Source organism: Plasmodium brasilianum, chromosome 14 (genome assembly GCF_023973825.1).
Source record: "Plasmodium brasilianum strain Bolivian I chromosome 14, whole genome shotgun sequence".
NCBI classification, from domain to species: Eukaryota; Apicomplexa; class Aconoidasida; order Haemosporida; family Plasmodiidae; genus Plasmodium; species Plasmodium brasilianum.
The window spans coordinates 436,498-580,676 of NC_090127.1; the positions used below are offsets into that span (position 1 = coordinate 436,498).

The window sequence follows — 144,179 nt, forward strand, 5'->3', positions numbered from 1 at the left end:
GATAACAAAAAAAAAAAAAAATTTTAGGAAGCATGCTAGTATTGCTTTTTTCTTTTAAAATTTTTTTTTTTTTCGCATAAGGCTATATAAATAGATTCATATGTACGCATATAGGTTGCATACACATGCATATATGCATACATTTAGGCACCGTACATATATCGCAAATTTATGATTTTCTTGTGCATGTGCGAACATTCGTGCATAACAAAAAAAAAAAAAAAAAAAAAAAAAAAAAAAAGAAAAGAAATGCAAGAATGATTTTTTGCGTGAGTGATAATAGTATGTACAGAAAAACAAAACTGAATGAAATCTGAGTAGTGCATCTCAAGTGACGTTATTAAAAAATAAAATTGCATTATCGTTTAAGAAAAGAAATACTAACTTCTACATTATAATTAACTCATATTTATGTATATATATAAATATATAGAAATGAAGAAATACAAGAAATGCACAAAATTACGAAGCATACCATGACATTCCATAAAAATGCTACGCAAATTTGCATGCAACATACGTAATAAATAAGAGTAACAAAAAACAATATTAGTAGAATATTCACTCCCACAACATGCATGTATATATATATTTATATATTCATATATGTATGTATATTAATATATATGTTTCCTTATAAGTATGCACTCAAAAAAAAATCCTCTGTTTTTTAAAAAAAATGAAAAAAAAAATCACACACCGTCACTGTACGCATTTGTACAAAAGGAAAGTTACGACACAGATGATACCAAATTATTTGGCTTCAAAAAATTTTGCAAATACCTCAGATAACTAATTATTTGAGAGGAATACAAATTCATGTAAAAAATTTTACTCTCTCTGATTTTTGATAATTCTTCTATAGGTTTAAAATCATTATTTAGTAAAATAGTTTTATCTATAACATCTATATTTTCTCTATAAAATTTAATAATATCTATTGGATTATTTTGAAATTTGTTATCTCGAATTATATTTATTGTTCTCTCAATATCCTCATATTTGTAGTTTAAAAGTTGGATATACTCTAAATTTTCTTTCTTGAAATTATTCATATATAAATCAAATTGTTCAAAAATTTCTTTTTCTTTTTTACGTAAGTTATTATTTATATAACTAATTTTACTGTTTAAATCATAGTAACATTCGCTTAATATGGAAGACCAATCATTTTTTGTATCTTGTAAAGATTCGTAAAAATTTCTCTCCAAATCATTTATTAGGTCACTTATTATTTCATTCCATTGTATTAAGTAATTATTTAAAACTGTTATAAAAGCAGTATTTATATTTTCAATATTACAATCTGTAGTATGTATTCCATTAATTGCACATTCTGAGCAAAAACATTTGCTACAACAGGTGTGACAAAAATATTGTATGGGATAATTATAGTGTTGATTGCATCTTATGTTTTCAATTGTTGTAAAATTTTTATTATTTATACTGCTGTCAGTTATTATTTTATTTGCTCCATTATTTAGTGTATTTGCTTTTACATTTGTTATGCATATTTCCCTCTCCGAGCTATTATTTGAATAGAGACAACTATCATCACTTGAACTTATATCAACGCGACATACACTGCTGTTTGATAAAAGACATACGTTCCCATATTTTTCTGTCTCTTCCTGGATATCATATCTTTTTTCATTTTGTACTATACTGCTCCTTTTATCAAATAATTTTTCCGTTTTTTTTTTTTTTTTTTTTTTTTTTTTTCTTCTACCGCTACACCTATCGCTAAGTCGTTCTTTTCTTATTTTCTCCTTTTTTTTAGTTCCCTTCAGATATTCACCCATTCCAGTAGATGATCCTATTGTTCCCATAATAGAAGAATTTTCACTGTCATAACTACTTGCATTTTTTAGATCCTCTACTAGATTATTTAGTTTTTCCGAAATTCTAAGGTTGTTTTTCTTTTTTCCCTCCTTATCTATTAGCATTTTTTTTCTTTCATAAAAATGCTTTTCGTCATACTTGTCAAAATCAGAGTAATCATCATCGTCATAAACTTTGTACTTCTTTTTTGCGGAATTTTCATGAAAACTTTCTTCTTCCATATTGGTTAGAATTTCTATATCATCCCCTGTTACGTTTAAAAATTTCTTTGGACACTTTGCTATTTTTTTAAGATGTATACCCTTTTTGTCTATTTCATAGTAATTATGAATTTTCCTATTTTCACAATTTAATTTATTTAGAACATCGTTATCGTGTATACTACTACAACATTCTTCACATAAATATTCTACACAGTCTTTGCAGTATATTTTAGCTTCATTGAATGAACAAATATTACATATGTAGGAATATCTATTTAAATCGTCTGTATGTTCATCAAGGTATTTATATTTACTACTTGCTACTAACAATTTTTTTAAATTTTCATTTTTTAAAACATCAATATTTAACGTGTCATTAAAAGTTACACTTAACTTTTTAACATCTTCTTCATTAATAATTTTATTTTTTTGTTCTTCATTATTACTTAAGAAATTAAAGTAAAATGTATGAACATTTAAAACATCGGATGAAAATAGACCAACTTTTGTTAGTAATTCAACTGTATCTAAAGTAAGTTTGTTTTTAATATTACATAAAAAACATGTAATATAACCTAATTTTTCTTTTTTAAATATCATTTCTATTTCACTACTATTCATTCTTTCATTCTTTGCATTTTGGGGATTTACAAAGCATTCTTCTATCTTATAATTTTCTACCTTTTTTTTTACACTTTTTTCTTTGGAGCAAGTTTTCAAAAAGTTCTCGTATTTTTTCTGTAATTGTATACTTGCACAAATTAGACAAATCAAGTGTTTACATGATAAAATTAAAACATCCTCGACTTCCCTACTGCAGTTGGCGCATCGATAGGTTCTAACGCTACAAAGAAAAGGTACCAAAATTTTCAGTAGCGTTTGTTTTTTTTTTTAATGCGCATCAACAAGAACATATACATATATACGTATACATGTGCATATGTATAAAAACATAGAATACATATGTAAACATACGCATGTGTACCGTACGCCCAACAGTTATTAATTTCTTATTTTTTCCAATGAAGCAGAGTTAAATGTGTGCATATATGAAAGTGAATATGCAATTATAGAAAAACTTGCATAAATGCTGGCTTACTGCTCATTATCTACTTCACATAACTCCTTTTCTGAGCCTTCCTCTCCCTCTTCCTCGAATTCTTCGCTACACTTTTCTGAAATGTCAGAGGAATGTTCGCTTTTTAATTTTATAACTTCGTTCGATGAGGACATATTATTCATCCTGCATATTTTTTTTTTTCAGATTAGAACAAAAAGATGTTAAAAAATGCTCATGGATTGGAAAAAATGAGAGGAATAAAAAAAATCATTCTTCCAATTTTTCTAGCCAAAAAGGGGGGTAAAATTTACACATATATATATATATATATCAACTTTATGTTTATAAAAGTACTAAAATGCCACAAAGTAAAGGAAGAATATTTATCACAAAAATGTTCATTTATCTGCACACACAATCAAATGTCTAATTTTGTCCATTACCCATTAAAAGTAAAAAATAAATAAAGCAAGAACAATTACTATTGGAATATTATAACAATACCAAATCTCAATCGTAAAAAAAAATATACGATATAATTCATAGGTATTTTCTATTAAATAAATGTGTTTAACATTACAAAAGGTGAAAATTACTCCTGTTCCTATTTATTTTATTAATTTATTTTTATTTTTTTTCCAAAGCAAAATAGAAGATTTAACAAGCAAAGAGAAAAACTGGGCAAAAGAAAAAAAAAAAAATTGAGTTGACACATTTATCTGCTTGTTTGTTTTTTTTTTTATTGTTCAGAATAAACATATAACGAAATATTTAAAAAAAGTTGTAAATTTAAAGAAATACAGTTACAGGCACTTTTGGACATATATTTTGACGAAATTTTTACCAGTGTGATAAAAAAAAATATATCAATTTTAGTAATAGTTCCATGTATTTTATTTTTTTTTTTTGTTGCATTTTGTGCAAAATATATTTTTAAAAGAAAGCTTAACATATTTTCCTAGACATTTACAGGAAATAATTTGTTTTTTTTTCATGTAAATTAAAACAATTTTTATATTTGTATTTTCGCAGAACTGTATTCATATATACCACCGCGACTATATTACACCTTAACTTTTACATAACTATGCACCATTTTTTTTCCACATAAGGTTTTAACCTTTTTAAGTCGTTGTGCATTGAATTTAAATTAATGCATTCACATGTGCCTGTTTATATATTTAGCATAATAATAATAGTATTATAGTGATAATTTTGTGTTATTTCACATTATATTTTTATGTTATCTTTGTTTCCTTTTTTACTAAACGCTCCATTGTGCTCATATATATATGAAGTTTATATAATTTTTCACATCATATATTGCCGTAATATTTTTTTTTTTGTATTACTTTTTTTCTATATAACAACCTATTTTCACCTGGAGAACTGGAAAATAAGTAGTAACAATATATAAACATTACTTTAATAATTAGACATTATAAAATAACTTTATAAACCCAAGTATTCAATGTAGCTAAATTTTGTAGCGATTTTCTTTCAAAGAATAGATGTTCTCCTTCAAACATGCAACCATACATTTATACGAACATACATACAATAATAATAATACACATGCATAAATACAAGAACTTTCACACATTTACATATACATAGTTTTCTGTTCTTACATATAATACTTGAAGTATATTAGACTTCGAGGGATGTAAAATTTTTTTAGCTATTTAAAAAAAAAAAAATATATTCATGAGAAAATGTAGATATGAACGCACGAACAGAATAGTTATTTTTACATATAATAGCTTTTTATCACTTCTGCCAATCGTTTTTATCACTTTTGTCGCTCATTTTTATTACGACTTTTCCTCATGACGCTCTTCCGTAAAGAGTAAAACAAATTATATTTTTATTTTCTCGTTCTAAACATTTTATTACTTTTCCTTTAAACATTTTTCCATATATTATATAGTTTTCCAATGACCTTTTTTTTTACTTTATTTAAATTTTTTTATTATTTACCTATTTTCTTTTTTTAATTCCAATAATTTCATTTTTCTATATTCAATTTTTAAATTGTAATTGAATACATATAGAAGTACCCACCATTATTTACTAATTTTTATTTATTTCAAAATAACATAAAATTATAGGAAACATCTACATTTCTAATGTTAATTAATTTCTTAAGATTCATTAATTTTGAGGAAAATAAAAAAGGAAAAAAAATAAAAAAATGTAGGATTATAAAGTTATGAAATGCATATTTGTGCATTAATTTTTTTTTTTTTACAAATTTCGTATCACTCTTTTTTTTTTTTTTTTGTTTCTTTCCCCTTCTATTTTCCTCCTAATTTTTTTTTCTTTTTTAATTATCAAAAATTTTTAAGTAAAATAATTAGATTAAGACTAATATAATAAATAATAAAAATATAAAATTCTGTTATAGATAAAGAATTTCAGTAAAACTCTGTAAAGAGAGCTGTGCATGTAACGTATATGTATAACATTTATACAAAAATCTACACACCCTGTATACACTGTACACATTTGTATACACACACACACACACACAAACACAAATGCAATAAGTAAATTTACGGTTATCCAAATGCAGGGAAAGAAATGGATAATTTAAAAAGTTTACAAAGAAATGACACAATTAAGAGCAAAAAAAATGACACACAAAAAAATGGTGAAGTTAGCAAAAAAAATGACAGTAATTTATTAACAATTTATTCGTTTATAAGTAGCTATGTATTTAAAGAAGATATGAACTATGACGAAAATGATAGCAGATACGTATTATTGGAAAGTCAAGATTTAGAGAATGAAAATTGTGCCAAGAAGGTAAGTTTCAGCGAATACAATGAAAAAATATATGGATATTATGGGGGAAAAAGTGGTAGTAATGAAGGACACGAAGAAGATGAAGATGAGGATGAGGAAGAATATGAGGGGGAAGATTCAGAAGAAGATGAAATAGAAGATGAAGATGACGAACACGAAGACGATGAAGAAGCAGGTATAGGTCTAAAAGTAAATACAAATGAAGAAGATGTGGATGTTGAAGGAAATAATATACCCGGAATATGCAAAGCACATGAACATATAAATAAGGGAGCAACAAAAAAGAGAAATATGAAAAGTATGAAAGAAGAAAAATATATAAAAAAGTTATGGAAAAAAGGAAAAAAAAATAAATCCTTGCAAACGAATAAGAGTGATAAAGAGAATCATAATAACAATAATAATAAAATTAAAAAAAATATAAATAATTTTTCTAAATACTTTATGCTATCAATGGATAATACTAATGAACAGGAAAATATTTTTAAGGATGAAAAACAATTATCACGACAAATGTCTTACTATAATGATGCTTACTATTATACATCTGAAATGATATACAAAAATAATAGAAGACACAAAGAAAAATTTGCCTTATATTTAAGGTTAATCTCTTTATGTGTTAATATAGTCATAGGTATTTATTTAATTACACGTTTTCCACATACTTATAACGAATTTGATTTAAATTCTCAAAGCGGGCATTCAAAAGAACATGAAAACATAAAAAATATCGTTAGGAGTCATCTAGAGAAGAATAAATATTGTAAGGCTTATGAAAATAAGCCGGACACGCATGCAGATCTTCTAAATAGCGAGAGTAAAGTATTAAAAAAAATTGAAAATAAAATGAAATATTTTAACATCCTTTTTAGGAGCAGTAAAAGGGAAAGTCAAGCTGAAAATAATGGCAATTCTCAGCATAACAGTGGTAGCACTCACAGAGCAATTATCAATAGTAATATAGACAGTAATAACAGCAACAATACCAATGTGAGTAGTAATAATAAAAGTGATGACGCAATGGGAACGAACATAAATAAATATCATGATGTAGGAGAAAATGATTCAAGTACGCCAATAAAAGATATAGATATTATCCATTTAATCGATGAAGAGTATATTATGAATTACATTTATTTAGAAATGAACAAGATATATAAGTATGCTCTTTACTCCTTTTTCGGAGAATTATTAGTTATATCAATTATTGTCTTTTCTTTATTTATATTAAGAATATTCATAAAAGATAATAACAAATTTAGTGTTATCTTAACCATGTATGGTATTTTGTATAAAATATTTTGCTACATTTTTGCGCATTATGTTTTAGTTATGGGTTTATATATTGTATCTATTTATTACAGCATATATGTATATCGAGACATATATGAAAATAGTTTTAATTTTTTTTGTTATCATTATGTATATAATAATATACATATACATTTGCTTATGCTATTTTATGCTTTTCAAAATATTATCTTCACAATAAATGATACATTCAATTGTATCAGAATGATGTTTATAATATTGAAACATCTTATTATAATAATATATGAAAAAATTACTTGTAAAAATTTTATCACATTTTACGAATTGAAAGAGGATAAATCCCCTTTGTCTTTAAACTGCATGAATAAGTTCAAAAACAAATGTAACATGAATAACAAATGCTGTCGAGATAAAAATTGCGTAGAAATTGATATTGATGATACACACGAATCCGAATATGACAAAACAGAATTTCCTATTACAACTTTACACCAAAAACCTTATTGTAAGAATCTGGATATCAAAACATACGAACAGTCTCTACTTAACATGCGCAATCCCATATTTAAGTAGATCCTCCTTCGTGTCTCAGTGCGGAATAGGGGCTGTGAAATAAGAATGGTAATAGACACGATAAAGGAAATTGAAATAATCATAGAATCTACAGTAGAACGGAAAATGAAACCACAGTAGTAGCAATAAATAATTTTTTATTCTCATAAAGGAATTTGCATATTTTTACAATAAACACAAATTTTTTGATTTTTAAAGTATCATTCTTAAATTTTTATAAAACTTTTAAAATTTTTTAATTATTTTTATGCACTTGTATAAAATTTTTTTAGTTTTTTTTCTTTTTTTGGTCTACATCATATTTAATTATATTACTTTTATTTTGTAAGTTTCCATCATTTTACGCATACTTATTTTATTACCCTCATTTTGTTCAAATATTTACTTCATTTCAGTCTTTTTTTTTTTTTTTTTTTTTGTTATTTTTGGCCTATTAATTATGCTCTTATATTATACTGCACATTATTAGGCATGTACTTTTGTTTCATTTTTATTTCAATGCATTTTTCATCACACATAACACACAAGCATGGTATATATATATAATATACATACAGATATACATATTTGGATAGTACATGCTCTTTATTTTCTGTTTTTAAAACTTTTTCTTATCTAACAATGTATGGATGAAATTGGCGCGATATATTTGTATGTATATATATATACATATATATACACTACTGCAAATGTGTGTTCGTCCTACTTATTTTTAATAAATAAAGAGAAACAAAATTAAGTATATTTTCACGTTAGTGAAAGTAGTTTTATGAACATATTAAATTCCGAGGTAATTCCGAATAACAATAAATGAGGGCAAAAAATTAATCATTTTTTAAAGTATGGGGTTGAAAAATATAAAATAGAAGTTTTATATATCAGCAAAACAGGGCTTAAAAAACGTAAATGTGCAAATAAATAAATATTTATATATATATACATATACATGAATAGCTTGTTACATCATGGACTTTCTTCGAATAATGTAATATTTAATTTCCATAAAAAATATTATGTTTTATTACCACGAATATTATGACGTTCCTTTATTTTTGCATTCGTGGAATTATGAAAATATGAAGCACGAAAAAATACATTTTTTCCCAACCCTATTATTAATATAAAAAATGCGCAGATGCAAAACGAAAATATGAAAAAGAATGCTCGTTTTTCAGAAAATGTAAGAAGTGTGTTACAATTTTATTAGCTACATTTTTCATTTCCTTTCTTTTATTTTTATTTTTTTTGTCCTTAGGATTAGTGAATTGAAATAGTGTCATAAGCGATTATTCATTCCTTATTTTCCAGTATCTACGTTTTATTTTACGACATAGTGTATGTATGTATATATATATATATATGTATATATATTTATTTATTTATGTTAATATATACATTTGCACCCTTATTAATAATACAAATTTCACCATATTGTGAGGGGAAAATAACAACTTATAACTTTACATTTTGCATATTTCGTTTAATAAATTTCTTTTGTTCCCTTTCCAAATTTTATATAATTCAAATTCTTCACACAACGTACATCCCTGCGATTTACTCACCCCGACGTATTTATATTGAATATTCTTGGCAAAAACATGGATGAAAAAGACAATAAAGAAAATATAAATTTAATTAAAGAAACAATGTTTGGTTTGCCCCATGGCATTATTTCAAAAATAATACATAATAATGTAAATCTTAATAATTATAGAATCCGAAAAGAAGCAGTGAATACTTTAAGTAAGTGCTTGTCTATTTTTATTCTGTATATAACTGAAGGGGCAATAGAACATTGCGAAAATGAAAAAAGGTCTACTCTCTTTGTCCGAGATATTTTAAATTCCCTAGATGATTCCTTATTTTTAGATATATATGATGAATTAAAAAAACAGGTAGATATTCAAGAAGAAAATAATAAAAAGGAAACATCCAAAAATAATGAAAATGATGAAGAAAAGGATGTGACAAGTACTGAGGCAAATACAAAGAATAAAGAAGATGATTTTGACCTATTACTGCAAGCTTTAGAATGAAAAGGTAAAGCGCGAGAATATATTAAAAAGTCTGCAAATTTTTGTAGCACCTAGTGGAAAATATGAGTTCATAATTCGCTGTCCTTTTTTTGTTCTTACCTAAATGCTATTGACAGTTTTTAGCTTATTCGCATGCATGCATATACATATGTGTATGTCACGGATTAATGCAGCACGAAAATCTGTAATTTCATGATTGAACTATTTTGAAATTTCAGTTTTATATTTACGAATTAGGAAAAAAATTTTTTTTTTTTTTTTTTTTTTTTGTTTTGTTACTTATACGTGTTAATAATACGAGCATAAACAATGTAACCTGTTAATAAAAGAAAACGCAGAACATGCATTATGTATCTGTTGTTTAAATACTACATAAAGAAAATAGAATGGTAGTTCTGTGAGCATTTTAGCATATACACAATACACTTTTACGAAAACTCAAAAACGACATACAATCTTTAAAATGATTGGAAATTTGTTCGTGTATTTAAAGTAGAACAATGTCAAGTGTAAAAGAAAAGAAAAAATGAAAAAAAAATTCAATGTAACTGTAATAAAAATTGTAAAGGGGCAGATAAATTTCACAACCACGTAACTTTTACTCTTTGTATTCGTAAAAACGTTTCCTACATTTTTTTTTTTTTTTACTTTTTAAATTATTTAAGTGATATATACATACATATATGTACATAAAAAAAAAACTGCAATGTACTATTAATAAGACATATCTTAACCTAAGCAGCAAAAATCATAAAGAAAACAAAGCACATAATTCGAAACTGTAATAATTTGGCCTCCTTTCCACTTAAACCAAACTTATATATTCATCATAACTCTTAATTGTATAGAAAGATCTCTTTTCCTTTCTTCTTGAAAACTTTCTATACAATGAATCTATAAATAATGAGGACAGCTTTATGTTCGTTATTAGTGGCACCTGAAAATCTGAAGCAAGTCTCCTAATTTTATAACCGTTTGAACTAACTTTTGTTTTGAGAGTATCTGTTATATTAATAACCATTTCCACTTTATGATTCATAATCAAATCTGTTATGTTAGGAAGTAAAAATTCAGAACTTTTATTATGCACCCTTATAAGTCTTTGATGAAATTTTGAGTCTTTTGAGACATTAAATGATTCTAAGAACTTGGAATAAAAATCATACGTTCCCTCCGTTGCGTAAATTGTGAATCCCATTAAGAATAATAACTGAAAAGGTTCTTCAAATGCTAGTTTATTATTTAAATTTTTAATACTTATCAAAATAGATTTTTTAGGTAATTTCATACCTGTAGCTACCAAAGATTTTAGCAATGCTTCATATTTGTTTAAACCAAAACATGCTACTTCTCCTGTTGATTTCATTTCAACACCTAATATACAATCGGAACCATGTAATCTATTAAATGAAAAGATAGGAGATTTCACAGCAGTATATTCTAAATCTATTAATGATATATTAAATGGTTTTACATCATACCCCATTAATATTCTTGTAGCCAAATCGATAAAATTTAAATTTAATGCTTTAGATATAAATGGAAAAGTTCTTGATGCTCTTAAATTACATTCTATTATTTTTATCTCATTCTGATGGCATATAAATTGGATATTGAATGGTCCAGATATATTTAACGATTTAGATATTTTCTCTGAAATTTTTTTTATCTTTCTATGGGTTTCTACATAGATATTTTGTGCAGGAAGTATTAACGTAGCATCTCCAGAATGTACTCCTGCATTTTCTACATGTTCTGATATAGCGTAATTAATGATTTTCCCGTTTTTACTTACACAATCAATTTCTATTTCCTTAGCATTTTCAATAAACTTTGATATAACTACAGGATTATCCTTACTAACTATTGCTGCTTTCATTAAAAAGTTCTTTAATTCTTCAAAACAATTCACAACTCTCATAGCTGCACCTGACAATACATAGGATGGCCTTACCAACACTGGAAATTTTACCTCGTTTGCAAATTGAATTGCTTTCGACAATTTCGTAAACTTATTCCACTTTGGTTGGTCAATTTTTAACGAGTCACATAAATGCGAAAACTTATTTCTATTCTCACAGCAATCAACACTCTTAGCACTAGATCCTAATATATTTACATTATTTTTATACAAACTGAAAACTAAATTATTAGATGTTTGCCCACCAAACGCAATTATAACACCTTGACTTTTTTCAAAATTATATATAAATTTAATAACTTCTGTTGTTATTTCATCAAAATATAATCTATCACTCTCATCATAATCAGTACTAACCGTTTCAGGATTACAATTTATTAAAATTGCTTTATGATTTAATTTTCTAATAGTTTTAACACAATGTATAGCACTCCAATCAAATTCCACTGAGCTACCTATTCTGTAACAACCACAACCTAATACCATAAAACATTTTTTCTTTTCCTTTTCTTTCTCATTTCTATCATTAATTATCTTAAATTCAATTCCATTAAATTTTTCATTAAATATATTCTTATGTCCTGAATGCAAGGAAGACTTTTTTGAACCCTTAGATAATAATGAATCATATGCTTCGTCTTCATCTTCCTCTACTTCATAATCATCATAGCAACTACTATCCGATGTGTGCACATACTCATCCTCATCGTCCTCGTCCATATAATCACTTTCTCCCTCACTAAATTTGGAACAATTACGCATAAAGGATAATTCGGAGAAACAATCGCTACTCTTATCCTCATTATCAAAACAGATACTACTTTTTTTACTACTTCGTTTTCTCATAATGTTGTTGTTGCTACTACTTCTATATCTGCTTTTTTCATTTTTCTGTTTCGCATCTATACCCTTTTCTTTATTAAAATCGTCTATATTACTTGACAACGTATGCTTGTTTATCTCTCGATACTTGCCTGTTACAGAGTCAAGTTCATATTGTGCAGTTTCATAATTAGAATCTGCGTTTTCTTTATTAATTAATTCTTTCATTTTATTTAATTTATATTCATTATTATAAACAGAGTCCACTACATAATAAGAATTCCCAGGACTTTTATTGTCAGTTAAATTTTTTTTCTTTTTGGATAAATATATATCAATATTTTTATTTGCCATTTCTTCATCTGATGTATTAAAATTATCTAAATATAATTGGTCATTTGTTGAGTGGGAACTTTTGTTAGATATAGCTTCTTCAATATTAGTGTTCATACCAATGTCTTTGTTTTTGACTTTTCTATCATTTTTATTAGTACTTTTTATGTTCACATCTTTTCCGTAATTACATTTTCCTGAAATGTCATTTGATTTGTTATTTATACTAGCATTCGCTACTCTTAAATTGCATGCAGTGCCATTTAAATGATTATAATAATTATTATTATTTTCACCTAAACATTCTTTCATGCATTTGTCGGTCTTAATTTCATTTTTCTCGTTCCTACAACTACTACCACTATCGTACGTTTCTCTTTTATTTTCATTATTTACATTCTCTTGAGCCATATTATGCTCATTGTTAAATGATAAATTATTTGGTGAATTGTTCACACTAAACATATTTGTTTCATCAGACCCTATGCTCCTTTCTTCTTTTCCATGTTTGCTAAACATGTTGCTATTACTATTGCTATTATCAATATCAACACCATACTCATTTATATTTATACCATTTGATACTTTTGTTAGATTAATATAATTAGAACCATCATTGTTGAACATATTAGCAAGTTTTCTTTTATCCTCCTTATCCCCCTTCATATTGTATGCTCCTATTCCCCCTTCGCTTGCCACTGCTAAATTTTTATTATTATACACGTTTTTGCCACTTTCCTTTCTTTTTCCACTGCCTTCAACCATCACCTTCTTCTTCTTTTTCATATTTAAAGGCAAAACATCATGTTCTACTCCTTGATATGTTAAGTAGAGATAATTTGTTAAAGCAGGAAATTCTGCGGACAGGGTATCAATAACTTTTATATGAGGATGTAATCCTAAGCTTTCTCTATATTTCATAACAGTACTTTCTGTTACTTTTGTATTATTATATGATAAATAGTAAGCAATCTGCTTATCACTAAAACCATATTTCTTATAATATTTCAAATCAAAAAAAGATAACTGCTCCAATGTTAATGTTTTTAGTTTGTTTTGTAGGTTAAAAATATTATAAAATTTATATAAGAACCAATAATCAATATTAGTTAATTCTTGAATTTTTTCAAACGGTATATTTAAATGAAAAGCTTGATGAATTGCATCTATCCTCTTAGGAGATGGGTTTTTTAACTCATCTATAATTTTTGCTTCTTCCCAATCAATACAATACGTATTACTAAAACCTAAATAATTATCATCAATACATCTTAGAGACTTTTGTATAGATTCTTCAAATGTCCTACCTATAGACATTACCTCTCCTACACTTTTCATACTACTGTTCATTGTATTTGAAGCAAATTCAAATTTATTTAAATCCCATCTTGGAATTTTGGTAATTATATAATCTAGAGATGGTTCAAAACAAGCAGTAGTTTTTCTTGTTATACTATTTTTTAAACTAATTAAATCATAACCTAAAGCAATTTTTGCAGATATATATGCTAAAGGATAACCAGTAGCCTTAGATGCAAGAGCAGAACTTCTACTTAGTCTTGCATTAACTTCAATAATGCAATACTCTCCTGTTTTAGGATTTATGCCAAATTGAATATTGCATTCTCCAATAATATTTAAATGTGTAATAACCTTTAGAGCTATTTCCCTAAATTTATAATATTCATGATTACTTAATGTCTGCGAAGGTGCCACAACCACACTGTCCCCTGTGTGAATTCCTAATGGATCTATATTTTCCATATTACAAATAGCTATGCAATTGTTTTTGTTATCTCTTAACAATTCATACTCGATTTCCTTCCATCCCCTTAATGATTTATCAATAAATATTTCATTATCTGTTTGTAAAAATATCTCTTTACATTTGTGAACTAACTCCTCTTCATTATTTATAAAACTACTATTTAAACCACCTAAGGAAAAGGTGGTACGTACTAAAATGGGATAGCCAATTTTGTTAGCAACTTCAATAGCTTGTTCAACATTCTTTGCACTTCCATATGGAGCAATAACTTCATTTATTTCTCTTAATTTTTCAGCGAACATACTTCTATTTTCAGTTATTAAAATAGATTCTAGAGATGTACCCAAGGCTAGACAATTATTTTTTTTTAAAACTTTTTTTTGCTCTAACATAAGAGCACAGTTTAAAGCAGTTTGTCCACCGAATGTGCATAATATAAAATCAGGTTTTTCCTTTTTAATAATTTTTTCTACAAATTCGCAGTTTACGGGTAAAAAATATACCTTATCTGCTAATCCTTTTGATGTTTGAACAGTCGCAATATTTGGATTAACTAATATTACATAAATACCACATTCTTTTAAACTTTTAATTGCTTGAGTACCTGAATAATCAAATTCACCTGCCTGGCCAATGCATAAACCACCACTTCCTAAGAGCAGCACTTTTTTTTTAATACAAATAATATTATGTCCGATATGTTCTCTAAATTCTCTTTTTTTATTAAATACATCTAAAAAAAAATTTTTAAAAAGAAATGAAGTATCTTCCGGTCCATTATTCCCTTCTGGGTGAAACTGAACGCTATAAAATCTTCCATTTTTATGTGCAATACCTTCTACTGATTTATCATTTGCATTTATATAACTAATAGTTATGTCTTTTCTTCTTAATATATTTTTCTTTTTTAAACAATAACCATGATTCTGAGAAGTAATGTAACATTTGTTATCTACCAACTGAATAACTGGTTGATTTACACCTCTATTTCCATATTTCATTTTGTACGTTTCACATCCTAACGATAAACCTAATAGTTGATTACCTAAACATATACCAAAAACAATTTTATTTTTATGTAAGCTTTTTCTTAGCGTTTCAATCAAAAGTTCACATTTTTTTGGATCCCCTGGACCATTAGATAATAACACTGCATCATAATCTATGTAATTATAATCATAATAATACGGTACAATAATATATGTTAATGGAAGATCTTTACCATTTTTCATTAAATTTTTTATTATACTATTTTTAATTCCACAATCAACAATAATGATAATTCTTTCCTTGTCCGATTTCCTTTTATTTACTAATTTTAAAAACTCCTCGTTATTCATTTTTTTTTTTATATACGTAGAATAATCATTATTCAAATTGAACTTCTTGACCCCCTTTGAATTTTTATTAAAAGCGCTATCTAGGTAAGTACAATTATTAATTTGCATCCCCTCTTCTTCAATCTTTACACCTTTCTCATTCATTGCGCTAGAGTCGTAAAATACCTCCCCACAGTTATCATTATTACTATATGTATCATTTATCAAGTTTTTCTTCATACTTTTTTCCACATCGTAATATCCATATTCATCTACATTTTCATCATGGAATGGACTATTCTCCTCAACATCAATTAAATATTTATCGTATTCACACAACGCATATGAATTACAGAAAACATCATTTTCCTCACTATTCACGTTGTAATTGTAGTAAGTACTATAATCCTTTAAATTTTCATCTGAAGATGTTAAAATATTCATTTTATTTGTTAAAACGTAATGATTATTTAAATCTTTATTATAGTCCGTCTTTTTCATTGACGATACCCGTTGGTAGTTATACTGACTGCCATTTATATTGCTATCATTTTCCTGATCTGTAAACAAAGAATCATTCATATCATTAACCGCCTTTAGTTCCTCTTTGCTTTTACTATTATGCACATCAGAAACCTTGCTCAATTTAAATACTCGTATAAAATGATTACAAACATATTTCTGAGTATCAATTTGACCTGGATCAAATAAACTTACTTCTTTATACAGTTTATCTATATTCTTTCTATTTTTATATATTACAATTTTTCCTAACATACTACCCTTTTCTCTTAATATTTTTGTTAAAGCTCTGGTATCTATACCTCCTATGCAAGGTATTTTATAAATTTTCAACCATTCACTTAGCGTAATATAAGAGTTATAATGATAAGATTTTTTCGTATATTCACATATTACTAATCCTTGTATTTGAATTCTATTACTTTCAAAATTTTCAACTAAACCAAAATTATTATGTTTGACTTCCTCCACTCCATAATTACCTATAGAAGGAAATGTTAAAACCAAAATCTGACCAAAATAACTTGGATCTGTCAGGGCTTCCGGGTAACCAACCATGGCAGTGTTGAATATAACTTCTCCTGTCACAATATATTCTTCATTTTCAATTTTACTATTACTGAATAGCAAATCTTCCTTTACATAGTTTTTTTTTTTTATCACTTCATTGGAATTGTCACATTTTATAAATTCATTTTTTGATATAACCTTTTTCCCCTCTCCTCCTTCATAACCCACACTATAACCTACAAATTCTGTATTATCCTCAAGAATCAACTTCCCCACTGTTTTGTAATCTATATGTAAGACAAATAAGAAAAAATTAACCACATGTTTTCATATGTATATATAAATGTACAGGTGTACATGTAGGTATATCCACATGTACTGGTGCACGAGCAGTTATATCTATATGTACAGGGGTAAAAGTTCATATATGTATCTATATATGCACAGGATTACATACAGTTACATGCATAGTTATAAATATATAGATATATATATATATATGTATATATGTATACATAGAACTACTTAAAATAAAAATCTATTACGTATGTATTCTTAACATTTACGTGTATTCAATTTGTTTCATATATACACTGTAAATTTTTACTATATACCATAGTCCGGCCAGAACAACGATTTTATCATTTTCTTAAAAAGGATATTGAAAATTTAAATAAAAATATTGAGATTATGTTAAAACTTACAATAAAAGAAGGTTTATAAAATTAAATTACCGGAATATATTTGTGACGAATACATATTCTTCTTTTTAGTTAAAGCCTTTCAACATATTTTAATATAAATAAAAAGTAAATATATTTTTACATAGAAAAGCAGCATTATATTATATGCCTAAAATACTCTCTTGATATAAAAAAAAACTTTACGTTAAAATCTCCTCTGCTTTTCTCTTATTATATTTTTACTGTTAATTTTTTTTTCTTTTTTTTCATATTATTTATTTTTTCTTTTTTTTTCTCTTATTCCTCGTATTTCTTTTTTTTTTTTTTTTTTTTTTTTTTGTTATATAGTAAGTAATTTTGCGCTAAATTACGCTATATATAGACGATATCATGGTATACTGTAATGACTATGTTATACACATAAATATATTAAATATACATATATATATAATAAATAGATGCATTTATTCCCATGTTATTTCGTCTTCCATTTTTTAGTTTAATACATCTAAATATGTGACATTAAAAATTTTTCAATGTCCATTCATTTTCGCTTATTTTTCTTTTGCTGTTTTTTCAAGAATTTTTTTATTTATGCTTAAAAGGATATGCTTTTAAGGTATATATATAATATATGTACATGCATTTTATTCTCTTTAAAAGCTAAAAGAATTTAACGTTGAAAACTAGTACATGTATATTTTACTGCCTATATCATATGCCTGTGTTATAAAATTGATAGAATGTTAAATTAAGCCGATATATTATATTTACATTTTATTTTTTTCTTGATGTATCATAATAAATATAAAAGGGAAGAAGAGCCTGTTCATATCATGTGTACGTATTCTTATATATTTTTTTCCGTTAAGTAAATATAAACATTTTTTTTACTTAATATATTATGTTCTATTTTTTTCTGTGTTTTTGGATAAATAAGAAAAAAAAAAAAATAAAAGACAAAAAATAATTTGCGATAAGAAATGCTAGATAATGAGAAAACGTTTTTAATGTCTAATTATGAGAAAATGTGTTCCCCTTTTTTCAGCTCCATTGAAGTGAATTCAATATATTAAAAATTCGTCTATAATAAAATCTAATTTAGAATTATATTAAAAATACAACGGAATAAGAAAGGACATAAATTTTCATGTAAAAAGGATATATTATAGTACTTTATAAATGCTAAGCTAAATATATGAACCAGAAAATTTTAAATTTTAGTTAGCTACAAAAAAAAAAAAAATTAAAAAAAAAAAGTATTTTCTTTAATATTGATATTTAGAACTATATAAAAACATTATAAGAATATATGAATTAATTTTGATATTTATACACTAAAATAAGTAAATATATATTGCTTAAATCGAAAAATATTAAATTGAAGGATATAATTCGATTTTTCTTTTTGCTCTTTTGCTCATCAATATTAAATTTTCTCTGAAATTTATGAAAATGCGTTTTTTTTTCTCAAAAACAATAAAAGAGCAATAAAAAAGGAAAAAAAAATATTTGCACATAAAATATATAAATATGTATAAATATATATACATATATCAATGCACATAACATACTTTTTATTATAGATTTATAAAACATTTATTTTAAAAATATTTAAAAGAGGATATTTTTTAGTGTTATCCTTATTATTATATAACGAATAATTATTTACTTATCTTAAAAATTTAAATTATATTACATATTATTCATTATGCGTTTTCACACTTTTCACCCCTTTATATGCTAAAAATTTGTATTTTACATCTTCAGGTTAAAAAAAAAAAAAAGATAATACTTATTCTTATATAAACATTATTTTGACGTGTTTAGTCACAAAAGATATGCAAATTTATAGATTATGAAGTATATATAATTCATAAAAAATTTCCTTGTTGAAAGTGAGGTATTTACTTTTTCTATATATTTAGAAAAAGAGCTCAAAATGAGAAAATAATAAAAACAGCGAATAGAAAAAGAGAAATCCCATCATAATGCTTTTATTGTACGTATGTGTTTATATATAATTCATATTATATATGTATAAAAGTAACAGCAAGTGCATTTAGTAATGAAATTTTTTTTTTCTCTTTTATTTAAAATAAAATAATAAATTGCAAAATAAAGATTATAATATAATCACATTCTTTTGGGGGAGAAAACAATTTAAAAAAAAAAAAAAAATTGTATTTTATTAAAATTGTAATGCTATAATATTACAAAAGAAAAAAGAGTAGAATAATGAATCATACAAGAAACAAAAAAATCGAATTACTTTATAGAAAAAAAATTATATCTTTTACCATTTTACTGAATTAAAAGTATCACTAATTCAATAAAACATAATTTATCGATAAAATTAAGCTTTGTGGTGTTACTTACACAAAAAAAAATTATATATATATATATATATATTCACTGTATACGTCAAACCCCCTGTGTACGTAAACTTTCTGAAATAATTTTCAATTGTTTATTTTCTATATAATTCAAAATGAATGTCGATTTGCTAAATCGTGATCCAGCGGAAGAAGCCAAAAAACATAAATTAAAAAGATTAATACCCAGCCCAAATTCCTATTTTATGGATGTAAAATGCCCAGGATGTCTTCAAATTACTACTTTGTTTAGTCACGCGCAAAATGTAGTTTTATGCGGAAGGTAAAACAAAAAAAAAAAAAAAGTTATTTCACTTTCTGCACATTTACGCCATTCTGTATAAACATATACTGTACTTTTGCATAACATCTTTTATGCATAACAGGAGAAGCTATTTGCCTTTTTTTTGTATATATATAATATATATATTTATATTTCTTTATTTTCAATTTATCATTTGTTCTATAACATATGGCCACCTATTATTTTTGATATCATATATATATTACATATAAATACTTTTTTTTTTTTAATTTTGAAATTAAGTTGTAACATTATGTTATGCCAACCAACGGGTGGAAAATGTAAATTAACAGAAGGTTGCTCATTTAGAAAAAAAATAGAATAAATAAACAGAAAAAGAGATATGATAGGCTATATTAAGGGAAGTTTTTTTTTTTAGAGGATTATGAAGGAAAATTTTTACCAGTTTCAGGAAATATATTTGTTAGCATATGGGGAAATACACATATACTTTTATATATATTTATTGAAATATGAGATATACATATTAAAATTTTCTTTTCGTAAATATAAATTTTCATGTTTATATATGGATATAATACATATACATATTTACGAGCATTTATATTGTTTGCGAATTTTTAATTTCTAATATATATTTAACAACAAAAACTTATAAAAAGAGTAAAAAATTTTTTATTATTCACATATCCTTTAAGACACCAGTAAAATATTTACAGTTACTTAAATTTTAATGATTCTATGCCAATTATTATTATCGTTCCTTTTCTACTGATTGTGCACACATAACAAAACAGGAAAAATGTTTTTATAGTTTGATGATATATCCATATATATATATATGATTGAAAACGTGCACTTAATTAATAAGGCGTACATTTCTTATGTTTTTCAAAATTTAAAATCATTCGAATGAAATAAAAAAAAACACGAACAGGACCGCGTTCATAGTTCTAATGTACATGTGAACTAATGAAACAGATTCGTTATTATGAGAATAATGCAAAGAATCAAGAGGTCATGGTCTCCATTAAAGCATAAGTCATTGGAAATATATATATATATATATATATATATGTGGGTACATAAATTTGCATATGGGAATGCAACATGTAAGAATGCGCACAGATTTTCCTTCAGAAGGTAAAAATCCTTATATATTGGTGCAATATCGTACTCTAGGTATAACTAATAAATAAATATAGAATAAAGTAAATATATGTAACATGTGACCAATTCATCATTTATCCTAAATGTATAAAAAAGAACATAAATGAAAACAGAAAGAATATTCGTATAATTTCTATACATAAATGAATATATTTACCATACTATATTTCATTTCTGTTAAGGATGTTGCAATGTAAGAATATTACAAACATTATATAAATGTTTATATATGCACACTTTAAATATGTGAAGCCACGGTGTGACCATTTTTTTACTTATTTCTTCCAATTACAAAACTTTACTTTTTTCCCTATTTAATCTTCTTAAATCTCGCTCTCGTATTGAATTCTTCACATCAGGTAGAGATAAATCAATGTTCTTTTTTTTCTTCATATTAGCACTATCTGTTTTTTTTAATGAGGAATTTTTATCGGATAACATGGAATTAACACAGTTTAAAGCCTCATTTTTTGTTTTTATATTATTAAAAATGTTATAATCATCATATAAATATATATTCTTATCGTTGTTTAATTTTATGTAATATAAAACACATTCTTTATTTTTTTTCTCTTCATCTACTGGATCGTTATTATTAAGCATAGATGTGATTGTTTCACTATTTAAATCATTCAATAAATTATTATTATTAGCACTAACTATATTTTCCTTATCTGCCATATTATTTGACTTCTCCTTATTGGCATTATCTAACGGAATTATTTGAGAGTTGTTCCTGTTTATATCTGTACAGTTAGCACTATAAACTAATTTACTAGTTAAAAATTTAATATTTTCACAGTTCAAATAATTTGTACAATTTAATAATTTTCCATTGTTAAATACATTCAAAAAATATGTGAGGCTTGTTTTATTTTTATTATTAAGCGCATTTTCAACGAATTTCATTATACCTTCTTTCTTTTTTTTGTTTCTTTTATCATAATAAATGCTCATGTTCTTTATTATATCTTTTTCATTCTTTTGATAATATAGTAACTTTTTACATATTAGTAAAAACACACTGTGCATTCTTGTGGATAAATGGAAAGGCATAGTAGCTGATTTATTTGCTAAAAATTCTCTAAACAACTTAAAAATTCTAAGGTCCATCGATGCACTTGAGCTATTGTATATTAACTCTTCCCTGAGAGACGCTTGTTTCAAATACATATATTTGCTATCACTATTGGCAGTAATGCACCCTTCAGTAGATGTAAAAGCAGAAGTGCTACTGGAAAATAGCAAAATAATTGGATAAACCAAAACATGGGGAGTAAAATAACACAACACTTCGAAAATAAAGCATATATGTTCTGTAATTATTTTGAAAAGAATATTAATAACTGATATGTTATAGCCATACATAACTGTAGCTTCTTCCAATAATTTGTAATCATTGAACCTTTTTATTGTTTTACCTATATACACATAAATTTCGAACAACATTTTTAATATATGATAAATGTCATTTAAATGGTCTAAGTTGTCAAACCCTAAATATATCCATTTATTATCATTTCTTGTAAATTTATTCTCTTTTTCACTACACACATTATCCGTTGCTGTTGCTGCTGCTACTTCTGCTTCTGATGTTGCTGTTACTGTTGCAGTCGTTGTGTTAATATTTTTATCAACTACAATTTCGTTATTATTAAATTTTTCTACTGAATCGTTCATGCTTTCTTTATTTTGGTTCATCATCGTTTCACTGATACAGCTTTCTTGGCATCTGTTAAATTTGCTTTCATCGTTACTTATGTCCTTTGTTCCATTACTTTTACATTCACCGACATTGTTCTCACGTTGGTCAACATTTTCCTCCTCGCATTCTTCTGTACTTCTCTCCTTGTTTCCATCGGTTTTACTTTCGTCAATAAAGTTATTTTTACTATAACTAGTCTTATATTCATCATTGTTGCTATCCTTTCTTTCGGTATTTTTGCTATCACCTGTACCACTGTCTTTTTCAGAATTGATAATTTTTTCATGGACGCCTGTGTCCTTTCCTTCATTAGTGTTCCCTCCATCAGCACAACTATCCTTAGTTCCATCATTCTTATTTTCATCATTACTGGTTTTCACATTTTCATTTTTCATGTTTTCTTCTTTCTTTTCTTTATTAATTACATCTAAACACCTCTCCTCTATTAAGATGTTCATTACTTCAGTATCCAGTTTACTAATACAAAAATTTTCAAACATCTTTTTACTTTCAGAACAAATTTCATCATTAATTTTGGTCAATGCATTTTTCAAAACATTTTTACTAACCTCTAAAACAATGGTGAAATATTTTATTACGCAAAACTCATTTCTTTGAACTCTTTTGCAGTATAGGTTGTAATAATCTTGATTAAACGAATCATTTTGCCATATCTTGAATGTTCCTTTGACAACAAAAAATTTCATGTAATAAATGCATCGTTCATAATTTTTTCTCATAAAGTAGTATATACATATATGATAGGCAGCTTGTGAATTGTAATTTCCACAATTTTTATTTTCTGATATAAAATTTAAACCTTCAATTATATCATTAAGAACATCTTCATATTTAATTTCAATATTTTTTATTACAACTTTTAATTTCATTATGTCATACATAAATTCGTTAATTTTGTTTTTGTCTATCTCCATATCGTATACACCATTCACTTGGTCTTTCACTACCTCTTTAACCGATTTATTCAATGGACTGCTCATTGGACCCCTCACTGCGCCTTTAACTGCAACGTTCATTATGTTTTTGACTTCATCATTTTTGCTCGAAGTATGAATAACCTTTTCAATACTAGAAGAATCACCATTTTTTATAGAACATTCTTCTAAATTATCATGTACGTTTTTTTGCTTCTGTTCTAATTTGATATGATTACTTTTCCCCTCATATTCCATATTATATGACGAGTTGTTGAAAACCTGTGACCTAAGGGTATTTAAATTACTATTTTCATGATAATCCGTGTAGTAATTTATTATATACATTTTAGAATTTATCTTTTTTTTCTTATTTGTACTTAACTCATTTCTAATAGTACTATTACTAAAAAAAACACTTTCACTTATAGTTTCGTTCGTATTTGCATTCTCATCTAATATTCTGCTTCCCTTGTCCTGTTTTATGTTAGAACAATGTACTACAATATTTTCACCCCCTCCTCCATCATTATCATTGTTATCGTTATTATTTGTTCCGCTATTATTTGTATCATCTACAAAATGATTATTTAAAATACCACGATTGTCAAGGGTGTTTAACTCCTCCATAACATCAAAGCTTTCAACAGTATAACCATTGTCATCCCTTTCGATTCTCTTTGACAAATTTTTAATCCCCTCATTCACTTCAGAAATATAATATTTAACATGTTCACTCAAAATATTTTTATCTTTTATATAATTTAAAAGATTGTTGGACAATTTGGTATCATATTTATAACTAAATAAAGAAGCAAGGAAAAAGTACCTTGGATAATATAAACAAATTTTTAAGCGTGTTACTAATAATTTATACATGGGGATAATCATTTTGGTACTTTCTTTATCGTTATTAATAATATCAGTTGCTTTATTTCTGAACATGTAATAATTACTCGTATTTACAAAACAAGGTTTTAATATAACATTTTTTTTCTTAAAATCATCATCATTATTCTTCTTCAGTATATTTTTTGTAATTTCGAATTTTTCTTCAAATGTTATTTTCTTCATTTTATTATCATCGTCCTTCTCAACTTGGCATGTTTTCATTTTCTTCTGTTTACCTAGTATTTGAGATTCTTCCAGTTCATATTCTACATTATTCATGCTACATTCCTCTTTTTTATTTAAAGATAAATTTTCATCATTCTTTGAACTGATTTGTTGAACGTCTAAAAAATTAAAGCTTAAGAAAATTAAACTGTCTGCGTAGTAGCACAGCGATATTAACATAAAATATAGAAGAAGTTCATCATAAGTGTATGAATTTTCAAGGGGATCAGAAATATCTCTTTTGTCACTACTAATTTTAACGGCGTCTTCTCTACCCATTTCAACATCGTCCTCTTTACCTTTTATAAGGTCATATTCTCTGCCTATTACAACATCTTCTTCATCACTGTGCGATAAAAGATAATTAAACAGAAAATAAAATATTTTTCCCAAAAATAAAAATATTAAGTAAATAGATTTATCCTCCAATTTTACACATTCTAAAGAATTAATGGAATATCCATGAACTTTATTTTTTAAATAAAATTTTAAAATATTCATATAATATTTTTTCGAAATTTTTTTTTCATTTCTTTTTTCAAAAAATTTATTTATTAACATATTCTCTTTAGTTGATAAATCTAATGATGTATTTATATTTCCATCACTAAATTCTTTTTTTTTGACTTTAATTTCGTTTATATTATAATCTTCCTTATTATTTAAACCCTTTTTTATATCTGCTGAATTATTACTTACTTTATGCTTTTCACTGATACCTGTTATCATCTTATTATTATTCTTGTCATCGTTTTCTTTATCATAATAGATATGCAAATGCTCCCCGATCGATGCATTTATACCATTTTCGATGTTTCCTAAATTTTCTTCCACTTTTGTTTGAACCGTATTTCCTGATATATCTTCGACATTATCAATAGATTTTCCAATTCCATTTTCCCCTCTACACTCTCCTACATTTATTATGTCCTGTCCTTGTGTTAAATATTCATTTCCCTTGGATTGTATCGTCTCCATTTCATGTGGGTTACTGTTTTGTTCATGTTCCATACTTAATCTGTTTCTATTTGTACTTTCGATAACTTTGTACCCTGCACTATCATGTGTTCCTACAAACGCTATTTCTTTCTCATTCGAACTACTCCTTTTCGTATTTTTTAAAAATTCAATATTCTTATAATTTGAAATATGTTGTGCATCTCCACCATTTTTATCACAAATTTTCTCAACGGATGAACAACCTACTTGCTCTTCATCACATTCTTTTGATAAACTGCTGAACTTCTTCCTGTATTTTAATTTCTTCTTTTTCATACTACTTTCTATATTTAAGAAAAACAATATATCACTATTGAATAGATCGTGTTTTAAACAAAGATTTTTTATGTATATACATAATTTAAAATTTTTCTTTATTGTTTTGATATCATAAAAGGAATACTTATGCTTAAGTGCATTTTTAAAACCTTTATTTTTTTCTTCAAATGTGTAAAAAAGGGAATATTTAACATATGAAGAAATATAAAAATTCAAATTGTTCAATAAATTCTTTGCATTTAATATATTAATTTTTAATTTCACGAAGTTTGTTAATATTTTAAAAAATAAAATATGAATATATCTATTTTGTGAATTAGACAATACTAAATAGTAACTATTAATTTCTTGACATTCTTTTCGTACATCCTTACTTCTTTTTTTTTTGTTCTTACAATCATTAATATTCTCATTCGTACCAATGTCAACGCTTTTTTTTATAATAGTATCATTAAAGTTGCTATCGGTCATTTTATCATCATTGCCAACAGTTAAATAATCACAATTTTCCTGATTTGTTAAGGATGTTCTTGAATGGTTATTGATAAAAACATTTTTCGTAAAAAAATCCTCTTTAGTATAATTATTTTCATTGTTGCCTTCTTTCATTTTATACTCAGCAGTTAATAAACTATTGTTATAGGATTCCTCGTGTATGCTTAGAAACAACTCCATAAAATGATGAAACTTTCGATCCTTTTTGCCATAATGATAACGAAAATATTTATAATACACATAAATCAAAAAGTTCAGAAGAATATCTGTGTGCTTTAATACATTCCTTAGGTATAAAAATTTTAAAAAACTGTAAATCTTATACAGATTACTATTATATAATGCATTATCAACAAATTTTGTAGATATGTTTAATAATAAATATTCAGAAAGAACAAATTCGGAGAAATATTTATCCTCTAAAAATTTATATAAATGAAAATATTGCTGAAATATATAATAATATAAAATAACATTTTTATTATTATAAAATGAAGCCTTCAATGCAATGTTTAATTTATCCATAATTTTCAAAATGTTAAAATTGTATTGCTTATTATAATCATATTTCACTTCACCCATTATGTGTACAAAGGAGCTGAAAAACAGGTTACTAAAATGGTTGTAATGTTTACTATTTAAAACTTTTATAATTTCAAAATAGTTAATATTTTTTTTGTTCATAAGCTCAAATAAGTTACTCTTATAATTTTTATATATATTTTTGAAATTATAAGGATTATTATTTAACCTTACCTTAACTCTCTCTTTTCCTGGTATTTTCTTTACACTACATTTCGCAATGTTATTTTCTTTCTCCTTTTCCTTATTACATTTCAACTCGTTACTATCAATACATCTGTTCCTCATATTATCAGTTGTATTAGGCGTATGTTCTAAGTTCGCATCGTAATTTTTCAATATATTATGCACACGTAAATTTTCTCGCGAACTATTACTACCTCTGTCATTTTTATCTTTTCCAATACGACCAATTTCGTCATAGTTATTATAACTCATGTCTCTACTGAAAACTTTTCTTTTTACAATCAATAGTAGGTAATTCTTATCAACAGTTTCCCTAAATTTCTTTTTCATGTCTTCCTTTATTTTAAAGGGATTTAGCTCATTTAGTTCGTTCAAATAACAACCAAAATCATCGATTTTAAAAGATTCCTGATTCTCTTCCAAATATACGGTTTTTATATATTCATAGAAGCACACATAATAGTAATCATCATTAAGGAACAAGTCTTTCATATAATCTAAATAAATATTATATGTGAGAGGGTCTAAATAATCAGCACTTATTTCCTCATCCAGTGATATCAATTTATCGAAAATCTTCACAAAAGACATCATGAACTCCTGCAAAAAAAAAAAAATAATAAAAAAAATTACATTTAAATAGGAGAAAAAGTAAGCACATAGGGAAATAAATAATAAATCGAACAAACAAATATATGCAGATATATGTACACGTATATGTTTATATACATACATACATATATAAATAAATACATACGTAAATACATACATATTTGCATAAATAACACATACATGCGTAAATACATACATATATGCATAAATACATACATATATACATACAATGAACTAAAAGTGCACAAACCGTCTGCTGTATTTCCACCTTAAAGGTGACACAAGCAGAAATTATGCTAATACACATTGTACACATCTCACAAAAACAAAACATCGTGTAGGAAAAATTGACAGAATACAGACTTATCCTTTTTAGTTGTTACCTTTCCTTCGCTCTTTGATCTCTTAAAATTAACCAAAAATTGTAATACGTTATAGTCATTAAATTTATAGTACACGTTGTAAAATGAATAGTTAAGGTAAATGTAGTCATTGTGAGTAATGTTCATATGACTTTTATTTAATGTCCAAAAAAATTGATTCATATATGTGTTGTAGTCAACTAACTTTTTTATGTCTAAACATATACTCTGCATATATTTATGAATATACAGTGACAAAAACAATTCTACTGCTTTTATTTCACTCATTTTCATATTAACTATATCAAGGGTAAATTCATTAGTTATGATCCTCTTTTCATTTGCTTCATTTTCACTCTTATCTTTTGAAACAATATCAAAAGGATACACTGATTTTAAAAATAAAAAATTATTAAATAAAAAGGAAAAACAAATATTAATAAGACTATTAATAGAATGGTTGTTTCTATATATTCTATTATATACTTTAATATTGTTTAAATCTATGTAAGGAATAATCATATCATATATTATATTGTTAATAACTTTTTTTTTTTTCCTAAAAATATTTTTTTCCTTAATCCAATTTGCACTTTTGCATTTTTCTTCCATTAATTCATAGTTACTACTATCATTGCACCGCTTTTCTTCATAATTCTCAACATCGTACACATGCTCCTCTCTTTCTCTTCCACTCTTACTAACATTTATTACATCTGTAATACTATTCTTTTCATCCTCTCCTTTGCAACCAAAGTTTGGTATGGCACACCCATTAACATGATCATACGATAAAGGGGAAGAACAAACCTTCAAGTCATATCTTGGTGTTGTATTATTTATATCATTTTTTTCGCTGTTTTGAATAATCCCATTTATTTCTACTTTTCCTTCTTTTTCTCCCTTTTCGTTTATCCTCGATTTTTCCCCATTTTTGCACTTATCTAAATAGTACAGCACGCATGCGTACATACAATTAAAGGACGATTTACTTCCATCCTTAATGTACTGAATAGTCTTTTTGACACTGTTTAAAATTGCATCATAGTATAAATTTGTATGATGAAATGAATTTATATTATACAAACTCCTTTCTAAATGAATCGAAATATCTGTGTTAAAAGTGGTTAGCAAAATATTTAAGGAAAAATAAAATAAATTTAATGTACATTTGTTAACATTGTATAATTCATTTTTGCCAATTTGGAAGTAACTAACATATTTGTCATGTATAATATATTTAAATAGCGTATGATAAATTAATACCCTTTTCATGATAATAAAGTCATCCACTGTATTATTATCCTTACATAGTTTGTTCAATTTTGAAAAAATATCATTCATCTCTAGTACATCTCCCCTATTTTTACAGTTATTAAATAAGTCCACATAAAACATACTATTTTGTAATAAATTTTCTATTAAATTGCAAAATGTAAATATGTACTTATTTCTCTTTATTTTATTTTTCCTATTGTACCTTTTCTTTGATAATAATAGAATATTAATTGAGCTAAAATTTAATAACGTTTCTAAGTAAATCTCATATTCCATGTGACATGTTCTATTTTTGCTATCATAGTTACTTTTATCGTTAGATGCCTTTCTACTGCTATTAATTAACTCGTATGTGTTCTCTTCTACACACGTTTTTCCTCCTTTTCCTCCTAACACTACACAGAGCATCTTTTCATTATCTTTGTTTTCATTTACTAGCTGCACATTTCTCCTCTTATTTGTACTATGTAACATATTAATATTGCTCTTCTCCTCATTTATCCTCTTATTTTCCTTACTGTTTTTCATAAAATTCATGCTTTCCATTTTTATAGAAGGACAAAAATGTAGATATATTTTTAGAGGGGAAGATAATAATAATATTATACTACTCGAAATGTGTAAAAATATGTAATATGTATTATATATATCATTGTTCATAAAGAAATCTTGACTTTTCCTTAAATGTAAAATGTTATAATTTTCAATATATAATATAGAAATAAGAACAAATAAAATATGAGAATAAATTCGACATAAAGAAGTATATATATTGTTATGACTCTTGTTCACGACAGCAATATACCTAAAAAAGCAATATTTATTATTTAATTTTCTTTTTAACTTCTTTTTCATTTTCTTTAATTTTTTATAATTTTGTATTACTCCACTGTTTTTAATTGTATATATAAATAAATTTTCCTTAGAAACTGCATCATTTGACATATGTTTTATCTTATTATCATTATTATTTTTAGTATGGTATATATCATTGTATATATAATTTGTATGAGATCTTCTTCTATAACTTAAATTACTGTTATACGTATTAACACCACTGCTCCTCATACTGTTACTATTCATCAAAAAATAAATATTCTCTTTTGGAACGTTTTCATTATGTTTCACCTTGTTTCTAATATTGCAATCAGTATTACGAAAATAGGAACGTAAAACATAACTATTAGTTATCTTCTTATTTGTTCCTCCAATTCTGCAAACGGGAGTTCTCCCATCCTTATTTAACCTTTTTTCCATCCTTATTTCATCTCCCATGAAGTAACTAAAATACTTGTTTATTTTATTTCCAAATTTTCCTTCTAACATGCGATTTTTTATTTTAAACTTCCCATTTATGGTTACTTTTCTCCTTACCTCATTTATTATTTTGTAAATTTTGTCTTTTTTCAAATATACTATTCCATTTATAGTGTTGAGTTTCTCTTTTTCCCCATTTCTATTAATTCTTTTCCTTCTTTCTAAATATTTCTGTATTTCACCATAATTAAAAGAGTTTGCCCCTTTCTCCCATCTTTGATCTGACATTACATATTTTCTCCTTGCTCTTTCTGTTGCTATGTGTTTTTTTTCAATTTCAATATTTAAATCAATCTTTACCAACGAATTTAGAAAAACATGAAAGGAAGTAAAAATGTGATTTAAAAAATTGTATGAACAACCATATCTAAAATTAATAAAGTGAAAAAAATTTAATAAATTCTGAGTGGCTTTATCATCATAGGAAAAAATATTCTTATCATAACTTAATATTTTATATAATCTATTTGTATTAAATTCTGAAAAGGAGTTCAAACGTAAGTAGAAAATTGAAAAAATCATGTTATAAATTTTCATTAGTTTATTAATTAATAAAAAGCAAATACTGTTTCTATTATAATAACGTAAAATAAAATTCACACAATTATTTATAAATTCGACAATTATATTTTGCAACTCATAATCCAATGAAAGCATACATAATCTTGTATCAAATAAAGAATGAAGGTAATCAATACTTAAATTAAAATTTTCGTCTAATTCTTTTGCTCTTTTATATAAACGTAGGATACTACTATTTTTTAATTCTTTACATATACAGTTCTTTATATATTGATAAGAATACATTAATATAATAAAACGCTTCTTCTTTTTATTAACTTTCTCTCTTTCGCATGTCCCTTTATTCAATCTTTCAAAAGAGATTAGAATTGTTATCAAATCTTTTTCCGATGATAGATCTGTTATATTATCATAACACATGTCTTGCTCACTCATCCTCAAAATGTAATTACGATTAAGGGTATATATTTTCTTTACATATTTATCTTCTATTAATACATTGAAAAATAATGGATTTAAAAAAATGTTTTTGTTATGTAAATTATAATTTATTTCATCAAATACAAAATTGTAATTTTTGCTCATAGGCAATTTTTTTATTTTTAATATACTATAAAGACTGTTACAATAAAAAATAATTCTTTTGATTTTTTTCAAAATCTTTTTCTTGAACAAGGAACTTTCATATAACTTTAAATTTAGTATGAAATAGCATTTATTGTAGCATTTCAAAAAGGATGAAAACGCAATATTTACATTTTCATATAATTTCGTAAACACTTTTTTTATTTTCTCTACATTACTGAATGAGGAATGATTATTAATTTTGCTTTTTTTTAAGTATTCCTCTCTTCTCATTTGGTTATTTCTCTTTTCCCTTTTTTTCATTCCTTCTTGTCCCTCGTACTCATCTACTCTTTCTACTATTTCTTTTCTTTGTGTTCCCTCCTTATGTTCCCCTTGTTCCTTCCTCTTCTCTTTATCCTTCTTTTCCTCATTCCCATCTCTTTCGTCATCTGCGTTTTCGTAGTTTTCCTCATCTCTCTTCTGCTGCTTGTGTTGAGCCTGTTCCCGCTCCTTGTCCAATTTGCATTCATTTTTTTTATATAATTCATCCACATATTCCTTTCTATTATCTTTCTTTTCATCCAATCCTTTTTGCTCTTCCTTTTCATATAGAGCATACTCATTCGATTGAAGATGGTGCTTTTGTTTGTCCTCATCTTCTTCTTTACCCTTTTCCCGATGCTCTATATATTTAGTCTTTTTCATCTCTCTCTTCAATTCATTCTCAGAAACCTCTTTTTGTCCATCATTCTGATCACCTTCTGTATGTAACTTTGGCGTAACGCTCTTATTAGTCCTTTCGTAAAAATTGCAATGAACTGTTGTGTTAACTTTCGTTTTACAAAAGTTACCAAACTCACCTTTAACCAAATAATTTATATCATACTTGTCAAGAAAAAATGATACATTCTTAAAATAATATTTCGCATTTATATATAAAAATTGCATAAATAGAAATAAGACACGACACCTAACTTTCCCACCCCCTTGATTATAACTATACTTAATTAATAAGCAGTTTAAAAGGGTAAAAGTATAATTAATAACTTTTTCCAAATTAATATTATCAAAAGTATATTTTCTTTTTAATTTGTTTAAATAACACTTGTATAATAATTTTAGCATGTGTAGATAACAATGAATTATGTTCATATAATTCTCACCATATTCTTCAATATTTTGATATGTACTACCCTTTATTTTTACATCACTAACTTCTTTCGAATCATTTTCAACATTATGATAAAAAAAAGACATTGATTTACAATTAAGATCAACTAAATAAAGGTCATATAAACTTAAGAATGTTGCATATTGATGAACATTTTTTTTATTTATAATATTATTATACGTAAAAAAAAATATAATATTAAACAAAACATTCTTTATCTTATTTTCATTCCTACAATAGTAATAAAATAACATTAGCGTAATTTCTTCTATCTTATTCCTCGTGCAATCATTTATACTTGTTGTATTCATATATTCGTAAAAAGAATCCATAAGGAAAAATTCCATATCCCCTTTATTTAATTCCATATATAATTTCTCTCTTTCACAGTTATACTCATAAGACAAAGTGATTAACTTATTTATATTAGAAGTATCCACAAAAACATTACTTAACAAACTTCTCAAATCGCTCGCAATGGTTTGATTCTTCTCTTTTTTTAAATCATTATCTTTCGTTTCTTCACCATTCTTTAATGTTTCTTCCTCTTTCGTTTGACTGTTTATGATACCTTCATTTTTCATTGTATATTTTGTACAAAAGTTCGATTTTAAATTTTTCTTCCTTGTAAAATCAGAGTTATTATTACATAATAATCTCTTATTTATTTGTCCATTTAATTCTTCTCCCCTATTATTTGTATACGAATTAGTGTCACTATTATTTACTGTAACTGTTTTACTCAATTTTATATTCTTATTATGTATGTTTTGTTCATTTAATACCGTTCTTTTTCTTTTTCTTTTTCTTTTTCTTTCGTTTTTTAAATAAGAAAAAGGAAAATTATTATATTCGTCTATGCTCATTTCAGTGTTACACAGAAACACATTATTTATAATATTTTTTAAAAGTGCATCTGAATTAAATTCACTATACTTTCTATAACAATTTTGATCAGAATATTTCAATTTATTAATTTTTTTTTTTAAATAATCCTTTTCTTTTATTTGTTTTAATAATAATATATCAATAATAAAATGTGAAATATTGAAGAAATTGCTACTATTAATATGAGTAAATTTGTCTATAGCATACATATTTTCATATAAATAATAAATATGTTGTATGTTATCGTTATTTTTTATAATTTTTAAAAAACTAGAATAATTTTTCAAAAGAAATAATTCATCAGTATCATCAAGAAGTTTATCTGCAACATTGGACAGTATAGAATTGTTATATGAGCTCAACTTCTTCACTTTATCTCTTATTCTCTTTTTGTTTATCTTGTTAAAATTCTGGATAATCACTTCTTCTATTTCCCTTTTCTCTTTATAATGCTTTTCATCAAATGAGTTATACTTGAAATGAACATAACTCATACTATTTCTAATCTCATTGTATAATTTAATAAAAGTGCTACAATCAAATGTCTTGTTCTGTGTCTTTTCCTTATTTATGCTTTTAAATACACCACTATTTTGTTCATACGTCTGTTCGTAATTATTTTCGCCCCTGCGCCCTGCAATTCCCTTTTCATTTTTTTTATCTTTACGTTCATTACACTTTTCAACCTGCTCCATTTGATATCTATCATATTCCATACGACGTAATAAACTGCTAGTCCTCGAATATTTTTTTACATTTAATTTTTTTATATTTTCCTTATCCCATGAAAATTTATCTTCTTTTATGATACCTTCAGCAACGCCAAAATTTTCTCTTTCTTTTCTATAATGTTTATTGATTAGTCTAGGGGACCCACACTGGTTTCCCCTTACATTTGTATGACTTCTTTCTCTTGAGATAGCTTCCTTGTGCATATTACTATCTGTCACGTCCTTGTCATTAAGAAGCTCGTCAACAAATTTGACCATACAATCGCATTTGTTCATCTTACATACCATATAAATATCATGAAAGAATTCTGAAAAATTTTTATGCTTTAAAATAGGTATTGCTTGCTTATTCTTATATTGTAATTCATATATACGATAATATTCATCTAATAAATTAATTTTGTGTTCTTTACATATCTTTTTAATCTTATTACGAATAGACATGTTCTTATATTTCCATAAGATGTTATTATAGAATGAAGAGTGCTTACTTCCTAATTTTATTTTATTCCTCTTCTTATTCTTTGTCTTATATGGAAAATTTTCATTCTTTTGGTAACTCACTGAACTATCAATCATTATATATTTGTCTTCTCTACTTGAACAATCTAAATGAGAACTTCCATCCTTTTTAAAAGGAAAAATATTATCACAAACCTCAACACCGCTTTCATGGAGGGAGTTAGGAGAACTATGATGATTCTCTTTTCTTCTTTTTTTCTGTAAATGTTCATCTTCATATGACGCTTTTTCATCTATCAAAATGCATTCATTTGAATTAAAGACACTTCTTGTTGTATCCTTTTTGTTTGTTTCGTCCATATTTTTTCTCATACATTTTATAATATTTTTTTGATTAGAAATTCTCTTTACTGGGATATTGTTGCGAACCATACTTGATGATTTGTTCAGCAGATTACATGGTGACTTGATCGATAGTTTACATGGTGGCTTGACTGATAAATTGTATGGCGAGTTGTTCGACAGACTTCCTTGCGATATGTTTGATATATGGCCTACCGAGTTGTTCGAGAAATTGCTTATCGAGTTATTCCGTAAATTAGCAGACGAAATATTCGATGGATTGCCCTGTGAGAGGTTCGATATATTGCCTATAGAGTTGTTCCGTGAATTTGCTAATGAAGTGTTCCCTAAATTAGCTAAAGATTTGTTCTCTAAATTAGCTAGTGATGTGTTCCGCAAATTATCTAGCGTTTCTATCCCCAAATTAGCCGACGAGTTGTTCCTTAGATTAGCCAGTGAGGTATTCGAAATATTTCCTCTTGAAAAGTTCGATATATTACCTCGTGAGTAGTTCGATATATTACCTCGTGAGTAGTTCGATATATTACCTCGTGAGTAGTTCGATATATTGCCTATAGAATTGTTTCGTAAATTAGCTATAGGAATGCTCCCTAAATTAGCCGAGATGTTTCCTAAATTTGCTGGTGAAATTTTCCGTAAATTTTCGCGAGAGTATTTTCCCCAATCAACTAGTGAACTGTTTCCTAAATTAGCCGACGAATTGTTCGATATATTTTCTGATGAAAATTTCGACAGATTCACTCTTGAAACCTTACATAGATTTCTTCTCGAAGCGTTCGATAAGTTTGCCTGCGATATGCTCGATAGATTTCCTTGAGAAATATTTGATAAATTACCTACAGAGTTGTTCCGTAAATTAGTCCTCCAGTTATCAGCCAATGTAGGAACTGGTTTGTCCATTGAATTAGAAGCTGAATTACTTTTCAGCAAATTAGATGGCGAGTTGTTTTGCAAATTGCCTAGATAGCTGTTCATAAAAGAACACGGAGAATTGTTCAATAAACTCTTTGGGCTGTTATTTAAAAATTTGTTTGGAGAATTATTCACCAGAATATTAGGAGAATTATTCAAGAAATTGCTAGATGACTTATTGAAGATATTGCTGGGTGACTTATTGAGTAAAATGCTCGGAATATTGTTTAATAAACAGTTAGTTGATTTAGTGGAGAAATTCCTGGGCGAATTAGCTAAAGAACTTCTAGAGTTACATTTTAGAATATTATGCGATGAACTTCTCAAAATAATGCATGGAGAATTTCTCAAAACGCTGTTTGTTCCACTTTTCACAGTATTATTCTGCGAATTTTTCGAAACACTACTTAAGGTGTTATTAAAAAATATATTCTTCAAATTTCTGTTCTGATTACTGGACGCAATGGGAACTTCGGGTGTTTCTATCACAACATTTTTCTCATTATGCGTATTGTTTTTATAATTTTTCTCTTTCATACAACTATTACTATTCTTTACATAATAAGAGGAGCATCTGCTGTTAATACATTTAATGTTGTTAATACTGTTATCGCTGCTATTATTCTTAACTCTTTTGTTGCTGCTAACACTATTAACTCTGTTATTGCTGCTAACACTATTAACTCTGTTATTGCTGCTAACACTATTAACTCTGTTATTGCTGCTAACACTATTAACTCTGTTATTGCTGCTAACACTGTTAACACTAGTAATGTTTTTAACGTTGCTATTTATTCCTTTCTGAGGAAATAAGTAATTTTCCCTTGATACTAATTCTTTTTTATTAATACTAGTATCATTTAATGGTGAGTTATCTATATAACTTGAACAACAACTTAAATTTCTTTCATGATAATCATTTCTTCTTCCTCTCTCCTTTATTATTTCACAATCTTCGGTTTTAATAGATATCCTACTATGTATACTCGATCCAGAATCTGTACTTAATGAACTTTTTTTCTCCTCATTTTCATCACTATATGAAGATATGTCTATGTCCTTTTTTAAAAGACAATTTTCATAAGAACTATTATCCGAAAAGACATAATTATCCTCTCTTTTTTTTTTTTTCTTTTTTTCTTTTTTGGCATTTTCTCTTATATCTATTGTAAAATGCTTCCTAAGTATTTTTATTGTGCTTTCATAAATTGTTTTATTAAAATGTTCACTTTTTCTTTCGTTGAATAATAAAGAACAATTAAACGAAGTTTTTGCATTTAGGTAAAAAGAAATATCATTACTTTCTAAAAAATATTTTATAAATACTACACCGGCATTATAACATATTTCTATTTTATATTTATCCGAAACTTTATTTATATATTTTGATAACAGTATATACGTGAGGGAACTGTATTTATAATTTTCCAGATAAAAATATACATTTCCTATAATTTTCAAAAATTCTATTTTGCTTATATAATTTTTTTTTTTTAATTTTTCTATGTTTTCTAAACCAAATCTTAAACATTCTTCATATTTACATTCCCTATATAATTTTTGCAAATGAACTATATATTTGTTCATTCTTTCATTTTCTTGTAAAGAATGAATATTCTTTTTTTTCTCTGTATTATTTTTCCTTCCTGATGATCTCTCTTGTATTAACATATTTTCCAATTCTTTGTTATTTAACCGGATAAAGAAATTCTTTTTTCTGTTATTACTATGTTTACTTATAAGTCTCTTCTTCGAATATTTTTTCTTCCCATTTTTTCTAACTGTACTTTCTTTTGGAATCATGTTTGTTTCTTGCTATAATCTGAAGAAATCGATATTTGCAGTAGTACGCTTCAAACGACTAGCATACACAATAAAAAAAAGAAACAAATACCTGCCTTCCCCTATACAAACATATACACGCATGTATGTATAATACTAAAGAAACTACTCAGTTGGAGGTGGGGGGCTATAATTTTCCCCTATACATTAAAAGGTTTATACATAAATGTATATATATATATATATATATATTATTCAAATATGCCTGCATTTATATATATATGCAACACCCTCAGCACCTGAGCAAAACGTAAACAAAAAAGTGCTACATCATTTAAAATATATTTTAACTATTTTCCTTCTTTTTTCGCACTTTATATGTTGGCTCTTATATATACCAATTCTTTTACACGTATATTCAGTTACATGTAATACCAGCATTTATTTGAATGTATATATTGTTGCGACATTAAATTTATATATCTGCTTAAATACTATATATATATATATATATATATAAATGTAATTTTTTTTGCACAGAAAAAGTGTTTAGAGTATGATATTTTTTTATACCATAAAAGGCACTTGATTTATATTATAAAATTTTGAAGGAAAAAAAAATTAAGAAAAATAGTCGAAATATCAAGATAACAAAGTTGTTGCACAAGTCGAATAATGTTTTAAAATGATAAAAAGGTGAAAATAAACAATGTATTAAAAAAAAAAAAAAATAATAATTTTTGAAAGTTTTTAAGAACATTTAGTACATACTCAAAGAATAAGTTAAGACAACTAAAAATAAAACGGGCCTTGAAAAAGGTCAAACTAGGAAAACTGAGAAATTCCTTGAAACTAGATATGATGAATTTGGAGAAAAGAAGTAAAAGAATAGTAGTTATCGTTATTTTCCATTAATACATACATATATACGCACTTTAATACTTGCATACGTACATGTACATTTTTCGCAAACCCCTTGTGTGAAACATTCACATTTAAAGTATTTTAGCTACTTGTTCAAGGGGTTATAATTTACTACGTTTTGTAATGTCTTTTTTTTACATACTAAATACATTAATATTCTTTTAAAATATAAATTTTGAAATGTGCAAACCTAGGTAAAAAAAAAAAAAAATTATCGTTTATCATGTCGCAAAAGTTTTTTCCTTTTTTTACTGGGATATGATGAAACCTATGCTATTTTTAATGCAACTTACGAAACGTTTTAAAATAGCTGTATATATATTACAGATATATAATATATATACATACATGTTCGTTTTACCTTTTCTGCACAAATTGCAAATGCATTATTTGCGTAACAAACAAAATAAAGTCTCTTTATGCATGTATACTAATACGTTATTATGCGTAGTCTTCACGAAATATATACTGGAAAAAAAGGAGTGGTATAAACAAAATTATGAAATTTTGTAGGTATTCCATATTTTTATACATTAAAAAATTTATGCGATAAATAAATTATAAAAAAGAAAATAAAAAAACCATGGATACAAAAAAGCGCGGGAACTAAGAAATAACATTTTGTCCTACTTATACAAATAAAAAAAAATAATAAATCAAAGATGAAAATAGGAACAAGCACTTAAAAAAAAAATTATAAATGAATAAATACCTAAATAGGGGTGCTGCTAAAATGATATGCAGCTAAATAGGTAAACAGATAAATATGTGCGCAATTAAATACGCACACTCCAACATAAATAGGTCTGAATGGCAAAAAATACGCAAAAAAAAAAAAAAATAATAATAAAGATAAATGAAAGAAAAAAGAAACACGTAGCTATAAAGGAATAAATAAAATTAATGATATACAATCAATAAATGATGAACATCCTGTAAACAAATATAATTAATGGAATTGAGTAACATATTTTAAAATGTGGGGAAAAAAAAAAAAAAAAAGAAGTAAACATTAACCCCAATTAATATACATTAGCTCCTACAACAATACTGTTGTGTGTTTGAGTACAAATTAGTTAAATGAATATATTATCTTAAGAATTTTCTCTAGCGAACTATAAATATCAATATTTTCAATATAATTAACTGAAGGAACTAAATTTGTTGTCGTTTCTAGTAAATAATTTTGTATATCATTAATATAATTAATATTTTTGATGTATTTGTTTTCTTCTTCATTTGAATCTGTAGATCTACTAGAAAATCTTCGAATACTAGTTTCCTTATCAGTTATGTAGACTAGGAAAAAAATAATTTTATTGGGATACTTCTTAATTAATTTATTTATAATTTCTGCATTTATATGTACACCTTCTATTATTATAGATTCTTTGTTAACAATATGGTCATTAATTATGTTATCAACGTAGTTAAATATCAATTCACATTGTTTTGAGTAATTCCCAATACACCTCTTTCTCAGCATATTTTCAACGTCTTTACCTCTCTCTGAGTATTTAGTACTATAGCTTTTAAACTCCCTACTCTTAACTTTTTTTTTTTCGTCTGTCTGTACACCCCACTCTCTATTTATTTGCGCACATTCAAAATCTTCCTCATCTTCGCTACTATTTAATCTCCATGATTCGTATGTTGAATACCTAAGATACCTGTCATTCTGTACTTGATACTTTCTTAAAATTTCTCGTACAACATCTGTTGATAAAATTCTCCTTATATTTAAGAACAATCCTAATAAACAACTTAAGGTACTCTTACCACCACCTGAAGTTCCACTTAATATAATAATAAGATTTTTTCTCTCCTTTTTTGAAAAATCCATATGTTCTAAATCTGAGTTTAGCGTCATTTTATTGTCTAATTTTGTATAAGACAACACCTCATTATCTAATTCAGTTTTCAATATCTCGTTATCTGATCCTAAGTTTAACATCTCGCTACCTGATTCTTCCATTAACATTTCGTTATGCAGTTCTGCATCTATTATCTCGTTATCTAATTCTGCATATAACACCTCGTTATCTAATTCAGTGTTCTGCATCTCACTATCTAATTCTGTGTTTATCCCACCATTACCTATTTCTGCATTTATCGTATTATTTTCTATATGATCTCTTTGTTTGAATAAATTCATACAGTTCTTGTCTACAAATTTTAAATTAAATTTGTCATTTTCCTTTTTCACTTTAATATATATATTATCTATAAAATAGTACTTGGAACATATGAACAATTCGTCACCTTCTATTGTATACTCCACTAATGGTATTCTATCCCTAGAATTTATGACCTTGTTTATAATGTCCTTCCTTCTTTCAACATATCTTCTTATTACATCTTCTACGAGTGAATTGTTCATCTTTACTCATTTCTTACAAACTAGTTGTGTTAATATGAAAATAAAAAATTAATTGGGTATTTTAATTCTGTACCATTCTTATGATATATTATGTATACACCAGACTATTTCTACTACGAATCCTTATCTACTAAATAAAAAACGAAAAAAATAAAATTAACAAATACAATTGAATATGCGGTCGAAAGTGCAAGGTGGAAAATGTAAAAAACATTTACAAACGAACGAATAAAAAAACTTTTTTACTTAACAAATGTCGTATGCACGAAACAAAAAAAAAAAAAAGAAACATACACATATATATATATATGTATATACACGTGTGTATATCCATGCAAATATACATACAGAAATACATGCAAATATCCATACAAATACATATACAAATATACATACAAATATCCATGCAAATGCATATACAAATATACATACAAATATCCATGCAAATATACATAGAAATGTACTTGTATATAAACATAAAAATGTACAAACAAATACATAAATAAATAAATAAATATATATATATATATAAATATATCAATTTTACTTCAATTTACAAACGCCCTTCCTAATCCTCCCTGAATGTGCGCTATGTGTAACGTAAAAGGAAAAAGTAAAAAAAAATAAATAATAAAAAATTTAATTCTTTCTGAACATTTTTTTCCCAGTGTTATTAAATATATAAACGCAAAAATTTAATAGAAACATGTATATATATACAATTATAAAATAAAAAAAAAAAAAAATTAATGCATATAAAAAAGAAATAATATGCCCCTCAATACTTCTATTTATTATTATTATACACATTATACTCATACACTTCATGCACATATCATGTGCACAATATATACACTATAAATACACCATGTAAGAATTTGCTCATCTACACTATCTTGTTCACACGATTTCACCTGTAAGTGTACACATATATATATATATATATATATATATATATATATATATATATATACATATACACAGGTATATTTAAGCACAAGCTCAAACATGAATAATTTAAATTGAAAAAAAAATAACAAATAAAAAAAAATATTTATAAAAATTAACTAAATGAAAATATAACAGATAACTATATAACAAAATAACTAAATTATAAATATCTAAATAATCGATCTAGAAAGGCTTAATCATACGAAAGCTGTTAATGAAATGAATAATAAAAAACTTCACTTTAGGAACTTTATTTTGTTTATAGATCATTTGTAAATTTACTAAAAAATGAGAGATTATAATTACAAATTAAAGTAAAAATTCTATTTTATAACACAAATAATTAAGTTTTATTTTGATAAAACAATCCTTTTTTTTTTTTTTTTCTTTATATTTCGATATATAAGTTAAATGGGAAAAGCTCATTCCAAAAAAACAAAAAAAAAAAAAAAAAAAAAAAAAAAAAAAAAAAAAGAATATTGAACTGTTTTTACGCAGACATAAATTAAAGCAAGTTTAAACTATTTAAAGAAAAGACAAAATAAAATAATATAGTAAAATATTATAATAATAAAGTAACTTTTATAAAAGTTTACAAAATAAGCAAAAATGGTGTATGCAAGAAACAAAAGAAGAAAATAAACAAACGAAGTGCCTTTTTAAAAAAAAAAAAAAAAAAAAAAAAAGCGAACAGTTGAGATGCCATACAACTGACAGATTCGTTAATTAAATACTATTAAGAACAAATTTTAACATACTCAAATTTTCAAAATTAAAAAAGGAAAAGAATTTTCCTTTCCTTGAATGATATAATAAATCAATCTACTTTTAATTCATTATATCTACATTTTATTATATATGTACTAGTACATATATACGAACTTGTATAATCAAACAGTCTCGTAGTCGTAGGAAGTCTGCTTAGCTGATGTAGTTCTACAGTGTTCATCTAAATTAATTTTTAAATTTTTGCAAAGGAACTCCATTATTCTACAATTGGAGTGAGCATAATATAAATCTTTATACAAAAAGCATTTTTTCTGTAACATTAATATATATATTATTTCTTCAAATTTGTACTTGTATATAAAAAAGAGTAGGCTTAATAACATTCTGTTATTAACATAGTCTCTATTTATGCATAATTCACGAAATATATGTTTATTTACTGGCATTTCATGAAAATATCGTACTTTTACAACTGTGTAATATATATGAATGAACGTTTTCATTGCATCTTTATTTTGAGGTCTACATGATTCGTTTCTTGCACTAGAATAACTCCTATTGTCATAAGAACTTGTACATACGAATGTACTGTTATATGACATAGGAGCATTGTACAATAAGGCATCTTCATTCGATGAGGTATCATTGTTCTGTTCTCTCTCGTGATATGTAACTTTTGTCCAAGATGAATTTTCGTCTATTCCTTTCTCCCCATTACGTAAATTTTTACCATCTATAATAGCATCCTCATAGGTATCACTGCCACCTGAACCATTTAAAGATAAACTTAAGTTCAAAGTTGTCTTAATGGTATCAGTTAAGTATGAATCGTCCAGATTAATGTTGCTTTCTTTATCATAATTCGTTTTTCTTGTTAGGTGAGCCTTATTTTGCTGCTCATTATATTGAATGTATCTAAATATAAATATATTTGTTATTGTTTCTACACTCTTCATATATTTGTTGTTTTTCTTCCTTATTTGCAACGATTTTAATATAAGAAATAAACTTTCATTCGTCATATCGTAGTACGCACATCGATAAAGAACTTTTTTTTTTAAAATAAACTGAAAAAATGAGTTTAAAAAATTTGCGTCAAATACCAGGTCATTGTTTATATAGTGTGAATAGGCCTTGTTTTTATATAATATATAAGCAACTCGTTTTTTTACTTTTTCATTCTCATTTTCGTTTGAATTGTAATTCTTATAATATATGCAACTCTTGCAGACGGTACTTATAATTAATCTTTTCTCATTGCTGTCAAAATTATAACCGTTTTTTACACCCTCTATACATTTTAATGGATAGCAAAATTTCTCGCTATTAGCTTCTTCACCTAGTAAGTAATTGTGAAAGAAGTCTAAGAAATGAAGATATTTTTTTTTTGTTTCATTGCAGCTTTCTCTGCTTGTTAAGATAAAAACTTTAGAAATAACTAATGATAAATAATTGACATTTATGTATTTCAATTTAAAAATAATATTTTTTAATAAAAAAAATAAATTATTAGAATTAAAGTAATGAATATGTAATGCAAATAAATCTACAGGGGTGTACATAAATATATTGTTCAAAACGTTATAAATGTAGCTGTCTATCTCAAAAGTATTTCTTCCAATAGCTGCTGATATGTTCATATTATTATGTAAACTATTTATACTATTACAATTAGGAGCATTATTCTGTTCTAAATGTTTACTTAAAAAATGGTTACTCTTTCTCATGCTTCCAGTTATATCATAGTTCCCACTAGCTTCATTGGAATTAACATAATTCTTGATTTTATTCCCTTCTTTACTTCTCACAGCACTTCTAATGCTTTTGCAACTAACGTAATTTATTTTACTTGCTGTGAATATATATTTGCTAACCCTTTCACCGACATAAATATGTTCATCTATAATTGAAACATTTTCCCCCTTTCCTCTATCTACAGGAAATATTACATTAGAATAGTCTATGCCAGTAAAATCATCTCTACCTGTAGAATAGTCTCTATCAGTAATATTGTCTCTACCAATAGAATCGTCTCTACCAATAGAATCGTTTCTACCAATAGATTCGTCTCTATTATTAGAATGGATTCTCTCAAATGAACCAACTTTATCTCTGGAATTAGCCTTATCATCCGAACCGCTGCTATCTTTTAAAATGCCATTATTTAAGTAAAACTTATACAAGCATTTTTCGTGACAGCTGTTCATTAAATTACTCTGCTTGGTAAGAAAATCTTCATATGTGTCAAAGCAGCTCTTGAAATATTCATAAACCTGCAAGAGTTGTAGTGCATTTAATTTTTTAAAAACTTTTCCAATTTTTACATTCTTATCGTAATTCTCGTTTTCTCCATAAAAAACAGAATTATTAATTCTGTAACTTAAAAATGGATCGAAATTTCTTAAATTACTAACACCAATAAACAAACTCTTTAAAAACAAAAATACCCCTTCATAATACGTAGTCTCGACATAGAAGTAAAAAAGCTGTAATAAAAACTGACTGTCATAAGATATTAACTTGTTCTTTTCGTTATACTCGAATATTACGCTTTTATTTCCCACCGCATATGGTTTTGTCTCCCTTAAAATGGAAAACGAATTTTTTGATGAATTTTTTTCTTCGTCTTTTGTACCATGATCATGTATTTCAACATTTGTTCTTCCTAACTTATAGAACTCTTCCCCTCTTGTATGTAAGTATTCACTATTTTTTTTCTTAAAAAAATTAAAATATATTAAAGAAATATCACATAAGTACTTGACAATATTAGCACTTTTGTACTCGTTCAATAAGACTAAAAACTCGTTTTCCGTCAAATTAAGAATGTCCGTATTTATTTTATGTAACAGTATTTCATCGACAAAAATATTGAAATAATTATATTTTTCAAGTAATAATTTTAAAAACAAAAATATAATTATATTAAACTTATTGTAAAGAGGGACATAATAATAACACATACTCATCAACAGTTTTTTATTCAACATATTAATAGATACATAATTTTTTGGTTGAAAGGAATATATGTTGGATAGTATCTGATAAATGTCATCTTTGTCAAATCTTTTTAAATTACTCAAAAGATAATCGTATAAAACTTTTAATAAATCTTCTTTAAAATATTTGTAGTATATTAAAGCTTCCATTAGTATAATTACTTTGCTTTTATTTTTGTCCTCCATGTATTTCTTGTTATAATACTCATATATATAATCTACATAATTATTTTCCGCAATGAATTTGTTGTGTAGTGATCCATAAATGTCTACATAATTATCATATATATTGTATTTACATTCTTTATCACGTCTTCTATGCACTTGCATGTTATCATCACATATACATGGTGAGATATTATGCAAGTTCCTACCAGTCGCACCACTAGGTTGATGAATTTCCATATGACTACTCTCTTCATCAATAATATTTTGAATGCTTTTCTTTAAAAAGAAGGAATCCATATAATTCTTATTTTTTTCAACACTCAGATGATGTATTTTCATAATAATTTGGTCATGAAAATATTCTATTAGACATGTTTTAGAATAATTTAACTTTTTTAAATTGTTCAAAAGAAAAATGATAACATTTATATCAAAGATAAAGTTATTGGTGATAATGTACGCCGTTAAAAGATCTAACGTTTTTTCATTTTTGCAATTTAAATAAAATAACGAGGTGAAAATATTTAGTATGTTATCTGTATTTAATACATTTTTATTATTTAAAATAATTACAAGCAAAGAATTAATAAAACTTCTATTTACCCTATTAAAATAAGAATATATATACAATATTAGATGCACTTGCGAGATTTTAAATTTCTCCTTATTAACATAAATATATTTTTCTAACAATTTTAGGAACTTCTCATTTCTATATTTCAGCTTATACAAACTTACTAGTATAGTTGACACACTGTTGGGGGTAATCGCATTTTCATCATCATTTTCATCATTGAAAACATCATCAACATTATAAGTAGATTCACTGTAATTATTTAAATCGTTGAAAAGGTTTAAATTATTTAAATAGTTTATTATATACACCTCTAAAGAATTTATAATTTTCCTCACTAAATGTATATTCTGTAACCTCACATTGCTCACACATTTTATCGTGTCAACTAATTCTTTAAACCTTTGATAATGTATTGGAGTTTTAATGAACTTATCCACATTTAAGCTATTAATATTAATATATTTATTTAAAGAAAAATCAATGTAAATGTTTTTAAACTTATTACTTTTGTTTCTAGGACTTTTCGTTTTAGCTATTTCATCAGCTTTATTTATATAGAGTCTTTTGTTAAAATATACGAAAAAAAAATTCCTTTTCCATATTATTTTTCTGTCCATTATATATTTGTAGTTCGGTTCGTTTAACAATGTACTGTATTACACGTTCTAACTACATATACGTTAATACAAATGTATACATATAGATATATATATTCATATATAAGTGTATATTTTTTTAGCTTATTTAAAATTTTTTTCCAGCATTCCTTTTATTTTTCCCTTATCTCTTACCTACTTGTGGCATATTTGAATATGGACTAATACATCGAGATTTTTTGTTACGCCCATTTGTGTTTCCTCAATTTGATACAATTTTTGCGGCTTTTAATTCTTCTCATTTGTAAATATATATGTTTGTATATATGTGTTTATTTATGTATGTATTTATTCATGGATGTACATATATTTGTATTTATGTATGTATATATATATGTATTTATATATATACCTATATGTGCATGTACTATGCTTGGCCGTTTATGGTGAACATGCCTATCAATTTTTTTTTTTTTATTGTTTACTTTTTATTATTTTTTTCTTCATATCAATCTGTGGGCGATTACAAGAAAAATATTGAAAAGGCACGCAACTTGACAAATTAATGAAGGAAGTTGATCCTTAATTCTCCTTTTTGTTTTGGCCTTTTTTGAGAAATATATCAATAATTAATTATGCACAATAGTGTGAATATAGCCCCTCTGTTTATGCATGTAGTTGATGTGACAAATAATAGTGCCAACTCTATAGGTATATGTTATATATGTGCATATAATGCAAGTTGGAATTATGTTAATCAAAAAAGCTGCCGTTCTCTCATGCTATTCCACATGTTAAAATATAAATACACACATATATATATTGTAATCAAAAATGTACCCACTGAGTGATGCATATTTAGAAAAAACGTCCAACAATGAAATCATTCAAAGGATAATGGAGCTTCAAAATTTGTTGATAATTATTTCTGATAACATGGAATTGTTAAAAAATAAAAATAAATTATTGGATGAAGAGAATAAAAGTTTACAAAGACATATTAAAGATATAGTAAACCAAGTTAAAACGGAATTTACGCAAAATGCTCACAAGGATAATTCAGCTCATTCGGAATACACACCTGTCCATCTTCGAACGCAAAAAGGTGAAGACAAAAATTACGAAAGCTACAATGGTAAACATAACAACACTGAACAGGATAGTAGTAATAATAATATAGATAATAGTACTACTAATAATAATATGTATGACAATAGTAATAATATGCATAATAATAATACGAATAATAATAATATGAATAATAATAATAATAATATGGATGATAATAATAATAATATGGATGATGATAATAATAATAATATGGATGACAATAGTAATAATATGGATGATAATAATAATAATAATAATAATAATATGGACGATAATAATAATAATAATATGGATGAAAATAATAATAATATGGATGATAATAATAATAATATGGATAAAAACAAAAACAGAACAAATAACAACAATAGAGGTACAAACCATAACATTAACGAGGTAAATAACAGAAACACCCCAGAGGGGATACTTAATAGTAAAAAGCATGTAGAATATACAAATAATACCATATATTGTGAAAATACAAATTACAATAAAATACAAAATATTAACAATATTAAACGAGAATATACAAATAATGAGAATAATATAGAGAAAGAGTTAAATGTTAGTAACAATAATAAAAAAAGGGGTGGCGATAATCCCACTCTTTTAAAAGATCATAATTCATCCAGAAGTAATATTTATAATTTATTAATGGAAGGGGAAAAGTTTAACTCTTTTATTAACATGGCATCTAATGTTCTTAATTCTTCTTTTTTTAATATATCAAAAGAGCTTGAATATAAAAAAAGAACCGATTTAAATATTGTAAAGTCGCAGGACAAAACTGCAAGAAATGTATGTACAAATAATAATGAAATAATTAAAACAAATAAAAGCTCATACAATGAGGGAAACAATAATTTATTAGAGAAAACATATACAAATAGTTCAGACTATAGCAATGAAAGGCCCCCTAACAAAATGAAAAGCAGTTGCGTTGAAGACGTAATCTTGCTTGACGAAGAAGAAACACAAGGAGGAGAACAAAAGTGTGAACATGAAGTAGCAAAAGAAAAAGGAGGAATAGAAAAACAAACAGAATCAGTAAATGAGAAGGGGGAACTACCTGATAAAGAGGAGCTAATTGATAAAAAGGTGCTAATTGAGAGGGGGAACGTAATTCAGAAAGGGAAGCTAACTGAGAAGGAGGAAGTAAACGAGAAGGAAAAAGTAACTGAGGAGGAGGAAGTAATCGAGAAGGAAAAAGTAACTGAGGAGGAGGAAGTAATCGAGAAGGAAAAAGTAACTGAGGAGGAGGAAGTAATCGAGAAGGAAAAAGTAACTGAGGAGGTATTGTTTAAGAAGGATATAGTAAATGAAAAGGAGCAGCTAACTGAGAAGACAGAAGTAAATAAAAAGGAAGTAATTAAGAAGGAAGTTCCTGAGGAGATAGTAAATGAAAAGGGTACAGAAAATGTAGAAGCAGTGACTGAGAAGGATATAGTGATTGTGAAGGAGGAAGCGATTGAGAACGATACACAAAACCAGGAGACAAGTAATGCCGAAAATAACAAGGTTATATAATGTGAAATACTAAATGAAGAGTACCATACGTCAGAATATACAATTATTCAATTTTCAAGAAGTTACACAAAATAAAAGAAATATAAAAAATAAAAATGAAAATATAAGTAACAAGTATGATTGGAGTGCAAATGGAAACAATAAAATAGAAGTAAAATAATGAATTATTAAAAATGAGAGTTTAAAATGGGGAATTAATAATGATGGCATACTTCAAAATGAGAATATAAGTGTGCATAACAACTTATAGTGATAATAACAACAGTATTGGGAAAATAGATCGTAATGGAATAAATTAACAAAAAAGGCACGTAATTATGTTTGAAAAAAAAAAATTTTAAGATAACAGTTTTCTAGAATAAAACAAAAAAAAAAAAAAAAAAATTAAATAAACGATTGAATGAATAGAGGACAAAACGAATAAATGAGCATATACTGCATAATAATGTATGAGCCCAAATTTTTTTTATTAATCCAAAAAAGAAAACAAAAAATAAAATACAGAATTACCCATTTTGTACACTTGAACAGTTGTTTCAACATAATTAAAAAGAAAAGCAACAAAAAAATAATTTTTTTTTTTTTTTTTTTTTTTTTTTTCGTACACATACAAAATAAATTTAAGTAATTCTTTTTAATTTTGAGTAGGAATACTTATTCAAAATTTGGTGCAAGAAAAATGTGCATACATATTCATTTATATACATATACACATATATTCATAATAACAACAGTGTAGCACCTATATTTTAAAGTTATCCAAGCCGTCCCTTATTATGTTATTTCCGGCTTTTGTGTAAGTGTCTAATAACATTTTGGATGAAGAATGCCGCATAATTGCCTGCATATAAACAGTTGTACATATGAACATGAATATAAGTGCATGCGTATTTATAAAAGACTATATACACAATATCATGTAAATACTTTTCTTTTACACGAATGTGAATATACACACCTATGTTCACAATTAAAGATACATAAATACTAAAATATACCTGCGCTACTGGCAAGGGAACGGGGGGGTTTGAAGTTGCAGCTATGGTCGCAAAAGAGTGTCTTAAAAAAAAAAAAAAAAAAAAAAAGTATTAAATAAACTTTTACATTCTGCATAATATCAGTAGTAATATTATTTTTTATACCTTAAAAGGTAAGGAAAAATTCTTCTCTTTTTCCCGTCTTCACTAATTTCAAGTCCAGCTCTAACAAAAAAATTGCACATATGGTCATTTCGTAAATATATATATGTGTACGTGTATGTATATGTGTATGTGCATATGTATACGTACGTATATATGCATAACTATATATACATAAATGAACACCAGCATAACCCCGCATGAGCATATACATGATATCATATCAACAGAAGCATGGTACAATATTATTGGGGTTATTCGAGAATTAATGGTACCTTCTGGCTGCTCCCTTTAGAGCAGTTTTAAAAGTTTCTGATAACAAAGGAGTAAATGACGAATGGGTAAATATGTGAAATATTATATATATAATATATTATTTACGCATGAACATACATAATTTCATTTACAATACATTGATAATTATTTAAATTATGTTTTTAAAAAAATATACTTAAGGGAGTTTTCGTGTTTGTGTAATTAAATTTATTTTTAATAATCTCTGAATAAAAGCATAGACCTTTTAACGGTTTATTCTCTATTTCCCACCTGCCACATTTTTTGAATATGAAAATAATATAACGTGCGAAATGTAAAATATGCATAGCACTTATATAGTGGAACATAACGAATGATATATAATGCATAGATTCAAAAATACAACTGTAGGAACATATGAAAATGCTAATTTTACCATTTTCTCAACTCGATATACGCGAAATTCGTTAGAGGAATTGATGTATTACTGTATTTCGTTTTTTGACCTTTTATAAAAATTTCTTTTTTTTCAAAATTTATGTCTTCCCAAAGAATTCGTAAAACTTCTGATGGGCGTAAACCAATACCTATGTATTTTTATAAAGATTCGAATTGATATAAACATTTTATGTACTACTAAAAAATATTACGTAAAAATGAAGTTATTTCTACTACCTATGCTTAGAGCAAATATTGCTCTGTGCATGTCACTGCTGTTCTTTAATAATAACTCTATCTAAAATGAAAGAATTGGAAAAAAGGTAAAAAAATTAAAATAAATAAAAAAACAAAACATAAAATATATATATATTCAAGTTAATGTTTACATGTGATGAAATGCATGTTCGTTCGATTTTTCGGAAAAACATAGGACATATATATATGACATACTTCTTTCGGTGATAAGGGTGTAATTTTTCTTCGAGGTATAGTACTCTTTTTTATTTTACGAAAATGGTGTATACTTTTTAAGTAGTCTCGATACAAGGCGTATTTCAAGGATTGCTACAAAAGAAAAGAGTGAATACGTATAAAGAAGAAAATTAAAATGATGAAGAACAAATAGTAGGAAGCATTTCTTTATTTTTTTGTTGTATGAAACATCATGGTGCGCTACCTGATAAGTTGACTGGTATAAAGCCATAGTCCTAGGCGAACAATTCTTTGACTTTAAATATCTACAAAGGAGATATAAAAAAAAAAAAAAAATTAATTTACTTACTTAACTGTTTTCTTTAGTTGTAATAAAGAAACTTACTTTAAAAAACTCTCCCAGTTGTTCGGTCCTAACTCATGAAGTTCATATTTTCCTAATTTCTTTTGGTAAAAAAAAAATATAATAAAATAAAATTAAGTAATACTATGTGAAATAAAATAAAGTAAAATAAAATATAGCAAAATAATGTAACATGTCCATAATGATAAATATAGCATGTCCAAAAGGACCAAAATTACCAAAACCTTTGAAAACTAAAAGAATTAAACAAATATAAAAAATGGAAAGAGCATACTAAATTCTATTTTTATTTCTTATCTACCGGTAGAATATCATTCCAGAAACCTTTCTCCACTCTGTATGTATTATCACTTACTTCCTCCTTTCTGTTCGCAGAAAAGGTTAAAAAAAAAAAAAAAAAATATAGTAATTGTTCATTTAGACCAATACAACATATATGTATGTACGAAATATATATAATATATATATATATATATATATATATATATATATATATATACATATTTTTACATATATGTGAACACCTGAAGGGCATGTAAATATCTTCTATATATTTCTTTAGTTTAATTTTCTCTACAGACACATTTGTACCACAGTGCTTGCAAAATTTTACCCCTGCAAATTGAGGAGCAGAAATAAAAATAATATAACAATAACGGGTAAATATTTGAAGTAAAAACCATCGGATTTTGATTACCCATGTACATATGTATATATAAACTTATACATACTTTTACAAACGCATATGCATGTGTCTAAGTACTTACTTGGCTTTAAAATTTTATTGCACATTTTACATTTGAGTGCAATACTAATTTTCTTTCTTTTTTTTTTTTTTTAATTTTTCCAATTTTCACTTTTCTTTCTTTAACATTTCTCTTCTCTTTACAACTAGCTAAATTGTCATCTATTTCCTCATCATCATTATCATTGTTATCGTTATCGTTATCATCATTGTCATCGATATCATTGTCATTAACGCTGTAATTGTCGTTATCATATTCGTTATCCTCCGATTCATCATAATTTTTCAAGCATACGGTATTATTTTGTACGCTTATATACTTGTATTTTGAATATTTCTTATTTATATATATTAAATTATTATTATGTTTTAACTTGGTTAAATGAAATATATGAATCTTGTTTATGAAAAAACTATTAATATGTTTAACATATTTTAAAAACAAGAACCAAATAATATTTTTCACTATATTATGCATTATTTAATTTTCATAAGAAATATACATCCCAAAGTTTGAGTGCAGCATGAATCGTAAAAATTTTTTCTTATTTTTTTTTTCTTTTCCCCCAATTGAAGTAAATTTTCCCGATCTATTTAATAAGCAAAATATCTTATTAATGTTATATTTACTAGGCTATGGTTAAGGAATTTTAAAATACACATTCTCGGGTTACTACATTATGTGCTTTGCTTCTTTATTTTGATGTTTTCAAAAAAGGTTCAACACGCACAAAATTGATGACGTTTTAGGTAAACACATAATAATTATTCTCCAAAAAAAAAAAAAAAAAAGAGTAAAAAAGCAAAAAAAAGTGCAATTATATAAATAAATAGTAAAAAATTAAATATTTTATAAATAAAATATTTGGTATACCTAATTACATCGCAAAAAAAATTGCTTAAAAAGTTTTTGTTTTATGAATATTTCTTTTTTCTACTAAATTCCTTTTTTTCAATTTGTTTTTTTTGTTATATTTTTGAAATCGTGAAAATATGCAGCAGTTATATGGACTAAACAAAAAAATAAAAGAAGTTCTTGATCTTTTAGTATTACACTTTACACGAATATTTTTCTCTCTTTTTCTTTATTTTGTTCGTAACAGAGCAAATTATTGTGTATTATTTTTCCTTAATTTTTCATAATTAAACCTGGATAATTTTAGTACATTCTTTTTACTAACTGTTTGAAATTTATATAAAAATTGTTAATAAAAGTAAAATTTAAGGAAAAAAGTAGAAAAAAAATATCCTCTGCAGGCTAATTGTTCTATTGGATTTCCTAAAAAAAAAAGCTTCATACATATAAAATATGTGTAATATAAAACTTTATAAAGAAAAATTCTTCCTTTTAATTTTTATAATGTTACATAACTATATTATCATACTATATTATGTACATATACTTTAGTACTATTCTACTATATTTGGTGTTGTATACATGCTCCATTAAGTCACATGTTAATATTACATATAAACATAATAGAACCTTAAAAAGTATAATTACATATGAACTACAAAAATTAATACATGTATCTATGTGCTATTTAATTATATAAGACAGTTTTAAGTATGATAGCTTTATATTTGGCATTTTTTTTTTTTTCTATCTAAATCTATGATAAGTAAACATCTTTAATAATCCGTTAAATTAAATTTAGAGAAATAAAGTCCTAGTATTGTAAAAATTGTATATATATATATATATAGATAGATATATGTAATTCCATATTTCTCAGAGTATATTTTTAAATGTCTGTGCATAAATAAAAGCTAAAACAGCCATTTACATGAAAGAAAAAAAAAAGTTAAAAAATTAATACAAAAAAAAAAAAAAAATAATAAAATATTACGATAAAATTAAAACAAAAATACAATGAAAAAACAGTAAAAATAAAACAAATATACAAAAAAATTGATAAGAAAACATAACAAAAACAAAACAAAATGATAAACATTCTAGAAACAAATTTCTTTTTTTTTCCATTTATGAATTTTTAATGTGCTAATGATATTTCATGACAAGTGTTCTGTTCAATTGCTATATTCATAAACGCGATAACTGTATCATTATGTTGTCTCATATTGTTGTAATAATCATTCATTATTAGTTATGTTTTAATTTTATATTTTAATAAATAAAACGAATAATATTACAGTTCTTACATACAGATTTATCATGCTTTTCATTTTCCTAATAATTCGTATTTTAACATTTCTTGATAGTTATCAAATTCTTTCATGTACTTAAAAACTGATCGTTCATAAGGTGTAACAATTCTTCGAAGAATACTTCATTTCTTGCAACTCGGACATTGGTAATTAAACAAATATAAACATATGTGTACATATGTATATATATATGTACACCCATTAGATTACTTCGAATACTTATTAGCGTTTGAGTAAACTCCCCTTATACATGAAACATATTCCATTAAAAAGACAACCATACGAAATAATAGCGCTATTATTATCCCTTACTTATAAATATGTATATGTATATATAAATTATTATACAGTAATGCAAGAAATTCATTACCACACTTATTTATTGGGAGAAAATAATACAGTACATATGGCTGTATTATGTATATACAATGTGTACACTACTACTGATATTTTTAAAAAACAACTAAAAATAAAAAAAATATATTCTTAGCAACCTTTGCGCACTTTTTTTTATCTTATGGTTTTCTCTTATTCTTTTTATAAGTTTTTTTATGGTTTTTTCTTTTTTTTTTTTTTTTTTTTTTTTTTCTGTTTATATTTCAGCACGTACAAATTATAAAACTAAATAATATTCTTTACTTTTATGAATTATAAATAACATATAGACAAATACAAAGATTTAAAAAACATTAAAAAAAAAAAAAAAAAAATTTAAAGCTTTTAAATTCACTATTATTTATACTTAAAGATATTGTATTTGTAATGCGTAATTATGTAAAAACAAAAATACAAAAAAGAAAAATATTACGACCTAATAATATATTATCATAATAATTATAGGTGTAATTATAATAAAAACTTTTGTCATTAGGATAATACAATAACTGGGGTAATGTAATCATAAAATGCGTTAATGTGACAAATGGTAACATAATAAATGTGCATACACATGTATATATATATATATATATGGCATATAAGTATACACTTATACATTCATACATTTGCCTATTCCCACATATATTTACATGTGTATACACTCATATATTCACATTATATCTATATATATAATATATAATACGCGTAATTTATTTGACATGTTAACTCGTAAAAAAACTAGTGATAAAATAGCACAACTAAAAAAAAAAAAAAAGAAAAAAAAGGAAAAGAAAAGATAACAAAAATACAAAATAAAAAATTTGTGTTAAAATTATAAAAAAAAAAAAAAAAAAAAAAAACTATTTCTTAATTATAAAACGAAAATTACAACTAGTATTTAGTGAATTTATTAAAATTGATACATAGGATATACAAAAATAAACGTGATAATGTATCATTGTGTATTAATAAATAAGAACATAAAACATCAAAATATTAATAAGTTTTACATTATTACTGTTATTAACAACATAGATTTTAACAATTAAAACTGCGCGATGCGTATACATATATATATGATATATATATGTATATACATGTATGCATTTACATTTAAGCAAATATATAAATACAAACATACAAGACATGTGTACGTAACACTCATATTTGTTCCCTCGTATAAGAAAAAAAAATGTAAAACCAAAATTACGGTATGTACATATTATGGTGTTAAAAAAGCTGTTCAAAAAAGGCTAATATTTTCGACCTTATCACCTTGAATAAATGAGTTTTCTAATCCTAATTAACAATTTACTTGTGTACTTATTGCAGCTTTTTGTTTTCCTACGTGCATCGGTGATTTTTTTTTAGTCTATCTCTTTCTGTATTCCTTTTTTTCAGTACTAATTATTATTACTATTATAACCAGTATTTTATCTATTAGGGTTACATGATGGCAATACTCAGACATACATACAAATATTTGCACATATTTAGTAAAATTATATAATTCGTAACTCTTACTCATATGGGTTGTAACTGTTCAGATGCTTCGACAGCTTTTCCATTATAGCCATTTCATTAAAATTTTGACTTTTCTTATTATCTTTTCCACTATTATTATAATTATATTCATTATTAACATTATTCCTTATGTTATTCTTTTCAATTTTTAAATTATTATGACTTGATATATCACCATTGTGATTGGTACATTTCAGAACATCATTGTAAGAATTTTCCTTATATTTCAACATCTCTTGGCAGGTACTAATTTTTGAGTTATTCTTGTTATAATATTTACATAATAAAGCATTTTCATTAAAACATTTGACATTATTACTTAACATTATCTCTTGCATAGTACTGTTACAATTTTTTTCTAAAATGTTTTCTTTTGTTAATTCTAATTTATTTGTTCCCCTAATTAATTCTAATAAGTATTTTCCCGAAGCGCTACTATCCTTTACATTCCTTTCAAAACTATTATTTACTTTACTGTAATTTGCTTTGCCACGATTTACTCTTTTACTGTTTACTTCTTCCTTCTCTTGTAAACTTTCTTCCTCATCCTCTTCATTTAAATTACAAATTTCTCCTTTTTCAATTAAATTCCTGTTTCCTTTTATTTTATTTGTTTTTTTTAAATCAATATTTACATTAGAACTAACATGAATATTATTTTGCAAATTTCTGTAGTCACACTTTTTTATTTCATCATTACATCCTTTCCGCATGTCTTTCTTAATGTTTGCTAAGAAATTATTTCTATACTCCGATTTATTAATTTTATTAACTAGTTTATTATCTTTTCTCACCTTCACGTAATGTAGGTCATAATTATTATTATTATTCTTATAAGTTGCACTTGATGGCATATTTGTTTTCTCACATCTGTCTGCTTTACCAGTTAAGGAGTAATTCAAATCGTTCATCTTATCACCGTTTCTGCTCTTAATACCCTTATGATTACTATTATAATTATTATTATTACTATTATAACTATTGTTATTGATATAATTTTTACTACTGTTATAATAATGTTCATTACTGTTATAGTTATTTATATTATTGTTCGCGTTTCCTTTCTTCCCATTACCTTCCATAGAGCTCACAAACGACTTCAACTTAACAGGCATATTATTATCAACACCATTCATTACATGACCGCTAAATGGATCACAAATAATGTTATCACCTCTATTCCCTTTGCCTCCTATCTCGGAACCTGTAAAATCCAGCCATTCCTCCGGGTAAATATTGTTCATATTACTCATATTTCGTGTTAAGTTATTTTTTACTAAATCATTTGAAAAAAAATTATTTCCTTTACTACTACTATTACTAACAGCACTGCTAGCATTACTGATACTCTTCCTTGTACTTTCAACGCCATCTTTCAAACAAAAAAGCCCATTATCTCTCTCCAATTTATTATTACTACCTTTATTTCTATTATCATTACTATTACTGTTATGATAGTTCTCTTTAACCAAATTTAACGGTATACTAGCTGCTGATGCCTCGATCTTCCTATTATACAGCACGGGATAGATCTCCTTGCCGTGTACATATTCACCCATTTTTGAATGCGAACAGTTTTTGTGGTAACAATCATTATACATCCGATTCTTTTTATTACTGTTATCGTTATTGTTATCGTTATCGTTATCGTTATCGTTATCGTTATCGTTATCGTTATCGTTATTGTTATTGTTATTGTTATTGTTATTGTCATGGTTGTTGTAGTTGTTGTTATTCTCCGTACTACTGCTACTCACAGCGCCATTTATTTTGATAGGGTAATTGTTTACGCTTTTACTATTTTGCACACTCTGCTTAAAATTATTTTTAATTAACGAGCCTTTATTATATATATTTAGACATTCTTCATTATATACTAAAGGAGTTGTGTAGTCCTCGATATTATATGTTGAATGAATTCCAAATTTTTCTTCATTCAATTTAAACATTTCTTCAACACTCCATCCATTGGCATGATTATCACCAAATGTTTTATTATTGCAAGCATCAAAAGTTTTCTTCTTTATAGGTTTGTAATAAACTGCAGAATCATCCAAAGAATGATAATAATATTTCATTGATCTTTTTTTATATCTATGTAAATCTTTTCTCCCATAATATAATTTGCTTTTATTACCATAAACTCGTAAGTGAAAATTTTTTCTCTTATCAATATATTGATCATCAAAACTTCTTAAACCAACCTCCTTCAATCTTAAAGCTGATAAATGTCCCATTCTTATTTTATTAAAATTGTAACCATATCCCCTTTGGTACATATCAAAATCTGCATTTTTTACCAATGTATTATGAATATTATTATATGTGTTATGTAACTTATTATAACCAATGCTATTATTGTTTCCATAGTATAATTTATTATTGCTACTTCCATTACTAGTAATACTCACTTTCATGTTTGAATTAATTGTCATTAGATTCATGTCTTTATCTACATTTTTTCCTACACTTGATATAGGCTTGTTATGGCTGTTATAAAATTTACAGTCATTGTTGTCTTTCAAGGTTTGATCCTGAAACGATGTGTTTCCACCAGAATTCATATTATTAATAGCATTTTTCATTTTCGTTGTGTCATTATTACTAGAACTAATCATGTTACTAATGTTATTAACGTTACTAACATTACTAATGTTGTTGTTGTTTCTACTTTCACTATCATAATTGTTCTCTTGATGTATAACATTTAAATTGCTCGAAGACAAATTATACACAAAACTATTTTTTACAAAATCACTCCTTTTTAATGAATTTGTGGGTGTTAACAAATTTTCTACATGTTCATATATTTTTTTATTTCCAATACTTCTTTTCTCTACACTGCTTGGCATATTTTCTTCTCGATTTCCAATTTCCTTCTGTATATAATTAATCTTTTTGTTAACGTTTTTTCCATTATTACTACTACTACTAGTACTATAGAATTGATGATTTGTCAAACTGTTTCCTTCCTCTTTAGCTACCTTTGTATGATTGCTATGAAAAGCGTAACTACTCTTGTTTAAATTACTGAGGGAACTGTTCCGTTTGTCTATCATCATCACATTGCTATTCCTATTGTTATTGTTATTATTGTTACTGTCATTATTGTTATTATTATTATTACTATTAGTGCAATAACCACTGCTACTATTACCATTTTGGTTACTATGTCCGTTAAAAATATTGTTAACAATCATATGGTACTCACTATTTGTACACTCGCTATTTAAAATATCATCACTGTAGTTTATATTACCAAAAATGTTGTTTTTTTCTTCATAAGCATATAAATCATTTGTCTTATTCTCGAGGTGGTCCATTTTTTTCTCATTAAAATTTATCACAATTTTAGGATTACTATTCAAATTGTTATAATTTATATTCGAAGTAAAATCCACTAGATTTACAACTGTACTCATATCTTTTAATACTTTTTCAGTATCATCATCAATTTCTACTAAATCATCATCACTTTTACATAATTCTCTTTTTAAAATTTCCTTGTTATTTAAATCAACATTTTGAAGTTTTTCAATAGTACTGTTATCAATACCAGTAATCTGATATTTATATGCTAGTATACTACTTGCTTCATAGGAATTTTCTTTTTTTAAAGCCTTTTCATTAACAGCTCTTTTTAGAATATCTATCCATTTTATTAAGTTTGGCATAAATGGATAAACAAAAGAAACATTTATACGTTCCTTTTTATTATGAAAAAAAATATCACTTTTTCCTTTCACATCCTTATATTCAAGAAGTTTATCTATTTCAAACCATCGAATGGCTCCAATTTCTTTTCTTGTTTTCGGTTGAAATTTCGTATCTTCCTTTACACCTGGAATAATAAAAAGTTTTACTGGTTGATCTTCAATATGTGTTTTAATAAACACTTGTTCATCTATATATGGGAAAATATCTATACCTATTTCTTCATAAATTTCTCTACATGCACATACTGAATCTTCTTCTAATTCATCGACTTTTCCTTTTGGAAAGGACCAGCTATCGGTACTCCACCCTTTAACTAATAAGCATTTTTTTAAATTATGATTTAACAGAATGGCTCCTCTTAATGGAATAGTTCTACAATATCTTCTCCAATTTAATGAAAATTTTTCATGAGCTGATCGAGGTACATACTTCTTCAATATTGGACAATCATCACATATTAAATAACCAAAAGTTTTTAAACTTAATTTTGGTAATTTATCTGGATATTTATCTTGCCACATATCATCATACCACCAATATGCTTCTTGAATTTGAAAATACAAATGTACATGATCTTTTAATAGAAATTCTGGAAGTAAAGCTATGAACCTTCCATAACAATCTAATAAAGCATCATCTAATAACTTCTTATCCTTGGCTAGTTGCTTTATTCTGTGTGCACTAAATATTTTCTTTCCCTTTGTACTGTTGTTAGAATACTTATTTTGCAAATTTTTATGCATTTTATTATTTATGTCTTTTACTAAATACATTTTGTCGACCAAATGGTAAAACATATATTGTACAACATATACAAAAAAACATTATTCTAATTTTATGTTAAAATATAATGGGACGCACAAACATATGCACATATACATATATATACTTTTATACATATATATATATATATTCGCTTATACATACATGCGCTTATGCAGATATGCCTATACATGTATGTACATATAAAGTGCTGATGGAGGGACCGATGAACGTAAAATTAAAATTCTTTAAATACATGTAATTTGTATTTTCAAAAAAAATAAAATAACACATTAAAAAAGATATAAAGAAGGCGTAAAAAAAAAAAAATATATATAAAAAAATAATAATAATAAAAAAGTTATTAACAAGTTCGCAAGAATGAAAGTATATTGATAAAAAAGTTATTAACAAATCATCTCAAAAAAAAAAAAAAGATAAAAACATTAGATAAATTTGCACATATTTGTAATTTACGAATATTATTATATATAATAAGAAAAGGAACACACAATTGTATACACACATGTACGTGTATATATATATATATATATATATATATATATATATATATATATATATATACAAATACACAAACGCATTCAGTATTTTACTAGATTTAATTATCTTATTCCTATATAAATAGGAGCAAATCTATTTAAAAAATAATATATTGTAAATAATTATATTTAAAAAAAAGAAAAAAAAATTGGAACAACATTAAGGATAATAATAAAAAAGGGAAAAAATGAGAAAGATAAAGAAAACTTGATAAAACAGACAAAAATGTATACATAGATCTGTTTATATAAAAAAGTAACATAAAGATAGAACTTTTTAAATATCTATACATATATATGTACATATATGTATGTATATATACATAAATACACATATTTATACATACGTATATTTATATATAAACATACAATATACATAAACGTCTGTTTTTATGTATATATACTTAAACAAATATATACAAATACATATGTAGCACATACATGTGTATATATAAAGAAGGTATATAAAAAAAAAACGTAAAGCGAACTGTTTCCTAAATTTTACATTAAATAGTAAAATATTGTATATATAACGAATGTACAAAATACTTTATTCTGTATATTTATTTATTTATTTTACTTATTATTATTGCTTTATTTTGAAATCTAAATGAATAAAACCATAACTGTTATTATTAAATGTTAAAACTGGAAATAATATAAGACAGATAAAAAAATAAATTAAATAAAGATGTGTTATTATAAAATTAATAATATACTATATTAAAATGTAGAAAACAAAAAAAATTAAATACACGCATAAATAAATATATAAATAAAAATACATATATATATATATATATGTATATATATAAATACACATTTAATTATAAATGTTCATTTAAGAATTCTTAATGGCATAAATTAAAAAACATGCTCTTTATATCTTCGTTTTTATTCCAAATTAACGTAATACAGTTTAGATTTTTCTTCCTTTTTTTTACATATTAAATTGCTTTTCTAAATTTCCTTATAAATAATTTTACAAAAACTCAAAAAAAAAACTGTTATAATTTTTATTTTCACTACGAATTCTAAAAATTAATTCTGATTTTTTATTTTGTGTGTCACATAAAAATTTAAGGGAATAAATATATACACACATTAATAATATTTTAACTAATACATTACTCAAATTGATATTTTCTTAAATGCTTTTTGCAAATCAGTAAGTAGGTTAAATAAAAAAAAAATCGTGTTAAAATATATAAATACAAATATTATATACATATATTGTGTACAAAAAAAAAAAATTTATTTATACATATACAACGTTTACATAAATACATAATATACAGAACTCATTATTCTTTAAATTTGTTAATAATGTGTATACATAAAAAATTTAAAATATAAATAAAAAAAAAAAAAAAAAAAAAAAAAAAAATAGATAAAAAGAGGAACATATCCTTTAGAACTATTTAATTCTGAGATAAGATTATTCTGCCTCAAATCTTAAAGCACATGTACGTTTGTTTTTCAAATAAAAAAAATAACGTAATAATTATTGAGAAATTATACTACACTGGTATGTACATATATACATATATTTTTCACTTATTGTACAACTTGAAAAAGATAAAACATTGTTTATAAAAATGATGTAATATCATTTTAAATTATTATTGTAATTTGTTACATTTATTTTTAAATGTAAGTATATAAATGTATTGGTGATATACAGCCCTTTATATCATATATATATATGTATATATATATAAATTTACATTTAAAAAAAAAAAAAAAATTAAAAAGCTATTAATTTTCTTGAATGCTCTTACTAAAATTAAACAACTTGATCAAATATATTAAGAAGCATTCTCAAAAATTTTTTTTTTATTTTTTTAAATATTATTCATATTTTTTTAATATTAATGAAGTTTATATATTTGTTTTCACAAAAACATTTTACACTATGATATGGATTTTTTAGAGCTTCAAAATAGTATTATCTCAAACATACATTAGTATGTGCACATTGTAAGGACCCTCCTTTACAAAAAAAAAATTAAAACTTGAATATAAAAAGTAAATAACAAAATTGCGAGCATTTACAAGTACAAATAAGAAATTAAAATACATATGTACAAAACATATACAAGTGTAGGAATGCCATAATGAAATTTGCTATGACACATTTTTTCTACTTTTTATTAATGCATGTGCAAAAAAAAAAACAAACCAAAAAAAAAGATACAGCTCATACTTTAACTAAAATTTTAACTAGTTATTGATCACAAATCGTATTTTGAAATGCATAAAAAAAAAAAATTTAATTATATATAGGTATAGAAGTAGTAGTACTAGCACAATTAATTTTTTTATTTTCATAATGCTCTATTTTTTTTTACCTTATTTTTATATGACTCTAAAATTTAGCAAAAAATAAGAAAAAATATAAAACACAATTGAAGTATATAATAATTTAATAAAATATTTTTTAAAACATATACAATTTAATGTATCATTTAACCCTTTTCATCTCACAAATAATATATTACGTCTTTATTATATATATCCATATATAATAGGTGTAAAAAAAAAAAAAAGAAAGATCCACGCAAAAAAATTTTATAAAAAATGATAAAGTAATATTTAAGTACAAAATTTTACAGAATAATGAAATGGCAAAAAAGAGCAGAGAACACTAAAAAATGGGGAGATTAAAATTTTGTACATAAAATAAGTATGCACATTTATTACTTTATATAGTAAGTGTTTTGAGTAATATACACCTGTAATTTATAAAAAACGTAATATATACTTGAAATAAGCATAAAACATATATGAAAACAATACATTCCTTTAGTGCATACTTTGAGTATGCATTCTTACGTATGTAGGTATATACCATTATACATATTTAAGTTCACAACTTAAGTATCAAATTTAAAGAAATAGTTAAGTTAATATAAAGAATAAATGAGGAAAAAACTAGAAAAAGTTAGCTTAATGCTTTTTACTCATGTGTATTTTCGAAGTATATAACTTTCATTTTAAATATAAAAAATATGAATACAAAAAAGTTTTACAATTCGAATGATAAACAAAATTGAAGTTATGAAAAAATATGATGCCACAGAGATGTAAATTATTACATAAAAAAAAAAAATATATATATTGTATGTATATATATACGTAGCATACGTCCACATTTGTACGCCCATGGTTTTTTATATACCAAAAAAAAAAAAAAAAGGAAAAATTGGTTCAAACGCGCATTAATAAATAGCTAAACCAAATAAGCATAATTTTTCAAACTTAGCTACCTAAGCCCAAATACAAAAGTTTTTCATCTGGTATTACCACTATTCCATCTGGTAATGTTGAATTTAAATTATTATTTAAATGCTCTACATATAGCTTCTTAACATAGTAGTCGATAATTTTTTCTACATTTGTTGGTGGTGGTTTACTTTTTAATTCTTCTTCTAAAATAGGAATTAGTTTCATTTTTAATAATAACATCAAATTATCAAAATGATGCCCAAAAGTGATTTTACAATAATAAGATGAGATATTAAGGGCAGAATAAATTAAACAAAAATATATGTAAGTTTTCCTTCTAAATGCACTATTTAATATTTCTGATAAATAAGACCATATTTCTCTAGTATCATTTAAAATTATAAAAAGTGATAAATGCAATTTTACATATGCTTCGATTCTTGAATAATTTGAACAGAGATGTTCATCATTCTCTTTAAGTATTATATTATGTAATTCTTCTTTTGAATTATTCTGTTTTTCTATGGAGTTCTCAAGAAATATGGGTATTGTAAAAATACATTTATAGGAAATTATTCCTTTATATATAAAATAAGCTTTTTTATAATTTGAAATAATTAAGGATAAAAAACCTGCTATTCCCCATATTGTTGCATTTGATTGATTTATTTTTTCATCATTTAACAATCCTAAAATACCATCTATTATTGAATATAAGCAATAATCAGATAAATACACATTATTTAATTTCAATATATCACTATATAAATTTCGTAACATAATAAAACATTTTAATATTTGTTCTGTTATGTTACTTATAATATTATTAATACTTAATACTGTTCTTCTTATAGTTTTTATTATTATCTGTATGTTTGAATCTTTCAGAGATTCTATATGTTTTTTATATGTCATCATATATATAACTGCAACTTCTCTTGCTAAAATGCATTTATCTGAATGATAATTTAAATTATCAAATTTCAAGGAACGAAATTCCTTCAAGCGATAAATTATTTCTGATACATCCTTCTCCTTTATTACTCCTTCATCTAATTTCTTTTTTAAATATTCCTCTATTTTTATGTTGTCCTCTTTCCACAAAAAATTGTCCATAGTGTTCAATTTATAAATAACACAAAAAGATAAAAATACTATTAACTCAATTTACAAATGTACTTCGCGTGTAGAAAACATATAAGTACATACATACGTTCGCATATATATATATATATATATATATATATATATATATATGTATATATACGTATACATTTACTTATTTAATCCATCATTTTGCGTCTTAATTTTCTTTATATTTTTGTTACTACGTATGGACGCTAATAAAGTTTGTATTTCAAAATAACTAACAGTAAGAGACACATGTGAAAAAATTGGTAATTCATATATATATGCACCAACCTCCCGCCGGGCGTAAAATATTAAAGTGTGCTTCAAGGGGATTGGTAAATAAGCCCTCAGATATCAAGAAATTATAATTATATACGTGTATGTATGTATGTATGTATGTATGCATGTATGTATATATATATGTATGCAACTTTCATAACTCGAGAGATATAAATATTTTATTTTCATATGAACACTGTTCCTTAAAATATTTCACAAAAACAACACAAAATTAATGTATATAAAAAATAATATTAATGGCATCAATAACTTACGTAAATTCAATTTATTCTTATTAATTTGTAATTTTGCACTATTTACATATACAGGACTTACATGCTTACAATAGTTTGGTAAAATACATACATAAGGAAACAAAAAAAGAAAATAACATAATTATTTAGCACTACAACAAAATTAACTTTATCACATAAAAAAATATCTCAACTTGTATAAAAACAAAATATCCAAAAAATTTGGTTATTTTCTTTTTAAAAAAAATAAATTATTATATACTGTTTCTTCCTTCCAACACTTTTTCATTTGTTATCTTTTTTTAGGTAATAAATAAGGAACAACATAAAATAATGCTGCAATTTTTCATATAATACTACAAATTTATGTACCGAATTGATAAAACCAAAAAGAAAAAAAATTTACAAGTTTGGTAGTTACGTATATAAATATCTGTACTGTAAAAATATATATATATATACATGTATTCACATATAAGTATATATGATATAATTATGTATGCATATAAACAATATCAATTTTACGATTAATAAGGCGTAAGTAAAATACACTTCTTCCACTATATGTTGCCATACTAAGCTACATATGTGTTATGTTCAAGTTGAATTACATACACAAAAAGCTACACAATTATATATGGGTACTTGTTTCATTATAATACTATACATATGTATGCTGTCATAAAATATATACAAAAGAAAAAACAACAAAGGTATTTTTTTAAAATTATTAAATAAAAAGTAAAATTATTTCGCTTACATATTATTATTCCGTTGTATTAAAAAAAAAAAAAAAAAAATGCGTTTTTTCTTTTAAATTTACGTAGCATATTTATAAACATACTTTTAAAGTAGTCTCAAAATTTTCGGTCATATATTTACTTGCCTTAATTAAAAAATTTTCATTTTCCATGCAGTAAAAAAAATGGGGATTAAAGTGAAGTATATATAAGTTAATTATTATATTGCTAAAATGTATTTTACTTCTTTTTGTATATATATAGATATGTACCAAGAGAAAATTTTATATATATGGGATAAAAATATCAAAAGATTATTTAATAATTTTAGCATTGTTAATAACTGTATTTTTCCATCTTTCCTTTTTTGAAATATTCTATTTTTTTCGGGTACTGCTCCTAATAGGCTTGGCGTACTTTTTGCTCACCCAGCTTGAAATATGCAATAAAAATATAGTAACTAACGTAAAAAGAAAAATGTTGTGTGTTAATAATATATACCGTAAATAACATACATAAGTAATATATAACTTGCACCAGATTATAAAATATTTGAAGCAGGTATCGTAGCAATATATATTTTTATTAAATAAGCACAAGTAAAAGAAAAAAAAAATTACGAAAAAAGAATTGTTAGTTCTAATTTACATTATTTAAAGGAAAAATATAGAGCAAAAAATAGTAGAGGAAAAAGCAAAAAATAACAAGTGATAAAAAAAAAAATTGAAAGAATTAAATTACATTTAAATATTTCACTAAGCATCCTCTGTACCAAATATTAACAGAAGAAACAGAAAATAAAAGGTAAAATAAAATAATACATATTATAATGAAAAAACGCATTTATTGTTATTTATGATGCATATATATATGCGTATGTACATATTTTATATATCTTTACATATGTTATGCATTTATCACATACATTTGTGAACTGTGAAAAACGTGAATTTTCTATTGTATATATTTTATGTATTTAAATAAGTAACACATTTGAGAAGAAATGTAAAGAGAAAAAGGGCCAATGACTGTTGAAAAAAAAAAATTTACGTACATATATATAAACAAATATATAAAATTATTGCACTAGTGTTATTTATTATTTATAATTAGTCCCAAAAAAATAAATAACAAAAAAAAAAGAAAAAAGAGGAAACAAGTACTATATGTTGTTTGCTTGCTTATACCCCCTAACAGACTTTTAAGAAGAAATAATTTTACATTTATTTTAAATTTTTCTGCAAATACGCAATTATTTTTAAAAGATATATATAATTCATATGTATGCATTTACGTCTGATAAATGATGGCGGATGAGGATGCATTTTTATCTTCTTTCTTATTCTATTGTTTTTCTAATTAAAGTTTATGCGTTTTACCAAATAATTTTGTAGATTTTAAAAAAACAAAAAACATATAATGTCATCAATTAAGACAACAGTAAAAACGGAAGCTTGCTCCTTTAGCGAATATAGGATATATCCGGGCAGAGGACAGAAATTTATTGCAAGGGATGGAAAAGTATACTTTTATTTGTCCTCAAAGTTCGCTTCCCTGGCATTGCAGAAAAAGAAAGCGGCAAAATTAAGATGGACACAGGTAATTGAGAACAAGTAAAAGAATGAAAAGTGTAATTGAAGGTGCACTGACCTTTACGCATACATAGTTTTATACATTTTTATATGCACACACGTTTGTATATATATATATATAAATTTACATGTGTTTATATATGTGTGTATATATGTGTGTATACATGTTCTTATATAGCATATATTGCTCAAACGGGAATAAGCAAAGTGTCAAAACAATTATTTCCAATTATTTTTTTAAAACTATGTAGACGTGGAGAAGAAATAACAAAAAAACAAAAATAGAAACAACGCAAAGGAGAAGATATAAAAAAACAGTAAAAGTACAAAAGGCTGTTTGCGGATTAACTGTTGAGGATATTAGAAACAGAAAAGCGTACGTCCAGAGCATTGAAGCAAAAGTAAGAAACAAAAAAAAAAAAAAAAAAAAAAAATAAAATAAAATAAAATAAAATAAAATAAACAAAGTGACATAAAACTAAATAAGGAAAAACAAAACAAAAATTTCCTTCCAACGACTGTAAAATATTATGTTAACAGTAATTTTGCAAAGTAAAGAATGGAATAATATTACTTGCGGGCTTACATATACATCAATATATATACATACAGTAACTGTGCGTACATGCATAAGGGTTGACGTTCCTTTTAGTGAAGTTTAAGAGTCATGAATGTATTAACATTTAAGAATACTTGTTCATGTAGTAAAACTTCAAATAACAAAGAAGGTTTTTAATTTTGTATATATCTGATATCATTTTATAATAAGATAAAACGTTTTGTTTGCTTTTTATTGTAAATGATATTGTATGGATATATATAAATAACCCTTTCCTTTTTTCTTTTTCCGTTTAACAAAAGAGAAAAGCATTGAAATGAAGGGGAAAACCTATATTTTTTAGTGATATGATATGTACACATGTATATGTGCTTATATATATATATTGTGTGTATGTATGTATGTATGTGTTGCTTACATATATTCCCGCACTTTTTCATATTTGTGTGAATCCCAACCATATTATATTATGGCCATTTCGTATACTTTTTTTTTTTTTTTGTTATAGAACAAATCACGCTTTGCAGCAAAGGATAAGGATGATAAGAAAAAAGGAAAAGACGATAAAAAGAAAAATATCGTACATCTTCAACAAAAAAAAGATTTTTCATCGAAGACTAAACAAATGAACATGGCTAAAACAAAAATGCATAAAATGATGAAGAAATAAGTTCATATATATTTATATGCATATATATATGTATATATATATGTATATACTTGTGTGAACTAGGATGTGTACATACAAGCTATATGAGTACATGTATAACATACATTCTTTTATAAAATATATTCCTAATAGAAAACACCTTTTTTTTCGCTTCTTCCTTTTTTTTTTTTTTTTATTTTATCTTTTTGAAACAAATTCTTACATTTGAATTGAAAGCACCTTTTAAAATTATAACAGATATATAAAAAAAAAAAAAAAAAAAAGAAAGAAAAAGCTTGAAAACATATTGTTGTCATGGTTATTTCATCGCATAGCAAAATTATTTTAAGTAAACTGAAGGTTATGGTATGCTATATATATATTGCATTTCCTTTTAAAAGAAAAAAAAAAAAAAAAAAAAAAATATGTCTAGTCCAGTATTTAATGAAACGTTAAAAATACTAGAAGCTCATATTTGATATTATCAGCATTATATTATACTATAAAACGTTTAAATAAGGACCATTATATTTATATAACTAGAGAAATTGCGAGAAAAAGACATAAAAGAATAGTTATGCATATTATATAATTTGTAAAATAAAAATGATTTACATTTGCTACTTGTATATTTTGTTTCAAATGTGCTTTTTTGTAATATGATATACCTTTTTTTTTTTTTAAATATCTAATTATTTTTACTTTTTTTTTTTATTTTTTTAATTCAGCATTTTAATAAAAAAAATTGTACATATGTATACAAATAAATATACATATGTAGAAAGAACCGAAAGAAAATGGCAATTTAGATCTTCCGCAAGAGGTATTTTTCCCTAGGTTATTAACTGAACTTTTGATGATATTACATTTTCTGGAATTTTTTATTTCTAATGAAACGTAAAGAACATAATATGATAAACAAATTTATATCTTGACACGAAATATATTACATGTTTAATTCATAAAAAAAAAAAAAAATATATATATATATAAAATATAAAAGGAATATGTACTTTTTTTTCCTATAGCATAATTGAATTTAGGCATGTTTCTCGTTATTAGTAAAGTATATAAGGCAATGTGGAATTCCATATCTTTCATTTTAGCCTATATATATATTGCATGTACTTAAGCTTTTAAATACACATAGATATGAAACATTTTATACATATATAATAAATCATAAATCTATACATATATATATTATGTCTTCTGTTTTCTATTTTTGTGTACGTATTTCTTTGTTCCATGGATGTTGAATAATTTTTCTAGGTTTATATGCCTAAATAATTCTCTTTTCTAATAAAAAAATTATAGTAGCGGAAAAAATATATTTTTTTTTTTCTATTAGACGAAAATTGCTTTTAAATTACTGCTATGAAGACATTTTGCTATTATAAATGTATATATATATATACATATGAGGTTTTTTTTTTTTTTTTTTTTTTTTTTTTAGGTAAAAATTTTACTATTCTTCTGAGTGAATATCTATAAATATAGAAAAAATACATGTCGAAATGTAGTAAAAAATATCATATGAAAAAATATCGAGCTAAAATAAAATTTTTTGCAAAAATTTATTTTTAATAATTATTTTTAAAAAATTTAATCTATTTCTGTGATTTTTTATGTTATTTTTGTAATTCAAAAGTTTTATAATTTAATTTTTTTTTTTTTTTTCATCATTTCATTAATAACAAAAATTTCATGTACATCTATTTAGTATTCTGTTATTCTTAATTATTTCAACTTAATATATATTTTTATTTTATTTAATTATTGTTTTATCATAACCTTAGATCTTGTATAAGCAGAATTATTTTACATATGATAATGTAAATTTTAACAATTTATTTTATGGTTTCTATATATAAAATCTTATATTTTCTTTATTTTCCTTATTTATTATAAAATATATTATTGATGTACTAAAGTACTATTGCGTGTATATTACATATATAGAAGTAGATAGATATATATAAATAAGTAACCGCAAAAGTATGTAGAAGTAAATAGCACGAATGCATAATATATATATGTATAATTCTTAATTTATTTTATATATATGTAATTAATTTTTATGCATATAGGCATCTGAAAGTTGCATTATAACGTCTGCTACTATTTCGTGATGGAATGTTATAAATGACTATAGTAATTTTTTTTTTTTTTTTTAAATTAATAGTCATTTTTGAATATGCGTAGTTTTATTATTAATTCTATTTTGTAGAATTTAAATATAAAAAAAAAATAAAAAAAAAACAGATATATCTAAAATGTACATAGAAAAAAAAAGAAAAGGGGGTAGAACTCTCATTTATTATTAAATTGCTCAAGTTAATTATTACTCATATAACACTTATACATACATATATTATGTGTACATATAAATACATGCAACTAATTTTTTATTTTTACCTTTAATGAAGGAAAATTACACTTTTTCTTATAAACACATTAAATAGATAGAAGTCTTTATAAAGCGTGTGCAGACTGTTGTTTTAACGAATGTAAATATACACGCTTAAGTGAATAAATATTAACATGTATACGTATTATATATATACACACATACATAAATACATATACTTGTGTAAATATAATACATACGAACACATACACATTTAATTTTCCTTGTATACACGAAGCTGTTTAATTTTTTTTTTAGTTCATGCTTTTTATTAAAGAGGTTTTTTAAAATTAATTTAATATTATTAATAAATTCTTAATATATGTAAAAAATTAAGGGTTAAGTACGTACAAAAAATTGTGAACGTTGTAGTTTCCATGCAAATATATATATATATTTATATACATATACATTTACAACCATATACATATATATATATATATATATATATATATATATATATACAGTTAATATATACACATTCATGCTTGTTTATGGACTTATACCTATATTACTATAAGAATTAAAAAAGTTGCATAAAGATATATTTTTTAAAAAAAATTTAATGAGCTATTTGTTGTGATAGAGTTGTATTTATTATGTATAACGTAAGTACTTTTCCAATTTTTTTTTTTTTTTTTTATAACAAAGTTACGTAAAATAATGTATATTTTTAGTATTTTTGAATAACTGAATATTTTACGCTCCTCCAAATGTTTAGCATTTGGTGAAATATTTAATGCTATATTGCCCCCATGTTTTTTTTTTTTTTTTTTTTTTATTTACAAAATAGATTAAATTTATGAAGTGTCCTGAGTTAACTCTATAAAATGAGTATATATTATTGCACATATATATATACATACACATTATTTTATAAAAACAATTATTTACTTACACATTTTTATGGGTAAATACGTTTTTAATACGTTGTTATAAAAGTTAGATCGACATTTTACGAATTTGTAAAAGTTTAGTCTTGGAAAAATTGTTTAAAAAAAGGAAAAAATAAATAACATAAATGTGTTTTTTATATAAAGACAAATTACCGAAATTAATTTTTTAGAAATTTTTTACTTTTTTATTAGTTTTTTATAAAATTTTATAAAATTGTGTGAGCTTAATGCATATAAAAAACGTATACATACATGTATATATGTAAATATATATATTTTTTATTTTTTTATTTTTGTAGTATATTAGTTGCTTCCTGTTAAACCTGTTTTATTGCATGTTATTCAGCTCTATTTTTGTAGATATGTATACATAAAAGTATACATACGGATATATGTATATATATATATATATATATATATTTATACACGTAGTAATGTATATAATTATATATGTAGTTTCATCGTAAAAGCATTAATTTAATTGTTCTGCTTTATGAAGTGCACTTATGTTTATTAAATTAAAATTATCTGTATATCTATGTACCTATCTACATACGTATATATATATATATATATTTATTATAATAACAATTTTTGCTTCATTTTTGATTGTGACATATAAACATTTATTTATATTACCAAATGTTACATCTCCAACGTGTTTTTTCTGAGAAAACATATTTAAAATAAATACGACTACATAACAGTTAATTTATACATATACATCATATACACTTTTATAGACAAATTAAACGGAGTATATAATTAATATATTATTTTTTTTATTAGACACCCTTTCCCTATTTTTGCTTTCAAATAAAAACTATCTTTAGTATTAAATGTTTAATTGTGTTTATTATTTGTATATTTGTATATTCGTATTTTACATATATATATATTTATTTTTATTTTTTTTTTGTTGTTGTTCTTGTTTTTTCCCGAACTCCTTAATTTCAATATATAATGTGTTGTATTGTATATACATATATAAAAGTACACATGGTTATATATTCATGAGGACTACATATATTTATCCGTTTTATTACTTTCCATAGCGCCATACGCATATATATATATAAACCATACGAATGTGTGTGTATTCTTGAATTCATTAAAAAGATGTATAATCTTGTGTTCATTTGATTTTTAATTTTTTTTTTTTTATTTTATTATCCCTTGTTAAGAATTCGCTCAGTTTTCCAATGAAAAATCATGTTACACATTACAAATGTATACCGCTTATTATATTATAATTCTGTTTTCATTTATGCACCCCCTTTTATATATTTCCTTCTGTTGTTACACTTTTATATGTTCGTTATGATTTTTTATAATTCTCACCACTCGTTTTATGATATTATATGATATTCAAAAAAAAAAATATTCTTGCGTTTTTGTTTTTTTCTTTTTTTGTAAATGGTATCCTAATAACACTGCAATGTTGTAAAAATATATATAAATGCATACATAAGTGCATACATACATAAGTGCATACATACATAAGTGCATACATACATAAGTGCATACATACATAAGTGTATACGTACATAAGTGCATACATACATAAGTGCATACATACATAAGTGCATACATACATAAGTGCATACATACATAAGTGCATACATACATAAGTGCATTTTTATTTATATAAATACACATGTACTCTTCCCCAATTTCGTGCTACGAATAAATAACCATGGGTAATTGCATGTCTTTTATAAATTATTCCAAATTTAAATTTAAAAAGGATGCTACTATAAATTCATATTCCTATTCTAATAAGAACTATGAGGACTTAATGAACAGCCATACTTATATAATAGGAGATGAAAACAGGAGGATAGAGAAACGTAGTGATGATTACAGTGACATATGCAATAACGAACGTAATAACAAATATGGTGAAAAAGAAAAATGTAATGAAAAGAAGGATAATCGAGATGTAGTGAGTGATAGTAATTCCGAAAATACACATGATGAACATATAAAATACGAAGAGTATAATAGAGATGATGCATATGTATTAAAAGAAAAAAAAAATAAAAATGAAAGAGACAAGGTTAAGGATAAAATGAAAAAAAGAAATAAAAAGGAAAGGATGGAAACAAGATACACTGCGAGCATTAAATTAGTGGTAGACTCTTCTTGTGAAGAAGACAACGAGAACAGTTATAATGACAGCGGAAATAATAGCAGCAATAATAGCAGCAATAACAGCGGAAATAATAGCGGAAATAACAGCGGCATTAACAGCGGCAATAACAGCGAAAGTAATATTAGCAATAAGTATAGCAGAAAAAGCAGCAAGAATAACAGCAATTCAAATGACAATAATTTAGTAAATATGTACAAACAGGAGTCGAATGAACGTTATAATAAGAATGGAGATATATGTTCTAATAAGAGCTCCATATACCAAAGCCCAGTAAATGGAAATGTTCTATACAAAAAGATTAAACGCGAAAATTTGCTGAACATTAAATACAGTAATATGATATTAAATGATATAAGAGATGTAGATATAATAGTCGTATTTTTATTTAGTCTGTTTCTTTATTTTAATGCGAACAATATTGTTGATATGCTGGATCGAAATAAAAAAGATAGATATACTATGAGAAATTCTCTGAACATAAACCATGATATTATTAAATTTCCCACATTTCCAAAGGAAATTATTGATGGTTTTTTAAAAAATGACTTTACATTATTAAGAAAATATATCAAAAACAAATGTAATAAATTAAAAAAAAAGTATAAAAGTACATATTTAAAAAAGATAAATCAACAGAAAAAAGAAAAAAGTGAAAAAAAAAATTTTAAAAATGAATTAAAAAAAAAAAAAGAAAAATGCTCATTTTCAAATATTGTAGAATCTGTTGATAGAAATGAATGGATTCATAGAGATATCACAGAAATACCATGTGACCAAAATTTACCGGACATAAATATTACATTTATAGTTATGGGAGCATACTGTTTTTATCAAAAAAATATGAAACCATTTCAAGATAAAAATACTTTTTTCTATAAATCCCCATCTTATTCATGTGATGCAGAAATATCAGTTGCATGTAAAAAAGGGAGAAAATTAGATTTTCCGAATCAAGATGATTTCACTATAATACAAACAAACGAGTGGATTTTAATTATGGTTTTCGATGGTCATGGTCCGTCAGGTCATGATATTAGTAATTTTGTGCATGTAGTACTTCCATTATTATTCTCATATAATATTGATAGAATATTTGAAAATCCTGTTCGCACAATTAAGACATTGTTTTATATGATTAACTGTTACTTGGTTAATTATTCCTATTGTATAAATAATAATATTAATCCAATCAATATTAATTTTATTGATTATAATTTAAGTGGAACAACTTGTACAATCATACTGTACAACTTTTTAACGAAAAAGATTTATTCTGCACATACAGGTGATAGTAGAGCTGTTATGGGTAAACAAAATCTTCAGACAAACGCATTTAGAGCTTATAATATTACTGAAGATCATAAACCTTCCTTAAAATTAGAAAAAGATAGAATTATAGCTTTTGGTGGTGAGGTAAAAAAATTACAAGGGGATGTTTCTTACAGAGTTTTTGTTAAAAATGAAATGTATCCTGGTTTAGCTATGAGTAGAGCTATTGGTGACATCACATCATCTTTTATTGGTGTTACTTGTGAACCGACCATCAAAATTTTTGATAAATTAGATGAAGATAAATTTATTATTGTGGCTACTGATGGAATATGGGAATTTATCAGTAGCGAAGAATGCGTTCAAATGGTTTCCAAAAAGAGGAAGAAAAAAGTGCACGTAGCTATGGGTATGTTTCACAATGGAGGAGGGAAATAAATCTTTTTCATTTTTTTTTTTCTTTTTTACGACGTTGTATCATTTGTTAATTTTTTTTTTTTTCCCTATTTTGTCATATGTAACAATTTTGTATGTTTAAAATAGTTTTATTGATTGTAATTAAGAATGAATATAATTATATACTTTTTTGTGTGTGCACATGTAGAGCATATAATTTTTTTTTTTTTTTTTTTGGCCTTTTTAGAGGAAATAATTAAGGAATCCTGGAGAAGATGGGAAAGGATTGACACCGTTGATGATGTAATAAGAATTTACATATACCTATTTTGTGCATATATGTTTTTATATTATTAAAATGTTCACCTTGCAATGTTTTAAGGAGTTGCTTTTCGTACTCATTAATCTTAGTTCACACATTTTACCATTATTTTACTTTTTTGTTACATTTCTTTCTTTACACTTTGCAGATGACCTTGGTTATTTTGTACTTCTAAAAAGTTTCACAATATTTAAGCAGGAATATTTATGGAAGACTTTTTTTTATTTTCATAATCATAATTTTTTTTAAAACACTTTTTGAATTTTTCGTTGTTTTATTTTGTTTTAATATTTTTTCCGTGTAAATAAAATGAAAAATCTACATATTATTATAAATTAATAAATAATTAAAAATTAAAAAAAAAAAAAAAAAAATGTAGTAAAATAAAGTATAAAATGAAGTAAAAAATAAAGTAAAATAAAAAAAATAAAAATAAAATAAAAAAAAAAATGAAGTAAAATAAGTTGAAAAAACAAACTAACATTTTAACTTTTTAGACACATAATTAAAATTAAAACATTGAAATACTGCAAAAAAAAAAAAAAAAGAAATTATACATATATATATATATATATATCCATTTAAATATGAAAACATAACATGTGCGTATTCACATGTTAATATATATGTGGGCTCGTGTGCATACATGCGTCATGGTATCACACGTCCCCTATCCTCATTTTAAATATCGTCAAGCACGTTTCTATGCTTCCTGACTATGTGGTAATAGTGTAGTGCACTGTGCTCCTTTAAATAGTCTGTTACTTCTACCTCCGTTTTAGCAATAAGTAACTTCCAGTTGGAGAAGTTTTTATGCTTAACAGTACCACTCCAAATTAAACTACAGTTACAGCCTTGGTTCAAATTAATGTTTGAACTATCATTTTGAAAATTGTCAGCAGAATCAAATGTTTCTTTCATTTTATTTCTTTCTCTTTCTCCTTTTTCTTTTTCATCTTCATCATCTTCCTCCTCTTCACCCTCATCTTCATTCCATTTTATTCTTCTAAAAATTAATCTTTTATATCTCTCAATAGATATATGTTTTCCCTCGACAATTATAAAGTTGTATAAAACTGTCATAACACAAACACCAGTTAAGTGCAATTGCTGTGCATTTATATCAATTTTAAAAATATGTTTTTTATTAGACAAATTAGTGATATATATAACTAATACTTCGTTTTCCTCACTTGGATTAGATTTCCATTTGTTAATTTTTTTTTTACTTTTTTCTTCTGGTTTTAATTTCCTTTGTTGGTTTTGTTCATAATGTCTTAATTCTCTTTCCTTCATTTGTTGTCTTACTTCTAGTTCCATTTTCGATGGATGAGCAACTGCATTATCCCCCAAAACTCTCATTAAATTTGATAATTTCATCTTAGGTGGAGGTGGAGGAATCAACCCTATTCTAATTTTGTCTTGTTTTTCTCTTTCTTTTTCTTGTCTTTTTCTTTTTCTTAATTTTTTCCTTTCTACAGGTGTTAAAAACATATACGGAGTAGTTATCTGTTCCTTTTTGTCTTCATTTAAAGGTACTGGATGTTCTATGTAGTTTGTAATTTTTTTCATATTAATTCGGTACAAATCATCATTAATTATAACTTCATTATTTTTTAAAAGTAAAATATTGATACTACATTTGCTTAATAATTTATTTATTATCACATAGTTGTCACTGTTACAATACCCTGTAGTAGTGTCATTCTTTTTTATTATACCGCTACCAAGATTAGCAGCAAGGGAATTGTTCTTAGAACTGTCTTTTTCGTTTTCATATATGTATTTTTCTCCCTTTTCTTCCTTCTTGTCGTCTTCGTTTTCTACCTCCTTCTTATCTTCCTTTTCCTCTGCCTCTTTCCCATTATGCTCACTATTTACTGTATCATGCCAGCTATCTATTTGCTCATCAATATATTCCTTTAAATTTTCTCTATTTTCTATTTTTTTAAATAGGATCATATCCCATTTTTCTATAATGTTGTATTTTTCATCATCATTCCATTCTCTTTTATTCGGTAAATGTTTGTTGTTTATATCAATTAAATTTGGATTAATGTTTGTGTTTATATCATCATTTAAAAAATTCAAAGACAATTCTTGGAAAGTTTGCACTTTTTTTTTCTCTTCTATTATTTTTTTTAAATCAAAATTCATTAGAGTTTTACTATTAAAATTTCTAGAATGCGCTTGTCTTTTGATAAAGGAACCTGGTGTAATAAAATTAAGTGCATTTTTTTTTTTTTTTTTTTGAACATTTTTTATTCTCGAATCGAACCATTTTAGATCCTCATTTATATATTCTTCACCAATTTTATTTAATAATTCATTTTTTTTTTTTAAAAGATTATTTTCTTCTAATTTGTTTATATTCACTTTTAAAGTGGAATAAGTTATGGGCTTTATACTGATAACATTCCCCTCTTCATCTATTTCTCTTCCTTGTTCATCAAATTTTAATGGTTTTGGTACAAATTCTACTTTTCTTACATTCTGTTTTGCCTCATCCTTAAACCTACTTGCTCTTTTTGCTTTCTCTATAGCTAATTTAGCTGCTTCAGTTGCTTTCAGTATATTTAAATGAATCGTAGATGATAATACTGGGAAGTTTAATGCACTGTTTGGAAACTGTGATGGCAAGCTCGAGGCACTACTAATCAATTGAGAATTAGAATTTAAACTTAAATCTTCTAAAAGATTAATTGCCTTATTGCTTGATTCTTCCGTTTTATCATCGCTTTTTTTTTCTACGTCCCCCCACCTCGATTTTCTTTTCTTTTGAAGTTCTTCCATTTGAATGTGAAAAAGAGCAACAAATGAACAAATGATCAAACGAGCAAATGAGCAAAGGAACAGTGGAACAAAGGAACAAAGGAACAACTGAACAACGGAACAACGGAACAAATAGGTAGAGGAACGAACGAACCAATAAGAAGAATAAAAAAAAATCTACAATTTTAATATGCTCATAAAAAGAAACGTGATCGCTATATACATTTTTTATTCCATAGATGTTTCCTTTTTAATGTATTTTTCATGAGCAAAATGCAGTAAAAAAATTTTGTGTTATATCCCCATCTTGCGGCAAAACTAATACTCGTGTTGGATATGCATTATACATATTAAGCACTAAGGTATGAGCACATATATATAAATCATTTGTTTGAAAAATACACAAGTCATCTATAAAAAAAAAATAGTTTACTAAGTATTTTATTAAATAGCATTTTATATGCTCGTAATTACTAGGCGCTGTGATATGTGTAATTAGCTCATTTTACTTTAGTACTTATATATGAATTTTTTTTTTGTTTTCCCTTGTTATTCCACTAAATATATAGTGTACAGGACTACTACATTTTACCCTTTGGTAGCTACTATTACTTAATTTAACAAATTTTTGTAGATCTTTCTTCATTAAATAATATATGTAATATATATACATATATAAATGTATATTTTTTTTTTTCTTTAAATTGTCGGATTTAATTTATTTTTACTGATCCTTTGTAATAATGTTAAAAAAATATATATGAAAGTAATGTAAGTATATGAATAATCTTTCAAAAGAAAATTTTTAATATTTAATTATACCTTAACATTTTTAAAAATTAAAAAGTTATCACGTATTTAATAAATATTGCACAAAATTCGACAAAAAAAGTAAATGTACATGTAACACATATTTTGAGACATACAAATTTTGTACATATATATATTTAAAATTTAGGTAGAATTTTGAATTTATCATTATTTATAATTTAAATAAAGTTTTTAAAAAAGTGTTTACCGTAATTTTTCATAGTTTTTGTTATTACAGGGTGATCTTATTGCGCTGTTATTTTTTTTTTCTTTTTTGGCTTATTTTTGCCTTGCAATAGTTTTATTGCTATTGTGTCATATTTTGTTCTGCTTTATTTAATTTATAACATTTTGATATATCATACCAATTTTGTAATATCATACCGATTTTGTTATATTATACCAATTTTGTAATATCATACCGATTTTGTTGTACCAATTTTGTTATATCATACAGATTTTGTTACATTTTATAATACTTTGGTATATCATTTCAGTTTTGATTTATTTTATCACATTTTTTACCGGCTTTATTAGAGTTTTTTTTTTTTTTTTTTTTTTTTTTTTTGTGTAAACTCAATTTTTTTTATGTATAATCTTCTCAAAAATTTAGTTCTGTCCTTCTAAGCTTCCTATTTTTATGATTGTTTATTTTAAATAAAACAGTTTAAATTGTATTTTAATAAATTGTAATTTTATCCTTTTTTTAACGTATATACTTTTCCGATTAATACTTTTAAGAAAACTTTTTTAATGTACAATCTTTTTTACTTTTTTTTGCGTTTAAAACTTTTTTATACCTGTATGTTTTTTCTTTATTGTGCTAAATATAGCTTTACATATGCCTAAATACATATGTAAACACATGTATATGCATATTTAAACACATACATTAACGCATAAGTGAATGTATACATATGTGTAAATTCGTTTTATTATTTCTCAAATTTTTCTGATTATATATACGTGCACATACATATGCAAATACGTATATACATATATATATATATATATATATATATATATATATGTATATACAACGCGGGAACTTTGTATTAATTTGAGAATACTAAAGTGAGCCACATGTGTTAACAAGTTGAAAAACAAAGACATATACTGACCTAACGTTATTCAATTTGTTCAATTTTTTTTTTTTTTTTTTGCACATAAAATTTTTGTTACATTATAATTGTTTTTTTTAAGAATTTTTTTTAATAATCGCGTGAAGCATTATCCAATTCTTTTTTTTTCTCTTTGGTTTTCTTGTCTTACATGGAGAGATTCGTAATTATAAATATATACATATATACCCATTTTGTTGTCATTTTTGTCAAAAAAAGTTAATTTTAATGTATCTGGTATATACATTAAATTGTCCGGTAAAATTTAACCACAAAAGTACAAGATATACACACATATATATACATTTAAGCATATATATAATTATATACATTTATATCTTTTGTTGTAAAAATAAAAAAAAGGAAAGGTATTACCGCTTAAATTTAAATATTTTGAACAGTTCAATTGCGTTGATTATTTTAGTATTTTAAGGCACACAGTTCGGTATATTTTCTAATATTAGCTATATATATATGTGCGTAATTGTATATGTACTACGGAGAGAACAAACTTGTATTTATTCTACCATATACGCAGTAATGCACCAATTTATCAGTGCATATCCTCATAATTTCCCTATTTCTTATTGTTGTAATATTCATTAAAATTCTTTTTGAGGAACTGTTAAGCGTTACACCGGTTCGGAAGGAAAGAAAAACAAAAAAGTAAAAAAAAGGAAAGCAAAAAATAAAAGAACAAAAAAATGATTTCACGTATGTCCGTGCGAACCCACACTCAGACGGAGACCCTAACGAAGCAGGATTCGGTGAATATGCTAAAGAATATAATTAAATTAGGCATAAGCTTAGTTACGTATTTACGTAATTTGTTTGAAGAGAATGCATATGAAGAAGTATGTATTCAAGAGTTAAAATTGAAGAGGCTGTTACCAATAAACCCCGAAGCACATATGATAATAAACTGGTTGGAAAAAGGTGTTTTTGACGCAATAGAGAAGGAATACTTGCGAATATTAATATTGGACATAAATGATGTATATGATAATACAATTGAATGTTATAAATTTAGTTTTTCATATAATACCATAAGGGCAGGAGGAGGAGGGGAAATTGGAGTTACCTTAGAAACATCAAAAAATAATCCGAATAAAAATTATAATGATAATTTAGAAGAACAAAGAAAAAATTTTAATGTTAACAGATTAAGAAATATAAAGGACAGGTTATTAAATAAAAAAAGTACGAACGACACATCCTTATATTTAAAAAAACACGCAAAAGAAAGAACATATGAATTACTTAGATCATTAGTATTACTAACACAAACATTAAATCCTTTACCCGAAAGAACATACTTATCAATGAAACTATTATATTATGATGAAATTGTACCATACAATTATCAACCACCATATTTTAGAAATCCGGATAATACGGACTTACTCAAATTTGTTAATATCCCAAATGAAGAATATGTTGGCAAAATAGACACAGGTCATCATTTCTTATCAATTATTGTAAATTCAACATGTAACAGTAATATAACTGAAGAATTATGTCCTTATTATTATAATGGAACACATAACCAAGATTTCGTGAATGAATATCAGCATGTAAAAACAGTAGAAGATGACTGTAACTATAACAGTCATAATAACCTATATATTAATGGCTATCAAAATAAGTGTCATCCGTATTATGAACAGTACACATATGGAGGGAATAAAAATGAAGGTGCTAAATACGAAACGGAGAGGTACAACTACTTGAATAGACGATTAACTAAAAACATAAATTATCCAAACGACGCAAATAATTACATTATTATAGACGATTATGATGATGATGATAATGATAATAATAACAGTAATAATACGAGCAATAGTAATAGTTATACTAATGGTAATAGTAATAGTAATACTAATGATAATAGTAATACTAATGATAATAGGAATACTAATGATAATAGGAATACTAATGATAATAGGAATACCAATGATAATAGGAATACCAATGATAATAGGAATACTAATGATAATAGGAATACCAATGATAATAGGAATACCAATGATAATAGGAATACCAATGATAATAGGAATACCAATGATAATAGGAATACCAATGATAATAGGAATGCCAATGATAATAGTAATAGTAACAGTAATAGAAATAGTAATACGAATGATAATAGTAACAATAATAGTACAAATAATAATATAAGTAATTATGATATTAGAAATTTGAGGAACGTCAGTATTAACGGTAACGTGAGGAACAACTATAATTATGATGTCCACGAACACATAGATCGAATGAGCAAACAGGGAAAGAAAATTTTCAACAAAAGCGGACGAAAAACAAAAAAGAAATCGTCATCATTTCCTGAGTTCAACATAAACGAAAAGGCTTCCTCTTTAGCAAGAATTATAAAAAGAAGTAATGATCCTGATCATAGTAGTAATTCAGATAATGACTGCTATATGAAATTGGAGAAAGTACTATCACATACATATGTAGATGGGGATGAACAAGATTGTGTACAAGTAGAAAAGAGAGAAATAGAAGATGATAAAAGAAAGAAAAACAAACATGACGACGCAGGTAAAGAGGAGTCACAAATTTTTTATTATCGTAGTAATCCTTATAGAAGAAATGTAGACACAATGACTTCAAAAATTTATGATGATGATAATAATAATAATGCTTATGTAAAAAATGGACAAAATAACATGAAAGATAAAATGAACGCTCTAGTCATAAGACAAACAAAAAGTTCCTACACTCCTCAAATTAACCAAAAAGAAAATGTAAAACATACGTATTCATTTAATGGTGATGATTATTCGTATTCCGACTCAGACCTAGAAAATTTTGAAAATAAGAAAAAAACGTACAAGACATATAAAGATAATAATTCATTATTGAAATCTGAAAAAAAAAATAATAAAATGTTAACACATAAAGACTTAAAGGACAAAAAATCATTGCGTAAAAGGTTAATCCTAAAATATAAGAAGAAAGAAATGCTCCACAGAATAAGGATGTATATTACGAGATATAAAATTCTAAGTAAAACTAAAATTAGGCAGAAGTTCCCTGACGTATCTAACTATGATATTGATAAAGTGTTACATAAATTAGTGTCTGAAAATATTATTCAGAGAAACGGATACAAGTTTTACAAATTTGTCGAGAATAAAGGTGTGGAAATGAACTGTCCAAAAAATGACTGCTTGGATATAACTGACGAGGAGAAGATTGATTCAGAGGATGGCCAATCGGATGATCAGTTTGGGGACCAATCGTATGACCAATTGGATAACCAATCGGGTAATCAGTCAGAAGAATGTGTGAGCAACCAAGGAAATAAACAAGCTGACGAACATGTGGAAAAAGAAACAAATAAACATGTCGATTACTCAGAGTTAGAAGAACTGGACAACCTAAAAATGTCTAAGGTACAGAAAAGCGACACAACAGCAGAATATGTGATTGACGAGATGGACTGTGCAGACACATCGAAAGAGGAAAACGCAAAGAACGCAGAAACAGACAGTAGATCTACAAATAGCCAAATGCATAACAATAATAATAACATTAGCATTAACAATAATAATAATAATAATAGTACCGATATAACAGGAAAAACTGACCTATCAAATAACATTGACCAATCAAATAACTCTTATCAAGCAAATAATTCTGATCTTACATATAATGCTGATCCTGTTGAGTGTCTTAACCGTGATGATCATATGGAGGGAGAGAATGAAGAAGACATGAATGAAATAAATAACGATATTCAAAAGTTATACGATGATGTATATAATTTATGTCTAAAAACTAAATATGTTAATAGAGAAATTATCACCAAAGGACTTGGAATCTACCCATTACTATCTAAACCACTCCTAGATAGACTAATTAAAGAAGGAGTGATAAAAAAAAAAATAGTAAAAAATAAAGGGTATGAAAGTAACATCTTTGTCCCCTTGGAGAATACTTTCAACTTAAAAAAGAATGACCAAATGATCAGAGCAGATGATTCATTTGAAAATAATAGCTTTTCCTTTGCAAACAATATTAATGATGTAATAAAAAAGGATTGATGTTAATTTTTTTTTATTTTTATTATAATTTCAATTTTTATGTTTATTTTTCTACTTTTTTTAATAATAAAAAAAAATAAAAAATAACAGCAGCTTTGATAAGAAAATTTGATGTAATTTTTTTTAATATTTTTTATTGTATATTTTTTTTTTTTTTGTTGTTGTTGTATAAAAAAAGAATTAGATTTTCTTTTTAAACATTACAAGAACAATGATGAAAACATAATTTTTATGTGCCTTTTATTTAAGTATAAATGGGTTTACGCTAAAAAACGAATGTCTTCATGCTTACGTTCATATGCAGATAATAAAATTACACAAGGGAACGTAAAAGAGAAAAAGAGAAAAAGAGAAATTTCTGAGCACTAATGAAATAAGGCAATATACAAACAAATTCATGGATTATAATACAGCAGTGTAATGTTTTGTTACTACTAAATTGTAAATTCTATAAATAGATAATTCTAAGTTGGAGTGTTAGAACTTCGTAAAAACACAATAACAATTTCATATAGCAATTTTTTAATTGTTATGAAAAAGGAAAACGTGAGACACATTATTTTTCATATTTAACTAAAAGGGACAATGCATGGCTAATGGACGTATAATATTTGTAAAAGCAAATATCTACCAGATGTTTTTAGCAGCATTCTTTACTCTTATTTTTACGTTTACGGAAACATGTATATGCACATACGGAAAAAGGAATAAACTATATAAATACATGTACATATATATATATATATATATATACATGTGTGTACTTATGGGCATATGTGAATGTACGTACGAATATCCACTCGTAAAAGCATAATGAACATTACTATTTGGAAAAAAAGTAGCACAAAAAAATGGGGGATACTTGATAAAAAAAAATTAACGCACTTTCAAAACCTACCTCTCTGATTACTAAATTTACGACCGCTATTTGACCTTTTCTTAAAATTATTTTTACCATTTCTAAAATTTGCATTATTCATGTTTTTCGAAGAACCATCATTCCTGCCACCCCTATCATTTCTGTTGTGACCTCCATAAGAGAAATTGTTGGACTTCTTAATATTGGGATTTGAGTTATTTTTCACTTTATATCTATTTGATCTTTTCTTTTTCTTTGTCTTATTTTGTGCTTTATTATCTTGTGGCAAAAATCTACTTAATGGCAATGTTTGCGATTGATCAATATAAAATTGCGTATCACTTGAAAAGGATTTTGCTAATATCCCTTCTTTTAATTTAACCGAAAAAAAAAAATCATTAATGGGACCTAATATTTCATCAACTTTTCCTATCTCTTCTTTATTTTCTAAAAAAATCCTACCATTAAAATATGGGACTAAATTTTCTAATTTATTTTTTATTACTAAATCATTTTCACAATATTTAAAAAATGTCCCACCCAAAATTATTTTATCTAATTTAGCTTCATTCTCATAACTTCGGTTAAAATTCCCTTTTCGGTTTTTCTTGAAAAACGTCATCTTGTTTAGTAGTACTTTGGGGGGGGGAAGGATCCACTAATACGTTTTTATGTGTAAGCACATGTAGAGAGGTACATTTATATATACATACATACAAATAAACTTCCGCTTCCTGTGCTTAACTATATATACTATATCATGTATGTTACTTTCTCAGTCGCATAATTCGAGCTAAAATTCAGCTGAATCAGCTTTCATTAAGAGAAATAATTTTTTTGAAAATATAAGCAGCACTGTTTTCCAGATTTTAAAACAAAATAGATATATGCATATTATTATGTATTTCTTCCTCTGTGTTATTTGCCTCTTTTCTGCTGCTATTACAGTAAATGATGAATTTATATGCTAAAAATTTTATTTACAAGTTCCTAATTATTTTGTTTGATAAAGGTGTATACCACATATAATATATTTTTTTTAAAAAAAGTAATAAAATTTAATGTAACTTTTATTTTTACATAAATTTTTTTCTTTTAATAAAGCTTTATTTTTTTACTGCAGCTTTAGATAAATATTGTCATAAAATATATTATATATTATGTATATATATAAATATGGTAAAAATAATATGCATTTTGCGAACAACTCTGATAGGACTTAATGCTAGTGGGCTTAAAGAATTATACTCTCACTAGATTTATTAAAAAAAATTGTCATAATTTAGAAGTTTTTTAAAAAGGCTCAGCGTATGCCAATGCACGCTGATTCTTCAAAAAATTCTAGCTGTTGTTATAGCAAACAATTGTGCTATAATAAGTATGTACGTATATAGGCACATATGCAAACACGAGCATATTTATATGTACTTATAACACTTGTACACGTATGTTATATTAGCATATACTTCTACATATTTTTACACAAACCTTTTAGCACTTCTAAAAACGGCAAATCGTTTATCTTTTTTTTGTGACGCTAAAATTGAAGAACTTTGAACATACGATTATATGTAATAGTGATCCAAAAATAGCAAATTCACAGAAATAAACAAAACAATTACAGGCACAAAGGTATAAAAAAGGGTAAAAAATTTATACTAAATATATATATACAATATATATATATATATACACGTGTATGTAGGCGCAGGGGCAGGAGAGTGTGAAAAATTAATGGGGAAAACTTATGAACAAGGATGTAAAGTCCAAAAGTACCACTCTAAAAAGTACGAGGTACCAAAAAAAAAAAAAAAAAAAAAATGCAAAACAAATGCTAAGAAATGAGAATGATTTTTCATAGTATAATTACGAAGAAAATTTTTTTATTTCATCATGTCTGCGTAAGATTTTATAAGGAAGCTCTTCCAAAAGTATATAACAAAAAAAGTAGCCATTCAAGTAATTGGATTCAAAGACAAATAACAGACAGATATGTTTTGAAGGCAAAAAATGAAAATTATAGAAGTAGAGCTGCATATAAATTAATAGAATTAGATAATAAATATCTTTTCCTTAAAAAGAATAAAGTAATTCTAGATATTGGATGTTACCCTGGAAGTTGGAGTCAGGTTATTTTAGAAAGAACGAAAAATTACTATAACGAGATTATTGCTATTGATAGGAAAATCATGGATCCTTTACCAAATATACATTTTATTAAAGGAGAAATAGGAAAAGATAATATTGATGATCAACTAAAGGAAATACTTCTGGGTAAAAAAATTGATATAATCCTAAGTGATGCAGCTGTTGCTTGCATTGGTAACAAAATTGATGATCATTTAAATTCCTGTGAACTTACTTTATCCATAACTAATTTCATGGAACAGTACATAAATAATGGGGGAACTTATATTGTTAAAATGTATTTGGGAAGTCAAACAAATAATCTAAAAACATATCTAAAAACTATTTTTCAATTTGTTAATACTGCTAAACCCAAGGCGTCCAGGAGTGAATCAAGAGAAATATACCTGGTTTGTCGGAATTTTCTGGGTCGAAAAAAAATAAAAGAAGATATACAAATTAAAGGGTCCTTTTCCCAAAAGGAGGGGTACTTCTAGTTCGTAAGTACGTCCATTAATGCGTTCATTCGTATGTCCGGACATACATACCTACATACTTAGTACCAGCATACATATCTACATATAAGCGTATATACGTACATTTATACATACATGTATATATAATATGGGAGCTCCAAGAACTGTAATACATTTTTTATGCATCTGCGAGCCTCCCTTCTTTTCTTCCTCTTTTTACTATTAATTCAGATTTATTCATTCCAATTATATACATGTACATACAAATATATATATACATACATGCATGATAATTATTTCTTGATAATATTACTTTTCACCTTTTTATCATCAATTTATGAGTTTCAAATAATCTTAAAATTTTTTTTCTTTCCCTAATATATTCTATTTCGTAATATCACCTTGTCGCCTTATAGCCTGTGCGAGTATGGTAAAAAAAGCTCAAAAAATATGCTACAAATATATGAACGTATGCAAAATATACATTACATGCAAATAACGCAGTTAAAGATACAGTTTTTTGAGTAACCCTTATAGTTGTTTCTTCGGAAGGCGCATGCTTTCCAAAAATAGTTGAAAAAAATTGGAATTCTTTCAATCTTAAAAATACCAAATTTCGAAATTGATCACTTCGTACATGTTATTGCAGAGTTATACGAATGTTCATATTTACAAAGCTATACCTGTCAAGTTTATTAACTTTTTTGAAAAATTATTTTTATATTTTTGGCACAAATAAAAAGAGAGGAGACCCATTTTAAAATTATTTTTTATTAAATAAATTTCAAAATTTAGGTAAACAGCATGTAGAACATATATATGTATATATAAATATACAAGTATATATAAACATATATATAGGCAAACACGAGTGTACTTCAAAATGGAGAGATAAAATCATATATTTTAAAATCCATCATGGCGAACTTTTCCACGAAAATAGGAATACTTTTTGCAAATATCCATGAAGTTGTTAAAAAAAATTTATTACTCACAAAACATCATTTGTATTTTATATCTCTCCAATTTTGTGTTCAATTATTCTGTTTGATAATAAAACTGTTCTTATTTTTTTAATGCAACTTTTCATCCCCTATTTTTTATTTTACTCTTTACCTATATCATGTTCCTTTTAAAAAAAAAAAAAAAAAAAAAACTCAATACTCCACGAAACAACAAAACGTAGAATAACATAACATATCATAACGTATTATAACGTATCATAACATATGATAGCATGACGAATTTTACATAAGAGATGTAAAAATAAACTATGCTCATAAATTCAAACCTAGCTTTTAGGAGCTTATCAATAAGTAACACTTCAAATTATTTGATGGTATGCAGATTTGTACAAGTGAACTAATTCCACAAAAGGGTAATTACAAGTAATAATAACTGGAACGAATTATAAAATATATTTTTTCTTCTTAAACAAGAAACCCAAAAGTATAAATATATATGAAAAAAATAAAAAAATGAACAAGTCAGACAAAAAGTTCATCTTGAAATTATTTAAAATTAAAAATGGGAATATAAATTTGCTGAAGAATAGAATAACACATTTTACCATTAACAACAAATGCATACATATAGTTTTGTGTAACAATGCTTTAATAAAATATTATGTTGAAGATAATGAACTATCTTACATAGACTTCTACAATAAGAAAACAACAAATAATAAAGCGGAAATAAGATCCATGTTTTTTGATAATAACTGTTATCATGGATTTATATGCTTAGCAAATAAGGAATATATATATGTTCACTTTGAAAATAATATTGTTCGAAATTTAGGGAAATTAAAAAAATATAACATCACAAGTGTATGTTTTAATGATTATACAGAAATAAAAAACTCGTTTCCATTTTTAATAGCTACAAAGGATGGGGAAATTCTTGAAATGAGCATAAACAACAAAACAAAAAATAATAAAGATCATGAAACTATATTCTCTAATGACAAATTGTCCATTCTTGATATAAATATGGTAAATGTAAAACTGAGTAATACAAATGATGATGAAATGTTACGAATTATTTATTTTAGTACAAGTAATAGTTTACACGAAATTAGCTACACATATAAAAATAGTAAGACGAACAGTTCAGAAAAAAGTGAAACAAATATGGGAGAAGTTAAAATAAAAACAAATAATTTATTTGCTAATAATAATAGTAATTCACTGGAAGATACAAAAGTGTATGAATGTGGCATGGACTCCTTAACCTCTATTTTAAAAATTGAAAATATCCGAAATAAAAACTATTTATTCTGGCTTAATGGATGTTGTATATTCATTAGTAAAATAAATAATTATAAAAAAAAAAAAAACGCAAAAGGAGGGAATACCAGGAATGCTAATAAACATATGAAGAATAAACATCTTACCAATTTTGATGATATTGATTTCTTATCCAATTCATCGGAATCTAATAATTCAGATAAGGGGATTAACATCATATCCATTAGTGAAGACGAAGAAATGCGAAAACAAGAGAAACAAAGAGAAAAGGACAAAAATAAAAAAATTATACAAAGAAAAAGATTATACAAAAATAATCATCACTATAACAGGGATTCGGAGCCAGATGAGGAAAACAGTAGTAACAAAAATATAAACAGAAATAACTGTCTATTTAACATTGAATTTTATTTAGATAGTAATTATGTCATAGTTAACTTCTTAGACTTAAATATATTTACCAGCGAAAATATAAATAATTTTTCCTTTACAAAGGCTTTTTATGAATCCATATATAATAAGGCAGATAAAATAACGTACCATTCTGAGGAGGAAAATATGCAGGACCGGGAAAAAGAAGCAAAGCAGAAAATGAATAAATCGAAAATTTATGAGAACACTGTTTCGTCTATAATTGATATGTGTGTAAATGATTTATATATTTTCCTCTTACTAGAAGAAAAATTTCTTATCATTAATAATATAAATTTTAAAATAGTATATGAACAAACATTAGCTATTGAAACATATGGTGATGTTATACGAGTAATGAAAGATAACTTCGACAATAAAGTATGGCTGTGTACATCGAAATATATTTTTAATATACATATAAACAAAAATAAAAATGATTTGATTGACTTAAATCTGAAGAAAAAAAATTTTGCAAAAATGTTGGAACATAGTACGAAGAATGAAAGGATTCGGATAAAAAAACATTTATTAAAAAATAATAAATACGAAATAGATCAATATAAATATACAAATATAAATACAGAGGAAATGTTAATATCCTTTTTGCATAAAAAGCAATATTTTCTTATATCCTCTTACCTATACAAGAATATACATTGCTATAACAACATTGTCAGAATAGCTTTCTTCATATGGCTTATTCAGATTTACTCTTATTCGATAGATTTATATTCTTATTTATATCGCGCTACCTCATACTACTATGCTTATGGAGCGACAAAAGAGAGTATTACTCAGGGGAATAGAGTAAATGAGAAAAAAATAAGCAACTCTTCGGATGACTCAGATGATAGTTCAGAAAAAATGGATGAATTCACCGACAAGTCGGATGAATGCTCCGACCAGTTCAGTGGATGCTCCGATGAATCGGAGGAGTATTCATTGGAATCGCAAGAATGTGTAGACAAACGACATGATACAATTCAGTTGCCAAGTGATGATATGGAAAAATTAAACAAAGCAGTAGAAGAAAAATCACCAACACGTAATGGTATGTCTAACATAGTCGAAGACAGAAAATTAAGGAACCATAATATACTAAATAGGGGAAGGGGAAAAAAGGGAGAGGAAATTGTAGGGGAAAAAAAAGATTTCCATATAAATGTGGAACAGAGCCTTACAGACCTTTCTAATGATAAGAATATACACGTCAAAAGGTCGAGAGATACAAGTACAAATTACGGGAATAATTGTAGAAGCAGTGAATTTATTGCGAATAATAACAGAAATGAGGAAATGGATTATAACACAGAGGGTGGAAGCTGCACAATAATAAATAATAACTACAAGAAAGAAGTACATATATGTAAGGAAAGTAATAAATATTTAAAAAGTAATAAAAATTCCTTCCTTCTTTTTTTCGAAAGACTAATAAGTAAGGAGGAAAAAAAAGAATGTAGATATAATTTTGACTTTTCCAAGGGGAAAAAAATGAACATAAAAACCATAACAGATAGTGACAATTTCTACATTTTATTAAAAATGTACAAAATGAAAAATGAGGAAATCTTTAATTTCTTGAAAACCCAAAAAAGGCTGATTATTACCAAATTAGAGAAATTTAAAAAGGTTTACATAGATGTGGAAAGAAGCGATAAAAGGGAAAATTTAGATTATTCGAAAAATGGTGAAATGCATAAAATTAGCGAAATATACGAAACGGGTGATATGCGTGATAAGCGTGTAGTGCTTGAAAACGAATATGTGAGGGTAAAAAAGAAGCTGTATAGGAATATTTACTCATACAAATGCTTGGAAGTGTGTGTATATATAATAATTCTGTTGAAACATTTTAAGCATTTTTTTCAATTGAATGAAGTTATCCTTGAGATATTTCAAGGCTTTAACAGGCTTAACTTTTTACTGCTTTATAAATTTATATGCAATGATTATAATTATATAATAAATTATTATATCAATAATAATAAATATAATTTACTCTTTAATGTAATTATATTATTTCCACAGAATGTGCTGTTAGATGTATTACGAGAACATGCTTTCATTCTGTTTCTTCACAAGCCACAAAAATACGTGGACATGTTACTTTTCTATGATAACTTAATTGATGATTACATGAATATAATTATTTGCATGTTCATAACTATTTATTTTTTTAAAAATAGGAAGAAAAAGAAGGAAGAAAAAGCTAGTACAAAAGGTAACAAAAGTAGTGATGCAACGTATGAGAAACATGCAGATGAATGCATTCGATTTTTAGAATACATATCAAATATATTAATAGAAGAGAATTCTTTAGAAAAAAAAGAAAATTACATGTACACATTTGAATGTACATGGAAGAATAATCATATAATAAATTGCTTGCTTATTTTGTATATAGAAAAAGAGGAAAATGAAAAAATTAAAAAATTTTTAAACAGATTAAAATCCTCCGCTGTTCACTTTGACTATTTGTTTATCATACGATTTTTAAAGGAAAGACAAAAAGAAAATTTTATCCCGCATATTTATATTTTAATGAAATATTTTGAAGAAGCAGTTGATAAGTCTCTAGAATTAGGTGATTACAAAATAGCTAAAAATGCTGTCATATTGTGTGAAGATGAAGAAGAAAAAAAAAAACTTTTCCTTAAAATAATTAAACATATCTCCGGAAATCTAAATGATAAAAATTTGAAGGAAATAATAAATCTTGTACGGGATTCGAATTCTATATTAAATTTGCACGATATTCTACCATATATTAATGAAAATACTATTATTGAGTATTTGAAAAAAGATATATGTTCTTTGTTAGAAGTATATAACTTAAAAATTAAGGCCAAAAAACAAGAAATTAAGGAAAACTTACAAACAATTGATTTATTAAATAAGGATATTAAAAATGTTAAAAAAAAACACGTAATACTTGACAAAAATGAAATATGTTATATTTGTAAAAAGACTGTTCATTATAAAAAGTTTTATGTTTTTTCATGCCAACATTATTTCCATAGCATATGTTCTCTAAACATATACATAAATTCCAAGTCCAAAGAAGAGCTGTTCCAGTTTTTTTCTGTACTTCATAATTATAAAAATTCATTAATTAATAAAAATGAGAAAGATACATTAATATATGAAACAAAAATTGATGAAATATTAACGGAAGAATGTTTCATATGTGGATCCTTTTCCATAAATTCCATTACGCAGAGTTTTATCTCTCAAAATGAGTCAGACTTGGTTGAAAGCTGGATGATATCCAAGGAATAGCTTTCAAAATAAAGTAAAATGTAGTAGAACAAACAAAATAAAATAAAATTGGACTATGTTTTCACGATAATTATCTAAAAAGACCTAATCATTCCATAAAGTATACTATAAAGGATCAAGATATAATTTTTTTTTTTTTTTCAATGAACATGATGGATATGAAAGTGTTACATAAATGTTATAAACGTGGGGGAAATTAATGAAGAGGTTAAAAAAAAAAAACAAATATGCTAATTCTTCGAAAAAAATATCCAAATAAAAAAATGTGTAGATGGATTGCTTTTGTTTTATGAGACCTGTGTATTTTACAGTCTTGTAGTTTTGCGTTATCGTAATTACGTTAATAATTGCTCTCTATTTTGGTTGGTTTTATTTATTTATTTTTTTTTTTTTTTTTTGATTTACTCTATTTCATTTATTTCTTTTTATATATTTTACTTCCTTTTATTTCAATTTATTTATTTTTATTTATTTTTATTTGTTCGCTTTCATGCTAGGTTCCTTACAGGATACGCCCTTTTTTTTTTTTTTTTTGATTTACTCTATTTCATTTATTTCTTTTTATATATTTTATTTCCTTTTATTTCATTTTATTTATTTTTATTTTTTCGCTTTCATGCTAGGTTCCGCACAGAATACCCTTTTTTTTTTTTTTTTTGTTACACTCCTCTATGTGCTTTTCTCTACACTTTTGCATATTTTTTTAAATCATATCATTATACTTTTCCCGTTTTTTAAAAACACCTTTTGTCAACAAAAGGTAAGAAACTCGAGGAAAAAATAAAAGACCCATAGGAAGGAAAAAGTGGATCTGCCTTCAAAGTATCTTCACATAAAAAGATTTTTTCCCTTTTTTCTGAACCCTCTTTGAATGTATTTTGATTAAAAGAAATAGATTGCTTTTTATTATAATAATCAAAAATAGTCATATGTGGGAAATTAATTGACGAAGGAATAAAAAAAATAAAAGGAGGATCTAATTTAAATTTTCTGTTCATTAATAATGGTGTAGTACATTTAGTAAGACATATTTCACACTTTCTTTTTTTATTTTTTTCTTTTAAATATAATTCAATATATTTATTTTGAACATCATCAAAGGTTCTTTTCATTTTCCACGATATATATAACCATGGGTCTCCAAAATCTACATCATAATAATTTAAATAATAAGCTAACTGTTCTTCATGTTCTTTTGACCAGGGTTTATTCTCATTTTCTAAAGGTGGAGCTTGAAAGTTTTTAACAAAGTCATCATACGAATCTTCAGGATATAAACCATATTTACACTTATTTACATACTTCCATATTTTTCTCCTCTGTTCATTTGTTATACATCCTATATTAAATAATTCTTTTGGTGTTACTGTAATAAAATCTTTCCAACTCTTAAAACATTTTTCTATTTCATCAATATTCTCACCTATGTCTATATTTTCTAAAAAAGTTCTAACGTCCCAATTTTTGGGTGCCTCACTTGCACAGCTTTTTAAAAGTTCCCGTTTTTCCTTTTCTATTTCTTCTATCTTCTGTCTCCTCAAGTGTTGCCTGAAAAGTTTTAAGTCGAAGAATCTCCTCTTCTTCTTGAGTAGCGGGCCTACAAATTGGTGAGAAAAAGAGGGAAAAAAAGAGGGAAAAAAAGGTAGAAAAGAAAAACGTGAAAGAAGTGGAAGAAGTGGAAGAAATGGAAGAAGTGGAATATGTGAAAGAAAAACAAAATAAACAAAATGGAGAAATAAATAAAATAAAGAAATTTTTTTTTTTTTTTTTTAAATAAATTGTGAGCATTAAGAAAATCTAAAAAATTCTCCAAATGCACATTTACAAACATTCGCTTCAAATTTTGGTGCTCAGTTTTGTCTATGTTGTGTTTTCAACTTTCGTCTATTCGCTTTTACGCACTTTCGGTACTTTTTTTTTTTTTTCTTCTTTTTGTTTATTCTCTTGACAGTTTTCGAACATTCTATCCAAGCAGAGAATTTCTATTACCTGTGTCATCCGAGCTCCTACGAAGTGCTGATGTGTGTACTAGTCTAGCGTTCTTAAAAGTTCTTATTAATATTTTATTCATTAAAAAAAAAAAAAAGATGCTACAGGTATCTTTGTGCAATTTTTGAACATACAAAAATATATATGCACACAACTCATAACAAATATTTTTTTTACTTTTTCGGATACTCAAATATTTCTACAAATTTATTATAATTAAATACTAGTGAAAAACGAACAATTTCGTTATGCAAAACACAAGTTGGGTTTAGGTGAACGTTTCTTTTTTTTTTTTTTTTTTTTTTTATAGTTCTTCATATATATAAATTTACAAGGCCCAACATTTTACATTTACTAGTTTACGTGTATTTGCATATGTAAGCCTATATATATACATATAGATAGCATATATATATATATATACATACGTTATTTCTTTCTTTTGGGGTTATGATAAAAATTAAATCATGATTCAAAGTTTGCTGTGAGTTAAAACACGAATATCTTAGAAGCACAATTTACTATTTAGGAAAGCACTAAACTAGTATCACCATTTGATAACAATCCGTTTTGTAATCACTTCTTTAACTTCGACAGTGCACGATTTCTTTCATGGAATTTAAAAAATTCTTTCAATTATTTTCACACACAAAAGAAAAATGAAACGATACAAAATGTGACAAAACGTAATGTAGCAAAGCCTATACTGTATATGACTTTTTCGTCAACAAAATTTTATTTGCTTGGTGTATTTTTTTTTTTTTTAAGAAGGAAAATGCAAGAGAAAATGTGTTTATCCTATAGTAAAATTTTTGAACTCCCCTTACGAATTTAATTTTTGACATACAATTTTCATCTTTCGTTATTCTAACGAAAACGCGATTTTTACGTTTTTACAATTAATCCTTTTTTTTTTTTTTTCTATTTTAATTTTTTTTTTTATTAATTTTTTTTTTATTAATTTTTTTTTTTTTTCATTTTTTCATCCATTTTCTCATTCAGTTTTTCATCTATTTTTTCGCACAGTTTTTCATCTATTTTTTCGCACAGTTTTTCATCTATTCTTTCGCACAGTTTTTCATCATTTTTTCGCACAGTTTTTCATCTATTTTTTCGCACAGTTTTTCATCCATTTTTTCGCTCAGTTTTTCATCCATTTTTTCATTCATTTTTTCTTTTTTTTTTCCATTAAAAACACAAACAACTGCTTATATATGCATATTTACGCTGTTACACACCGGCATCTCATGAACTTAAAATGAATGTGCATTCTTTTCGTAAATTCTCAAGATTAGAAATATATAGACCTTCGAAATTTAGTGAGATAAAAAAAAGACTTTATTTAAAAAAAAAATTATTTAGCGTAATTATGAAAAATGCAAAGAGAGAGTTACAAAAGAAAGAAAAAAGTAAATGTGGTAAACATGCCGAAGAAGACGTTTTTTATAGTACTATAGCATCTTATCCTGAAAACAAGACCCGAATTTATAAAAATAATAAATACAACGTATATGAAAATTATAATCATTGGCAAGACGATGGGGAAAAACCTTCTATTGAAAGACTTTTTTTTATATGCAGTTCCATGGGGTGTTTAGAATTACAGTACGTTTTATCTTCTTTTATAAATTACCAAAAAAATATACTAAAAGATGAAGATATCTTGACATTATATAAGTTCTTGGACTTATCCGAAAAAGATATGTATGATTACCTATGTGGAATTGAGTTAATGCCACAGAATTTCTTGCAAACTGCAGTCATACGGTGTTTGCTAAAATTTATAAATGTTAACCATCCCTCTTTGAATTAAACATACATGTTTTTACATTTGTATGTGTATGCTTGTATTTCGATCTCTAAAAACGAATTTTTACTGTTACGTTGGTTTTTTTTTCTTTTTTTCTTTTTTTTAATTTTTTCTTTTTTTTAATTTTTTCTTTTTTTTAATTTTTTCTTTTTTTCCTTTTTTAATTTTTCTTGAAGTATGCAAAAATTTTAAAGAAAAAAAAAAACCTTATGTATATTTTATTTTGTTTTTTTATTTTTCTTGCACTTTCTTTTTTTCGATCGTTATATCTTCAGTTCACAGTAGTGTATTAATGAAGTTGTTTTGTTTTTTTCTTTTTGTTGCCAATATCGTGTATGAACGCATATACTTGAATATATATATGTATATGATTATAGTTATATGTATTTATATAAATATATATACATGCATACATACATAATTTATCAGTACACATATACGTTTACACATGTATATGGCAATATTCATTTTTACAAGCAGAAAGTAGCTTTTCTTGAAAATTAAATTAAAAACGTCATAAACTTGCAGTTTCTTGATTAAAATTATTTCAAATTTCTTCTTTTTTTAAAAAAAGTACGCTCATAAGTAATATCCTTAAACTCCCTTATTTTTCTTTTCAAAAAAAAGCTAAACAGTATCATGCATGTTTAAGTTAGCAAAGCGTTCTTTATTTTGATTTATCTTAAAAAAAGCAAAAAATATACGAAGCCTAACCTAAATAAAAACACATTTATATGCAAATATAATTTTTTTTTTTTTTGTATCATTATGTTATGCATTATGTGTTATGATATTGTAAAATAAGACTTTGTACACATATTTTTTCTCCTTAATATACATATATATATAATAATTAAGGGGTAAAACACAAAATTCGTTGTATATATTGAAAATAGTATGAGGATTTAAAATATCATAATAGTGTTTTCATGAGATAAAATTTATGTAGTTTTTTTTTTTTTTTTCAGTTCTTATTTATTTGTATGCAATTGTAAATCCCATTTTCGTACGGTATTTTCTTTGGCATTATATATGCAAGTTAATTTTATCCAATTTTTTCTAAAAATTTTATGAATAAATTTATTCACACTCCCCACTCTCCCCAAATAACACATGAAAACTTTAAGATGCTCTCGTCAGCTCACTCGTTTGACACATGGAAACATGTGGAAGCATTTTCAGAAAAATGATTATTCTGTGCTTTTATTTTGTAAGAGAAATATTAGAAGTCAGGTAAAAAATAATAAGGTAAGTTATACGACAAGGTACTACAGCAACAGCTTCGAGGAAGAGAAAAAGAATACTGAAGAATATTATTTATCCATGGGTGATAATATAGAAAAACGGTATAGCTTGGCTTTATATAATGTAGGAAAAAGAAGTAACAAAATAAATGAAATTTCCAGTGATATCTTATTTGTTAAAAATAATTTCCTTAAAGATAAAGTATTTTTAAACTTTTTACACATACCAAATATTGAAAATAAAGAAAAGCTAGATTTCTTAAAAAATCAATGCAAAAAATATAATAATAATAATTTCAGTACAATAACAAGCAATTTTTTAGAGTCTCTATTTGATTCCAAAAGGATAAATTTCTTACCCAAAATTATAGAAGAATTTGAATTATTACTAATGAAAGATAGGAAAGAAATAAAATGTACAGTTTACACAGCAAAAGAATTGGATAACAGTTATAAAAAGAAAGTGCACGATTCGATACTTTTCAGATTGAAAAATGAATTGAAACCACTTATTGAGTATAAAACCGATGCAACTATTTTGGGAGGACTGGTTCTAAAAATCGGCAATCAAGTTTTTGATTTTTCGGCTAAGTCAAAAATTGAAAAAATTAAAAGTACGTTGTTATAGTAACCCCTTCGGACAAACTGTTAGTACGTATATATATACATATAGATATAGATATAAATAGATATATAGATATAGATACAGATATAGATAGATATATAGATATAGATATAAATAGATATATGCATGTTCTTATAAATGAGTATACAATAGCTAATTCACAATTTTGTTCCAAACTTTTGAAAATGCAGCCGTTTTGTCATTAACGCAGATGGGTGTAGGGGATTGTTAACTGGTATTTCATAAGAATATATACTATCGTGCTCACATATATACATACATGAATACTTACGTGCATATGCATATATACACCTATTGTGGTGCTTTTTTTATTACGCATAAAAGGTAAAAAAAAAGAAGAAACATTTAGCACAATGGAATATAGCTTTTATTTTTATTGCAAGCACTGTTCGTATTGAGGCATATAAGCATTTTTTCCAGAAATGAGTTTTATCGTAAGTTCTATTTGCTCTTTTTTTTTTTTTTTTTCATTTTTTCTATATTTTTATATTTGTATATTCCTATATTTCTATTTTTCTGTATATATATTTTTTTTTTATATTATCACCTTGTGAACGCTTAAATTTTATAATGTAAAATAACTGTATAATTCATATTTTGTACGGACAATAATTGTAATCGTTCTTTACCCATATAACGTCCTCCACCTCGAATTTTATTTCATATTAATGTGTCGAACTGGAAAATGTTTTTTTGGAAAACATCTCATTTGACTTTTTGTGCTCTTTTTTTTTTTTTTTTTTTCCCCCTTTTTTTTGATAATATTTAAAACAACGTAATACTATTTTACATAGCTAAAAAAATATTTTTCTTTAATACTTGCATTTTTACGACTTTAGTATGTGCATGCATTAATATATTTTATTATTTTATTTTATTTTTTTTGTACCCTTTTAATGTTCTTTCATTTATCCAGTTTATCAAGCTATATCACAATGTACTGTACTATATCCAATATATCATAATACATAGTAGTATGTAATAAAATGTAATAATATACACGTAAGTACCTTCACATATGGTAGTGTAAGCTGGCGCATCTTGTATATTACTGTACTCTTCTTCAACTCCATCGAAGGCTAAAATATGTTCCAAATTTTTTAACATAAGAATGAGCCTGCGCATGGTAGTGCTTTCGTGCTACTATGGAGAGAAATTACAACTACGTTATATAGCAATAAAATAAATATGCAGCGTTATACATAACTGTGAAGACAAAACTACGGCAACCTTACTTCAAAACCACTTGTATACGTATAAATTAGCTTATAAGCACTCATATATGTACACGTATATATATATATATATATATATATATATATATAGGTGTATATTTGCTTACTTATATGTATGCATCTGTTCCTTAGATGCACGAGTCACACCGCTTGGGCACGATGGAAGAGAAAATTAAATCCCATCTAAAGGCCTTAAACTTTGTAGAAGTATGCAACTGCATAGATAAGAAGGAGACAGAAATTGGCGACATAGCCAAATGGGTATGCTACAATAAGCTTCTTATTAACATAAAACTTCTAGAAAAATGTAGTGAAAATACAAGTTTGAAACAAAATATATTAGACGAGCTAGATAACGAAATTATTAAGACTACAAAAATTGTCAAAATTGATAAAAAGGATAAGGTGGACGTATATTTATGTATAAAAAGGTATGTCTTTCTTTTGTATAAGATACTTTCCCATTTTGAAAAAGTTAATTTAGAAACAAACAAAATGGTATATGAGGTATTTCTTATCTTTTCCATAAAACTTGTTATCCTTTATGACGAGAAGGAATTTCTGCTAAATATCATTCATAGCTTGGTTAATAATGTAGAGAATAATAAAAAAAAAAATAATTCACAGGAAAATTTATTTTTATTCGAATTTGCAAAAAATTTATTTGACTTATACTGTTTTATTATGTTACCTGATTTTATTTTTTTACATTCTTTGTTAATTTATTTATATAATAATATCAACATGGACATATGTCACAATTTGAAGAATGAAAGAATACAACTAATCTGCTACATATTAAAGAATATTAATATACTTTTTGAAAAATTGCTTAAACACAGTGATAGCACCTTAACAAGTATTTACGACGATGAAAAGAATGACCGATCATCTCTTTTAATCGAACTAAGGGATAGCTTAAACATCATATATCCCAAGACAGAATGTCTGGTTGATACGATTAGTAAATCAAATACAAAAATAATATTTAAGGAGTGTAATTATTTCCACCTTTTATATAAAACAATTCAAATATCATTCAATACAAATAAATACTCATTGGAGAAGGAGAAGTATCATCATAATTATAATTATGCAAATGTAAATATAAATAATTTTCTTTTGTTACTTAAAATTTTATCTCCAAATTTTTTGGTATGGACAGCTCGTAAGGATAACAAAGAAAAGATATATAAAGAATTACAACAAATAATATATACATATGAAGAAACTGAATTCTATAAGTTCAACTATATATACGTCATAGATAATTTGCAGAATTATAATTATTTAAATGAGACTACAGGTTGTCTCTTCTTCTTCTACCTTTCGTTGCTCTCTTTAAATGAGATCAATAAAAATTTGGATAAACAAATTAACATTTTAGTGAGTACCTTAATAGGAAACTATTTTTCTTTTTTTCAAAGAAGACATAATTTTGTACTCCCCAAAGATACGATCTTATTACCAAACCGAGGAAAAATAATACAGTCAAAAAGAGAAGTGTTAAGCCAAAAAAATGAAGAACACACAATCGAACAGTTTGAAGACTCCGTTTTCCATGAGAATACAAAAAATGATCGATGTATGCATGTGATGAAGGAAAAACGTTTTTCAAAAAATGTAGAAGCATATTGCCAGGTGAAAGAGCAAAAAAAGAATACACACGAATGCACTATTTATGACAGTAAAAATTGCGCAAATATTTGCAAAATTAGTTTTGACATATTATTTAAACACAGTCATAAAATAATAATGAAACTGAAAAATTTAATCATTTGGGGATATATATATCCTGATGATAGCGAAGAATTGAACTTTTTGAATTTGGCTAATATCTTCATTTTTAATGATGATATGTATACTACTAACCAAAAGAAGGAATCCCTCAGTGAATACTTATTCAAGAGACATAACTTTTTTATATACAATTATTCAGTTTTCAAAAATACATATGAGTGTAAAACTTTGTCCTATAAGTATATGGACGTTTTTTCTGATTTTATCTCTTCTTTAATTCTAAATATTATCCTTGTGCTAGCTAAAATTCATTTGTCATGTAGTTACATACTTCAACAGGATAGTGAAAAGGGAGATCGGGACAAAACACAGCTTAATAGGAGATGTGCTAACGTGAAAGTTTTCACGAACGAGTGCGTCATCAATGATTTTTACTGCACAAGGGGGGGGAAATTAGAGCAATCAAAGAAGATGCAGCAAACACAGCAAGAGCCACTCATAACAAAAGATGAGACAAATGTAAACACGAACGACACGAACAGCAACATTCGACATACTTGCGTCAAAGTGGACGAAGAAACAAGTGCAGACAAAACCAAAGACGCTTTGAATAAACTCAAAGGTGATATTATAAACTCGTATTACCACATAGAAACTGTCCCAGTTGATGAAAGAATGGAATTCTTTTTTAATGAGTTACTTTTTATTTGTTTTAAATTAATTAATTATCCCTCAAAAAATGTCCGAAAATATTGTATTTCTGTCATATCACTTGTTATACCGAAAATAAATATAAAATCTTCTTACATCAATTATGTTGATAAAAAAACAGATACATTTATTACCTTTATAGATGATGATGAAACATATGATCAGAGTGAAGTTATTAAAAATTATGTTTATTTAAAATGTAAAATTAATAAATACTTAAATTTGAACTTGATTAAATCTATTGAGAAATTAATACGCATTTGTTTTTTAAAACTGAGTAACAGAAATTTGTGTTCAATTATTTGTAAAAATATTTTATTCTCATTTTGCTCTCATCCTTTTGTAATGCCATTTATTTTACATAAATACGTTAATATCATTTTATATCTAATAGAAACTAATTACATTATTCTAATTGTCGATTCGTTAAAATGTTTATTCATGTTATATCAGATAAATGCTCAGGATATGAAAATTTACAACTATGACATAGTATATAGACTGCATTTACTATTCAACGTATTTCAAGAAAATAATAATCCGCATATAAACATGAATGATACTACTATAAATGATAATAATTTAGTGATTAATAATCACCCATCCGTAAATTCTAATAATTTAACCTCGTTTTTAAAAAAATTTTATTTTAACATCAATCAAGTTGACAAGGGAAGAGAAGAAATATTACTACACATAAAACTTATCTTACATTGTTTACACATTAATTGTTCAGAAGAAGAATATTTTAAATTAATTCGCATTTTTTCAAAACATCCCAAGGAATTTCAAGAATATTCAAAAAGTTTTCAGCTTTTTTCTGCTTTCTAAAATGGCGTATTTCTTTTATTTTGTACATTATAGAGAAAAAGTATGGTACCAATACAATGCAGTTATTTGTGCTTTAGTTACAGCTAAAATATTTGTAAAAAAAAAAAAAAGTAAAGTTTTAACATTGCGATTTATGCTTCTTTCTTTTTTCTTTTTTTAATAAATGATTATTTTGGCTGCGTAGAACGTGTCCCCCATCATATTAATTGTTCTTCGCGTGCATCCTTGCAAATTTAATCGAATAACTCACATGCGAACACACGTACGTATATATATATATATATATATATATATATATATGTTTGTTTGTATATTTTATATGTTTGCAAGTATATATAAGGTATATTTTGTTATGTGTACATTTTTATCTGAATACAATCAGTGTGTGCTGTTTTGAACATATATAGACATTCGTGTTTGCTCAATTATCAGTGCTTAACGGTGCAAATTATATAGAAAAAGAAAAAAATATATGCTTATATTTGTTAATGAGTTTATATGTAAGAACGCAAAAATATAATTTAATCAAAGATTCCAAATAGACAAATTATAAGAGTAACGGAGTTCATACATATGTTCATACATACGTTCATACGTACGTTCATACATACGTTCATACGTACATACATGTTTATGTATACGTACGAATTAGGAGCAGATTGAGATAGTTGCAAGGATCCACTTACAATTTTGTGTTATATGCTTTTAGATATATACACATATGCTGAAATAATGTGATAAAAAATTTTTAATAAAATTTATTTTTTTAAAATATACTAAAAAGTATATAAAATGAATAAACAGATAAGTAGAAATGAAAAAGTATCAGATAATATTATATTTCATTGTTTTTATCTCCAGTCATTTTTTAACTGTCAACACAATACGAAAAAAAGGTCTAAAGGGAAGTATAAAAAAAGGTAGAACTTATAATGTGCATACTCGTATACCCCTACGTATGAGTGTCCATATATATTTATATATATACATATATATATATATAAATATATATGGACACATAAAAATATTCACACAAATCTATATGCTTAGCTTACACAGAGCTAACTTCTTAACCATTTATATATCTCCCTCTTTTTTTTTCTTTTTTTTTTTTTCCATATTATAATTTTTAAGCAAATGAAAATAATGAACATGTACAGAAAGAGAAGAACTTAGGGAACTTTGAAATTATGAAGGATAAAAATAATGTATCAAATATAGAATTAAAATCATCTACATTTTTTAATATATTAGCATCAACAAGGTTAATGCAAAGTGTAGGACAACCCATATCTCATAGCCCAGTATATAGATACATACATAACATTCATGATCATAATGAAAATAATGGAGCCGTCTTGGTATTTGTTCTTTTCGTTATTTTAATTTTTTCTGTATTATTCTTTATTTTCTATTTTATTTTCAGACATCATGTAAAACATGTAGAATTTATGAATACTCGAAGGTAATTTTTTTTCCTTGTTATAATATACATATATTTTTTTTTTTTTTTGTTTTTTAATGTGCATCATGTTAACAAATAAGTCTGATAAATGCCCACGTAAATGTATCTGTGTACGTATGTATGTACATATATATACATATATAAATTTATGCGCATATACCTCCGCTTGTACACAGTTTTGCAATATTAATGCTGATATTTTAAATAGAAAAACGCAAAGGGGGATTATCTCGTTGCTACAAAATTGTGTGGAAAGTAAAGTATACTTAAAATAAAGATAAAACATAATTTTTTTTTTTTTTTTTTTTTTTTTTTTGGCAAATGCTATTCCATTAAATACTCATTTAGATATGTACACATATAACTATATGCATAAACTTATATATAAATATGTGCATGTACAAACAAAACTTTTGATAATCACATAAGAATAAAAAGATTCGTTATTGTTTAATATACAGTTTTTTTTTTTTTTAGTATTTTTCCATTAAACGAAAACTATAATGTTACAATAAACAATTTTACTTCATGCGCATACATATATATATGCGCTCACACATGTACATAACCACTTATAAACAGGCACACATATGTACATATTTAATCCCTGAGCGTTACTGCCACCTTAAGACTTTACCTCTTCAACTTTTTCAATAACCTTAGGACTTGAACTATGATTTAACGCTATACATACTTACATATATACTCATTTATTTTAATGTTTAATTATGCACTATCTACATCCCTTTGTGCATTTTTAAAATGTGAAAAATTTGCCATACCATTATATCAAAAAGGTGTAAAAAGCAAAAATACAAATTACTCGTACGCTTAATTATTCATTGACATATAAGTATATATATGTGTGTATAACAAAATATATATGCATCATCTCATATATATGCTTACGTACAATTTTTCCTCCTTTCATATTTCAATAAAAGAAAAAAGGTGAGGGCTAGAAATTTTATAAAACGTATATACATAATGTATTATTTTTGTAAGCACAAAATATAACTATATATGATCACGTATTATTATTTCTGTAAAGTTCCTTTTTATTTATTCTTTATTATAGCGACAAAAACTTCGTCACATTTTTCCCTTTATATTCAGATTATGTTTAACCGTTTGGAAATCAACAAAATAAATTAAAATATTATAAAAAAAAAAAAGAAAAAAAAAGAACAGGGATAAAAAATCGAATAATTATTATGCGCTAATTATTAAAAGGCTACATACACAATAATGTGCGTAATTGAATACTAAAAAAGATGTACAAAAAAATTAAAAATAAAAAGGATATATTCTGTATCAAAAAAGCTTAAAAAAATGACGTGTTAAACGAATTGCAATAATATTGGGATTACGGGAAAAAAAAAAAAAAATGAAAAGAACGGAAAGGAGAGGAAAGAAAAAATAAAATAAATACAAAATAAATTAAAAATAAAATAAATACAAAATAAATAAAAAATAAAATAAATACAAAATAAAATAAATACAAAATAAAATAAACACAAAATAAAATAAATACAAAATAAAATAAAAACAAAATAAAATAAATACAAAATAAAATATAAACAAAATGAAAATTTAAGAAAAATCTAAAGTTAAAGCAAAAGCCGGAGCTAGAGCTAAAGCTAAAGCTAACCAAAAGAGCTGAGAATCCAATTTAAACAAATAAAAATATAAACAAAAAGATACAAAAAAAAAAGGATGACTAAATAATAAAGCTCTCTTCCACATTTTAAATCTATTAAATCTTCTCCACATAATATACGCATTTTTGCAATAACGGATTTTTTTTTTTTTTTTGACATCAATATGGTATTATGTCAAAAAAAAAACAACAAAAAGATAAAGTATGAAAAATAAAATAAGATCAAATGAAACCAAAGAAAATCCAATAAAACCAAATAATATGTAATAAAATACAAATAAAATATGCACCTGGACATACACGCATGAGTAGGCAGTAACCACAGAGGATCTTATAGCTTATGTCTTTTTATACAGCAATTCCTTTGTTTTGCTTAAAACATCGGCAGCATCTGGTATAATTTTATTTCTTATTATCTTTAAATACAGTAGCAAATTTTTTCCCATTTTATTAATAATAAAATTATTATCTGATAAGAAATTATTTTTTTTTTTCATAGTATTTAAAAAATCAACATCCTCTTGAATTATTTCAACTAATTTATTTATTTCTATTTTAAAATTGTCTAAAAATTCTTTATTATTTTCACATAGTAATATGAGTCCATTTAATTGAGACACATTACTACAAATTGTTGTGTATCGGTTAGAGATTTCGTTAAAAGTATTTACTAAATCAATAGCTTTTTTATCAATTGATAAGTTTGGATTGATAATATATTTTAATTCGTTTATATATATAAAGCACTTTTTGCATAACCTTACTTTTATATATTTTAACTGATTGTCTTTCATTACATCTATACTTTTAACACAGTACATACAATATATTTCTTCACATACATCACAAAATAACTTGTTTGTGTTTAAGTAGTAAATCTGATTTACACTACTTTTACAACTATTACAATAATCACCTTCTTTTTTTTTAAAATCTCCTGCTCTTAAAAACATTTTTAAATCAAATGAATTATTATTCATCAAAATTCTCTTAAGCCAATCTTTTCGTGGATCCATTTCCTCCTTTGCAATTTCTCTCTTTTCTATGAAATTCTCAGTTAGGTCCCGGCTTATTCTGTTATTCATTTTGCTTTCTGCTTTTCTTCTTTTCAGAATATGTACCTTAACTCAAAGTAGTACACATGTATGGTTGTATGTGTAGCTTTGCTTGGACATTAACAATGTTTGACTAAATAGCTCGATACATATAGATATAGAATCAACATAAGCGATAATAAATTATATGGTAACATATAAACTTATGTACGTTAACACATATATATGTTGGAAGAACAATACAACGCTCCTTTCATCTACAACTATGCGGTTTCGAGCAAAAAATATACATATACAAGAGTATATATATGTATATTTTATATGAACGAAGGGCACAACTTACTTGTACATTTGGTAATGCACTAGTCACATGCCTCGTTCTGAAGGCTTAAAGAATGCATACATATATACATTTATGTACATACGCGTATACATTTATATACGTAAGTATATGCAGAAAAAATGAAAAAAGCATACCTCATATTTGACTGTTCAATGAATTACATAAACGTAATAAATTCGTATGTATCTATTATAAAACTCTTAAAACTCAATCAACAACCAACATTTTCGCTTCTACTAATCAACTTAAATATTTTATTAAAAAAGGAGAAAAAAAAAAAAAGAAAAGAATATAAAAGAATTGAAGAAAGCAAAAAAGAACAAAAAGTAACAGAAAAAATCAAATATGAACAGAAAAGAACAAAAGTGGACAGAAAAGATCAAATATGAACAGAAAAGATCAAATATGAACAGAAAAGATCAAATATGAACAGAAAAGATCAAATATGAACAGAAAAGAACAAAAATTAACAGAATTGAACAAAAAAGAGAAGAAAAATATTCAAATAACGTTTTAAGCTTTTTATATTTAAACAACTTTTTTATAAATTTTTTTTTTTGGGGTATTACATATTTTATATTTCTAAACCTGTAATAATCAGGTCGTTGTTTTTATAAAACTAGGGTTTTAAAAAATTCTATTCTAAAGCACTATGTATATGTATATATAAATGTTAATATATATATATATATATATTTATTTATATTTTTATATTTAATTAATCGCATTTTACATATATATTAAACATATATAATTATAGCCATTGCGCAATTATTATTTTTTTTTTTTAAAACATACAGAATATATTTGCATGACGATTAAAGACCAAAAACAAAAAAAATAATAAAAAAAAAATAATAAAAAAAAATAAAAAGCACCACTTTATGTATAATTATTTTGTATATGTATATTTTTTTTTTTATATTTTTTCTTACCCTTTTCAAGTTTATTATGGATATGGGTTGTATATATTTAAGTACATATATACATATATATATATTTATATTTTATATATATACATACATGTATGTATATATGTGCACGTACTCCTGTTTTTTTATATTTTATGTTTTTTTTTTTTTTTTTTTCTAGCTAATATTTTATTTCTTATTTTTAATTAAAAAGTGTCGAATTAGGTATTTCATTAAAAATAATAATTAATGTTTTAACACCATATTCAAAATATTTTTATATTATATTGTATTATTTTTTGTGTAGAACATAATGTCGTAATGTTTTTTCAATTTCTAACATAGATATAAAAGTGTACAGTATACATATATACATGCACATATATATATATGTACATTACTTTGGCATTCATGTAAAGAGAAGAAAATGTTTTAGAATATTCGTCTCTTTCTAATATATTGGATTAAATAATTCCGAACAGTTATAAAAACATCTCATTAAAGAAAAAATATGCATAGAAGATATAAGTATACGTGCATATATATATACGTGAATATATATATACGTGAATATATATATACGTGCATATATATGTACATGAATGTACGTATGTATGTGCGTGTGTTAGGTATGATAGATAAATTTAAAACAATTATGCATAAAAAATATTTAAATGTAAGTTTTATGCAAAATAATTTTACACACTTATCCTTTTGATAACATGGCTCTTATATTATTTTCACAATTAATCATTGCTTACAAATGTAGAGACTATATAACTAGAAAGAAAATGAAATAAAATTAATACCCCTTTTATAGTATATATGTATGTATGTATGTATGCATGCTTGTGTGTTCATACACGTACTTATAATGTATATGCTGTATATAATTTTTTTTAAATACGGGTTTATGTAGAAATATATATGTATGGCTTAAATGGATTGTTTCTATTTTAGCAAATTACATTATACAAATTATTAATGTGAATAATACTTCTAATAATTTAAAATTTTCTTAATAGATTTTTTATTATTAATTAAATATATCTACTTTTATATTTTTGCCATTTTTTATACCTAAAAAAGAAAGTCTCTCATTAAAATTTATGAGAGATAAAAAAGTTGCGAAATGCATAAGTGAAAGTAGGCATATATATATATGTGAAAAAAGAAAGTACCCACAAAACGGGCGTTTGAATGTGTATATGTATACTTGTATATATATGCGTATGTGAATACGTATACGTATTCAAATATATAGGTTTATGTATATGTGCATGCTTATTTTTATGAAGCGAACTGCAAATCTTGATCGACAACTGCTTAGCAAAAAGTATATAAAGTTCGTACCAAGACCTTAAAAAATAAATAAGGGTTCAGTGGTGATTTTAACGACGAAATTTAATGAAGGAAAAGTATATATAGGGCTTATTTGAAATCATTAAAATTAAATTTTATTTTCTACGATTTATTCATTTTCAACGGAGGTAATTGAATAAATAAACTGAAGAAAATAGGATAAAGGAAAAGCCAAACAAAGGCGATAGAGTAATCGTTCAGCAAGCCTCAAAATAAGCGGCAGAGTAGCAGTTATCTTACCACCTGTATAGCGCCAAGTAACAGCTGGAAGGAGTGCAATCTTAGTGTTGACTGACTTTTATTGAATTATTTATTATAACCCATTCGTTCGACTAATAAAGAGATAAATATAAAAGTAGGTGTTTACAATATGAAAAGAACAAAAAGCAAAGGAGAACCCAGTGAGCCTAAAAAAGCCAAAAAGAATCTTGAGGGAAACTCAAAAAGAAAAAGAGATGAAATTAATGAAAGTTGTGATGTAGGGAAAATTGAAGTTGATCTGTCAGTTGATTACAAGCGAAAAGATAAACATATTGAATATCAAGATTATAGGGAAGCAAAACATGATATTGTAAATAAGGATGAAGTGAATAATTCTCATTTGAAAAGAGAAGTTGGAAATTCAAGGTTGAAAGAAAGGGACAAAGATTCTGTGCATGCATATACTACGAAAAATTCAAACAGTAGAAAAAATAAGAAGAGGAAAAATAGTAATAATAATGATGAGAATAAAAATGACGAAGATGGTAAAATTGACAGAGACGGTAAAAATAAGGGGGATAGTAAAAATAATTACAGCAGTAAATACAATCGTAGCAGTGGAAATCTCAGAAGCAGTGGAAATCTCAGAAGCAGTGGAAATCTCAGAAGCAGTGGAAATCTCAGGAGCAGTGGAAATCTCAGGAGCAGTGGAAATCTCAGGAGCAGTGGAAATAACCGTAGTAAAAATAATCGGAGCAGCAGATATAATCGTAGTAGTATAGATGATAGCGACAGCAGAAATGGCAAAAAGGCTAGCAACCCACCCAGGACACGCAGAAGAACGAAGAATGGAACGTCTAATGACATTCAGAATGAAGAGTATAAGAAGGAAGGCGAAATGAGAAAAGTGAGTGATGCAAATTTGTTGAAGCGTCATGAGAATTATAAAGAAATGTTGAGTAAATATGTGAATTCGCATAAAAATATCTTACATAATTCAAATAGTACAAATTTGAAAGATAAAAGAGCGGGAGATAAAAAGAAGAGAATTCGAAAAAGAGGGGTATTAAAATTAGAAGATTTAATTATTAAAGAAGATAAAATTCAGGAAAATAAAAATAATCAACGGATAAGTAAGTTTTATGGAGGTGTACGAATAAAAAAGGTTAGTACTGCTGTTGGTAAATCGGATTATATTACACTTACAAGAAATTTAAATACAAATTTAAAAACAGTTGAATATTTAGATTTAATAAAATTACCCGAACAGGAACATTTGAATAATAATTTGAAATCTCCTGATTTAGATTTTATAGAAAAAAAGAAGGAAAAAAAAGAGATTGAAATGTATGCACCCAAATGGAAATATCCCCTTCAGATGTTTGATAAATTTATTTTTAAAAATAGAAATTTTGATTATAATAAATGGGTACCAAACTGTAAAACATTATGTGCAATTGGTTTACCTTTTCATTTAAATGAATTTTATCTATTACATACATTAATAGATATGTATTACAATAATAAAAATTATGATGGTGTTTTTGATGTAATGTGTACAAATGAAGATAATTTCCTTATATATAATAACATATTAGAATTATATACATGTATGTATGAAAATCATAATAGATATGAATTACTAGCAGCAAACTTAGGTATTTTAAAATTTGAATATCTATTTGGAACACAATATTGTTCGGCCAAAAATGATATGTTACCTCCTTATCTTTACCATATATTTAAAGATTTTTATCGATTTAATTCTTTCCCTATTGGGGGTCTAGGATTAATTCATTTTAAAAATGAGAAATATGCTAAAGATTTTTGTGTAACTATAAACAATTACACTTCCCATCTTTATGAAAAATATATTAAATTAATTCCAGATATTAATGGTTTGAAAGTTTTTCTTGAAGCAACTGTTTATTACCAAGTTCCTGACAGTCTCTTTACACAAATTAATTACAATGAGTTGAATATTGCTCTCAGTATTATACAGAAAAATATGGCAGGAGTTATCGGTATAATTAATGAATTAAAAAATTATTATAAACAAAAGAATATATGGAATTTGATCTTTGCAAATATAGATCTGCAAGAATTTTATAAAAAAAAAATAGAGCCAGGAAATAACATGTCAGATGTCAATGGTAAGGTTAGTGGTAACAATCATATTGGTAATAATATCTCCAAGGATAATAATTGTTATGATACAACACAAGAACTACTAAAAAGAATAAAAGAATTGCCATTTAGAGATAATATATTTCCTAATTTCTTAGTTCGCATATATAACACATATATTAATAGATATTTGATTTCCAACGGTTTTTGCTTACTTGGAAGCCCATATTTAGATGAGGAAGCAGGGCAAAAAGTAGCTGATTTTTTAAAAAAATTTTACTTACTAGATTGGTTTTATAATGAAAAAGATGAAACATGTTATTTTTATATTTTTAAGCCAATAATAAATGCTTTTGCAGTTTTTAGAAGACTTTTTAATGCATCTATAAGCTATTCAGTATGTACTCTATTTTTAAAACTACCTTTTGGATTAGTTCCAGCTATGTTTATTCAAGCAAATATGAATGTAGGAATTTTACATGTATACAATGGAAATATTATTCCTAGGATGTATCAAGTTCAATTAAATGTAAATAGGGCAGACTTTAGCTTGTTACCATTTTTTACTTATGATAATTATATTAGGAGTTTTATAGGTAATCAAAATATAAACCATAACCAACCACCATTTGATGTATATAGTGATTCATCAGCTCAGAGAAAAAATAGAAATATGGGAAATTATGATGAACATAATAAAGCGCAAGTTAATTATTTAACAAGGGTATTCAATCAAAGACCTAATGAAAATATAAAGAGCAGCAACAACAAAGTTGAGGAAATTATTAAACTTAGAGGTGATCAAACTAGTGGTGCTCATTATGTTTCACCATGTGTTGCTTTGTTCAATAACCCAAACTATATGAACAAACAAGTAAAAGATGGCATTAACAATAGTAACTTCAACTGTGTACCAAATAATGATATAGTCAATGAAGGAAATAGTCAAAGATGCATGAAACGTACTGACTTATCAGACTTAAGTGGAAATGTAAAAAATAGAGAAAGTGTGCATAAGGGCAAAAATTCGGAAAATACGATCATAATTAAAAGTGACGCACGAAGTAATAGCAACAATAGCAGCGTTAATAATGGCTTTCTCAACATTAGCAACCGAAACAATAATAAGCGTAACAATAGCAAGCGCAACACTAGCAACTGCAAGACTAGCAACTGCAAGACTAGCAACTGCAACAATAGTAAGCGCAACAATAATAACTTAAAATCAGGAGAAAGGGAAGATGAGTCCATAATTATTAATGAAGAAAAAAAGTAGCAGAATAACATGGAGATAGGAAAATCAGTCCCAATAATAATGATATTTCTCAGTCTATTTTGAATAAGCTCATCGATTTATCAAGAGAACATAAAAAGAAGTTACTAAAATTAGTAGCTAGGTAAAATCTAAAAAAAGAAGAGGAAAACTCCTAGTCGAAACTTCTATTCAATAAACGTCGATATAGTCAGTTTTCAATATTGAAAAGGAAGATTCAGCAGTTTAGGTTTTCGGATAATAAACAGACTTAAACTCTGAGAAATATAAATAACAAATAGATGTAATGCTAACAAAAAAAAAAAAAAAAATTTTGTTTTTTTTATAATAAAAGAAATTGCGATGTTCAATGCTCCATGAGTGAATTTCACTGTTACCGCAGTAGAAATATGCTTGTATGCACGTACGAATATATGTTTGTATGGGCATAAACTTAACTAATGCAAATGAATAGAATACCCACAAATGTAGTCGTATTTTGTATCTACGCCGAACGAATAAGATTAAGACGGAGGAGACGTGACGCAAGTGCAGTAAATACCACACTGATCATAGTATATACATTTTTTCTGCATTCTCCAAAATGTGGAAGTATTAGAAAAAATAATAGGACACTTCATAAAACAAGCGATAAGTATATGCATGTTTGTATTTTTACATGAATACATAAATGGTTTATATTACTTTAGTGATTTCATTTCTATATTTAAGATTTTCATATGGAAATGAAATGAGTAACACATATGATGGTATGCATTAATTTTCAATGCTTACTTGGTTACACCCATTATATTTCATTATAAAACTTTAGATATATATGCGGTAAATGAAAGCATGAGCAATTTTTTTTTTTTCCTTTTTTCATATACTTTATATGTTATTTTTTCTTATATTTTTATGTCTTTGTACCGTTAATTCATCTCCTTCTCCGATATAAAGCCCATTTTGTAGTTGTAATTACTTGTAGTTACTTGTAATTACTTGTAGTTACTTGTAGTTACTTGTAGTTACTTGTAGTTATTTGTAGTTACCTGTAGTTATTTGTAGTTACCTGTAGTTATTTGTAGTTACCTGTAGTTATTTGTAGTTGGTTTCTCACTCAATATTCATTGTAATTATTTACATATACATGTATGTGTAACGGGTGCGTAAATTTTATTGCAATATGCTCCATTTGTGAATTGAAGGGGTAAGTAATAAATTATAATCCAAAAAAAAAATTAAAGGGGGGAATATATATCGAATATTATTTATATCTTTAAAATTTGCGTAATGGCAGATAATTAAATATCAAAAAAAAAAAAAAAAAAAAGAGAAAATTTTATGAATTATTTTATTTTATTTTTTTTATTTCTTCACAATTACATCACCACCATCACCCACACCTTCTTCTTTCCCTTTTCGTCCCTCCATTTATTATTTTTAAAACACTTTTCTACTTTTTCTTAAAGAAGTGGCGTCAATTTTTTAAAAATCATTTTATAATATTTTTCTCCACGTGCCTTTTTTGAATTTAAAAATATATACTCGGTCTTTCTTTAGATGAAAGTTAAACAGCATACACAAACAAAAAAAAAAAAAAGAATAAATATATCAAATGAAAAAAAAAAAAAAAAAAAAGGATAGAGAAAAAAAGGTACATGTATATATATATACGTGTGCATATTTAGTTATGCACATTTCCGTAAATTTATTAAACCCTCCCACATGATGGGAAAATCATTTCGTAGAGTCCAAAAAGTTCGATTTATAAGTAACTTGGTTGGTTTCCTCATTCTCCGCTTCGGACATTTTTTGCATTTGTGGTAATACACTTAATAAAATTAAGAAAAAAAAAAAAATTAAAAAGATAGGACTTTTAAATAAATTATACATATAAAAATTTTTCTTCGGAACAAGGAAATCATATACTCTCCTCACCTCAAAAACAATATTTGTCACCATTAAATTACTTTTTTCAAAAGGTGATAATAGTTCATATGCTTGTACTGTATATATTTTATCATTATTTTTTGTTATGTTTTTTTTAACTTCTACTTGAAATCTCGTAAATTCAATGTAAGGATGATTAACAAACATGTTATACATTCCTTCCTTCACATTTGCAAAAAGAAATTGACCATTGCTTTTTGGTTTCATGTATGTTTCTGAATCTAAATAAACGGTACATTCAGACAAAATATTCAAATTCGCTTTAACCGTGCCTTCAACATAATTATTATGTAATTCAATAAAATCTTCTTCACATCTTGAAGTTCTTATAAGGTGAAAATAAATAAATATTGTGAGAAAAAGGCTAGTAAACAATTTCATGTTCCTCTTTATTATTATTTTATACATTGGTAAAGAACAAATAAATTCAGAAAAGGAAATCTACGTGCAGGGGGAAGTGGAACATAAAAAAAAAAAAAAAAAAAAAAAAAAAAATGTTACACAGATAGCTTAGAACTATTGTAAAAATGTATAAAATATAAGAGCAATTTTTTTAATGATACATATGTATCTACATATATGTATACATATACATAAACATCTGTACTTGTATAAGTACTTATACATATATAATAAATATTCCAATTAAATTTAATTTCTTCAATTACTTTTCCGAAAAATTTTGCAAACATAATATAAATACTTCACTATTTTAATCACTCCATAATATTAAAAATTTTAGCTTATATTGAAAATATATTTGAACTGTGCTAACACTTTTCTTAAGGTGCTAATTGTTGAATCGTTAATTATGTTATATGTCAATTCTATAATATTTTGAAATGTTCATTTTCAGATGCACTTTTATGTTTATTTACTACCCTTATTGTACTTTTTTTTTTATTTTTAAATGAAAATAGTACTTGCTGATTTTTTTTCTTATCTACCACTGTACTTAATATGCTAAAATTAAAACGATTCCGTAGGAAAAACGTTTACATATTATTTTCTTAAATTATATATATATATATATATATATATATATATATATATATACTCATATACATGTAATATATGAATTATATATGAATATTTAAATGGTATATATGTTATATAGATTAATATCGAACATACAAAATTCTGTACACCTACCTTTATTTTTCGCAATTAATTAACAGCCACGCAAAAAAAAAGAAAAAAAAAAAAAAATTATATAAAATCCTTATATTAGTTGAATTTTAAGGGATTCTGTAAATTTAACACCACTGTATTCTTAAGACTTAAATGTAGTGCGCATAAGCGAATAACATATATTATATATATGTATATATTTAATATATATCTTCATTTACTTAAGATTTTTACATTTCTCCAAACTCGACTTAACAAAAAAGAATTTTTTTTTAAACTCATAACTTATTATACATATATGAATAAATGCGTATGAAAAAAAAAAAATGTACAATTCCTTTCCAAATTTAAAAAAAAAAAATATATATCATACTGTTTTAAAACAGCTTGTATGTGGAAAAAAGTTCTCAGTTTTTTAAAAAATAGAGGAGCTATATTTTTATAAAATTTTAATTTTAATAATAAAGTCAAAAAAAAAAAGAAATTAAACATAAAATTTCAGTGAAGTATGAATAAAGGAAATACTAAAAATTTAAGGAATAATATATATATATATATATATATATATACAATATAATAGAATAAAAAATATGATAAAGTAAAAAGGTAGAACTATTTGTTTTTTACGGATCATTATAATATAACACTTCTTTAAATCTTGAATAAATACGACTTGCTGTAAAAAAAGAGAAAAAAGAACAAGATATTGCGCTTGCAGTTTCACGTTATAATGTTGTTATTTACAGAACAAAATCAGAATTCGTTTTTACCTATTTTTTCAAATAAGGTATTAATATTTTCTCCTGTCTAATAAGAAATCAAAAAAAAAAAGATCATGTGTTTTATTTAAATTTTCTTTACTTTGTTATATGTCTTAATACATTTTGCATTTTCACATGTACGCATTGTTTTTATTTTCATTTTTTAATGTATACCTTTGCGGAACATTGAATAAAGGAAACATTCTCTTCTTCACAAAATTTCATTACCATCTTAAATTATAAAAACCAAAAAAAAAAAAAAGTAAAAGAATGAAAAAACCACAAATATAATAAAAGCTTGTATATTTTTTGTCTTCAATAAAAATCATACAAATCCTATAAGTTTTATCGTGTACTTTTTTTTTTTTTTTTTTTTATCTTTTCATTGTTATTACCTCCGAATTTAGTTTTTGTGGCAAGTCCTTTTTATTTGCAACAACCATGATACAACAATTTCGCGACCCGTTCGATTTTATTTCGTTAATCCAGTACTTTAGAGAGTTAAACGATTCGATATTGCTGTGATTAATTTTTTTTTTTTTTTATATAAAAAAACAGGAGGAAATTATTAAAAAAATCCGAAAAAACGCTAGAATAATTTTGAAATAAAACTAAATAGAAAATATAAAAGTCATGCAAAAGAGGAAATAAATTCAAATTACTTTGAGTCATAAACGACAACTGCTCCATATGCATCCCGATAATATAAGGGTGCCATTGAGCGAAACCTTTCCTGTCCTCCAGTATCCCATATATGGAGTTTCATAGATGCCCCTTAAATAATGAGAATAATATGTTGTCTTATATTAATACCACCATAAATGTTTAAAAACTTTGTATTAATTAACGCGTTTAAAACATAGCTATTTCATTATGCACACACACACATATATATATATATATATATATATATATATATACATTAGCATATATGCATTCACCTATGCACATATATATAGGTCTTATGTTAAGCTTTATTTACCATTTTTCAACTCAATTGTATGCTGCAAAAACGCGGCACCAATTGTTACTTGATGTTTATCTGAAAAACGACCATGACATAAGTACAAAGCGATACTTGATTTTCCAACTCCACTATCACCTAATAAAACTATTTTCACTTTTGTATCATTTTTTTTTTTTTGATCTAAAGCTGATGTTAAAACATTTATATTTTTTGTTGAATTAGGTCTTTGAGAACTTGATGAGCATCCCATAATTTATATATACATATATATATTGCCCTTTTTGGCTTTAACCTTTTTTCAGTTTTATCTATTTTTGTGTTTATTATTACTGGGACATTAATGATATAATATTATCTTAAAACGTTATCATTCATGTATGTATATATATATATATATATATATATATATTTATATACACACTCGTTTTTTTTTAATTCTATTCATAATATAATTATTTGCTGCAAATACAAAAAAATTGTTCTATATAATACATATATAACATATGCACTTATAGTTCAATATCTATCGTTATACCATAAATTATTAAAAAAATATTTCATGTATTATATAATTTTTTCTTTCAATCAATCATTTTTTCCCTTATTTTGAATTTATTGTGCTTATTTTATTATCTTTATATTACTGTTATTATTACTATTTTTATTTTGTTTATTACAGTATATATATATATATATATTGTCATACTAAAAAATATTCCTGTTTTGTTATACCAAAATAATGGAAAAAGAAAGCATACAAAAAATGTTCGGCAAAAGCCAATATGAACTTTAATTTTACAAATTAATGAATTTTTATTGAATATATAATTTTATTTCGGAAATCAAATGCAAGGAACCCTTTTATTGACATAATATTCATTAAGTCGACTACAAGAGAATATATATATATCTTAATACCGATTATATACCGAATATACTGCGATATTATGTAAACTGCTGTTCGGTGAGAAAGAAAAAAAAAGAAAAAAAATGGAATTAGTTTTTTTTTCATCTTGAAATTATTTTATTTTTGTTTAATGCACAGAAATTTGTGCAAATAAACAAGAATAGAATATTTTAAAACGTTTAATTTTCTTTGCATCTTTTCTTTCGAAATGTATCAACTCTATGATTACTAAAAAAAAGAAAACAGGAAAAAAAGGTATTTAATAATAGAATGATTTGTCTGCTTTTATTGATAAATCAAAACTGCAACTTGTTCGAGAAAAAAGTTGTTCCAAAAGGGTAAAGGTTGAAAAGCACACAGAATAGAATCGTAATTTACTTTAAATTAATATTGATACTTACAAGTTTTATAATTTACTAAAACTGCATAAGAGAATTGTAAAAATAATGCATATTTTAATAATATGATAAACAGGAAGTGTATAAATTTTTTTTTTTTTTTTTTTACAAGCAATATTTTTTTCATTTATATTTAAATAAGAACAAGTAAAACGATAAATATATTTAAGTGTTGTTCTTCTCTCCAAATTACACATTTTCGTTATGTAGATGTTTTATAAAATTTTAGTATAGGCAAATTTGATCCTTAGATAAAATATAAAAATAAATACAAAAAACGGTCTACTAAGAAATTATTTTATTGAATATTTATTTATATTTTTCGAAAGTGCATATATCAGCATATTTTTTTATAACACAATGTAAATATGCAACTTAGAAAAAGTCAGAGGAAATATTTCTGTTTTTTCACATAAAATCTAAAAATTGTACTAGTTTATGTAATTACTTTTGCTTTTTTTTTTTTTCTTATATGAAGTCTAATTTTATTTTTCTTTAGCATTTTTTTTTACATTAAATTATTTCTCATTAAAACAGGGAAATTTACAATATTGTTTGTTAAAAACGTTTTCATTAATAATAGCACTATAGAACGTGCGTTGTGTATATCATAATTAGGAGAAAGTAAAAGAAAAATATTTGTTGAAACAATCAATAAGGAAATAAAAAACAAAAAAAGAGGAAAAAATGATAAAAGTTAGGAAACTTAAAAAAAAAAAAAAAGTAATTAAACAAAATAAAATTGGTCTATATTCTTTGTAATTGCATACATTTTAATTTTTACAAAAGAAAAAAAAAAAAAAAATACGAAAAGATAGGATGGAATATGATGAAATATGATGAAATATGATGAAATATGATGAAATATGATGAAATATGATGAAATAAGATAAAATAAGATAAAATAAAGGAGAAAAACTTTTTGGACATAAAAACTTCAATCCTAATGAATGATCTATAAAATAATATTTCACAATATCACAGTTCTGAATAAAAACTCAACTATATTTAATATAACTTTTTTTTACAGTGTAAAATTTAATAATCATCATCTTCATCCTCGTCTTCATCTTCGTCTTCGTTTTGTACGTTTTCTTCTTCATGCTCAGCATAAAAGCTATTTGAGTCTTGCTCATTGTCTTCATTTGGTGGTGCGTTTGAATTGTCTTCATTATTTTCATTGTTTTCATCATTTTCATTATTCTCATTATTTTTTTTATTTTCTTCTTCTAGTTCTTTAGCTTTTTCCGATTCTTCAACTACTCTTTCTGCTGCTTCTTTACTTTCAAATCCAACCCAAGCCCATCCATCGTTATTAAATCCGGGTTCATAAAAATAAACTTGTACAGCGCCATATTCCTCTAAAGCGTTTTTAAATTGATCTATCGTAACACATGTTTTTATGTTTTTTATAAATATTCTGGTATCAGCTGCAGTTAAAGTGATATCATGTTGAGCTTTTGTGAGAAAGGTTTTAATTGAAGATGGTACTTCGGCACCCTGAACTCCGCAAAGTTGTGTAAAAGCCATTTTTGCTGTAGTTGTCAAAAGTTAAGGTTATAGTATGCACACACATACACACAAAAAAAAAAAAAAAAGGCGTGAAATTCAGGATTTCAATTTATATATATATGTATATATATATATACGTAAATATATATATATATGTGTGTAATTTATTCAAGCAAAATAATTAATTTTCAACTATTTAAAGTCATTCTAATAGTTTATATTTTTTCCCAATATAAAAGACATTAATATTGTGTGTTGTATAAATTACAATTCAAACAGAAGGAAATTTTTATTTTCTTTAAATATAAATCAGATTATGTTAAAACATAAAAATTGTACAGAAAAAAAAAAAAGTTAAATAAGATAATTAAACAAATAAAGAAACGTATATATGGCCAGGTAAAATTAAATTAAAAGGCACAGAATAATAAATGCTAATTAGCTAACTTTCCCTAATATAGTGGCACGTTAACCAAAGGTGGTGATGCTTTTTTTTTTTTTTTATGAACATGTAATAAATATTTTTTCATTGATATAGCTATTTTTATCAATTTTGTTAAATTAATTTTTTTATTTTAATAAATATGTGTACACATGTAAACAACATGTTTAAATTGAATTAAGTTTTTTTTTTTTTTTTTTTTACACGCTTTTTGTGTTTTAAAAGCGTACAAATCTGAAAATTTTGCTTGTAACTTTATATTCAAAGGATGTGATATTATAAATAAATGAAAAAATAAGATAATATAAAAAGAAACCACATAGTTGAAAGTATATAATAAAGATGTCCATTCTATTTCATGACGTGTTCATTATTATATTAAGGAAAACAACAAAAAAAAATTACAACATGGTAATATTACATTTAGATATATTTTACAACACACAGCTAGCCAAAAGTTCTAAAAAAAAAATAAAATAAATAAAAATAAAAATAGCTATAAGCAATATACCATTATATTTTCTGTGCACGTATTTTATTTTTTTTCCCAATAGAAAATTAAAATTATTTTTGTTTTAAAATTTAATAACATTATTTTAATTTTTCTTCTCCATATAAAACTTTTTTGATAACCCAAAACAAACATAAAAATAAAGATAAAACTTTTTAAAAAAATAAAATAAAATAATAAATTATAGCCATTTAAAAACATTTGCAACAATAGTGTATTTACTTTAAAAATAAATTTTTTAACCTCATGTGGAGCTAACATAAAATTGAAGCCTTATCTATTTGTATACACGAGGTGAAATTATTTCAGATAACATTGTGCAATGGATTATTTTTTTTTTCATTTCTTCTTTATCCCTTTTGCATTAATGCATGGGGGAACCCATAAAGGGGCATTAATATTCCTTTATATGTTTATCACGTGCATATGTATAAATATGTACATATAATTGTACGGATATATACATATAGATGGTACAGATATATACATATAAAGGTACGGATGTATACACATTAAGGTGCAAATATATATATATATAAATGTACTATATTTTTGGAGGGATCAAATGAAATGGCAAAGAACTGCTAAATTTTCGTAACAAAATTTTTTTTTTTAATTGTTTAACTTCAATATATGCTCTAGCACATTAATATCATTTTAATTATGTATTAAAAATAGATATACATATTTTTCCAATTATACGTATACAAAAAGTATCAATATATATAAAAGCAAAGCTTATTTATCTTTATAAAATTGATCGCAGCTCTATAGTAATATAATACATTAAAGAAACTTACACATTTGACTTTTCCCCATAACCAAATATTAATATATTTCATTTTACACAATTTTGTAACATTGCAAAAATGCAACGCCTTTCGCATTGCGTCTAATGTAAAATTATTGTATTTTTTCCCCGCACAAGTTTTATTCCATAAAAAAAGGAGTTCTTCATTTTATAGTTACCATAATTTCTGATAATTCATTTATCTCATGTTGCTTCATGTCTTTACATTGCCTCAAAATTGATTCAATAATGTACTTCAGTTGATATACAAACGTTCTAAAAAAGGGAAAATTAAAAAATATATTTGCAGTTATGGTTAATCTACATCCGATTGACATACTTTTAAAATGTACATATATATACGTATACATTTAATGTTACCCTTTTTTATCTTCGAGGTAATTATTTTTTATCATATGATGTAAAAATTTGATAGCAGTTACTTGCTTAGAAATTAATGTGTCGATCAACCTTTTCGTGTTACATTTTTGTATTATACTCTGTATTAAAAAAAAAGGGGAAGGAAAAGAAAAAAACAAAGAGGGTCATTCATTTTATAATAAATAGCAAAAGTTAAAAAAAGAAAAAACATTCTTCACGAAATAAATTATTATTTGTAAGTTACCTCAATAGATCGTATTTCCTTAACTTTTGCTTCAAATGAATCAACATATTTTCCCTTTATAAAAAGGAAAAAGGAATATGCATTCCAAAAGGAGTCATATTCAGAAATATAAGAAGATATATTATCCATAGTAGTAATAATTTTATCTAAATAACATAAACCATTTTTACTTGGAATTATTGTGGGTTTATCCTTCACAATATGATCTGAAATGTAATCAAATATCCAAGGCTGTATTTGCTTTACTTGATGTAATTTACATAACATACTTAAAGATAAACAAAAACTATCTATATCATTTTGCAAAATGGACAATTTTAGATACGTATCCCAATATTTCCATTCATTATTATTATCCTTTACAGCTTCGTTTATACAAATCTTTGCAGCTTTATATGTACCTCGTTTCATATATAAATATGCTAAATTTCCATATGACTTAGATGAATTTTCATTCGTCATACTAATCATTCGCGTAAAGGCTTTTATAGCCTCATCAAAATTTTCTATTTTCATATAAGAGTAACCTAAAATAAACCAAATATCTGGACACAAAGGGGAAATCTCTAAAGCTTTTTTTAAATATTCACAACATTCTTTGTACATTTCCTTATTGTAATAATATTTTCCAATAAATATAGCTGCCTTTGCATATTTAAACTTTGACAAATTCCATGCCTCTACATAATAGTTTAGAGAATTATTTCTATCTATTAAACCGTATAAACATAATAAACAAGGTGTCTTTTTTTTTTTAAGTAAATCATCTAATAAGTCTTTTGCTTCTTCTTTTCGGTCGGCTTCAATTAAGCATGTAATAGCCTCTTCCCATAATTTTAAATCTTTAAAAAGATTGAAAGCTGATACAACAGAGCCAGTTTTAATCATAACATTCCCTATTTCTTTTTTCAACTCCCAAATGGTTGGGTAATATACATCATACATAAATCTCAACCTTTCTGCACCTTCAGGTTTCATATCATAACATTCTTTCAACAATTCATTTAATTGAGCTGCTGCTCGATCTACTGTTTTAAGTCTAAACGTTTCGTATTTACATTTAAACCATAAAAAACAAGAATAAAGTAGCCAATTTTGATTTTTTTTTTGTAATAAATTATTCCTTTTATTTGTGCTTCTGCGTTCGTCAAAGTTCATTTCAGAACTAACATCATAGCACTTTAAACATCTTGATATTACTGCACTTAATTTTTCAAATTTAATTTCGTCATAATGAGGATTAAATTTAATCAAGGAGAAGCAAAAATTAATTAACGTTATTTGTTCTTGGAAAAACAAAACTTTAAAACAATTATTCTGCGAATCGACAAAATTTGGTTCTTCTAATATATCTGTATCTGGGTCTAAATCTTTTAATTTCCATGTTACTTTAGCATTGGGGTCTTCCAAGCACTGTTCCGTTTTGTCGTTTTTTTTGGGGGGGATTTCCATTCTAATATTGTTCACATCCTCTTTTTTTTCAGCCTTTAATATACATTCATCTTTAATAGTATTCTTTGCATCATATACCTGTTCATTCCTGAAACTACTGCATATTATCTGACCCTTAAACTTGGCGTCGTCATTTTTACGCGACAATTCACCAGTGCACGTATCATCCGCATTGCTATTTTTGCTATCCTCCCCTTTTTTGTTCTTACCATCAATATTTTGTTCTCTACAATTATTAGTGATATTATTTAACTCATCGTTAAACTTGTTAGTACAGTTCGTTCCCTCCTTTTTGGCACCATTATTTTTTGAAGTTCTTTTTTCTTCCTCTTCTACATCTGTACAGTTTTCCTCACTCAATATTGGTTCTTCATTCATATTCTGTGTTTCTATTTCTTCTCTCTTTGCCTTCATCTCCTGTACTGCTATTAAATCTTCTTCTACTTCTACGTATACTTCTTTTTCTTGATTTTCCTTTTCACGTTTATTTAACTTTTGTTCATCTATAGATTTATTATTATCTATTATTCTGTAATCACTCCTTAAAATATCGTATTCACTAAGGGGTTCTATTTCTTTTAAAACTGTTGACGTGTTATCTTCTTCCTCTCCTGATTTCGCCTTTAGTACTAATATAGTGGCAGGAGTTTTCTGGTACTTCCTTTTTATTCCCAGTCGACCAGTGAAAAAGTAATGAAATTTGCTCATATCTGATAGTACGTTCAGCAATTTTTGATACCCCCTGGTGTAATTATAATAAGTAAGATAAACAGAAAAATTTGATAAAACATAAATTTTAAATTTTTCAGACAAGTGGCTTTCATGAAATGTATCACAATATTTTGCATTCTTTACATCATTTACATATTTTATATCTTGGTTTAAACAATCAACTATATCAGCTACTTTACATAAAATGGTTTCTTGCTCAATTATTTCAAAGTCGGTAGGTAATAAATTTATTTTTTTAAATATGTGTATCGGTTTATCAATTATATGAATTTTCAACGAATAAAAATAGTCGTTATATGATGAAGTAAATAATCTTTGCCATATAAAACAAATTCTTGCTTTCCATAAATATTTACTTTTTATAAAGTAATCGCAATTTAAATTATCATAACATTTTTCTTCTTTCATATCATTGGTAACAGCCTCATCTCCCATATATTTTGTCGTTGATTTTATATTCACGTCAGCTCTACTACCATACACCTGATCCTCTTTAATATTATTGGTATTATTAGCATTGTTTATGTTTTTCTCCGAAAAGTTATATTCATCGAGACTTAAAAACGGAAGGTCCTCCTTACAAAAATTGTTTACTAGTCCTAATAAAATTATGGATAAACAAAAAGAGTTTATTAATTCACAATGTTCATATATATATACCCCCTCTAATGATAAAAAATCCAAAGACGAATTAAAAAAATTTTCCTTTTTAATTTGTAAAGCCTCTATAAATTTCTTAAAATAATTGTCTTCATTGTATCTTTGTGTATTTTTCAATGTTACTATATGAATGTCATATTTTAACGGTGGCCCAGTCCAATTATATTGAGTAAAAATATTTAAAAAAATAAAACTACATAATAAAATTTTTACTTCAAACAGAAAGGTAAAACACAAGTACATAAAAATGGTAAGCTCCTTACTCTCTGTTTTTCTTTCTATGTGTTTTTTATATTTTATTTTTTCTCTTTCACTCCTTACATATTCAAACAACTCTTTTTTTACTTGATTAATGCTAACAATATGCTGATTTTCAAAAACATCCAAAACAAATTTAAATATATTATAAACCCAAGGATTTGTGATACACCTTTTATGCTTTCCACATTTTGCCAATTTCAAAAGAATGAAAAGGTTCTTAATTTCATCTAGCAATTCTTTTAATAACTCTTTTTGGTTCAATTTTTTTGAAATTTCTTCTCCCACTAGATCTTTATACAAAGCTTCTAAGCTTGTTACAATTTGTTTTTCTGTTTTCTCATAAATGTCTTCATTTTCGTAGTTCAAGTAAATCAATTCTTCGATAAACCACAACACTTTTCTTAGATTTTCCATTGAGCAACTAGGTAAAAATTAGTATTTTTTCTTTTTTTTTTTTTTTTTTTAATAATACACATACGAAAACAAGCAAAAAAAGAGAAACACAACACAGTGCAATATAATGCAAAACAAAACAAATGCTTATTCCCTCAAAGGAAAAATTTAAATCCAAAAAAGAGGCAATTTTATACGTAATTTTATATAATATGGAAAAAATTATATAAGTCGTCTCATAAACATCTTCTTTTGGTTCTTAAATTTTAAAGGAATAAAAAATAAAAATAAAAATAAAAGTAAAAACCTAATAAGTGGTAGAAGTACTTGTATACATGTAACTTCCAACTGTTTTTACTCCCATTATTGTCGAAATGAAAATTTGGTCCCCAATATTTTCATTCTATTCAATTTCAATTTGAAATTTTTTTTTTTTTTATTTGACTGGCAGTTGTAACTGTAGTAAAAATAATAATCCATGTCGATTAAACGTGTTTAACATTCCATTTAACATTATTTTACAAGTACGCTCAGCAGTATATTCATCAAAGTTTACGAGCGACGTAATACTGTTCATTAACGTTGAATAGTATATAATAATACTTAACGGAACATTCTAATATGCTTAAGAATCGATGTCATTTTATGTTCAGTTTTATTTTATCTGCTAACTACAAACTTGGTCTTATGTAATAAAAATGTTCCTTGTGCTTTATGCATATAATAAAAATCCACTTGCATATTCTTTACCAACAAAATAAATATAAATATATAATATGCCAGTAACAAAATTTATTTCGACTGAGTTAAGGGCGCAATTTAACAACTTCTAATATTTAATATATGAGCAAATTTTTAATTTTAATTCTTTTAATTTTTTTTTTTTTTTTTTTTTTTTTTTATGCTATTTACTTTATTATGAAAAAGCCGAAATTATTAGCATAAAAAATCTATTCACTATCACGTTCCTACGAATTCTGTGTTAACTTCATTTTGCATAATCCAGTTATATTATTATATTTGATTTATAACGAAGTACTTTAGACCTTCAGAAGGAATGACATAAAAATAAAAGGAAAAATATCATACTTGCTTTATTTTGAATTAACACCAAAGTATCATTATTTTCCCCCTTTTTGGATGTTCCAGAAATTTACCAAAATAGGTGGGGAAAAATAGGAAAAAAGGATATTTTTTTTATTATTTTCCCGTTTGTATTACAAAATTATGCAGTCTCGCTAAAATGATGTTATATACGACTATCAGTTTTGAATTCTGCATATTATGTATGTTGGTACATGTACATATATATATATATATATATATTATATATATGTATGTCCATTTTTGCGCCGTATCGAAGGCAATACCGAATAGTGCATAAATTGCTCCGTATGAGCGCACATGTATCCTGCTCTTGTGTACTTCCATTTATGCATTTCCTGCTTATAAACATTATTCCTTTTTTTTTTTTTTTCTATACAGCAAACATCGTAAAACATGAACATGATAAGTAAAATATTAAGGGGAAATAACTTTTTACATATCAAGAACAAAATTGAAGTAAACTTTTTTAAATACTCAAAAAGATATGAATCAAGAGTAAAAGCACACAGATATACAGGCATAACAGCAGTAAAAACACATGCACAAAAAACAGAATGGTACTTGAAAGCTGAAAGAGATTTTTTGGCTGAAAGAAGTCAAATACCAAATGGATATATTGGCCTTTGGCAATATGATGATATAAAACATTTAAAAGAAAATATTATAAATATGCTACATTTAAACTGTGCTAACAATAAACAAATACATAAATTTAAAAAGTTGAATATACGAAGATTATTACAAAGAAGACCTTTTGATACTGGAAGTGCACCTGTTCAAATTGGATGTTTGACCGAAAAAATTTTAAATTTAAGAGCTCATTTAATACAACGATGTAAAGATCATCCTAAAAAGAGAACTATGTCTATCTTATTAGCGAGAAGACAAAAACTGATGAAATATTTATATAAAACCGATTTTGAATTATATAAACATACTTGTAATTTATTAAAAATTAAATGTATATTATTTGCAATTCCTGATTCGAGAGATAGAGCAAAAGCAATTAATGCAGCAGCTATTGATGGAGACAGGTGTAAATTTTTAATTAGGCAAAAATTGTGGAAAGGCAAATACAGGCCTAGACCAATCAAAAATGCAAAAGGTCAAACAGTAAGATATACCAGGCACCCGATAGAACAACCCCCTTCTGATTATGCATTACCAAAAGAATACAAGCCACAAATATCAAATTCATGGCCATATGGCGTTAAGGAAACCTATCAAAAAGGACTTTATACTATTCACAATCCCACAGCTCCAGGTTTGGGGTATTGTCCTGTTCCAATGTTGTTCTGAAGGTATATACCTATTTATATATATATGCATTTATTCATACTTATGTACATACATACATATATGCCCATATATATGTATATATATTTATGTATTTGTATTTTTTTTTTTTTTTGTATCAGCTTACATTTGCACAGTTTTAACGATTTGCCTGACCTGTTCATGCAATTTTCATTTCTTTTTAAGAAAATTTAATTACCTTTTAAGCTTAACATCATATAACATTTTTACATTTATACGATATATGTCACTTTAAGAAAAATTTTCTTTCTATATAACTATAATATTTTATATTTTCTTTTTGTATGTGTGTGCATAAAAAACTCTTCTGACTTTTAAAAAGCTATTTTTTTGTTAACTAAAATGGAAAAAAAAAAAAAAAAAAGAGGAGAAACGAAAAGAGAAAAAAGAAAAAACAATAACACATAAAATGCATATTTTTACGCTTTTAAAAAATTTTATCTTTTCTATTTTGTCACTAATGGCTTATCAACGTGGTACAAATTATGTATTATGGTTTGTCTCTTCAGCATATTAAGGTAATCATTACATTCATTTTCAAATGTTTTTAATTTTTCACAGTCTTGTATACTATTGTTAAAAAATTCCCTAAAGTTTTCTTTAGCCTGTTAAGAACATAAAAAAGTTAAAATGTCAAAATGTTATTGCCTATACTATACAGTACATTTTCTCTATGTGAACAGTACTTTTCCTCTATTCATTATTGAGAAAGCTCTTTAATTTGCACACATCCGCCCATCAACTTTTTCACTTATTTTCGTATATGTCTTTATGTACGTATGCATGTACATATATATATATATATATATATATATATATTTATTTATTTAAAATTGGGAACGGGTTATATATATGTTTTATCTTAGACGTCGCTCAAACCTTGTTAGTGAAGTAGACGTTGTAGTTTATATTCTCAAATTTAGATGCTTCGTTCAAAATATGGCGATACAACGTTTTTAAACGTTTTATTTGATTTGTTTTCATTATATTCTGCAAAAATTTTAATCATTAATTTTTTAAAATTATTCCCTTAGGTATAATCTTTGTGTATGTTCCAAATAATACAATTTGCTTTGGTTTTTACCATGTGAACATAAGCAAAGTTATATGTATCTATATGTATTTATATGAATTTATATATTATACTATATGAATATATTTATATTTTGTGTTCTTTTTGTAGTTCATATGTGAAGTATTAATAATTGACTAATATAATTCTTCAATTAATTTTTATTTGAATTTTTTCAAAAAATGTGTTTTCTCATTTTTTAAATGATGTACTGAATAATAATAATAATTAGAATTTTGAAAGATTTAAATTTTACTTTTAAAAAAAAAAAATATAAAAAAATAAAGTCTGAATCAAAATCAAGCAAACAGAATCCCACAAAAGAAAATGCAAATAGATACATGCACGTATGTATATCTTTATACATATGCTCAAAATAAAAAAATGAAGAATAAAATTTTTTTTTTCTTAAATATAAAAATATATATTTAACTTCAGAGTGACTTATATGTGTCAAGCAGTAAAAATTTTGCAAACGTAGTTTAATAAATATTACCGTAGTTTAATAATTGCAGAAAAGAAAAAAAAAAAAAAATAAATAATAATAAAATAATAAAATAATAAAACAATTAAACAATAAAACAAAGTAATGCAAGCAAAAATCGTTAGCTTTATTACACTGTTGAAAATGAAAGATTAAAGCTTGTAAACTTGGTTAAAATGGTTGAGGTCAATTACATATATGTAGATAATTACATGAATTATATATTTTATGGTACTCCTCATAGGAATATAATTTTTAGTAGCTTACTAAATGTTATGAATACTTTATTTGAACTTTGTGCACTGTGATCTCATATTTTCAGGAAATTTAAAAGTAAAATTATAGACACATGTGAAGTATAAAATAAAAAATGAACGAATTAAAGGTACCATCTATAAACAGATGAACAGACGCATAAATTAGCACATGTGCAAAATATAGCCAGAGCACATGTACATGTGTAATGAAATAATTCAAAAAAATAATTATGAATTTACAATTAAATAATGGGTTAACAAAGAAGCTATTTCATGAACTTTTTACTCACTTGATGCTTAAATGTTTTTAAAAATTAAGGGTAAAAAAAAAAAAAAAGCTATAAAACTTAACTGTTTATTTATTTTTTCGTACGAAAAGACACATATTATGTTTCTTCCTTACATACATGTCAATATTTGCTTTTTCTGAACATAAATGCTTTTATTATATAATTGATCATATATAATACACATTCTTTATTATACCTAATTAGAATTTTAGAAATATGTATATACATGTCGAAATAACTTTCAAAAGGGCATATAACTCTACTTTTTATGTAAATCCTCCTTGGTGGATTATATTACCTTTGTTTATTATCAAAATGTAAGAGAGTGTGGATTCGTGTGCAAAAGGGAAGGTCAAACTTACATTGCCCCTTTGCAATGCGTATGTATACATATATATATATTATATGCATTACTAGGTTGACACCTGTTAATTGTAAAACAAAAAGTCGTTTTTTCATTATTTAGACACTATTCTTTGTTCTCTTTAAGGTGATGATACTATTTCCTACCTTTTCCTGTTCCACATAGAAATATGAATTAGGCAATGTTCCGCGAAAAGAGCAAAGAAAAAAAAAAAAAAAAAAAAAAAAAAGACAAACGGAATGTCCGATTTATAGCTTTTCATATAATATATATATAATATATATGTGTATATATAGTGCATATATAGGTACATATAGATATAAATTTTTTTTTTTTTTTTTTTACTGGCGCACATAACATATTTTTAATTTCGAGTAATTATTAAAAAAATTGAAACACATAATTTTGCTTCATTTTAATTAATATTGCTACTGATGTATGCTTTGTAAAACCATTGGGAATTCTTAGTTATCTACAATATAACTCTGCTATATTATTATATTATCATATTGTTATACGTTTTTGAATAAATACATTCTTCTATTAATTAAAGCTATTCCAATGTACGACTAAAGTAATTACTCTTGGTAGGTTAAAAATTTAACCAGGGATATATATAATACGAACATTTATTGAAGCTTATATATAAACTGACATATGGTGAAGCAAATATGCACATGCATATATATATTGAAGCAGATATATATACGAACATATATATATATATATTATATATATATATATATATATAAATATATTATATAGACATACGCGCATATACTTACACACAGCACTGCTGAAAATTCTTTTCCTTTGCTCCCTCCGCTTTTTAAACTCACTTTTTCTTAAATGAAACGATACAATGAAAAAACAATTAACGCAAGAATTCAGAGAGAGCAGAAAAATGAATATGCTCGTGAAAGAATAAGAAACGACTTAAAGTTAGATAACTATAGCAAGATTCAAGGTATATCTATTGATAAGGCTGAGACAGCTCAATCAAAAAAAAACTTAGAAGAAAATGATTCCATTAAAAGAGAACATGAAACAACAAACGAGTTTGATAATACAAGAATTAATGAGGATAAAAGTAAAAAAGAAGAATATGCATCATTAAACGAATTTGACCATACAACAATAAAGGAAGAAAGAGTTAAAAATTGTCAATTATTGAATGAAAAACAAAAGGAAGAAAAAGAAGCAGCTGATCAAGTACTTCGAGAAAAAGCTTTACAACATGCGTTACAAAATGATGAAAGCTACAAAAAATTAAAAGAAAAATTAGACGAAATGGCTACATTGAATGTACGAGAAAATCAAATAAAAGAAGCAAAAAAATTAAAAGAAAAAGAGGTAACAGAAGAAGAGAAACGAATTGAAGAACAAATGGGAAATATTTTAATTAACGAAGAAAAAAAAGACGAAATGAAAAAAAAATTAAATTATGAAAAGGTTATGGAAACTAAAAAAGAACTGCAACATCAAATTAAAGAAAATTTAAAAAAAAAAAAAGAGAAATTTTATGGAAATTTAGAAGAAAGAAATGATATTGATAATATTGTGAACAACTACAAAGAAGAAGAAAAAAAAAAAAAAGATGAAGGTTTACTAAAACAAAAAAAATTATTAAAAGAATTTCAAGAACAAATAGATTTAAAAAACAAAAAAAAAGAAATTGAAAAAAAAAAAGAATTAGAAGAAGAATTAAAAAATCAACAATATATCAAAGAAAAAGAAAACAAAATGAAAACATATTTCAAAAAAAAGGAAGAAAAAAATCTAGAAAAACAAAAAGTTGTTAATGATTTAGCATATAAAGAATATCTTGTTAATAAAGAAAAAGAGACCTTAGATGAATTGCTTAATAAATTATACATTGAAGAACATAATTTCAAAGAAAAACAAAAAGAAATAAAAGAAAATGAAAAAAAATTACAGCTTAAAAATGAAATGCTAAAACAGCTCGAAAAGGATATTAAATTAAAGGAAGAAAAAAGACAAAAGGAGAAAGAAGAGGATGAAAAAAGAAAAATTGAACTTTTAGAGGAAAAAAAAAAATTAGATAAAATTGACCAATACACAGATCAAAAAAAAAAAGAAAAGCTATTACAATATAGAAAAGAAATATATGAAACGTTCCAAGAAAAAAAAGAAGCAATAAAAAAAGAAAGATTACAAGAAGAACAAGAAAAAGAAAAACTCTTGGAAGAACAGAAAAAATATGAACAGTTAATAAATCAAGAGAAAATGAAACTCATAGATAAATACAGTAAGGATATTCTGAAAAATCTCCCAGATGATGTATACGAAAAACTTAAGAAGCAAAATATTATTACGTAGGAAAAAGTAGGGGAAAAAAACTTGTGTTATTCATAAAAATCGATAACTTAAAAAAAGTATAAGTTCTACACAAAAAACATGTGAGAATAAATACACACATGTGTATACACACCACTACGTGCATAAGTATACGCAAAGATATACACTAACATACGCTATGAGTATATTTTTCGAACATTTAAATAAAAAAAAAAAAAAATTTACTACATATGAGCAAGACGAGAAGCAAAAGCACACAAAGCTCATATTCATCATACTGTACACATGCAAATGGATATATATATATATGTATGTATGTATATGTATATGCATGTATATGTATGTATATGTATATGCATGTATATGTATATATATGTATATGCATGTATATGTATGTATATGTATATGCATGTATATGTATGTATATGTATAGACGCATGTGTATGTATATGTACGTATATGTATATATAGGCATATATTTGTATGTGCGTATATGTATGCATATATATGTACATATCTATATATATGTATGTATTCCTTTTATTATTCCTACGGATATGGTGTAAAATAAAACTATATAAATAGGAAATTTATGTAGGTATGTATACACGTAAATTTCTCTTTATTATTCCTTCATTAATAATCGAAAGAACAAATACTACACAATAATTGTAAATTATCATCTGTAATAAAAAAAATTATGAAAAAATGAAAAAATATGAAGAGAAATAAAAAAAAATGAGGAAAAATAAAAGAAGATATGTAAAAACAAAAAAAGTATAAAGGTCATAAAAAGGCATAGAAAAAGATTAAAATATACTTAAAAAGAATATGACAGTAGAAAATGAAAAATGTTATTTTTTTTTCATTTGCAAATAAAAAAAAAAAAAAAAAAAAAAAAAAAAAAACAATTGGGACTTATTATTTTGCAATTTTGATGAAATATAATTTTCATTTAGAAGTGAGTACAATAATATGTTCATTTGAATGCATTAATAGCATATAAGGTCGCCCACAAAATGACATATATTTACTGATATAATTAGGCATATATACGTATGATATTATCTCTTTCACAAAGTGTGAATAATACTTGTTCCTTTTTCGTTAACTTTTATACTGCACTTCACTTTTCTGCTTAATGGGCTGTCCCTTTAAACCTTCCCTCATGTCACCTCAAATGTATAACCGCTAATGTATATCCGCTAAAGTATATCCGCTAAAGTATATCCGCTAAAGTATATCCGCTAATGTATATCCTCTAATGTATATCCTCTAATGTATATGCGTTAACGTGTCACCACTTTTGTGTCACTTCCCAACTACGAGCATATGCTTATTCCACTCCTTACTGTATTATGTTCAGTGTGCCATCCAAGGACCAAGATGCCATCAAGTTCTGACTCATGTTATGTATAATACCTAGTGAATCTTTTTCGTGAATTTTGATTTGAGTTTCCAATTTGGTCGTGTTATAATTAAAGCAATATAAGTTTTGATTTTCTGCTAAGCAATACACATATTTATAATTTGGCGATATACATGCACAAATAAAATTAACAAGATTTTCTTCTTCCTTATCTATTACATTAGTATAGGTTTTTATAATTTGTCCTTTTAAATTCATAATATAACAATAGGGAGATTTGGAACAAACTAAAATAAGTTCATCTAATGTTTTACTTATTAATAGGATATTATGAATAGGCGGAAAAATAATGTTTTCTTTAATATTATAATAGACATAAAATGTTGTTATGCATTCACAATTTTTTTGATTATATATATAAATTTTTCCTTCATCTGTTCCACAAATAATTTTCGTATTATCTAATGTATATATGGAAGAATGTACTACAGTTGAATGTTTTCTAAATTCTTTCAAACATTTTAAAGATTTCAGTCCATATATTTTAACAGTATTATCATAAGAAGATGTTAATATTTGTGTTTGATCTTTATTAAAACTAATTGAAGCAATTGCATTCGTATGTGCATTAATAGTTCTTAGACACGATCCTGTTTTTATTTTCCAAATTTTAATAATCCCTTTAGAATCAGCACTTAATAATATTTCATCATCTTTACTAATACATAAACTAACAATGGGATTATCATGCATCATTATATTGTTCTCCTTTTGATAACTTAATTCCATATTTAATTGAGCAGTTAGCCAACTCCATATTTCAATAAACCCATCTGAGGTACCGGTTATCAAATAATCATTTTTATATGCACATATACAACATTCAACATTTGAATCATCTCCAAAATTTATACTTTTTATAATTTTTTCTGGATATACATCAATGGTTGTTATTTCATTTTTTTCGACATTTTTAAAAATATCAAATTCGCCATTTTGACTTTTTATTATATTGTGATAATTTTGCCATTTTAATGCCATACCTAGTAATGCTAACAATCTTGAAGGTGCACAAGAAGTTATTTCGTTATTTATCATAACACATAAATTATTCCTTTTTTCTTCCTTTGTCATTCCATCATATAATATACTTTTACTTTCATTCATATTGTTACTATTTATCAGATCAACCAATTTTTTATATTTATCTGAGTATTTCTTTTCCATCCTTTTAAATATTATGCACTCATTCATAATCTTTTCAGCCAACTCTTTTTCTTTATATTCTATTAATTCACATATTAACTGTTCATATAAATTCATCAATGTGTCATCAGACAAATCAATTGTAGTTATATTGAACAATACATTTTTCCAATCTCCTTTATTTATATCGCTAATCAACACATCTACATTGCTTACTGCGTTTAATTTTATATTACTCTCCTCTTGGAGTACATAAAAGGATCTTATCAGGTTATTCTCCTTCAAATATTGCAATATCAACCTTATTACATCGGGGGCTGACACATTCAGGCTACCTGCCATTGCGCAAGTGCACCAATATTATATGTGCCAATAAGATAAGTTATAATAATATATGTTATAGTAATATATGCGGTAATGCAATATGATTACACGGCGATGTGGCCTGTATTTTCACAGGTATGTATATATTTATAGTAGTAGGTTGCAAGTGCCCTTGACGTGGAAAAAGTTGTCAAAGTGATGATCAATCAAGTTGAAGCTTGCACATACATAAAATAATGCTTATGTTTATATGAATGGTTCTTTAAAAAAAAAAAAAAAAAAAAAAAAAAATTTGTTTGGTTTATTTTCCGTGTAGTACTTTTACGCGGAGACGTTAGCGCTCTCATAATTTAATATCAAAATCGGCTTAAGAAGAAAATGTTACGCGCTCTTTATTCGAATTTGCATAAGTACACACGTATATATGCATGTATGTATGTATTTATTTACATATATATATACATACATATATATGTGTATCACTCGTGTCGGGGGAATTTGCTAAATTATGTCAACTTTTAATCCCCTCTTATTTAGCTTCCATAAATGTTCAGCTACTTTTTTGTTCCATTCGTAAGTACATTAAACACATACATACATTAAACACATACATACATTAAACATATGCATACATTAAACATATACATGCATTAAACATATACATGCATTAAACATATACATACATTAAACATATACATACATTAAACATATACATACATTAAACATATACATACATTAAACATATACATACATTAAGCATATACATACATTAAGCATATACATACATGAATATATGTTGAAACGTGCAATGACGCCTTTTGGTAATCTTGATTTGTTTTATCTCTTTATTTTTAAGGATAAAAAAAATAAAAAATAAAATACGTACAGTATGCTACTTACTACGCCAGAATGAAAATAACACGCTTCATTCAATTAAAAAAAGAACTGTTAAAAATATAAATCTATTCCTGTTCTATATTTGTTCATACATAAAAAGTGCAATCAAATAGGGGAAAAAGTTCATAAATGCATATATACGTAAATACAATGAGATATATATGAATACGAACATAAATGTACAAGTACATCCTTATATACATACACTAACATACCGCAAACAGTCATAAGCTAATTAAATTCATGTACGTATGTACACTACACGGTGCCACATTATAGAAAGTACACTTCCTCCTTTTATTTTTTTATTTTTTCATTTTGGTCAATGAATTTATCTCAATTTAAAAATGTTCACAAAAAGTAAAAAGTGGAGGAGAAGTAAAAAATATATATTCGTAAAAATTAAAAGCGCTTAACGGTTAGAAAAAGAAAAAAAAAAAAAAAAACAAACTGTTCTTATATATAATATTGTTTTCCTTTCTATTTTTTTTTTTTTTTTTCTTTTTGATCTCTCTTCAATAATAGAAGGTTTTATATGTATATATATACAACATACATACGCCTATACATATGCCTATACATACGCCTATACATACGCCAATACATACGCTCATACATACGCCTATACATACGCCAATACATACGCCAATACATACGCCCATTCGTACATATTTCCTGTGGAAAGGATAAAATGATGAGTAAAGGTAAGCTCGCATCATGGGCTAATCAATGCCCTTGGGTCATCTGTCATTTGACGACAAACAGGAGTTTTGCCAGTGACAATTTAAGGTCACTGTCACTTCGTATGAAGTCTATAAAATCTATTCAAAAAATTACAAAAGCAATGAAGATGGTTGCTGCATCAAAATTTAAAGGTGATCAGAAAAGGCTAGAGATCTGTAAGCATTTTTCTACTCCTTTAACTGATATTTTTAACAGATTAAACCAATTAGATATAAACATAAAAAATGAAGATTTAGCTATAATTGGTATTTCATCAGACAAAGGATTATGTGGAAGTGTTAACACATCCGTTTCAAGAATATGTAAAAAACTTATAGAGCGTGAAAATGTAGGTAATGAAATTATAAATAATATTACACCAAATAAAATATACGTATATGGGATAGGAGAGAAAATTAGATCAGCCTTAAGTAGATTACACAGAGATAAATTTGAAGTTATTTATAATGAATATAATAAAATTCCAATAAATTTTCTTACTTGTTCATATATAGCTGAACGAATTTTGAAAAATAATCATAGCAACATAATAATTATTTATAATAATTTTAAGTCAGCTATATCATTTGATACCAAAATTTTAAATGTCTTCTCTCAAAAACAATTAAATAAAATGAACAAAAAAGAATTAGCATCTTTTGAATTTGAGCCAGAAATTGATTATATTTTTAAGGACGTGTATGAGTTTTATTTCACATCTCTACTATACAATTGCATTATTCAAAATTTAGCAGCAGAACAGGTAATTTAATGAAAATTAAACTGAGTAATGGATTGAGGGCCAGGAAAAAACTTCCTTTTTCGTCATCTTTCAGCATGTCTGTATATGTATATACATATGTACATAAATATGTACGTACACGTATACATATATACATATATACATTTATATACATGCCCGTAGCCACACATAAACATACACACGAACATATATTTATGTATATATATATATATATATATATATATATATATATATATATATGTTATATGCGGGTACATATGCACGCTTCTTTTTTTTTTCAAATTGAATTTTCTGTTTTCACAGTCAGCGAGAATGACAGCCATGGACAACGCTTCTTCTAGTGCTACAGAAATGCTCGGG

The 144,179-nt window shown here is 25.3% G+C and overlaps 31 protein-coding genes across 31 annotated transcripts in view; 16 read left to right on the forward strand and 15 right to left on the reverse strand.

The window, feature by feature from the left end:
- Positions 1-731: 731 nt before the first annotated feature.
- Positions 732-3,287, reverse strand: MKS88_005326 (tripartite motif protein; the record flags this gene model as incomplete). Its single annotated transcript, XM_067218578.1, has 2 exons — positions 732-2,889; positions 3,145-3,287. The coding sequence occupies 2 exons, from the start codon at positions 3,285-3,287 to the stop codon at positions 732-734; spliced, it is 2,301 nt and encodes a 766-aa protein (XP_067070540.1).
- Positions 3,288-5,688: 2,401 nt separating this feature from the next.
- On the forward strand, positions 5,689-7,881 carry MKS88_005327 (uncharacterized protein; the record flags this gene model as incomplete). Its single annotated transcript, XM_067218580.1, has 3 exons — positions 5,689-7,193; positions 7,431-7,693; positions 7,781-7,881. The coding sequence occupies 3 exons, from the start codon at positions 5,689-5,691 to the stop codon at positions 7,879-7,881; spliced, it is 1,869 nt and encodes a 622-aa protein (XP_067070541.1).
- A 1,478-nt stretch (positions 7,882-9,359) lies between these two features.
- MKS88_005328 (CCAAT-binding transcription factor) lies at positions 9,360-9,797 on the forward strand (the record flags this gene model as incomplete). The annotated part of the gene is made up of 1 exon (XM_067218581.1): positions 9,360-9,797. One exon carries the CDS (start codon positions 9,360-9,362, stop codon positions 9,795-9,797), a length of 438 nt encoding a protein of 145 aa, XP_067070542.1.
- An 805-nt stretch (positions 9,798-10,602) lies between these two features.
- On the reverse strand, positions 10,603-17,637 carry MKS88_005329 (carbamoyl phosphate synthetase; the record flags this gene model as incomplete). Its single annotated transcript, XM_067218582.1, has 2 exons — positions 10,603-17,279; positions 17,607-17,637. 2 exons carry the CDS (start codon positions 17,635-17,637, stop codon positions 10,603-10,605), a joined length of 6,708 nt encoding a protein of 2,235 aa, XP_067070543.1.
- A 4,136-nt stretch (positions 17,638-21,773) lies between these two features.
- On the reverse strand, positions 21,774-38,770 carry MKS88_005330 (uncharacterized protein; the record flags this gene model as incomplete). The annotated part of the gene is made up of 2 exons (XM_067218583.1): positions 21,774-28,382; positions 28,778-38,770. The coding sequence occupies 2 exons, from the start codon at positions 38,768-38,770 to the stop codon at positions 21,774-21,776; spliced, it is 16,602 nt and encodes a 5,533-aa protein (XP_067070544.1).
- A 1,975-nt stretch (positions 38,771-40,745) lies between these two features.
- On the reverse strand, positions 40,746-42,053 carry MKS88_005331 (uncharacterized protein; the record flags this gene model as incomplete). Its single annotated transcript, XM_067218584.1, has 1 exon — positions 40,746-42,053. The coding sequence occupies one exon, from the start codon at positions 42,051-42,053 to the stop codon at positions 40,746-40,748; it is 1,308 nt and encodes a 435-aa protein (XP_067070545.1).
- Positions 42,054-43,894: 1,841 nt separating this feature from the next.
- On the reverse strand, positions 43,895-48,094 carry MKS88_005332 (uncharacterized protein; the record flags this gene model as incomplete). The annotated part of the gene is made up of 1 exon (XM_067218585.1): positions 43,895-48,094. One exon carries the CDS (start codon positions 48,092-48,094, stop codon positions 43,895-43,897), a length of 4,200 nt encoding a protein of 1,399 aa, XP_067070546.1.
- Positions 48,095-48,907: 813 nt separating this feature from the next.
- On the forward strand, positions 48,908-50,707 carry MKS88_005333 (uncharacterized protein; the record flags this gene model as incomplete). Its single annotated transcript, XM_067218586.1, has 1 exon — positions 48,908-50,707. The coding sequence occupies one exon, from the start codon at positions 48,908-48,910 to the stop codon at positions 50,705-50,707; it is 1,800 nt and encodes a 599-aa protein (XP_067070547.1).
- A 742-nt stretch (positions 50,708-51,449) lies between these two features.
- Positions 51,450-54,561, reverse strand: MKS88_005334 (tyrosine recombinase; the record flags this gene model as incomplete). Its single annotated transcript, XM_067218587.1, has 13 exons — positions 51,450-51,548; positions 51,706-51,766; positions 51,850-51,909; positions 52,122-52,158; positions 52,298-52,392; positions 52,538-52,688; positions 52,777-52,837; positions 52,993-53,106; positions 53,219-53,279; positions 53,360-53,418; positions 53,640-53,703; positions 53,863-53,953; positions 54,129-54,561. The coding sequence occupies 13 exons, from the start codon at positions 54,559-54,561 to the stop codon at positions 51,450-51,452; spliced, it is 1,386 nt and encodes a 461-aa protein (XP_067070548.1).
- A 3,589-nt stretch (positions 54,562-58,150) lies between these two features.
- On the reverse strand, positions 58,151-62,644 carry MKS88_005335 (mRNA-decapping enzyme 2; the record flags this gene model as incomplete). The annotated part of the gene is made up of 1 exon (XM_067218588.1): positions 58,151-62,644. One exon carries the CDS (start codon positions 62,642-62,644, stop codon positions 58,151-58,153), a length of 4,494 nt encoding a protein of 1,497 aa, XP_067070549.1.
- A 3,810-nt stretch (positions 62,645-66,454) lies between these two features.
- MKS88_005336 (uncharacterized protein) lies at positions 66,455-67,537 on the reverse strand (the record flags this gene model as incomplete). The annotated part of the gene is made up of 1 exon (XM_067218589.1): positions 66,455-67,537. One exon carries the CDS (start codon positions 67,535-67,537, stop codon positions 66,455-66,457), a length of 1,083 nt encoding a protein of 360 aa, XP_067070550.1.
- Positions 67,538-70,244: 2,707 nt separating this feature from the next.
- MKS88_005337 (60S ribosomal protein L24) lies at positions 70,245-71,646 on the forward strand (the record flags this gene model as incomplete). Its single annotated transcript, XM_067218591.1, has 3 exons — positions 70,245-70,424; positions 70,669-70,818; positions 71,485-71,646. 3 exons carry the CDS (start codon positions 70,245-70,247, stop codon positions 71,644-71,646), a joined length of 492 nt encoding a protein of 163 aa, XP_067070551.1.
- A 4,981-nt stretch (positions 71,647-76,627) lies between these two features.
- MKS88_005338 (protein phosphatase PPM6) lies at positions 76,628-79,248 on the forward strand (the record flags this gene model as incomplete). The annotated part of the gene is made up of 3 exons (XM_067218592.1): positions 76,628-78,764; positions 78,999-79,054; positions 79,222-79,248. The coding sequence occupies 3 exons, from the start codon at positions 76,628-76,630 to the stop codon at positions 79,246-79,248; spliced, it is 2,220 nt and encodes a 739-aa protein (XP_067070552.1).
- A 506-nt stretch (positions 79,249-79,754) lies between these two features.
- On the reverse strand, positions 79,755-81,866 carry MKS88_005339 (U4/U6 small nuclear ribonucleoprotein PRP3; the record flags this gene model as incomplete). The annotated part of the gene is made up of 1 exon (XM_067218593.1): positions 79,755-81,866. The coding sequence occupies one exon, from the start codon at positions 81,864-81,866 to the stop codon at positions 79,755-79,757; it is 2,112 nt and encodes a 703-aa protein (XP_067070553.1).
- Positions 81,867-84,480: 2,614 nt separating this feature from the next.
- Positions 84,481-87,846, forward strand: MKS88_005340 (HORMA domain protein; the record flags this gene model as incomplete). Its single annotated transcript, XM_067218594.1, has 1 exon — positions 84,481-87,846. One exon carries the CDS (start codon positions 84,481-84,483, stop codon positions 87,844-87,846), a length of 3,366 nt encoding a protein of 1,121 aa, XP_067070554.1.
- An 887-nt stretch (positions 87,847-88,733) lies between these two features.
- On the reverse strand, positions 88,734-89,327 carry MKS88_005341 (H/ACA ribonucleoprotein complex subunit 1; the record flags this gene model as incomplete). Its single annotated transcript, XM_067218595.1, has 1 exon — positions 88,734-89,327. The coding sequence occupies one exon, from the start codon at positions 89,325-89,327 to the stop codon at positions 88,734-88,736; it is 594 nt and encodes a 197-aa protein (XP_067070555.1).
- Positions 89,328-90,439: 1,112 nt separating this feature from the next.
- MKS88_005342 (ribosomal RNA methyltransferase) lies at positions 90,440-91,329 on the forward strand (the record flags this gene model as incomplete). The annotated part of the gene is made up of 2 exons (XM_067218596.1): positions 90,440-90,499; positions 90,622-91,329. 2 exons carry the CDS (start codon positions 90,440-90,442, stop codon positions 91,327-91,329), a joined length of 768 nt encoding a protein of 255 aa, XP_067070556.1.
- A 1,457-nt stretch (positions 91,330-92,786) lies between these two features.
- Positions 92,787-97,250, forward strand: MKS88_005343 (vacuolar protein sorting-associated protein 18; the record flags this gene model as incomplete). The annotated part of the gene is made up of 1 exon (XM_067218597.1): positions 92,787-97,250. The coding sequence occupies one exon, from the start codon at positions 92,787-92,789 to the stop codon at positions 97,248-97,250; it is 4,464 nt and encodes a 1,487-aa protein (XP_067070557.1).
- A 734-nt stretch (positions 97,251-97,984) lies between these two features.
- On the reverse strand, positions 97,985-99,321 carry MKS88_005344 (uncharacterized protein; the record flags this gene model as incomplete). Its single annotated transcript, XM_067218598.1, has 2 exons — positions 97,985-98,847; positions 99,240-99,321. 2 exons carry the CDS (start codon positions 99,319-99,321, stop codon positions 97,985-97,987), a joined length of 945 nt encoding a protein of 314 aa, XP_067070558.1.
- A 1,176-nt stretch (positions 99,322-100,497) lies between these two features.
- MKS88_005345 (uncharacterized protein) lies at positions 100,498-101,052 on the forward strand (the record flags this gene model as incomplete). The annotated part of the gene is made up of 1 exon (XM_067218599.1): positions 100,498-101,052. The coding sequence occupies one exon, from the start codon at positions 100,498-100,500 to the stop codon at positions 101,050-101,052; it is 555 nt and encodes a 184-aa protein (XP_067070559.1).
- Positions 101,053-102,162: 1,110 nt separating this feature from the next.
- Positions 102,163-102,921, forward strand: MKS88_005346 (ATP synthase subunit O; the record flags this gene model as incomplete). The annotated part of the gene is made up of 1 exon (XM_067218600.1): positions 102,163-102,921. The coding sequence occupies one exon, from the start codon at positions 102,163-102,165 to the stop codon at positions 102,919-102,921; it is 759 nt and encodes a 252-aa protein (XP_067070560.1).
- A 1,412-nt stretch (positions 102,922-104,333) lies between these two features.
- Positions 104,334-107,456, forward strand: MKS88_005347 (uncharacterized protein; the record flags this gene model as incomplete). The annotated part of the gene is made up of 1 exon (XM_067218602.1): positions 104,334-107,456. The coding sequence occupies one exon, from the start codon at positions 104,334-104,336 to the stop codon at positions 107,454-107,456; it is 3,123 nt and encodes a 1,040-aa protein (XP_067070561.1).
- Positions 107,457-108,248: 792 nt separating this feature from the next.
- MKS88_005348 (uncharacterized protein) lies at positions 108,249-109,598 on the forward strand (the record flags this gene model as incomplete). Its single annotated transcript, XM_067218603.1, has 5 exons — positions 108,249-108,330; positions 108,591-108,817; positions 108,883-108,921; positions 109,098-109,176; positions 109,552-109,598. The coding sequence occupies 5 exons, from the start codon at positions 108,249-108,251 to the stop codon at positions 109,596-109,598; spliced, it is 474 nt and encodes a 157-aa protein (XP_067070562.1).
- A 1,321-nt stretch (positions 109,599-110,919) lies between these two features.
- On the reverse strand, positions 110,920-111,666 carry MKS88_005349 (zinc finger protein; the record flags this gene model as incomplete). The annotated part of the gene is made up of 1 exon (XM_067218604.1): positions 110,920-111,666. The coding sequence occupies one exon, from the start codon at positions 111,664-111,666 to the stop codon at positions 110,920-110,922; it is 747 nt and encodes a 248-aa protein (XP_067070563.1).
- A 2,956-nt stretch (positions 111,667-114,622) lies between these two features.
- On the forward strand, positions 114,623-117,856 carry MKS88_005350 (uncharacterized protein; the record flags this gene model as incomplete). The annotated part of the gene is made up of 1 exon (XM_067218605.1): positions 114,623-117,856. The coding sequence occupies one exon, from the start codon at positions 114,623-114,625 to the stop codon at positions 117,854-117,856; it is 3,234 nt and encodes a 1,077-aa protein (XP_067070564.1).
- Positions 117,857-119,572: 1,716 nt separating this feature from the next.
- Positions 119,573-122,894, reverse strand: MKS88_005351 (ER membrane protein complex subunit 7; the record flags this gene model as incomplete). Its single annotated transcript, XM_067218606.1, has 8 exons — positions 119,573-120,226; positions 120,709-120,748; positions 121,544-121,592; positions 121,687-121,723; positions 121,852-121,908; positions 122,073-122,196; positions 122,340-122,451; positions 122,660-122,894. The coding sequence occupies 8 exons, from the start codon at positions 122,892-122,894 to the stop codon at positions 119,573-119,575; spliced, it is 1,308 nt and encodes a 435-aa protein (XP_067070565.1).
- A 2,093-nt stretch (positions 122,895-124,987) lies between these two features.
- On the reverse strand, positions 124,988-131,348 carry MKS88_005352 (tetratricopeptide repeat protein; the record flags this gene model as incomplete). The annotated part of the gene is made up of 5 exons (XM_067218607.1): positions 124,988-125,484; positions 126,309-126,363; positions 127,384-127,480; positions 127,586-127,704; positions 127,830-131,348. 5 exons carry the CDS (start codon positions 131,346-131,348, stop codon positions 124,988-124,990), a joined length of 4,287 nt encoding a protein of 1,428 aa, XP_067070566.1.
- A 1,479-nt stretch (positions 131,349-132,827) lies between these two features.
- On the forward strand, positions 132,828-133,733 carry MKS88_005353 (ribosomal protein S15; the record flags this gene model as incomplete). The annotated part of the gene is made up of 1 exon (XM_067218608.1): positions 132,828-133,733. The coding sequence occupies one exon, from the start codon at positions 132,828-132,830 to the stop codon at positions 133,731-133,733; it is 906 nt and encodes a 301-aa protein (XP_067070567.1).
- A 3,334-nt stretch (positions 133,734-137,067) lies between these two features.
- On the forward strand, positions 137,068-138,558 carry MKS88_005354 (meiosis-specific nuclear structural protein 1; the record flags this gene model as incomplete). Its single annotated transcript, XM_067218609.1, has 1 exon — positions 137,068-138,558. The coding sequence occupies one exon, from the start codon at positions 137,068-137,070 to the stop codon at positions 138,556-138,558; it is 1,491 nt and encodes a 496-aa protein (XP_067070568.1).
- A 1,327-nt stretch (positions 138,559-139,885) lies between these two features.
- Positions 139,886-141,454, reverse strand: MKS88_005355 (alternative splicing regulator; the record flags this gene model as incomplete). The annotated part of the gene is made up of 1 exon (XM_067218610.1): positions 139,886-141,454. The coding sequence occupies one exon, from the start codon at positions 141,452-141,454 to the stop codon at positions 139,886-139,888; it is 1,569 nt and encodes a 522-aa protein (XP_067070569.1).
- A 1,570-nt stretch (positions 141,455-143,024) lies between these two features.
- Positions 143,025-144,179, forward strand: part of MKS88_005356 (ATP synthase subunit gamma) — a gene marked incomplete at both ends in the record, with an annotated part of 1,400 nt that continues 245 nt past the window's right edge. Inside the window, 2 exons of the mRNA XM_067218611.1 lie at positions 143,025-143,819; positions 144,123-144,179. The exon at positions 144,123-144,179 is cut by the window's right edge and continues 33 nt beyond it. Of these exons, the coding sequence (XP_067070570.1) occupies positions 143,025-143,819; positions 144,123-144,179 (852 nt within the window). The remainder of the gene's footprint in view (positions 143,820-144,122) is intronic.